This window comes from Narcine bancroftii, chromosome 6 (genome assembly GCF_036971445.1).
Source record: "Narcine bancroftii isolate sNarBan1 chromosome 6, sNarBan1.hap1, whole genome shotgun sequence".
NCBI lineage: Eukaryota > Metazoa > Chordata > Chondrichthyes > Torpediniformes > Narcinidae > Narcine > Narcine bancroftii.
In genome coordinates, this window is record NC_091474.1 from 157,465,749 (window position 1) to 157,597,447 (window position 131,699).

At 39.4% G+C, this 131,699-nt stretch overlaps 1 protein-coding gene and 1 pseudogene across 2 annotated transcripts; one reads left to right on the forward strand and one right to left on the reverse strand.

Annotated features, from left to right (window-relative positions):
* Positions 1–18,330: 18,330 nt before the first annotated feature.
* On the reverse strand, positions 18,331–19,141 carry LOC138737637 (proteasome subunit alpha type-1 pseudogene; annotated as a pseudogene).
* A 20,075-nt stretch (positions 19,142–39,216) lies between these two features.
* On the forward strand, positions 39,217–114,712 carry LOC138736637 (protein LYRIC-like). 2 transcript variants are annotated; one of them, XM_069886456.1, is made up of 11 exons: positions 39,217–39,853; positions 63,099–63,197; positions 65,686–65,770; positions 75,005–75,178; positions 87,542–87,787; positions 93,959–94,033; positions 95,185–95,280; positions 98,605–98,720; positions 99,668–99,784; positions 110,396–110,543; positions 111,858–114,712. In XM_069886456.1, the coding sequence occupies exons 1-11, from the start codon at positions 39,569–39,571 to the stop codon at positions 111,923–111,925; spliced, it is 1,509 nt and encodes a 502-aa protein (XP_069742557.1). In that variant the 5' UTR covers positions 39,217–39,568; the 3' UTR covers positions 111,926–114,712. The 2 variants fall into 2 exon arrangements, with proteins under 2 accessions (XP_069742557.1, XP_069742559.1); XM_069886458.1 differs by lacking the exon at positions 93,959–94,033.
* Positions 114,713–131,699: the final 16,987 nt, after the last annotated feature.

Below are 131,699 nucleotides of genomic sequence, written 5' to 3' on the forward strand. Positions count from 1 at the left end.
ACCACGTCCAAAGCCAGTACATCTTTTCTCAAGTCAGGAGACCAGAACTGTATGCCGTATCCATATGCGGCCTCACCAGTACCTTGTATAGATGCAGCACCTACATTCTCTCTGCTCTTAAATTCAAATCCATTTAGCAACAAAGCCCAACATTCCATTTGCCTTCTTGATAACCTGCTGCACCTGTGTAGTGAATTAGGATTCACTTGAAGTATGCTGTACTGACGACTGGTCCCACTCCCAGCTTCTCCCCCGGGGCCTGTACATAACACTGGATTCCTGCCTAAAACCAGAACCCCTCTGAAGCCTGTTCATGAACCTTACCTGTGTTGTAAGCTAATAAGTGTTAGTTCTCCCTCCAGTCAAGTGTGAGTTTTTATCTACGTTACAACCTGCAAACCAACCTTTTGCGATTCATGCACAAATACTCACAAGTCCTTCAGTACAGCAGCATGCCATTTAAATAATAGTCTGATCTTCCATTCTTCCTTCCAAAGTGGATAATCTCACATTTTCCAACTTGTACTCCATCTGCCAGACCCTTGACTCTTAACCTATCTATATCTCTCTGCAGACTCTCTGTATCGTCTGCATAATTTGCTTTTCCACTCAATTTAGTGTCATCAGCAAACTTAGGTTCATTACACTCTGTCCCCTCTTCCAAATGGTTAATGTATACTGTGAACAGTTGCGGGCACAGGACCAACCCTGCAGCACCCTGCTCACCACCAATTGCCAACCAGAAAAACATCCCTGCACCCTGATTCTCTGATGTCTATTGGTTAACTAATACTCTATCCATGCTAATACATCATTCCCAATTCCATGCATTCTTATCTTATAGATATGTCTTTTATGCAGCACTTTATTGAACACCTTTTGAAAATCTAGGTAAGCAATGTCCATCTGCTCCCCTGAACCTTCTGTGCTTGTTGTATCACAAGATCACAAGATATAGGAGCAGAGGTAGACACATTGGCCCATCGAGTCTACTCCACCATTCTAATCATGTACTGATCCATCTACCCACTCAGCCTCACTCCCTGGCTTTCTCCCCAAACCTTTGATGCCCTGACTAATCAAATAACTGACAATCTCTGGATTAAATATACCCAATGACCTTGTTTCCACAACAAGTTCCACACACTCACAACCCTCAGACTAACAAATTTTTTCCATATCTCTGTTTTAAATTGATGCCCTTTTATTCTGTAATAATGCCCTCTTGTCCTAGAATCCCCTACAATGGGAAAAATCCTCACCACATCTGCTCTGTTCAGGCCATTCAGCATTCAAAATGCCTCTATGAGGAGTCCCTCATCCTTGTGCACTCCAATGAGTAAACTCCAAGAGCCAACAATCACTCCTCATATACTAAATAAGATAAAATAAGCCATTTGGCCTATCAAGTCTGCTTTCCCACTCCACCATGAGTTAATATCATTCTAGTATATCTTCTCCGAACCCTCTCCAATGCCAGCATGTCTTTTCTCAAATACAGTGCCCTAAGCTGAACACAGTGAGGTCTCATCAGTGCTTTCTCAACATTACACCTTACTATCCCTCTAGCAATAAATGTCAAAGTTGCATTTGCCTTCTTCACTACCAACTCAATCAGGAGGTCAACCTTTAAGGTATCCTGCACTAGGACTCCCACATCCCTTTGCACCTCAGAATTTTGAATTTTCTATCTAAATAATAGTCTGCCCATCTATTTCTTCTACCAAAGTGCATGACCATACACTTTCCAACATTGCATTTCATTTGCCACCTCTTTCCCCATTCTCCTCATCTATCCAAGTCTCTCTGTAGTCTTTTGATATCCTGAGCATCACACACCCTACCATCTATTTTGGTACCATCTGCAAATGTAGACAAAAAGCCATCTATTCCATAATCCAAATCATTTATATATAATGTAAAAAGAAGTGGCCCCAACACCAACCCCTGTGGAACACCACTGGTAGCCAGTCGCCAACCAGAATAGGATCCCTTTATTTCTACTCTCTATTTCCTGTTGACCACCCAATATTGAGCCATGCTAAGATCCTTTCTGTAATTCTATGGGCTCTCATCTTGTTTAGCAGTGTCGCATCTTGCTGAAGGCCTTTTGAAAGTCCAAATACACAACATCCACTATATCTCCCCTATCTATCCTACTTATGATTGCTTCAAAAAGTTACAAGGGGGTGTGTCACATGATGACATGGAGTTAATAACATAATCCCTACTCTCCCAAGAAAAGTTTGAAACAGAGTTTAAAAAAAATATAAAAGTTGGATACCGCAGGTACTGGGAATGGAAGAATTTAAAGAAGACATTAGCATTGAAAGAGCATATAGTGGTTTAAGACCAAAACCACAAGAAGGTCAAAACCCTCATCCAATATTGGTTGATTTCCTTCACTATGAGGTGAGAGAAAAAGTGTTGGAACTAGTGGAAAGCCAAGTAAAGGCAAGACAAGCCCCATTGATTTATAATGGAAACAAGATCTTCTTCTTTCTGGATATAAATTTTGAACTGCTGAGAAAGAGAAAGGAATTTAATATTTTGTGGAAGAAGGGATATGCATTTGTTTTGAGATATCCTAATGCATTGAAAATTTTTCTTGATGATATGCATAAATTTTTTTCTGATCCTGATGAAGCCAAATCTTTTGCTGAATCTTTGCCTGTTAAGTTGGGAAGTAAGGGGTGAGGAGGTAAATTGTTTAGTTTGATGGTGAAACTGGAAGATTATGTGTTTATTTGACTTTTCTTTAATTATAAGGGTAGGGAGTTATGATAATATTAATATGTAGTTAAGAAACTGATGATATATGTAAAGGCTGGTCAGAATAAGATTCGGTGGTGGGGGGGGGGGGCAAAGGGAATGTTTGCCTGTGTGCAGGTGTAGGCTGGATTACCACTCCTATAAATAATGGTGATAAAAAGGGTATGTTTTTTGCATGCACCTTTTTTGGGGAATTCTATCGTTTCTTGTTTCTTAACTTTTCTTTTTTCCCACAAATTTATTGGTGTAATGGATCAATATAATGCCTTTGATATGTTAAAGGAGGATTTGGAGGATGAAGGCTGGATAAGTAGAGTATTAATTTGATTGAAAATGATCAGGAAGATTAATTTTGAGGTTTAATGTCAGTAGGATACAAAATCAAATAAAACATTAAAACATTGGTATTTATGAATAAAAGAATATAGATACAGCTTTTTTTACAAGAAACACATTTAGTGGAGAAGGAATTAGATAAATTACAAAGGAATTGGGTGGGTAAAGTAATGGCAGCCTCATTTAATTCAAAGGCTTGAGGAGTTGCAATATTGATAAATAAAAATCTACCAGTAAAAATTTTAAATGTAGAAAAGGATTTGGCAGGAAGATATGCTATGATAGAATGTCAGATATATTCAGAAAATTGGACCTTGTTCAATTTATTTGCTCCCAATATAGAAGATAATAAATTTATACAAAACCTTTTAATGAAATTATCAAATGCCAATGGTAAAATTTTGATGGGAGCAGATTTTAATTAGATGTTAAATTTCAAAATGGATAGATCGGGAAAATATGTAGGAGATAATAAAGTATCTAAAAAAGTAAAAGAATTAATGGTAGATATGGGATTGATAGATATTTGGCAGAAAATACATATGAATGAAAGATATTATTCATTTTATTCTTTTCGACATTAGACATATTCATGAATTGATATGTTTTTATTGACAGCTCATGTTCAATCTAGAGTACCACAGTGGGAATATTTGGCATGTACTATCTTGGACCATTCCCTTTTGTTATTGTCAATAGTATCTGAGGAAGATAAAATTAGTGGATATAGGTGGGGATTAAATAAGGAATTGATGAAAAGGAAAGATGTTTGTGATTTTGTAAGAAAATAAATTAAATTTTTTATGGAAAATAATAATTCGGTAAATAATAAATTTGTTATATGGGATGATTTAAAGGAGTACTTAAGAGAACAAATTAGTAGTTATGCGGTAAAATTAAAAAAGGATTATTTAAAGGAAGTAGATCAATTAGAAAAAGAAATAACTGATTTAGAGAAAACAATACAAATTAGACCAAATGAGGAAAGTAAGAAATTAATGGAAAGAAAAAATGTCAAGCTTAATATTATACAAGTATATAGAGCTGAAAGAGATATTTTGCAAACTAAACAAAGGTATTATGAATTTGGAAAAAGAGCTCATAAGGAGTTGGCATGGCAGTTAAAGAAAGAACAGGTATCTGAGACTTTTGTAGCAATGAAAGACAAGAATTGTCAGATGATTTATAAGTCAAAGGAAATAAATGAAAATTTTAGAGATTTTTAAAATTTATACAAGTCTGAGTTAAAACAAGATGAAATTAAAATAGAACAATATTTGCAACAAATTCAATTACCAAATTTACATGAAGAGGAGAGGAAAGAATGATCTTATTTCTTTACATAAGCTGAGATATATATGAGGTTCTGAAAACATTGCAAAATAATAAAGTGCCAGGAAAAGATGGTTTTCCAGTGGAATTTTATAAGGAATTTAAGGAATTATTGGTACCAATTTTAAAGAGATACTAGATAAAATAAGAGAAGTAAATGATGTACCAGAATCCTTTAAGATGGTATTAATAATAGTAATACCAAAAAATGGAAAAGATCCATTACAAACAGCTTTATCTTTGTTAAATGTAGATGATAAAATTGTATTTGTGGGCTAATCATTTGATTAAGTTCTTCCAAAATTGATTAATATGGGCTAGATGGGGTTTATTACAAAAGGAATGGCAGCAGATAATGTAGTGAGATTTTTAAATTTGATAAATGTGGCTCAAAAAAGGAAAGTTCCAGCGATGGCAATTATTTTAGATGCAGAAGAAGTGTTCGATAGATTAGATTGAGACTTTCTATTTAAGGTTTATATAAGTTTGGATTTCTTGAGACATTAAGAGGAATAAAAGTATTATATAATGAACCAAAGTCGAAAGTAATAGTAAATGGTCAAACATCAGGTTTGATTTGATTAGGAAAGTCTTCCAGACAGGGTTGCCCACTTTCACCATTCTTATTTGTATTGGCAATAGAACCGTTAACTGAAATAATTCGAAGGGATGAGGAAATTATAGGTTTTGAGATTGAGGATACGGTTCATAAAATTAGTCTTTTGCGGATGATATTATAGTATATTTGAGTAAATGTGAAATTTTATTGAATAGATTAAATGAATGATTAATAGAATATGGATTAGTTTCAGGATATAAAGTTAATGTGGATAAAAGTGAAATTATGCCAATGGTTAATGCAGATTATACACAATCTAAAAAAAGTTAGTAAAATTTAAATGGCAAAATGAGGAGGTTAAATATTTGGGGACAATGGTAATTTGTATAAATTGAATTATATACCACTTTTAAGAAGATTGGAGGAAGATTTAAAAAGATGGAAGGAATTACCAATAACATTAATAGGATGAGTGAATTGTGTTAAAATGTATATTTTTCCTAGAATTCAATACTTATTTCAAACATTACCAATTTGGGTACCTGAAATGTTTTCTTAGATAATTAAGTAAGAATATTATGGAGTTTTTATAGAGAGGGAAGTCAAAAAGGATAAGTATGAAGAAGTTGACATGGAATAAATATGAAGGAGGTTTGAGATTACCAAATTTTAAAAACTATTATAAGGCAGTTGAATTGAATTTTTTGTCTTTTTAGTATCAAAGGGAATAAAATTATCTTGGGTAGATATTGAGAGGGATAATATAGGTGAAGTAAATCCAGACCAATAATTGTATAAATGGAATTATGAAGTTTTTAAAAGTAGAAAAGAAATACCAATTTGAAGGTATTTGTTTTGAATATGGAACAGGATACATGTGGAAAGAGGTAAAAAGATTTATCAATTGGCTCAATTGACTTTAAAACAGAATCAGCTTCTTCTGTTTACAATGAATGATTTTTAAAAACTTGTCAATTGGTATGAAAAAGGTGTACAGAAAATACAAGATTGTTTTAGAGGTTCATTGTTTATGACATTTGATCAATTAAAGGAGAAATATGGGATATTACACCATACTATATTTGCATATTATCAATTATAATCATATTTGAAGGAAAAAATAGGAATGAACTTGAGACTTCCGGAATATAGTCAATTTGAATATGTTATAACAGATACCTTTATTATTTGAAGATTTATAACTACAATGTATAATAAATTACAAGAAATAAAGGAAAATAAGGATTTGTATAAAACTGAATTGAAGTGCGAACAGAATTTAAATATACAAATTCAAGAAGAAATATGGATGAAATTGTGTAGATAGTGTAACTAATACAATCAATGCTAGATATCAAATAGTTCAATATAATTTTTTACACCAAGTGTATTATACACCATATAAGTTGAATAAATTTAATTTGAATTTCTCTGCTCAATGTTTTAGATGTAAAAAAGAAGTTGGTAATTTTTTGCATTTACATGGTCATGTGAAAAGGTAAAAGATTTTTGGAGAGAAAAATGTGTTATTTTAGAGAAGATATTAAAAGGGAAGTTTAAATTAGATCCAAGAATTTTTTTGTTAGGCCATATATATGATGAAGGTATTAAGCTGGAGTTAAATAAATATAACAAGATTTTTGAGTCTAGCAATGGCAATAGTGAGAAAGTGAAACATGGAAAAAGTTGACATGGAATGTCAAGTGAAGCTGAAACATGGAAATTGTAAAATAATGTTAAAATAGAAGAATGGCTGAATGAAATAAAATATTGTCCTCATTCAAAAAATATGGGAGCCTTGTATGAGATTTATGATATAGACTAATCCAGACCTTCTAATCCAATCCCCCCTGAAAATATGGTGCTTTCATCAAGAAATGTATTATGGTATTATTAATGTGGTTATAATTATTATGATCAATGTGTTCTTTCTTTTTTTCTATAATTTTCTTTCTATCTGCAAGGGTTAGGGATGCCAGACTCGATTGATTCCTGTCAGATTATTACCAATGCCGCCACAATCTCTCCAGCTACCTCCTTCAGAACCTGTGCGTGCTTTCCATCCAGTCTGAGAGACTTAACTACCCTTAGTCCATTTAGCTTCCCAAAGAATCTTCTTTATATTCTCAAAGAGCTCCAGAACATTTGATGAACAGGTTCTGCCTTTGCTGCAGCCATCCTGCATCAGCCTAATGAATCTATTTCACTCTAGATGCCTCACTACTGATAGCTTGAAGCATTTTCCAACCGACAGATGTTAAAGTAACTGGCCTTTACTTTCTTTTTAATAGTGGTAAGATATTCACCATCTTCCAATCCACTGGGATAAGCACAGAATCCAGAGAATTTTGGTAAATTATTACCAAAGCCTCGACTATAACTTCTGCCATTTCTTTCAGTACTCTGTGATGCATTCCATCAGGACCAGGGGATTTAACTATCTTTAGACCCTCAAGTTTTCTGAGTACAACCATACCTACTGTCCTTGACATGTTCAATGTGTCCTCCACCGTGAAGGACAACACAAAGTCATTCAAAGCCTCAGACATTTCCTTATTATGCAATATCAACTCTCCCTTCTCATCTTCCAAAGATCCAACCTTCACTTTAGCCACCCTTATGTGCTTTATATAATGACAAAACCTTTTACTGTTTGTTTTTATTTTTTGTGCTTATCTTTTCTTGTAGTCTACCTTCCCTTTCTTTATTGTTTGCTTCGTGTTTCTTTGTTGCTTCTTAAAGGTTTCCTAGTGTTTAGGTTTCCCACTCCTCTTGGTGACTTTGAACACAAGAGCATTTAGTTTAATGTCTGTCTTGATCTCCTTAGTCATCCAAGGCTGGCTGGCCCCACCCTTACTGTCCTTATTTTAACATGAATATATTTTATAGAGCTCCATGAAGAACCTCTTTGAAATAACTCCACTGTTCCTCAACTGTCCCTCCATCCAGTCTGTGTTTCCAGTCTACCCTGGCCAACTCCTCACTCATCCCCTTGTATTTCCTTTGTTTAGGCATAACACACTGGTTTTAGACTGAACAATTGTATCCTCCATTTGTATGATAAATTCAATCATACTGTGATCACACTTTCCAAGAGGATCCCAAACTACAAGATTGCTAATTTTACCCCTCTCATTGCACAGGACCAGACTCAAGGCAGCATGTTCCCTTGTAGGTTCAGTAACATGCTGTCCAAGAAAGACATTATAAATGGATTCTATGAAGTCCTCCTCAAAGTTGCTTCGATCAACCTGATTCACCCAATCTACATGCATGTTAAAGTCCAACATGATAATTGCTGTTCCATCCTTACATGCCTTTGATATTTCTTGGTTTATTGCCTGTCCCACTGTAATGTTATTATTGGATGGCCTATAGACATCTCCTACTAGTGACTTTTTCTCTCTTTACTGTTTCTAATTTCTACCCAAATGGATTCACAATTTTGCTCCTTAGATCTTAGATCATCTTTCACTATTGCCTTGATCTTATTCTTAACTAAAAGCACAATCCCACCTTCCTACCCATCTTTCCTTATTACCTGATATCCTTGGGTATTTAATTCCCAATCCTCTGTAACCACATTTCTGAAATGGCCAGTAAGTCATCTGTCCTTGTACTGATTTGTGCCACAAGTTCACTGACCTTGTTTTGAATATTATGGGCATTCAGATAAACTGCCCCTATAACCATTGTGCTTTTAAAATCCAGTAATCTTTGCCCTTTTTGCATTTGACTTTTATCCTCTCTACTCTTAGTTTTCACTTTTTTAACTTTTGATTTTACATTATTCCACCCTCTTCCCTTTGACTTTATCTACCCCTCTCCAATCTGTTGAACCCACTCCCCAACTACTTAATTTAAAACCCTGTCCACAGTCCTAGTTATTCAGGTCCCATCATAGTTCAGATGGAGCCCAACCCTTTTGAACATTTCCTTTCTTCCCCATTACTGGTGCCAAAGTCCCATGAATTAGAACCTACTTCTCCCACACCAACCTTGAACCACGCATTTAATCAGGAGTAACACACAACAGGAGCTATTCTGGGTCTTCTGGACCCTGTGCCACTTTGCACATAGCACAGGTAGTAATCTGGAGATTCTTTTTGGTTCTGCTTTTTAATTTGGTCCCTAGCTCCTCTAATTCCCTTAAAAGAACCTCTTTCTTGGTTTAACCTATATCATTGATATCCACATGGACCATGACAACTAGATATTTCCCTTTCCACTGCAAATTCCTCTGCTAATCAGATAGGATGACCTGAACTCAGGCACTAAGCGGGCACCACAGCCTTTGGGACACTGTACCATGCTACAAAGAACTTTCTCTATTTCCCTAATTATGTTATCTTCAATTACCACTACATTTCTCCTTTCCCCCCCCCCCCCCCTTGAATTGGTTCCGGTTCCTAAACTATGTTGTCACGGTCAAGTTGTGCAACCTTCCTACAGCCCCCACAGCAAGGTTGAAACAGCTGGGGGGGGGGGGGTGGGGGGTTGGAAATAATAAAATAACTCATAAAGTAAATAACTCACATTTTCCATACTTTTCATGCAGGGAAAGGCACCAAACTTTTACTTATCGTCCAGCCCATGATTAAATATGAAATAAATGATTAATTGATTAGCATTTAGTGATGATTGAAGAACTAGCACTAGGCAGGATAAATGACAAGTCCTTACTCTCCTTCATTTTATACTTTGAGATTCTCTGTACGTACTTGAGCCTTGGGAACTGGATTCAGAGGTAAGTTTAATACCAATCCTGTGATAGAAACATGAACCTATGCTGAGAGACCAGTCAACATTTTGTGATTATTGAGTCAAAAACCTAAAACATGCTCATTCGTAACTTTGCCTAAATTGTGGCTGGAATATGACTGGAATTTACTTTTGTCAATCTGAGTTTAAACCTGCACAAAATGAAGTAATAAAGAGGAAGCTGTTGCAATTCGGGAGAACAGGAAGAACATGATTTCTAAATGCCCTGCAGAATATTACTCGAGGATTAATAAGTGAGGTTCCCACCTTACACAATACTGTGTGTTAGAGTGTAAATTTCCAGGTGGTAGGTCATTTTTCCCCATTCAAAGTGAAGAAATCAAGCTGACAAGTGGTTCCTGAACATCTGGGAAGGGAGAGGGATGAGATAGGGGCAGTCTGGAGCACAGAGAGGAAAGTCCAGTTAACACAGGGAGATGGAGGCACTATAAGAGTCTGATTATTGCTGAATTCTAAGCAGGAAATAAAATTTTGGTCCTGGAAGGGTAGGTTAATGTAAGAAGAAGGTGGTCAGGTTGACCAAAAGGTGGAGATGAGTGCAGCATTGTTTGGAAAAGCCCTTTTGGTGGTCAGATCACAGTGTAGGAATTGTGGAATTAATTATGCTCACAGAATCTAAAGGAAATGCCTGCTGAGTTTCCTAAGGCCTGGGAAAACTAGCTGCCTGTGGTTTACAAACAGAATAATTAAAATTAAGGCCAGCATCCCGACTATAATATATAACTGCCCATTACACTTCCCTCTACTGGATAGGCCATACTTAAAATCTTGAAGAGCAGGGTGAACTGCTTCAATGTCTATCATCCTGTAGCACTTACATCTACTGTGATGAAATACCTTGAGAGGTTGTCATGGTCAAATTTGACTCGCACCAAAGTATAGATCTGGATCCACTTCAATTTACCTATTGTCGCAATTGCTCCACGGCAGATGCAATATCACTGGAACTCAACTCAGCCCTGGATCAACCTAGACTACAGCAACATGTACATCAGCTATTCTTCATCAATTACAGCTCAGCTTTCAATACCATCATATCCTCAATGCTGGTCAACAAGTTCCAAAACTTGGGCCACTACACCCCCCCTCTGAAATTGGATCCATGACTTCCTCATTGGAAAACTATAGCCATTATGAGTCGGAAACAACATCTCCTCCTCAATGACAATCAACACATGTGCACTGCAAGGATACATGCTAAGCCCATTGCTCTACTCGCGATACATCCATGACAATATGGCTGGGCATAATTAAAATGCCATCTACAAATTTGCCAATGACACCATGGTCATTGATAGAGTCACAGATAACAATGAGGAAGGCTACAGGAGAGAGAGAGAATGAGAGAGAGAGAATAGCTAAATGAGTGGAGTCATAAGAACAACCTTGCACTCAATATTGTTATGGATCTATGTTAATAGTAATATTTAGGTTAAGGTTGTTACATTTCTTATTAAAATGTCTTAGTAAAGTAGAATATAGAATTAAAATTTTGTATATTCTTAATATGTTACTTGTGGGCTGGTACAGGGGCACACATTGGTCACAGCGCATTTACAGAAAACCATTGCACTCAGAGAAAATTCATTCTCGGAGTCGCAGCATCTTGGAAAGAGAGGATAATGGATCTGAAGTAGTTCTTAATTATTCAAAAACAATGGAGTGTTTATTTTTATTAAAAACTGAAGTATCTAAGTACTCAATAAGAGCTGCTGAGATTGTTTGGATATGGAGTGAGTTTTGAAAAAGGAACAGAATTTTGGTCGAAATAAAACTGATAGTCATGTGGTTTCCAAGAATTGGGACTGATCTTGTTGATGATGTAACTGATTTGGAGAAATATATTATTGAATTCAGACATTTTTGGAACAGTTCAGTTTGGAGAGTACAGAAGTCAAAACCCTATGACACACAGGGGTTGGAACCTTGTGAAAGGCAGGGTTGAATTACAGTAACCAGAATAGCTGCTGTTGTGCGTTACTCCTGGTTAAAGGGGAACACAGAATAAATGGTATTTGATATAAGGAAGACCACTTTTCTGTCTCTTTGGAAAAGAGGACAGAATTCTACTGCATCCATTTTTGTATGGCCACTTCACTTAATCATTGTCTGGGTTTGTGAATTCATATGTGGAAGAAAATATCCACATTTGCTGTCTCTTTGAAAAGAGGGCAGTTTCTTCGTGTGGAAAACAGATTCCAAAATGTTCAATAAAAAGATTTGATCCTGTGAAATCAGGAATTGTATTCTCCTTTTCACAGGAGGTACATTAGTGGCTTAAAAGATGGTCACTTCTATATAAGGAACATCTCTCAAGACATTTCATCAAAAGAATTGTGAGTAAAGAAGCCTGAAGATATGATGTTTAAAAACACTTTATAATTCTGAACTGAGAATTTAAGACCTTCAAGCAAGACTAAAATGCTGATGTTTTCAAAATTGACTTTTCAGAGTGGGACTTTAATTACACATTTTACATTTGTGCATAGTGGGGTTAAGTTTAGAAATAAGTAAGACATGTTATATTATTGATAGTTTAATAAAATCTATTATTTTGAATTTACTATTGGCTGGTGAATTTTCCATTGCTGTTCATTTGTTAGTGCTAATAAAGTCCCTTTAGTCCCAAACAAAAAATAAATTAAAAGCATTGTTAGTTCATAACAGTGTTAGTAAAACCAAGGACCTAATTGTGGACTTCAGGGGAAATCAGGACAACACAAACCAGTCCTCATCGAGGGGTCAGCAGTGGTAGGGGTAAAGAAATTCAAATTCCTGGGTGTCAGCATCTCTGAAGATCTATCTTGGGGACATCATATTGATGCAATTACAAAAAGGCTCACTAGCAGCTGTACTTCGTGAGGAGATAGCATTCAGACTGGTTGCATCACTGTCTGGAATGGAAGTGCCAATGCACATGACAAGAAAAAAACTACAGAGAGTTGATAACTCAGCCACTGCCATCACAGGTCATCTACAAGAGGCGGCCTCTATCCTCAAAATCCCTTACCATTCAGGCATGCCCTCTTCATACTGCTACCATCAGGAAGGAGGTAAAGAACCTCGAAGATGAACACCCTGTGGAGGACAGCTTCTTCCTTTCTGCCATCAGATATCTGAATGGACAATGAACCACAGACACGACCTCACTATCTCTTTTTTTTTGCACTAATTTATTTAGTTTAAATATAATTTTATAGCAATATTTGCATTGTCGTGCTACCACAAAACAATGAATTTTGTGACATGTTCATGACAATAAATTCTCTTTCTTTGAATTAGATTTCTTTTCTGTTCCAATATTTCTGCAATTTAATGTTTGACATTATCTCAAGACCTAATTTTGGAGGTTCAGTGTATATCACATGTATGTTTAGGGAAGAATGTTAAATTATCCTGAGTTTAAGCACAATTTCTTGTAATATTATCAAAATCTTCTAAATCAATATTTATAGAAGAATTGCATGGAAGCTTCACTGCTTGAATCATTAAAGAGCAGATACTATATATACTTGTGTAGAAGTTGATCTCATTTAAAAGTCGACCCCCTATTTTTGACAAAAAAATCTGGAATTATCCAAATATCTGTGTAAAAGTCTATCCTAATTTCTCACCTAGGCCTCAGCTTTCAGCTGGCTGGAGCTCCCAATGGCTTGGTTGTGAACTCACACCTCAATCCCGGCCACCCGCCCACTGAAGCTCTCAAAGTCTTAAACATGGACTCTCGTCTCGGCTCTGGCCACCCACACATTTGGAGCTCCCAATGCCTTGAACACCAACTCTTGCCTCAGTGCCGGCTGCCCGCCCATCAGAATTTCTGACGCCTTTGACCACTAATTTTCTATCCAGTCCTGGCCACCCACAAAACGGAGCCTCCAACAATGCAGATACTTAGCTGACCTCCTCCAAGTTACTGAGGCGTTGACCTCTGTGGTTGGACAAGGTGTTTTGAACACAGACTCTGTATTATTACTTTAATTCATTGTTTTGTAGCCACTGAAAATGCAGTGGTGGCTGATGAACGCAAAATAATGACACACACAGTTGGAGGTAAATCAGAACTCATTTACTCGAGTCACACACACATTCTTTTTAAAACACTGAACCATGTGCACCACATCATGGCATCCCGTGCCGGTTCACTAGACTTCTGGGAGTTGTAGTCTATCTGTAGCGATGCTACGTGCCCCCCCGCCCCCCCCCAAAGAACCTGCACTATTACCTGGTAGTTTTTTGGGAGGCTGACCCCTGCGTCGGACTGCTGGCTGTTGAATAGGGGCAGTTTTGTCCGCATGGGCATGTTTGAACCTGTCAATTGTGAATGACAGAGGCTACCTGGCAATGTCCAAGATGTAAGTTGACCTCATTTGTCTTATCACTCTGTATGGTTCCTCATATGATGCCTACAAGGGATGTCCGTATATTCCTCTATGTACGATCACGTATTCAGTCCTTCATTTTGTCTGGTACAAAAGAAACATGCTTGCAATGTAATGATGGTGGTACAGAGGATAATTTACCTATAGTATCCCTTAGTCTGCTCAACAGCTCTTTGGGATCTTCATCTTTACTGGATCTGCATGGAACAAATTCCCCTTGGACCACCAAAGACGTGCCCTATACAAGCTCCAGCAGATGAAGTGTGAAGATCTCTTTTGGAGTTGTCCTAACGTAGCACAACCCCCATGGTAATTCATCTGCCCATTTGGGACCATCCAAATGGGCCATTAAGACTGATTTAAGGTGATGATGGAATCGTTCAATCATCCCACTGGATTCTGGGTAATAGGCGCCTGTATGATGAAGCCAAAAGTAGAGCAGCTGTGATAAGGCCATCCATAACAAAGATATAAATTGAGGCCCTCTGTCAGAAGTGATGTGTGCCGGTAGGTCAAAGCGAGCCACCCAGGAATTAAGGAATGCTTGTGTACAAGAGTCTGTAAAAGCATCCTCCATGGGGACCGCCTCCGGCCATCTTGTAAACCTATCGATCACCATGAAGAGATAGCAGTAGCCTCGTGAAACTGGAATTGGTCCCACAATGTCCACATGGATATGGTCAAAGCAGCGAGTTACCAGTGAGAAGGGTTGTAATGGTGCTTTGGTATGCCGATGGATTTTGACTCTTTGACAAGCTACAGAAGATCTGGCCATTTGTGTGATATCTTTCTTCAGTCCATGCCAAACAAATCTGTCTGAAATCAGATGAACGGTCGATCTAATGGATGGATGAGAAAGACCTTGGACAGAATCAAAAATGCAGCGTCTCCAAGAAACTGGAACCACTAGCTGTGGATGTCCTTTTGGCACTTCACTAAAGAGCAGCTTGCTGTTGGCATCGATTTGCACATCCTTCCAATGTAGGTTGGTTATCGAGGTGTGATACGACTCCATCTCACCATCTTGTGCCTGGGCAGCGACGAGAGGTGTGTAGTCAATACCTCAAACGCAACTGAGCGGTAAAGTGCATCAACCACTACGTTGTCTTTTCCGAAAATGTGCATTATTCTGATAGAGAATTCCAAAATGAAGGATAACTGCTGCTGTTGTCGAGCTGACTAGGGCTTTGACACCTTTGAAAATGCTAAGGTCAATGGTTTATGGTCTGTGAAAAAGGTGAAGTGTCTGCCTTCCAAAAAGTAACAGAAGTTACAGATGGACAAGTATATGGCTAGGAGCTCTTTATCAAAGGTGTTGCATTTTTTCTCAGCTTCATGGAGATGGCGGCTAAAGAATGCCAATGACTTCCATTGTCCATCGACATACTGATGCAGAGCGTCCTCAACAGACGTGTCTGTTGAAAGGGTCGAAGGAAATAGGCCCCGAATAGCAGTCGCAACACTGCCGCTATAATAAAAGGCCATGTGTAAATGTTAATATGCCATGTGTCATATTGACTGCTGTGAGTTGGAGGTTAGGAGTAGGATAACGTGGATTGAAATTGGTTCATGGAAAAACACTAACCTCCGATCCTGTGTCCACCAAAGATTTACGTTGGGATAACTGATCCCAAACATATGAAGGCTCGTAGATTTTTGGCCAACCATTGCAGCCATTAATGACGGTTGGCCAGGACGTTTTTCAAGAACGCACAGGGTGGCAGGCACCCACCCCAATGCCAGTGGTATAAACACCAGGTGGAAGTGTTGACAGGCTGTCTAACTGATTTGAGATGCTGCCTTGTTATAGGAGATGGTGTGTTGAGTGCGTTGGCTTGAGAAGTAGTGTCAACAATGTAGGTGCTGGGTGCAGACAGCTGTGATGCAGTGACATTGTCTGAAGACCTTTTGGTGTGTTTTTTTGCCAGCCACAGGATGTCTGCCTCTGCATCCACTGCCCTGGGATCTTCGAAAAAACTCTGCAATAATAAGAGTCTCATGTCTTCTGGCATCCTCTCCAGGAAGAGGTGTTCGAATAACATATCTGGCCATTGGCCGGATGCCAGGTGCAGCATGCCGTCCATTAGTTCGGACGAGGTGTGGTCACCAAATCCTCCATGTGTAACAGTCTGGTGGCCCTCTCTCTGCAGGAAATATCGTAAATTCACAGCAGGAGTGCTTGTAGAGGGTCATACATGCACTCTCCAGGCTCTGGTGGATCGCGCAGGACGTCACCAACTCGCTTGGCAGTGACTTGGTCCAAGGCACTGACAAGGTGATAATAGCAAGTCGCGTCCACCCCGATCTTCCTGAGCTGAAAGTTTGCCTCATCCTGTTGAAACCACAGCTCTGGTTCTTCCGTTCAGAAGAGTGGTAGCTTAACACCAACAGCTGCAGTATTCATATGGTCCAAAAGCTCAATCAGGGTCACCAATTGTAGCCACTGAAAATGTAGTGGTGGCTGATGAACATGAAATAACGATACACACAATTGCAGGTAAATCAGAATTTGTATACTTGAGTCATGCACATATTCTTTTAAAACACTGAACCACACGCGCCACGTCAAGACGTTGCTAGATTTCTGGGAGTTGTAGTCTATCTGTAGCTCCACTACACTTTGTTCTTTATTCGTTTAGAAATCATTTGGACTTCTGCTACTGATATGGCATTTTGGATTCTATTGTGAATTTCAGCTCCTCAAAAATAGTCCACCCCATAAATTTAACATTAAAAAATGGTCTAGAAAATATGCTTTTGCACGAGTATATATGGTAAGTACCATAACGCATTTTATGTGTAAGAGTCGTGTTTAATTTGTACAAAAGATGCTCATACCCATCCATTATAGGCTGGGTTAAGTCTGACTAAATTTATTTCATTTCAAATAAAGGACTGACTCATTCCATTAGATTGTATTGTCCCATGTCCCAGAAGTATACAAACATCACAGCAACACCCAAACCTTAGGCTTTCAAATTTCTAACCAGGATGAGAAAGATGCAATAGTCCCATCACACCATGTATTGTGAAATAATGATCACACTTTCTTATTCAAAAAGCTATATTATAATCTGATTAATGTAAACTTCCTGGGTTCAGCATTACTTGGGGCTTTGGATCAGCACGTACTAAATTTGGTTCACTGCCAGATTGATTAAATGAAATATAATTGCTACAAGAAAAATGCATGAATCAAGATCAAAAGCTCAGATTAAAAATACTTTTCAGACATTTATAAGCTTAATATTTACAACAATGATAATTTTGTTAAATGTACTCCATATGAGTTGAGTCAAATTGGCTAAATATATATTCAGACACTTACCAACAGCTAACTGAACTTGACTGGACTTACTTAGATAAACATTAGCAATGATCTTTGGAGTGTTGGTCAAACAGGACAACATCGCCATGCACTTTGCCAAATCTGCTTATACAGTCCCTAATTCAGACTCTAGAAAAATGCATGAATCTACATACAATAAATTATAAGCAAACTGTATAAACATGAAAAATGGTATGTACATATAACCTGTATCCCCCCACAAGATATGTACCCTTGACATCAATATGTGAGATCACTCTTTGACCATTGCTTCAGACTGCACAAAACAGTTCATGAGCTCGACAACGCACTATCTAACTTGAGCATATCGACCAAACCTTTGTCTCTAACACATTCTACTTCAGCTCCTAGTTCAGACCGTCCATCAATGAAACATCCATTTATTCAATTGGCGTCTCTAGACTTAAATATTCCAATGCACTCTTGTCCCTAACTTGGCATAAGTTCTACCACTTAAAAACAGTCTCCTAAGTAACCCTATCCTCCTGATCTACATTGCTTTTAGGTTCATCAATCTTTGAATTCTAAATTATTTAATCTCCATTCTTGCTCCCATGGTCAAGATGGCCTTTGGGCATAGAGACCTCATAGTCTGGAATTGTCTCCTGAATCAACTCTATCTACAGCAAGAATATTCTTTTTTTTTTAGCTAATACGTTTATTGGATGTAAAGTTGCTTTACATTGTAAAGTTGCTTTATATTGAAAGGGAACAAAACCTCTGTGGAAAATAACCAACTACAGTTTTGTTCATCCCCATTTTATTGAAATGCAAGTTCATCAAATGCCCTGCCAATGCAGTGCTGTGCTGTAAAAACAGATATGAAGCACAAAATTGTAGATCAATAGATTAATGTTCCAGTGGTTCTTCTAGTTTTTCAGATGAAGGGGCATCATCAGATGGAGCTGCCTTTCGTTGAGGTCTAAACCTTCCAAAAATGGTGCAACATCGTCGTCATCGCAAATAGTGAAATCAGTGTCTTTACCGACAGTTCCAATTGAGACATTCTTTATAGCAAGATTCTGATCAGCGGGGAGTATTTCTGTCAAGGCTTGTAGACCATGTTTAACCAATTTGTTTAAGTTACAGTCCTGGAAGGCTTCCATATTTCTCTCAAGGTAGGTATGAGCTGACTGTGAACGAGCACCAATTGACATGGCCTTGCAGTCAAAGTAGTTAGCGGACGGACATGTCTGAAAAATATGAGGGCCAATATCGTCATAGACAGCAATAAGGAGTCCCACACCATGTGGTCTTCTTCCATACCGCTGTGTGGGAATTTCAGTTTTGCTTCCGATCAGGCTTACAAGATCTGAAACTGCCAGCGGCCTGTCAAATACAAACCGTGAATCCAAACGTTCCTGACGCATGAAGTTGCACAGCAGCCTAGCATCAGCTGTGAGACCAGCAATGCAGATACCAATATGATTGTCAACATGGAGTACCCATTTTTTGGTGAGCAGCCAATTCTGACTGAGCTCTCTTCAAAGCTACTAGAACTGCATGTGTTTTTGATTTCAGCCCCACAGTGGCTGAACCTGGCTTCACTGCCTCCATAGCATATTCAATCTGATGTATATGTCCCCGTGGGCTCCAAACTGTGACATTGTTATCATACTGGTTACGGGACATATTGCTGCCTTGGTGCCATTTCCTCCCTCCACCAGTGGAAAGATCAATGACCGCCGATTGATTCAGCAAGAATATTCTTGAAACTGCATCAGGAACTGGCTTATTAATATGAGCAGTCATTGTTCTGAGCATTCCTTTGGGAAATATTTCAGAATAATTTTTATCTTCTGCATGGAGGATATCATAAATAATCAGTATTACTACTAATTAAAAGATAGGACAAAAGAATCACGTTTCGCTTCATGGAATTGATCATAAACAAAATTAATTACTCTCAATGCTGCCTAGACCTTCATAAAAATCAAAAACTTCAGTTAAATGGTGCCACCTAGTGTTAGCCAGCAGAGTTGTTAAGGTCGGTATATCCCTCTGAGTCACACAATCTTTTGGCATTAACACTATCGACTGAGCTCAGGTATCAAAAGAAACAAACTGAAATATGTTTAAGTAGTGTCATGTCCCGAATGGCCCTGCATGACAAACGCTAATCTTTCTCTGCTTTGCAAATTATCAAAATAATAGGTCAAAAATTGATTCATATGACCTTTTTATTTCTGTGTTATATGATTGAATGTTGAAGAGCCTCAAAGTGAAGAATGGTCACACCCATTTCTGAGCCATTTCATGCACATGTAGAAAGTTGACTGGGCACCTGGACATGATTTAACTTGGCCCGCTCAGGCCCATACAAATTCCCGTTGCTACAAGTTGACTTGGAAAAGATGATTGAGTTGAAAAACAAGTTGGAGAAACTAGTTGGGTCTCAATTCAAGTACTGTTTGTCAGGTTATATTGGCTTGGAAAGGCATTAGAAAGGATTTAGATATACTTGGTGAAAATGAGCCAGTTGAGGCAACAAACTGTCAAAGTGGCAGAGAGGGCATCAGAGTTATGACAGATGTAGGTGGAAAGAAATTGGACAAGGGAAAAGAAGAATAGAACCAAGGTAGGAAGATCTAAATTCTGTGGGGCAAGAGCTAGTTAAACAGTGCTGCAGATTAATTTGGTCTAACAGGTAAGAGGTAATAGGTGAACATCTTTGCTCTGTCTGCTGCAATAGTAGGGACCACCTAGTGGCCAACCATTTTAATTCCATGCACCATTCCCTTACAGACATGTCTGTCCATGGCTTCATGCACTGCCAAAATGAGGTTATCTGCAAATTGAGAAAAAAACATTTTGTATTCCATCTCGGCAGTCTCTGACCAGATGGCATTAACATCCACCTCAAATTTCCATTGACCCCCAGTGTCACTCTTTCCCTATCCCTCTCCCTCCCTCCTTTCCTCCAGCTCCTCACCCCCTCCCTTCCATCAATGAGCTACTTCTTTCCAGCCCTCTGCCCTCTCCCCTATCAATTCTCAGCTGTTTTCTCTTCTACCTTCCAACCTTTATCCACCTGTTACCTCTCAGCCTGTGCTCCTCCCCATTCCTCTTCCCGCACCCACACACCTCTCCTCTACTCCTCTTCCACCTCCACCCTTTATTCAGGCATCAGCCTGTTCCCCCCCCCCCCCCCCCCTTATCTCTGATGAAGGGCCCAGGCCCAAAATATTGGTCACCCTTTACTGCCTATGGTGCTGCATGACCCACTAAATTTCTTCAGCATATTTCTATATGGTACCTTTAGTAACCAGGATTTAATCTTTACTGCCCAACACCCACTATTGATTTGAAAAATTGCATGGATCTCAGCAAATCTCATGCTTGCTACTTTTGTTATCTCTGGCCATGCCTTCTTTGTTATTTTTTCCATTTTCATTTTCCATTTTCCATTTTGCAGTTGGCACCGAGGAGCATGCCAAGGAATGTTCCATTACATCTGTGACCAGCAGTGTACCGGCACTGATGTCTTCCACTATCAGCACTGAGAAACTTCCTGTTTGTTACAAACTGGATATAAATGTGGTGGCTACGATTAGTAACTTCTCATAACTTATAATGTTGGTGTGATAGATCATGAGGTTAGTAGTCTTGAGCAACAGGATCATATTGATGGGTAAGATGACCAGAGCAATTTCAAATGGAACTTAATCCTGCATTTTGCAGGATGAAGCTTGGTATACAGAATGAATGGTGGAATCGAAAGATGTATTAAGGAATAGAGACCTTGGTGTATAAATCCAAGGATCTCTGAAGGTACAAATACAGATGAAGAACGAATATGGCATATTGTTTTCATTAGTCTGGCTACAGAAATATACAGCAGGAAGATTATGTTATGATATTATATGCAGTTTTAATTGCCAAATTATATGAAATATGTGTACTAGAGGGGTGGAGAGAGGATTCACCAAGTTGTTTTAGGTGTGAGATTGGACAGGTTGGATTCGTTTTTCATGGAATAGAGAAGATAGAGTAAGGAACCTGATTTTTTAAAAAATTTTTTATTTTTCACACTATAAACCATATTGACCAAGATAAATACAGACATTTTTCTTCTTAAATATATAGTGTCATTTTCTCCCCTTTTTTCCCCCCTCCCTTCCCTCCCTCCCTCACTTCCTTTCCCATTTATTTAAAGTTCAAACTATAAGATACATTAAACCTGTTAAACAATGTTGTCACTTAATAAAAGATTATAAAGATGGCTAGGGTAGGTGGTAAGGACTATTCAAAAGCTGGTCATCCGTACTGAATGCCAGAGAGTTGGAGAGACCTTGAGTTCTTTCACTCAGGGTCTCCCCAAACAATGGCCACTGTGAACTGAAGAAGAACATCTACTGCGCAGGCGTGAGGAGTCGCGGATGCGCAGAAAAGAAAAAAATGGATGCACTTTTTAAAAAAACCTGAACCTGACAGCTCTGGGGAAGAACCAAGTGAAGAAATAATAGAGGTAGAAGTGAAATCGGACACAGAACAAGGATTCAGAGAAGTTGGTAAAGAAACTCTATTATTGGCCTCAGAGGTCAAAATGTATATGGGTAATTTGCAGTGATCTCTGGAAGAATCATTGCAACAGACTCTTAAAGTCATATCTGATAAAGTGACAGAAACCAGAAATGTGACTGGTCAAGTGCAGAATACAGTAAAGCAAATGGATAAGAAATCAGAAACTATGGAAGAAAGAATAAAAGGAAATGAATTAGAAATACAGCAACTAAAAGATCAGGTGAAAAATTTGCAAGCAGAATCAAAATTAATGAAGGAGCATTTCAGTCAGAAGATGGACACCTTGGAAAATTATATTAGAAGAAATAACATCAAGATTGTAGGGCTGAAAGAAGGTGATGAAGGTCAGGATATGAAGAAATTTTTACAAAGTTGAATACCGCAGGTACTGGGAATGGAAGAATTTAAAGGAGACATTGAAATTGAAAGAGCACATAGAACTTTAAGACTAAAACCACAAGAAGGTCAAACCCCTCATCCAATATTGGTTAAATTCCTTTGCTATGAAGTGAGAGAAAAAAAGTGTTGGAACTAGCGACAAACCAAGTAAAAGCAAGATGTGCCCAAAGAACTACAATGGAAACAAGATCTTCTTTTGCCTGGATATAAGTTTTGAACTATTGAAAAATAGAAAGGAATTTTATGTAGTTAAAAAATATTTTGTGGAAAAGGGGATATGCCTTTGTTTTGAGATATCCTGCTGTATTGAAAATCATCCTTGATGTTAAGCATAATTTTTTTTCAGATCCTAATGAAGCCAAAACCTTTGCTGAATCTCTGCCTGATAAGATGGGAAGTAAGCAGTAAGGAGATAAACTATTTGGTTTGATTGTAAAACTGGAAAATTATATTTTTATTTAACTTTTCTTTAAATTATAAGGGTAGGCAGTTAAGACAATATTAAAAGGTAGTTAAGCTAGTTAGTACAAGATTAGGGGGGGGGGGTTGTGTGTTTCTTCAGGTGGTACAGACCTGTTGTCATACCCACATTCCTGTTCGGCTCCAAATCATGGGTCCTCTACCGGCCTCACCTACGCCTCCTAGAACGCTTCCATCAGCGCTGTCTCTGCTCCATCTTCAACATTCATTGGAATGACTTCATCACCAACATCGAAGTACTCGAGCTGGCAGAGTCCACAAGCATTGAATCCATGCTATTGAAGACCCAACTGCGCTGGGTGGATCACGTCTCCAGAATGGAGGACCATCGCCTTCCCAAGATCGTGTTATATGGCGAGCTCTCCACTGGCCACCGAGACAGAGGTGCACCAAAGAAGAGGTACAAGGACTGCTTAAAGAAATCTCTTGGTGCCTGCCACATTGACCACCGCCAGTGGGCTGATATTGCCTCCAACCGTGCATCTTGGTGCCTCACAGTTTGGTGGGCAGCAACTTCCTTTGAAGAAGACCGCAAAGCCCACCTCACTGACAAAATACAAAGGAGGAAAAACCCAACACTCAACCCCAACCAACCAATTTTCCCTTGCAATCGCGCCTGGCTGTCCCACATTGGACTTGTCAGTCACCAACGAGCCTGCAGCAGATGTGGACATACCCCTCCATGAATCTTCATCCGTGAAGCCAAGCCAAAGAAAGAAAGGGGAGGGGGTGCAAAGGGAATGTTTGTTGGCTGCCACTGAATCATGTGTGCGGGTGTAGGCTGGATTAACACTTCTATAAATAAGGGAGACAAAAAGGGTATATATTTTGTGTGTGCCTTTTTGGGGAATTCTATCATTTCTTATTTTTTCTTTTTTTCCACACATTTATTGGTATTATAGAATGAAGAATAATGCCTTTGTTATGTTAAAGGGGATTTGGAGGATGAAGGTTGGATGAGTAGGGAAACTGATTGGGAAGATTAATTTTATGAGGTTTAATGTTAGTAGGATACAAAATCAAATAGAACATAAAAATGGGTATTTATATAAAAAAGATATAGATACAGATTTTTACAAGAAACACATCTAGTGGAGAAGGAATTAGATAAATTACAAAGAAATTAGGTAGGTAAAGTAGTGGCAGCCTCATTTAATTCAAAGGATATGGCAGGAATATATGTTATGGTAGAATGTTAGATGTACTCAGAAAATTGGACCTTGTTGAATTTATATGCTCCAAATATAGAAGATAATAAATTTATGCAAGACTTTTTAAATGAAATTGTCAAATGCCAATGGTAAAATCTTGATGGGAGATTTTAATTTGACATTAAATTTGAAAATGGATAGATCAGGAAAATATGTAGCAGATAGTAAAGTGTCTAAAGAAGTTAAATAATTAATGGTAGACATGGGATTGATAGATATTTGGGGGAAAATGCATATGAATGATAGAGATTATTCATTTTGTTCTTTCCAACATAAGACATATTCACAAATTGATGCTTTTATTGGCAGCTCAAGTTCAATCTAGAGTACAACAGGTGGAATATCACGTACTATCTCGGACCATTCCCCTTTGTTATTGTCAATGGTATCTGAGGAAGTAAAAATTAATGGATATAGGTGGAGATTAAATAAGGTGTTGATGAAAAGGAAAGGTTTTTGTGATTTTGTAAGAAAACAAATTAATTTTTTTATGGAAAATGATAAAGATTCAGTAAAGAATAAATTATATGGGATACTGAAGAGGATAAAATATTAGTTTTACATAACATATAAAAAGGACTATTTAAAGGAAGTAGATCAATTAGAAAAGGAAATAACTGATTTAAAGGAAACAATACAAATTAGTCCAAATGAGGAAAGGAAGAAATTAATGGAAACAAAAAATGTCAAGATTAATATGATACAAACATATAGAGTTCCCTATCAAAAGCTTTTTCTGCATCTAATGCTTTCGATGTGCATTGACCAAAGTAATTGATCGAAATATATTGTCCGATACATTTCTATTCTTAATTGTTTGATCAATATGTACCAATTTAGGCAAATATTTAGCAAGTCTATTACTTTTGCTATAATTTTATAATCCACATTTAATAAATAAATAGGTCTATATGAAGATACTTTTAATGGATCTCTATTATTTTTGGAATAACAGTTATTAAAGCACTAGAACATGATTCTAGTAACTTCTGATCTTCAGTAACTTTATTTGACACCTCTCCAAATTCATTAGAAAAATCATCATAAAAATGTTTATAAAATTCCACAGGGAATCCATCATCCCCTGGGGACTTTCTGTTTGGTATTTCCTGAATAGCTTCCTTAATTTCAAAATCCGTAAATGGAGATTCCAATTCCTGAATATAAATTCCATCTAATACCGGTAACTTTAATTTAGATAAGTAAGGATCAATAGAACTATTATTCTGTTTCCCCTCAGAAATATATAATTTTTGATAAAATGAACAAAATTGGTCATTAATTTCCTGAGGCTTACAAGTTATTATTGAATTCTTCATAACAGCATTAATGATCTGAGACGCCTGTTCAGCTTTCAATTGCCAAGCAAGTACCTTATGAGCTCTTTACCCCAACTCATAATAATGTTGTTTAGATTGATTAATTAAGCGCTCAAATTGATGTTTTTAAAGTATTATAATGCAATTTCAACCTCTCTAATGCAACTTTTTTTTATCTTCTGTTACCCCTTTCTGAAAATCCTTCTCAACCTCAGCAATCTTATTTTCTAACTCTAAACTTTCTGCCATATATTGTTTCTTAATTTTTGTAGAATAACTAATGATCTGCCCTCTCAAATAAGCTTTTAAAGCAACCCATATTACAAAATGACTATCCACAGAATTAACATTTTCAGTCAAAAATATAGAAATCTGCTCTTTAACAAAAGTAACAAACTCAAGTTTCTTCAATAGCATTACATTAAACCTCCATCTAAACGACGGACGTACTACCTCCAAAATTTCGCAAGAAAAAAGTAATAATGAATGATCAGATATAACTCTAGTTTTATATTCAGCTCATAATACTGTACCTTGTAAATGCGCTGATACCAAAAATAAATCAATTCTAGAAAATGAAGTCTCGAAGAATAAAAAGAAAGATCCTTCTCTGTAGGGTTAACTTTTCTCCAAATATCCACCAAATTTAAATCTTTCATTAACATATTAATTTGTGTTGTCATCTTTGATTTCCTTATACTTTTTGTATTTCTATCCTTTCTTTTTCTTTTTCAATCTTTTTATTATTATTATAATTTATAAACACATACAGTTCAAAGAGATATAAAAATACATAGTAAGTAATGAATTAATACAGAGATATTAAACAATAATATTACAGAATAAAAATATATCATAAAAAAATTTTAGATCAGTTTAGGGTGTGAACTATCTCTAAAAAAAAAAGATATAATTAATAACAATATATGAAAAAAGAGAAAAAAAAACCCCAAAAAAGAAGAAAAAACAAATCTGAATTAAAAAAACAAAAAAAACCTTACAGATATAGCTAAACCACGCCGATCACTCCGATCTCATCTTACAGCCCAATTATCATACATAATCATAGAAAGAAAACAGAGCCAGATCAACTCACCACAAATGAAAATATTGAATAAATGGTTGCCAGGTTAACTCAAACTTAGAAGGGGATTCATAGACAGAGTTTCTAATTTTCTCTAAATTTAAACATAGTATAGTTTGGGTAAACCATTGGAAAACAGTGGGAGGATTAACCTCTTTCCAATTCAATAGTATAGATCTTCTAGCCATTAGTGTAAGAAAAGCAATCATACGATCCGCAGGAAGAGATAAATAAGTCAAATCTATCATAGGTAATCCAAAAATTGCAGTAATGGGATGTGGTTGTAAATCAATATTCAAAACAGTACATATAATGGAAAAAATTTCCTTCCAATAATTCTGTAAAGAGGGACAGGACCAAAACATATGTGTAAGGGAAGCTATTTTCAATTGACATTTATCACATATAGGATCGATATGAGAATAAAAGCGATGGAGTTTATCTTTAGACATATGAGCTCTATGAACAACTTTAAACTGTATTAGTGAATGTTTTGCACATAGAGAAGAAGAGTTTACCAGTCGCAGAATTTTATTCCAATTTTCATTGGAAATATGAAGATTGAGTTCTCTTTCCCAATCATTTTTAAACTTTTCAAAAGTCCCAGAATTTATTTTTGTAATTATATTATATAATTTAGATATCACACCTTTTGGAGGGAATTTTGAATATAGTATATCCTCTAAAACAGTTGTAGTCTCCCGATTGGGAAAAGAGGGTAAAGTCGAAACAAAGAAACTCCTAATCTGCAAATATCGAAAGAAATAAGATCGAGGTAAATCATATTTCATGGATAATTGTTCAAATGACATGAAAGAGTTATCCAAGAATAAATCCGAAAAGCATGTTATATCTTTAACTTTCCAGAGTAAATAAGCTTGATCAATTAGAGAGGGATGAAAAAGGAAATTTAGTACAATAGGAGTTTCCAAGATAATATTTCTATCCAATAAAGGGTTGAGAATACAATTAAAATTACCCCCAACTATAACATTTTCATTAGCTTGTGTTAACAATAAAAAAGCTTCTGAAATAAACCACTCATCATCTATATTGGGGGCATAAAGATTCAACAAAATCCACAATTCAGCAAAACTTTTACAATTCACTCTTAATACTCTGCCAGCATACCCCTCTGAAGATTTCAATTCAAAGGATAAATTTTTATGAATCAAAATCGCTACTCCTCTAGCCTTAGAATTAAAAGAAGATAAGAAAACATGACCACCCAATTCCTTTTCAATTTCAAATGTTTTTTTCTCAGTCAAATGTGTTTCTTGTAAAAAGCAATATTAATTTTCATTTTTTTTATATAAGCCAAAATTCTCTTTCTCTTAATTGGATTATTTAACCCCTGCACATTAAAAGTTGCAAAATTCAATTGAGTCATCTTTTATAACTACTAATATAAACACACACTACAAAATAATGCTCCCCTCTACAATTCTTCCAAAAAAGAAAGACCCACTCAAAAATGAAAAAAAATGTTTAAAATTAAAAGCCCTAACCCTAAACCCCCCAAAAAATTTTTAAAAACCACCAAAAGGTAGCAATACCCTAAAAAATCTTGGTGTGGTAAACCCACTAGTGGCAGATGACTGTCAAAGTTTTCAGTGTCATCCACCCTCCCCAGCCAGATACATATTAATTATATTCAAACATAATCGAATATAGTCCATATATTCAATCCAATGATTCCAAGCCCAATGACTGCTCCAGATCTTCAACATCGAGAAGACTTTGTATCATCTCTTTTTTCTTTCCATACTTTCCATTCTTCCCATGTCCATGTCCATTTCCATTTCCATTCACTCTCCTCTTAGGAGATAACAGAGGAGAAGATCCATTTCTTCACAATTCCGGTAAAGAATTGGCAAAAACCAAAGCATCATGATCATTCTCAAAAAATTGAGATTGAAAATTTCCATAGAAAACCTTCAAAATTGCAGGATAATGAAAAGCAAACTTGAAACATTTTAACCATAAAACATCTTTAGCCATATTAAATTCTCATCGTCTTCTAATAACCTCTTGACTCAAATCAGCATAAAAGAACACCCTATTATGTTGAACCATTAATGGAGATCGATTCTGTCTTGCGTTCTGCACTGCCATACGTAAAATCATTTCACGATCTTGATATTTAAAACAACGAATCAAGACTGCTCTCGGTGCTTGTCCTGGAAGTGATCTACTTCTCAAAGCCCTATGAGCCCTATCCAATTCCAAACCTTCAGGGAAAAACTCTTTACCCAGCACCTCTGGGATCCAGTGCTTAAAAAATTTTTATAGGGTCAGCACCTTCAATGTCTTCTGGAAGACCAACTATTTTCACATTATTCCTCTGACTTTGATTTTCCAACGAATCAATCTTCTTCATTAAATCTCTTTTTGAATCTCCCAATCTACAAAAGAACCTTCCACTTTTTGCATTTTTTCTCTATTACGTTCTACCTGAGTTTGACACTCAGAGAAAGCTGTTTCAATTTTCTTAAAATTATCTTGCACAGTGTCTACTGATTGTATACATTTATTAATATCACTTTTAACTACAGTCATTTCCTGTTTCACGGTTGACATTTCATCACACAAAGTATTCACTTTTATTTACATCTCCATAAATCCTTGAGTCATTTGAGTTGATATTTGTTTTGACATATTATGCATTTGCTGTATTTAACCAGCAATCCCTTCCAAAACAGTGAACATTGAATCCAGTCCAGATTCCACTTCCACTTTTTGAGATTCACCTTCTTTAACTACAAGCTCCTCCTTCTGGATGTCTTCAATAAGGTAAGTTCCTCAGTCATCACAGGTCCTCTAACTGAATGGCTGCGGGTCTGGACACCCGACACCGGCATCCCGACCTCTTCGGGACGCCGACATTCGGGTTCCCCCACAGCGCCAATTTTTTCCAACAGTTCCCAGGCTTGCGATGCCACACACAGGCCAGGCAAGGCCGTCGGATGCACAGAGGTGTCTTCCGACGCTACCCTGCGTGCCATCGGGCCGCCTAGTGAGGTCACGGGCTTGTGGATCCCCTTATCAGCCGTGCCACCTCCACACACGGCTTCACGTGGATGCGGGTCGGCAATGGCCAAACTCACCGATGTGCCGGCACCATCTTGCGGATGCAGGATCAGTGTCGGAGTCAAGCTCGAACGAGCTGGAGTCCTCTGAGACTTAGAGACACCCAACGACGACTCCATGGATTCAGCTATGCAGGTAGTCCTCAATTCTTCCGCACTTTTATATGGTAGATTTTTCTGAAGCTGAGGCTTAAACTTTTTCACATTAGATGCCATCATAAAGCACTGTTATTTAAATAACTGTAAATCTTATTTTTAATTACTTTTGTACTTTTTAAAAACTGGGTATTTAATGATCCAGCTGGGGAGAGGTGGAAAACACGTCTTCCTTCTACACCATCTTGCCACGCCCCCCAAACATAGAGTTGAAAGAGACATTTTGTGAACTAAAAAAGGTATTATGAACTGGGAGAAAGAGCTCATAAGGAGTTGGTATGGCAGTTAAAGAAAGAAATGCTATCTATAACTATAGTAGCAATGAAAGACAAAAATGGTCAGATGGTTTATGTCGAAGGAAATAAATGAAAATTTTAAGAGTTTTGTGAGAAGTTAAATAAGTCTCAGCTAAAACAAGATGAAATTAAAATAGAGCAATATTTGCAACAAATTCAATTACCAAATTTGTGTGGAGGAGAGGAAAGAATTATCTAATTTCTTTGCAGAAGCTGAAATATGAGGTTCTGAAAACATTGAAAATAATAAAGTGCCAGGAGAAGATGGTTTTGCAGTTGAATTTCATAAGGAATTTAAGAAACTGTTGGTGCCAATTCTTAAAGAGATATTTTATCAAATAAAAGAAGTAAATGATGTACCATAATCCTTTAAGATGGCATTGATAACGGTAATGCCAAAAAAGGGAAAAGATCTATTATAAACAGCTTTGTATAAGACCAATATATTTGTTAAATGTAGATGAAAAAATTGTATCCAAATTGTGGGCTTGTAGGAGCAGCTACACTGCTACTGAAAGAACACACAACCAGACGGGTTGAGCTCAGTGAGCAGAAAACTGGTTTATTGCTGGCTGCCAGGCTGGACTTATACTCCCAGCCTGGACCTGGCTGAGAACCACACTGTGGGGTGCCAACGTCACTCAGGCATCATGTTGTCCCCCAGCACGGGCCATTTTGGCCAGCTGCCCAGCCACATGGATTACGTGGGGCCGGTTCACCTGCCTAGTGGCATGCCACCCCACAGCCCCACCCCCAGAACAGGCAGCCTCACTTCTTGGGCTGGCCCACAATCACTGGTTTGGTGGGGTCGAGGTGAGCTGGCTTCAGCCTGTCCACAGTAAACAGCTCCCGCCTGCCACCGATGTCCAGCATGAACGTTGACCCTGAACGCTGGACAACCCTGTATGACCCCTCATAAGGCCTCTGCAGAAGTGCTGCAGGCAGGCCCCACCAAATAAAAATGTACTCTGTGGAGTGCAACTCGCTGGGGACGTAAGATGGCTGTGTGCCGTGTCTGGGTGGTGGTGGGGATGCGAAGGAGTCCAAGTGGGCCCGGAGGTGGGGAAGTAGCTCATGCGGCAACCGCTGGGAGTTGCGAGGCACATTGATGAACTTACCAGGCAGGGCCAGTGGTGCGCCGTAGACCAGTTCAGCTGATGATGCCTGCAGATCCTCCTTGGGCGTGGAGCAGATGACCAGGAGGACCCAAGACAGTTCATCCACCCAGTCGGGATTGGTGAGTCGGGCCATAAGTGCCAACTTAAGGTGGCAGTGCAGATGCTCGACCAGCCCATTGGCCTGTGGGTGATAGGCCGTGGTCTATCCCCAACCAGTTGGTGAGCTGTGCCCAGAGCGCAGAGGTGAACTGGGCACCCTGATCAGTGATGAGGTGATTTGGAATGCCGAACCGGGTGACCCATCCATGCAACAGCACTCGGGAGCACGAGTCCATGGAGGTGTCTGCATCGGGATCGCCTCGGGCCAACGAGTGGTGCGGTCTACCACCATGAACAGGTAACGGTTGCCCCAGGAAACTGGTAAGGTTCTGACTACGTCCACATGAATGTGGCTGAACAGTTCCCGGATGCGCTCGAACACTTGCACAGGTGCCCTGGTGTGCTTGTGCACCTTGGACATCTGGCAATGGGTGCATGATCTGGCCCAGCCCGCGATCTGCTTCCGTAGCCCATGCCAGATGAACTGCTCTGCCACCATACAGACCGTGGACCTGATGGACGGGTGCGAAAGGATATGATGGAAGACTTTTCTGTGCCACTGCTGGGGAACCACTGGCTGCAGAGTGCCTATGGAGACCTCACACAGGATGGTGCCTTCGCCACTAGGAGTTGGGAGGTCTCAAGACTGCAGGCCCATGATGGCAGTCCTGAAGGCTCGCATCTCCTCGTCGGACTTCTGGTCCCGGGCAAACTCGTCGAAGTCGAGGCCGGGTGTCAGCACGCAGATGGCCGGTCGTGAGAGTGCATCGGTGACCACGTTGTCCTTCCCCGCCTTGTACTGAATATCAGTGGTAAACTCCGAGACGAAGGAGAGGTGACGTTGCTGGCGGGCCGACCAGGGATCCTTTGCCATCGCGAGCGCCTGAGTGAGGGGTTTATGGTCAGTGAAGATGGTAAAAGTCCTCCCCTCCAAGAAATAGCGGAAATGCCGCACCACCAGGTACATGCCCAGTAACTCACGGTCGAAGGCGCTATACTTACGCTCTGGTGGGCGGAGAAGCCGGCTGAAGAATGCCAGCGGCTTCCATTGTCCATTCATCCGCTGCTCCATGACGGCGCTGACATCTGCTGCAGAGGCATTGATGGAAAGCATCATATGCAGGTCGGTGTGCGGGTGGGTGAGCATGGTAGCCTTCGGGAGGGTGTCCTTGGTGGCCTCAAATACACTGCAGGCCTCTGGAGTCCAGGTGAGCGTTTTGTGCTTGGCTGTGATGAAGGCAAATAGCGGCTGCATGATGCACGTGGCTCCTGGGATGAATCAGTTATAGAAATTGACCATACCCACGAACTCCTGCAGCCCCTTGAGGTTGTCCGGGCGTGGGAACTCCTTGATAGCGGCGACCTTCGTAGCAGCGGGCGTGGCTCCTTCGGCCATGATGGTATGGCCCAGGAACTGCATGGACTCTTTCCCGAACTTGCACTTGGCTGGGTTGATGGTGAGGCTGAAGTCGGCCAGCCAGGAGAAGAGGTTGCGCAGGTGGGCCTTGTGTTGCACCCAATCCCTGCTGGAAACGAGGATGTCGTCCAAGTAAATGAAGTTGAAATCCAGGTCCCTGCCTTCTGAGTCCATGAGGTGATGGAAGGTCTGAGCAGCATTCTTTAGCCCGAACGGCACGCAAAGGAATTCAAATAAGCCAAAGGGGGAGATGATGGCCTTCTTGGGTATGTCCTCAGGGTGCACCGGGATTTGGTGATACCCGTGCACCAGGTCAACCTTGGAGAAAACCCTCGCACCATGTAGGTTGGCCATAAAGTCCTGTATGTGAGGGATGGGGTAATGGTCAGGAACTGTCGCCTCGTTGAGCCATCGATAGTCTCTGCAGGGGCGCCAGCTGCCAGAGGCTTTCGGGACCAGGTGGAGTGGCAAGGCCCACGGGCTGTCGGAGCGCTGAATGATCCCCAGCTCCAGCAGATGTGAAAACTCTTCCTTCGCCACCTGGAGCTTGTTGGGCAGGAGCTGGCGTGCCTTGGCATGAACCAGTGGGCCCTGGGTGGGGATGTGGTGGAACACCCCATGGCGCAGTGAGGCAGCGGAGAACTGTGGCCTGAGAAGGGCTGGGAACTCATCCAGGATTCGCTGGAACTCGTCTCTGGGCGTGCTGATCGTGGCCATCTGCAGCTGCTCTGTGCGGGAAGCGTCGAGACATTAGTTATAGGATGTCCACAGTAAGTAAAGGAATACTTCAGGTTGTCAATGGGTGAAAAAATGTTGAGAATCACAACATTAGGTAGGTAAAGGGCATTAAGGGGGAAACTAGAGACTGATGCAGATTCTAGGCAATGTCAAAGAAAGTATAAAAATAATATATATCAAAAATGTTGGAAACACTCAGAAAGTCAGCCAGTAACTGTGCAAGAAGAAACAGTTAACCTTTTTCATTAATGTCCTATTGTCAGAATTTGGAAGGAGAGAAAAACAAGATAGTTTTACATTGCAGAGAAAGGGAAGGAGAGAACTGAAAACTTTTTTCTCTTTTCAATTTCTGAAAAAGGCTCTCTCTCTCTCCCGTCCCCCCCTCCCCCCCAGATGCTACCTCATTGGCTGTGTCTCCACCATTTTCTGTGTGTGTCACTCAAAATTAGAAATACAATTTATTTTTTTTATTTTTATTTGCATGTGAAACAATTGACTTGAAGGCCAAGTAATAAGGACATGATGCAGTATCTTTACTGTCACTTCCTCATTATCATCTGAAGAAGAAATGTTTGTCATCCTATTTTCTTTCTGTCTTTGATGATACCTAAATGCTCGAATTTTGGAGGTGCAGGCAGAGAGGGCCAAGTGCAGGGGAGGGTGGGCACATTGAGGAAGCAAGTGTTCCATGCTGCAAGCACCTTTGATCTTGAGGATCATTATCACATTGAGAGTAGAAAGCTACCTGAGGAAAAGGATGCACCTTAAGGATCAGTTACGTGTGGAGCCTTGGGAAAGGGATGAGATCTTAGTTTAATATTTTTTGTCTGTATTTACCTTGGAGAAGAAGATGCAAGCTAGTAGGTTTAGGGAAGGGAATTGATATATTGGAATATAACATTGTGGAGGAGGATATAATGGAGATCCTGAAATACATAACATTGTATACATAGTTAAACAAGAAATCTACAGATGCTGGAAAACGGCAACAATACACCAAATGCTGGAGGAACTCAGCAGGTCATGCAGCATCCGTGGAAAGCAATGGGCAATTGATGTTCTGGGCCTAAGTCCTTCAATCAGCGATGCCCATGATCTGACAAGGCATATCCTAGGGTGGAGATTGCTGGTGGCCTGAGAGATATTATTGAAACTTCATTAGCCATTGTTATCGTACTGGAAGACTGGAGGATAACTAATGTTTTTTTCCTTTACTGAAAAGGGCAGCAAGGATAAGCCAAGGCGGTGAGCCTTGTATCAGTGGTGGGAAACTTATTGAAAGGGATTCTGAGAGATGTGATCTATTTGTATTTGGAAAGGCAAGGACTGATTAAGTATAGCATGGTAAAATCATATCTTTTGCATGAGTTTTGTCCAAGAGATCGATGAAGGCAGGGCAAGCAACATTGACCACAAATTCAAAGTTTACATTTATTGTCAGCATAATGACATCATATACAATCTGGAGATTCTTTTTCCTGCAGGTCAGGCAGAGTTAATTGGTAACTGCAAACTGTGCCCAAGAAGAAAGATATGAATACAAAATACAGAAATATAAAGAAAGAAAGAACTGTGCAAATACAGAAAAAAAATCAGTATAAATAATGTGCAAATGAGTCTGGCTGAGTCTGTTCTTTAGGAGATGTGATGGTTGAGGGCAGCAACAGTTCCTGAACCTGATGGTATAAGTCCTGTGGCATGGCTACCTCTTTCCTGATGGCAGCAGTGAGAATAAAGCTTTGCCTAGGTTGTGCGGATCCTCGATGATTGCTGCTGCTCTCTGATGGCAGCATTCGAAGGAGATGTTCTCAATGGCGAAGAGAGTTTTGCCTGTGATGTACTGAGTTGTGCCCACTATCTTTGCAGGGCTTTCTGCTCAGAGGTATTGGTGCCCCCATACCAGACCATGATGCAGCCATTCAAGACACTTTCCAGGACACATCTATAAAAGTTAGCCAAAGTTTCCAATAACATAACAAATCTCTGCAAACTCCTGAGGAATTAGAGGGGCTATGTTCTTTTTTCATGATAACATTGGTCTGATGGGTTCAGGAAAGGTCCTCCAAGATGGTGACTCCAGGAATTTAAATTTGCTCACCCTCTCCACCTTTGATCACCCAATGATCACTGGATTGTACACCTATGGCTTTCCTTTCCTGAAGTCTACAATCAGCTCCTTGGTTTTGGTGACATTGAGTGAGAGGTTGTTGGTAGTGCATCATTCAGCCAAATTTTCAATCTCCCTCCTGTATGATGACTCAGAGCCCCTTTTTATATAATGCACTACCGTGGTATTGTCAACAAATTTGTAAATGGTGGTGGTTTTGTACTGAGCTACACAGTCATAGGTGTAAAGCGAGTAATGCAGGACTTTAATAAGCCTGTAGAGTAGAGTGTGGTCTTTAATAAGGCCTTTGACAAAGTCCCACATTGTAAACTTGTCTGGAAAGTCAGAATACATATTAAAAAAAAAAACCCATAGTCTCCTGAAAGTGGAAAGTGACAACACAGGTCGACAGGGTGGTGAATAAGACATATGACACATCGAGCTTCATTGACTGAGGCAAAAGTGGGACATCATGTTCCAGTTGAACAAAATATTGGTTCGGCCACATTTTTGAGTATAACGTGCAGTTCTGTGTCACTATGGTTATTAAACTAAGGAAAAGAAAGTGCAGAAATAATTCACAAGCATGTTGCCTAGAATGGAGGGCTCAAGTTACAAGGAAAGATTGGACAGACTGGGTCTGATTTCCTTGGAGTGAAGGAGGCAAGGAGGTGACATGATAGACTAAAATAAAATTGAGAGGTGTGGGTAGCCAGCATCTGTTTCTCATGGTAAGAAATCTAAAGTTAAAATGCATAATTTTAAAGTGAGAGAGAAGTTTAAAATAAGCATGTGAAGTTGGAAGAGTGGATGCAGTTACAGCTGCTGTCTCATAGGTCCAAGGATTCAGATTTGATCTTGTCCTTGGTTGCTGAATTAGTGAAGATGATGCAATCTTCCTGGGGCCATGTGGGTTTCCTCCAGATGTTCTAGTTACCTTCCACTTCCCACTGGTTAATTGACTGCAGAAACAGTGGATGACAGAATTAATAGTTGGGGGAGGGATGCTGATGGGAATGAAAAAGAATGTTAAACACACTGAAAAACACACATAAATTGGAGGAACAACACCTCATCTTCCGACTGGGTGACCCTCCAACCAGATAGCATTAATATCAACTTCTCTGGATTTCGTAAACACCACCCCCCACCCCCTTGCTCTCCTGTCATCTCTTCATTCCATCTCTTTTTGCACTGAATGATAAATTCTACCTAGTCCCTTATCATATGCACTTAACACCTTTTGTTGGTCTGGATTCTTCCCCCATTGTTTGAATTCTGAGACTTTCTGATATATCCTGCTTTTGCCTGTTCTGATTTTTCATTGAAGAAAGGTTCAGGCCCAAAACATCAGAAATGTAAAAGATGAAAAGACCAGCTGAGTTCCACCAGCATATCAGTGTGTTTATTATAACCACAGCCCACAACATCTGTAGCCCATCGTGCTTCACTCATGAAAGAGAATAGACCAAGAAGGTAAAGGTAAACAAAATTGGTTTATAAATTGACATGGACAATAGGCCAAATGACCTCCTGTGTTGTGATACAATCAAAAACGTTGTGAAATAGGGAGTCATTCTTATGTTGCAAGGTTGGGAGGTTGACATTTAATCAACTTGGGTTAGAGTATTACTCTCATCACAGCTTCCTTACAAGTCCACAATGTTCAATTTCCAAACCAGAGGCCAATAGAATGCCTACAAATGCCATTTCCCTGGACTATTCCCATGTTCCCATAGAGAAGCCTAATAGCCTGAATAGGTCCGAGATTGTCTGAATATGCCTGAGACTGTCTGATCTCAGAAGCTAAGCAGGTTCAAGCCTGGCCAGTACTTGAAGGGAGACCACCAAGGAACATCAAGCGCTGTAGGTTTTTGTGAGGGGTGCTGGTCAAAGTGCCGTCTCTCTGTCTGCCTTACAGTAGACAAAAGTAAAAGAATTTCATGAATGTTAATTCTAAATGTAGTATTATGTGACAATAATGGAACCTTTACATCCCTTGATACAGAAATCTATCAATCCCTGTTCATGATGAATTCATTAAGTCTCCAGAACCTATTGGGTTAGAAAATTTCTGTAAAGAAATTTCTCATCTCATTCTTAAGCAATCTACTCCTTATTTTGAGACATTAACTCTGATTCTAAGATCCTCTGCCAGGGTAAACTTTCCCCCCCCCCCCCCTCCCCATCCACCCCCCCCACTTCCCACAGCATCCCCCTATTTGAGTGATTAAAGACTCATGTTTAAGTAAGATCATCTCTTATTCCTCTATATTCTTTAGAAACCACAGGCTTAGTCTAATCAACTTCGTCCAATAACAATGGAATAAACAAACGAATGGCAGATGCTGGAAGTTCAAGTCAGGCAATACAGGTGGGGAATAGCGGCAGAGAGAGAATAGGAAGGGTTTTGCATCTCCTGGTTACAAATTTGGTCATTGTAAAAACGCAGCAGATCAATGGCCGGGTTCCTTACCCATAATCCCTCATGCAGCCGGAACTGCTCTGTTTTCCAGAACAGTTCCAGCTGCGTGGGGGATTGTGGGTAGGGAAGACGGCCATTGATCTGCTGTGATTAGAGCCGCGGAGAGCACCCCCGAAGGCTGAAGCGGCCCGCACTGGCCACCCCCTTGATGGCTCCCGCTTCCCCCTGCCTTGGAGGGAGATGGGTCGTGGGCTGACGGCATCATCAGACCTGCTCCTAACAAGCCGCTGGCAATGGGCAGTACATTCAGGTCAGGGAGCGGAGCGCAGCGCTCCGCCAATTATCCTTTCCCAAGAAGGGTTGGAATCGGCGCCTCGGAACTGGCATTCAGGAAGGTACATCTTCAGCCGCAAGGGCGAAGAACCTCCGCCTTTACAGACTGGTGTTTTCCCTGCTTGAAGGTGCCTGTCCAGTGCTGGAGGCGGGATGCGGAACTTAGACCCTTAATTGGGGGACTCGTGGAGAGGGGAATGGAGCTGCTGCTTTTCCACTATTTTCAATACATTGGCCTAATACAATTGCCTTATAATTTGCTTTTCTCTTTCAGTATCGTCATAAGAACTTACTCGGATAGACATTTCTAACAGCAAACACAAAATCATGTATCTTATTTGAATAACAATTAGAGGGAAATCTGCAACAAGCAACAACACAAATCTTCCTCCTTTGTGGCTTGCAAGTGTGGGCGGTTAAACAGAGGAATTGTTCCAGTAGTAATTTATAGCAGCCCCCCCTCCATCTCCTTCTGCAGTTTCTTCATTAACATTAGCAGTTAATCCGTGAATCAAAGGGTCAATTATTTCAGCAAGTACATGCAGTAGGAAAGACGAGTTGTATATTTCGTGCAGTTGTAATATGTCCCGTGGCCACAGAACCAAAATGAAGATCAAACTCTTTCATTGTGACTGGTTGTGATTTTCAAAACGTAATTTACAAAGAAAAACATTGCCGGTAACGAAAAAAAAACCAAAAGGAAATCGTCGGTGGCTGTCGGTTCAATCATTCAATTTTTTGTGCAATGAAGGGAATTTGCTTTGCCCGATTCTAGATTCATCCTGTCATCGTTGCACTGTGTAAAGGAGTCAATCACGGGCGGCGACTCAGACCAAGACAGCCGATTGCAATGATGCAGTCGCTAACACGTCAAGCCATGGAAATAGTTTCCCCCTCCCCGAGAGGATTCTCTCTCTCTCGAATTAGTTGACCACAAACTCTGCAAGGCGGAGAGTCCGCTCCTGTCATTGCTATTCGCACGTTGCAATGAAGCTCTGATTTGCAATGTGTTTTGAACGATTTGGTCTGCCATGGCCACCGTCACGTTTCCAGTAGTACGCCGAACTTAAAAAGCATTTGCAGGGAGAAAAGTTTGGGCAGCCTGTGTTGAAAGTGCAGCTCGGCTTTGTGTCGGATCGCGAGGCTGCCCGGGGCGGGGGTTGCTGCCCGTTCTCGCGCCTGGCCGCCTGGGCTCGCGTTCGGATCTGGAGCACGCGGCGGCCCTCGGGCCGTTCCCTTCGCTCCATTGTTGGCTTGCCTCGCCATGCTGGAGCCGCTCTCTCGCTGGCTGCAGGTGCCGTGGCGGCGAGGCAGGGAGTTGCTGTCGGGAGGCGGTCTCTCTGATCCCACGCTCTTCGCTCTCAGCCTGCTGCTCGGCGCGGTGCTGCTGCTGCTGGTGTTGGCGCGGGGTCGAGGCCACCATGCTGCCGCCGGCAGGGCCCTGCCGGCGGACGAGCATTTACTGCTGCTGGAGGCACCCGCAGCTTCTTGGAAGAAACCGAGGCAGCACGAGGAACCGAAGAAGAAAAGGAGGAAGGAGAAATGGAAGGTAAAGCGGATGGGGCGGGGAGGCGGGCTGTCAAGCAGCTCCTGTCCAGAGCCGCAGCGGGATTGCCCCCGGACACTTAGTGCTTCGGAACCTCGAGTTTATATTAACAAAACAAAAGTGCTGTGAACTTTAAAATCGGGACGCCGGGGGTTCACAATCAATGCACAATCAGTAGCCTTGAACAATAGGTCAGGAGGAATCGAAATGCAAAAGGACCTCCTGAAATGATAGCAAGATGTTGGGATTACTCAGCAGGTCGGGCAACACCTGCGGGGAGGCGAAGGCAGAGGAAGGTGCCCTCACGTCGGCAAGCTGGGGCAAACGTGCTCTCTCCTGTCTTGAGCAGGGGCTTCACTTGAAAGGCTGGCCGTCTTTTTCCAAGATGCTGCCAGGCGTGCTGAAGGGTCCCAGCATCTTCTGTTATTGTTTCATGGTTACAGCGGGTTTGACTCTCACGCTGCTAGGCCCTTATGGTATTTCCAACCTTTCCTGTTCTCCCACTAAGCTGAACACTTCTTTTGTGTGTATATTTGCAAAAAAAAACCCTGCGGGGTTGAGAGTGCAAGGCACAGTTGTTTTCCATATATTGGCGTGGATAGTATGCTTTCAATAGACCACTTTTTAATATTAGATTGATGTTGATTCCACAATAAAGTTTATACCTTTGGGATCCCTCTTTTGTATTCCTTCAACCGAGGCGCTTCAGCAGCTTTTGATACATAGGACCAAAACAAAAACCCATCACACTCCGGGTCTCAGGGATCAGAGAGACATTCACGTTTATCTTTACAATGTCACTCTTGTTAATTACTAATTTTCCTCATTAGGAAAACATTTTCATTCAGGAATGTGGCACAGCCTAAAAGGCTGACTCGGTTTATCACTGAAGCCATATATCAACACTAATTTTAGCAGCTGCTATATATTAATGGTGCAAATGACAAATACATGTTTCAAATATTATGAAGGTATGTTTGTTAGTGTGACTATGTTAAAGGTATCTTTAACTACATTTAACCACAGATAAGAAATCTTTCCGCGATGTGTTCTTGCAAAAGTCATGAAATGGGAGAAAAGTATATATTCTTGTTTGCAGAAAACCATTTTATATATTAAAAAAAAAAGTGCAAACTCAAAGTAGTTGAACCTCAAGTTTGGTTCAACTGAATCAGAAATATAGGGTCTGTTTAGAATTTGAAAACCTTTTCATTGCATCCAGAACTACTGTACATTATAAAGCAGCCAGATAATTTGTGGTTCTTGTTTTTTTCCAAAACTAAACTTTATCCACGATAAATTATATACAAAGGAAAACAGTTTAAAGTATTTTCACATCCTCCATACATATATATTTCCATTACTGTGCCTTGTTACATGGTCTAGTTCTTGTACAGTGCATTGTTTTCACCCCTCAAGCTATATGTTTTCACATTGCTGTATCTATTACTGCATAACCTTCACTACAGGTACTCCACGGCAAAGTAATGTCAACAGTTTTTTTGGACAATTATGTAATAATTCATTTTGTTCCTGTATGAGATTGTGTAGCAAATAGTTTAATGAATTGAAAGAGGAATGCTGAAAGTGTGCTAAGAAAAAAAGGAATACATTGAGAAAATAATTTATATGGAGTTTTTGTCCTACTAGCTTCTTGAAAGTATATTCGAGTCAATGAATTATTATTATTAAATTGATAGTTTAAGAAATTCAACAGCAAATGTTGAATGTAGGAATTGTGCAAACAGCAATGTGGTTATTTTCCCCAGGATGCCTCTGCTGCTCTTTGGAATATTTACATTCCTCTGAGGAAACCGATAAGGCTTCAGTCAGCATTTTGTCCAAAATCGCCATCAATAGTGCAGTACTCCCTTGGCATTCTTTGAAATTATAATCAACGAAAACTAAACAGTAGTATTTGACTAAGAACTAGTTAGGTGTATATTTTCTTCAATTTGATACATTTTAAGTTTTTTTTAAGAGAGCAGCCTGATAACAGGCTCTTCTGGCCCACATGGCTGTGCCTACCAAGTACGCCCATGAGACCAATAAATGTACTTAATCCCCTATGTCTTTGGAATGTGAAAATAAACCAGAGCACCCGGAGGAAACCCACTCTGACACGGGGGAACATAGAAACTCCACAGACAGAACCAGATTCAAACCTGCATCTTTGTCGCTGTAATAGCGTAGTGCTAACCACTGCTCTAATCATTATAGAAGCATAGTTTTACAACCGGGAAAGAGGCTCCTCAGCCCCACTTGTCCATGCCTACCAAGTTGTCTAACAAAGCTAGTCCCATTTGCCTGCACTCTATCCCTCTAAACAGTTTCTATCCATGAATCTGTCTAAATGTCACTAAAGCAGCTAGTTCCATTATTACCTATTACTCATTCTGTGAGATGGTTCTTAAGATCCTTCTTAATCTTTCCATTCTCACCTTAAATCTATGCCCCTAGTTTTAGACTTTTCTTATCCTGGGGAAAAATACAATGACTATTCAGCTTGACTTTGCCTACCATGAATTTAAACACACCTCTTGGATCACTCATCAGTCTCCTGAGGTCTAAGGAGAGAGGTCCAGCCTTTTCAGCTTCTTCTATCAAGCCCTCCAGTCCTGAGAACATCCTTGTTCATTTAGCTTAATGATATATTTATTAGAGCTAGGTGATAGGAACTGCACATAATGGTCCAAGTGTGGTCTCACCAACACCTTGTACAATTGTAACATGACTGTATATCCAAACTTCTGGACTCATTACCCAAACTAATGAAGGGAAGAGTGCCAACTACCATCTTCTCTACCCTGTCTTAACTATGTCACCACTTCCAAGGAACTCTTTCCTTGTACCCCTGAGTTTTTCTGTTCCACAAGACTAGGGCTCTACCATTTACTGTGTAAGCATTGTTTAATTTTCCAAAATATGATACCTTTTTCTTTTCCAAGTTAAATTCCATCTGCTATTCTTTTGGCCCATTTCTCCAGTTGATCTAGATCCAGTTATAAGCTCAGATAAGCTTCTTCATTGACAACTATACCATCAATTTTGGTGTCACCCATAAACTTACTAACCAAACCAACCAAATACATTGTCATCCAAGTGAATAACAAGACCATGGTTTCCAGCCATTGCTTTATAACAGCTTATAGTTGAGCTTAAATGTTGAAGCAGATTTTTCATGGTACTTGATGGTGAAAGAATGTTGACTAATTGCTTTTTCTTCTTTCTGCTTCTCAGTAGAATTGGTGATTAAAATTTTGGATTCTGCAGAAATGCTTATTTGCTATCCTCTTATCATCTAATCTTAGATGGATTAAAATGCTGTTTTCTAAAAATGGAAAGATGATATGCTCTACTGGCTAATGCACTGTATATAATTGGTGGAACTCATTCAAATGTTGGTGAAGTAAGTTTGAGTAATTCAAGAGAATTTACAGGGTAACTCAGGACATGTGTTATTTGACACCAGGGAGTCTCCCATGCCATTGCATATCACATGTAAGAACTGTCTTCCTTTAGGTGCAGCAGAAGGGAAGAGGACAGCCAGATATAATTTAAACCCTCTTTAAGATTATGCAATCTGTGGCTAAGAATCCATAGCTTTCCCCTCTTAATACTTATGAGTCCACTTAGGTCCGAAGTAAAGATAAACTAGTTAGTTATCCTTTGCTACCTTCTGCTGAACTTTCTTTGTGGTCCTTGGCAGATCCTCTGCCTGTATCATACAAGGCATTCATATTAAGGATTGGTCCAGGCATTCGGAATTCTGGACAAAACCTGACTGGTAATAATTTGCACGATCTGTTTCTCAGAGTATTGGCTCACCAAACTGATTTGCCCTGGTGAGGCCAGTGCTACTGGCAGTCTAGTTTGGCAGTTCTTGATCTCCCCTTAGGTTTCAGGCCACATGATTCATTTGGAATCCAACAATTTAAAAAAAAAAGCTTTTATTTGCAACTTTGAGACTGCTGTAGAGCTATTATTTTCTTGCAAGGGTGTTTGGTTTTGATGTCAGTTGAACGTCGATGAGTCATATCCTGGATTTGCCTCTGGACTGCTAAAGTTGGGCGAGTTGAACAAACATTTTGACTCTACGTGGTTAGGTAAAAAGCATTTCTGCACTTGATGTAGAGAGCTGATGCCACACATTGTGTTTCAAAACAACATTTGTAAGGCAGATTCATTATGTAGTATCGCTGCTGAGTGCTTTTTCAGACCCAAATCTTAATACCTCGCAAGTCCATGTAATACAAGTCTTGATCTGGTCAATTAATTATATTTGACATAATCCAGAATTGTATGAGAATGATAACATTGAGGAAAATTGTTAATTGAACCTACAAAGTCAAAAGACTCATTACTAGCTTGAAAATAATTAGCCAGGATGTCTGCCTCTCTACCTAGTACCAGCATAACAAGTTTGTAACACAATCTTAATCATGAGTAACTTTTAAATACATAACCTACTGGACCAGTAGCCATTGTTCCAGAAACATGTATTCAACCCATACTTTGATAGTTGGAGAATTTAATTCTGTAAATAAACAGGAAATAGAATAAAATCTAGAAATAAACTGGTCTCAATAACAGAAACGATGAATCTCAGAAATAAGTTAAGCTTATTTCCCTAAGGGAAATAAATCTACAATTTTGACCTGGTGTGACTCCAGACCTGCCAAAGTTGTCAAGTTGTCGACTTGACCACCTTTTCAGTTTAGAGGGATTTAGGAATAAACAAGAAGAACATGGTAGCAATGGAGAGGGTGCAGAAAAGATTCACCAAGATGTTGGAGACACACAAGTGACTGCAGATGCTGGAATCTGAAGCTAAACGCAATCTAGTGAAGGAACTCAGAGGATCAAGCAGCATCAGTGGCAGAAAAAGAATTGTTGACACTTTGAGCCGAAACCACTTTTCGAGGTTAGAGTTGAAATGTCGAGCATTATTTTTCTTTACTGATGCTGCTTTACCCACGAAATTCCTTCAGCAGATTTGGCTTCAGCAGAATATAGTCTGGAATCGAGAGGAATAGATTTAAGGAGCCATTATAAATATGGAGTTTAGTCTTGTAGTGTAGGAGACTGAGGAGAAGTGACCTTGTAGAGGTTTATAAAATAATGAGGGGGATAGATAGGAAAGACGATCAGAACCTTTTTCCCAGGGCAAGGGAGTCAAGAATGAGAGAGCACAGGTTAGAGGTGAGAGGGAAGAAATTTAAAGGAGATTTGGAATGCACATTTTTTTATACAGAGGGTGGAGAATATCTGTAATGATTGTCAGATGAGATGGAAGTAGGTATAATTTGGTTTAAGAGGAATTTGGGCAGATACTTTGATAGGAAAGGCATTCGGGGATATGCGCCGAATGGGATTAGCAATGATAGGCAAGTCATTCAAGCTCGAAACGTTGATTATGTATCTTTATCTTTGCTCTATAAGGTACATTATTTGACCTGCTGAGTTTCTCCAGCATTGTCTTCACCCATATTCTACCACTTCCCTACACATGAGGGGTAATTTACAGTAGCCAATTAACCTACCAACCTTCCCTTCTTTGGAATACAGGAGGAAACCAGAGTAACCAGAGAAAACTCACCAAGTTACAGGGAGAATATGTAAAGTCCACACAGACAGTCCTGGGTGTTTATTCATAAATCCTAAATCAATAGCAATATGTGTGTTATCTTGTGCTAGTCAAGCTCTTTCATCAGTTATTATCACACAAAATTTGACACCCAGCTATTGGTCCAGAGGATAAAAAAATAAAGATATCCTAAAGGAGGTATTGGATTTGAATTATAGAGTGAGAGCCTCAACAGCTGATTGGATAGCTTCCAGAGGTGGAGTGAACAAAAGCATGAATAAGTAAACCAGAATTAAAGGATGATGTAAGATCTCAGTGTTGTAGAACTGAAGCTAATTACAGATTTTTTAAAAATTTCATCAAGATTTAGATATAAAATATTTGCAACACATGAGGCATCCGGTCAGAGATGCATTTTTAACAGAAAAAAAATAAGAGTTGGTGCTTTTTTGAGCGTGATGCAATGTTTCCTATGATAGCACGTTGCATTAATTCTGAAAGTGCATGCTGTGGGCAGACAGCTATTATTACCCAGACGTGTTACTAAGTGCCCTCACAGATGTTTTTGCTTACAACATTGTTCCCAGCAGATTTGCACCTGAATCATATTTACATGGTGACTTAGACAGAAAAGAAAAAAGACTAGCACTAGTGAAATAATTTGCAAATGAAATAATAGCTAAAGTTGGGCATTTCTATTGTTCATTATGCATATTTAGTGGCCTGCATTTTTAAACATTATTTTGAGGCTGTCACGACTGGATATATTTCTCGGGTAAGAACTGCTGAAGGTGCACATTTCATCCAGCTTTTCACATTGCACCCTACCCAATCATGACTTTTGGTGTTTTAATGGAGGGCCTCCACTTCGAGGCTGGCTCCATCCATGGAGGAAAATTTGCACTTTTCTTTTTATAGAGTAGCTCCAAAAGGCTGCTCCAGTGTTATTTTTATGTGGAGTGGCGCCTCGTTGCGTCCTCTGGAACCGATGTAGGTGGAGCGACTGTTGCCATGGCGGCGCTCATCAACATGACGGCATAAATACGTGATGAATGATGGCTGTCTTCGACACCCATAATCACCCATGCAGCTGGAATGGCTCTGGGAAACGCAGAATGGTTTCAGCTGCATGGGGAATTATGGGTAACGGAGACGGCCATTGATCCTTCTGCTCAGCGCTGGAAGCGGAGAAGTGGCCACGTTGCTCCACCCCATCCAGCTCCTTCAACCTGAGTGAGTGGGGGATCATGAAGGAAGGGAGAGAGAATTGAGATTTTTCTCTCTGTGCAGGAGGCTTGGCACTCACTCAACTCAACCACCGCCTCTTACAGCACAATGAAAGTGCCATGGGCATGCTACCATTACAAACACACTCTACAACAGTGGTTCTCAACCTTTTTCCACTCACATACCACTTTTAAGTAATCCCTATGCCATAGATGCTCTGTGATTAGTAAGGGATTGCTTAAGGTAGATGTGGGTGGAAAGAAAAAGGTTGAGAACAACTCCTCTACAATATTGTCACCCATGTCTTGTTATGCTCAGAGTATCACAGATTATTTTTAAAGCATACATGATTACACAGTGCATTCCCAATAAAACATGGTAAAGAATTCTTGATGGCCAGTTATTATAATTCCTCAACATCTTCAAACCTCTAGCTTTAAAACTAATGGCAAAGGAGAACAAAGGCAGTGAAGTGGGAATGCAGCAAAATCAAAGCGGAGCGTGACTGATTCGGGCAACAGTCATCTCTGTCCAAACGTGACGGGAATGGGCAAGGAATGACGGCATCCAATTTCCAAAGTCCGCATTCATTTATTCTCAAGTGTCTGATATACCGCCATGTTTGTGTATGAATATGAGGTGTTGGGTTACGGGCTGATGGCATCATTGCAACACCATCAATTCCCCTCCCCAAGCCGGGTGCTTGAGAGTTGCTCGTGGAGCATTTATGAGGGATGGGTCAGTAATGTCAGGGCAGAGAATCTTTGCCTTACAGTCACTTTTTAAAAACTCTATAAAAGGGGCTTTTGTTAGAACTAGTTTCAGTGATTGATTTCAGTTCCTTATCCATATAATAGTCATATAATAATAAGCCCTTCACCCCACAATGTTGTGCTAACCTATATAAACTTGCTCCACAGCAATCTAAATTTTCCATAGCCCCACATCCAGAACCCCTTTTTTTCCTTTGCATCCATGGACGTAACCAAGAGTCTTTTGAATGTCCATATTGTACCAGCCTCCACCACTACTTTCAGCAATGCATTCTAGGCACCCACCACTCTCAGTGTTCAAAACCTACCTCTGATATCTCCCCTAAACTTTCCTCTATCACCGAAAACGGATTCCCTCTGCTATTTGCTATTATCATCCCAGGAAGAAGGTCCTGACTATCTCGGCCCCTTCTAATCTGATACACGTATGCCCCACCTTATGAAGCTGGAGCGTTCCTATGAAACCTTAGGCAAGCTGAAATGCTGTAAAGCAAAGACCCATTCCCTACTATTGGAGGTTATTTTCATAAAAGCAAAAACTCATTCAAATCGAATTAAAATTAAATGTGCATCAAGTGTAGTTTGTTCAAATTGCTTTGGCAACAGCTAGAAAATGTATTGCTATAACTTGGAAGTTGGGAATGGACAGACATCATGAAGAAGTTCATAGTTGTCTTCCACTTGAGAAAATTACTTATGATTTAAGAGATAAACATTATTTTGGTGAAATATGGAGCCAAAACTGTTGATATTAAAATTTAAATGAATCTTGAACGTTCCCTTTCTCCTATGGGTCTCTAGGAAAATGTTATGGAAAGTGAAGTGCTCCTGTCCTGTTGTGGTTTTCTTGTCTCTTTTTAGTTTGTAGGGGAGATTTTGAGGAGGTTTTTTTTTGTTTAACTTTTCTTTATATATATTTAGCCCATGTATTTGGAATAAGTTTGGAATATTGTGATATGTTTGTTATGTGGTGTTATATTAAATAAAATATAAAATGAAACCATTCAAATCCTTCCAGAAAAATGAACGTGGCTTTCTTTGAAAAAGGGAGTTTTCGTAATTCGAGTCGTCGTGAAGGGGTGTGTAACCACTTGGTCTGGTTGCCTCTATTAATTCACATCTCATTCTCTGGTGCTCTAGAAGAAAAGTCCTCAATCTGTCATGTCAACATAGCTTCATATGGGCATCTTTTCCAATTTACCCAACATCCTGATAAATCTCCTCTGCCTCCTCTCTAAAATGGCTACAGGTTGTTGGTCATTTGCAGATGACATGAAAAATGGTATGGTGGTCAATAAAGGAGGGTACCTAAGATTACCATGGGATCGAAATGAATTAGGGATAGTGGGCAAAGAAATAGGAGATGAGATTTTATTCAGGCAGTGCAGAGTTTCAGTTTGGTAGGTTGAATCAGGAATGGTAGGACCCTGGAGAGTACTATAGAACCAAGAGTTCTGCAACATCTCCCCAGGATCCTATCATACTGCTATGAAAGTGGTGACATTGGTGAGACTGCACCTGGAATAGTGCAGAGTTTTGGTCACCTATGTGTAGGATAAATAACATTAAGCTGAAAAGGTTGTAGAAAAGATTCTCTCTCTAGTGTTACTAGGACTGAGAGACAGAAGAGGCTGTGGCATTTCTCCCTGGATCATAGGAAGCAAGCAGGAAAAGCCTAGTTTGTATGCTGTAATACTCTGACTCTATTATTTATTTTTACATAAAAGTTCCATGTTTTTTTCCCCCATTCTGAAGTGTCTACCTACCTTCCAGAGTGGCCATTCACACAAAACACCAAATATCCATATCCCACCGTGAGTTTAGACAGAATACCTGAAGTGCAGTATTTACATAGGCTGGACATGGTATGCCACTATGTCTACATCGACCATGACCTACATGCAGCATACAACACCACTGCACCAATGTTGTCAGTGATGTGAATCATCTGTGTCCAAAATATCCTGCAGACAGAAGAGTGCTGCAACATCACGCGCTTTACATGTCATTGCGGGTCATCAATATGTACCATTCATTAGCCCGTTACCGCGGATCACCTGCAGTTCAGTTTAGACTGCAGTCATTCCGTTTATATTAAAACAAAATCTAGAGGTGGAGGTGGTCACAGAACAGGAATGAGTTCATTCCTGTTACGATCTTTTTTATAGACTGAGTTCAGGAAATTTGGGAATAATTTTCCAGAATGCAGCGGCTGAGTTTAAAAAAAAAAAAAAAAATTTATATATATATATATATATATATATATATATAAATATGACTCTAATACTCTAGTTATAAGCCTTTATATTGAGATTGCCTGAAGGCTATTTTAGTTATTGAAGCATCAAGGTTAAGGCTGATTTGGTTTTCACTTTGTATGCTAGACTTGGTCTCTGGCAGGTGGTGAGAGAGCAGTGCAAGTTCCGGAAATCACTGGGCATTGTTTCCATCATTCAACCAATTGAAAATAAATCTGTCAAGAATGCATTAATAAGAATGACCACTGCAGGTTTCTTGTAAAACTAAAGTATAGTATTTGAACAGATTTTGTGTGCTGTCATGTTGTGAGGCACTTGGGCTGTGGAACATGGGATAGAATTACAAAGGTAACAGCAGATTCCATCATCTGCGGTTCCTTTGTTTCTTGAGAATTAGAACACTTTTCTGGCTGTTTAAAAGCAAACATCCATGATACCCAAGAATCAGAAAAACTGGAGATTCTGGAAATTTGTAATAAAAACAGAAAATACTGGGAACAATCAGAAGTCAAGAAGCTACAAACACTGGGTGTGGGATGCCTCTGCATCTACTTCGACCATGATATATAACCTACATGTGACATACAACACCACTTCAGCGATATCGTCAATGACGTGACTCACCTACATTCAAAATAGCCTGCAGACAGAAGAGCGCTGTAGCTGGATCCTTGACTTGCTCATCTGAAGACCACAGTCAGTACGAATTGGAAGCAACATCTCTCTTCACTGATTATCAACACAGGCGCACCCCAAGGATGCGTACTTAGCCCACTGCTCTACTCATTGTACATCCACGACTGTGTGGCCAGGCACAATTCCAATGCTATCTACAAGTTTGGCGATGACATCACAGTTGTTGGGAGAATCACAAATGGCAGTGAGGAAGGCAGGAGATATTTGAGTGTTGTCACATCAATATCCTTGTGGTTAACATTAGCAAAACCAAGGAGATGATTGTGGAATTCAGGAGGGAGTCAAGGGAATACAACCCAGTCTTCAAATTGAGAGCTCAATAGTAGAGAGGGTCGAGAACTTCAAATTCTTGGGTGTCATCATCTTTGAGGATCTGTCCTGGAGCCTCCATGTTGATGCATTCACAAAGAAGGACCACCAGTGAGGTGCTTGAAGAGGTTTGGTATGTCACCAAAGAATCTCAAACTGTGGAGAGCATTCTGGCTGGTTGCATCACTGCCTGGTATGGAGGTGCCAAACCTCAGGACAGGAAAAAAACTCCAGAGGATTGTTAGCTCAGTCTGCAACATCACAGGCACCAGACTTCACTCCATGGAGGACATCTGCATGAGGCAGTGTCTTAAGAAAGCAGCTTCTATCCTTTAAAAACCACCACCACCCAGGCCATGCCCTCTTCACTCTGCTTCCATCAGGAAGGAGATACAGGAGCTTAAAGACTCAGTGGCACAGGGACAGCTTCTTCCCTGCTGCCATAAGATTCCTCAATTATCAATGAACCAAAGACACTCCCTTACTTTCCGTTCATTACTATTTAAGAAAAAAATTTTAGTGTTGTAAGATGCTTCATAATATGAATGTTTATACTGAGATGCACTGAATTTCGTGGCTTGTTCATGACAAAACATTCTGATTCTGATTAGAATCCCTGAAAGAGGAATAGTTAACGTGTCAGTTGGAAGAACTTGTTAGAACTGGGAAAGAAAGGAAAGAAAGCACACCTTTGTGTTAAGTTGCAGGGGGAGGTATGGATAGCATGAAAGGACTCCTCTGATAGACTGAGGCCAATGTTGTGGTGATTAGCTGTTGATGAAGCCATTTGGTTACGAGATTAATGAGGGATGTTGGAGAGAGAGAAAAATAGCAAAGGCATGTGAAAAGCTGCGAAATGCAGAATTGTAGGAAATGCCCACCAGGCAGTGCCGAAGGGAGAAAAACCAAATCACTATTACCGATGGATGACCTGCACCAGAACTAGTCAGTTTGAGACACAGATGAGTGATTTACAGGTAACTTACAGTCTGTATCAAACTGTCTGGTTCTGCTGTAAGCATATCAAAAGTTAAATTGAGAGGGGAAGACTGCAATGTACCCTGATGATGGATACTTTTCATCAAACCTGTGTAAGGCGTTGTTATTAACAATGCAGGAAGCAAGAGAGGGGGAGTAGGGTAACGAATTAAGTTGACGGTCCCTTGCAGTTTGTGCACAGGTACTTCTCAAAGTAGTTATCTGTATTGTGTGGAAAGGGTTCATTTTTGGGCACAGCAGGCAAGCAAGTCCGGTCACAGTGCAGTGCAACAATGCACAGTTTTAAAAAAAGGGCTCTGGGGCAGTCCCAGAACAAACACAGTTAATGGAAGACAATGCCTACACACAGGTTAAGCTAAACAAGTTGAAATATAAGCAGCTTCACACACCCACACACAGAGAGGTAGAGGTTACTGGCTTGCACCCAACCTTGGAATCCTGACCGAGAGAAGGGGCTAAGTGACAAAGGAGTGTGCATGAACTCTCCCCTAGCTCAGGATTAATGACCCATGGGTAGGGGGTTCTGACTCCTGATGAGGTGCCCTAACTCGCTACCTACAGGGGAGAAACACAGCCTCTAACCCCAAGTAAACAGAAGACTGTGGTTACAATGCCGGTATCTCCTGGTTGCTGACGATACCCTGATCGGCTTGAAGGTTGCTAGCCCTTTACCTGCATTCCCCTCCGGATGGTATTCACTGTAGCAACAACGACCTACAACATATGCAGGACTTAATCACATTGGTAAAGAGAATGAACGATGGTGTGTTCACGTTTAAATATCCCGCTCTGCTGAGCAGGGGCTGTGATATATGGGGCCAGCCAATAACAGTGTGTGCTTTGACTGGTGGGCGGGCTGGAAAGGCTGGCCAATGCCTAAGGGATGATGGACAGTTCTATGTGGCTTCCGATGTCAGAGGTATGGTTATCTTGCCAATGTAAAACTCCACCACTTTGGAAGCCATACAGTGCTGGACTTCAGCAAGGGCACTGGGTGCAGGTGATGGCAGTGTTTCCCCAGTTTCCCCTCCCAACCAAAGGGGGTAGTTTGAGTGCCAATGGGGTGGTGAGGGGGGGGGGGTGGGTAGAGAGACAGACTAAAAGTAATTTAGCGGCTCCCACCTGGGTTCTCCCCTGAGGCCAGGAGCGGTGTGTGTTCTTCTGCCTGGGTATCTTCTGGGCTGCCCCTCAAGCACTGTTGCTCGTCTGCTCGTTTTGGGGAAGCCTCTCTGATCCTCGCATTGGGGTGCATCAAGTGTGGTTGGGGCCCATTAGATAGCCAGGGGGAGTCGAGGGTGAAAGCCAATTAAGGGTTAAGTGTCCAAAGCCCGTAGCATTTCATTCCATGGGTTGTGTTGTTGGAGGGGTTGCAGTGGCTGAAAAACCTCACAAAGATAAGCGTATACAGAGCCGTTGTCATACCCACACTCCTGTTCGGCTCCGAATCATGGGTCCTCTACCGGCACCACCTACGGCTCCTAGAACGCTTCCACCAGCGTTGTCTCCGCTCCATCCTCAACATCCATTGGAGCGCTTACACCCCTAACGTCGAAGTACTCGAGATGGCAGAGGTCGACAGCATCGAGTCCACGCTGCGCTGGATGGGTCACGTCTCCAGAATGGAGGACCATCGCCTTCCCAAGATCGTATTATATGGCGAGCTCTCCACTGGCCACCGTGACAGAGGTGCACCAAAGAAAAGGTACAAGGACTGCCTAAAGAAATCTCTTGGTGCCTGCCACATTGACCACCGCCAGTGGGCTGATAACGCCTCAAACCGTGCATCTTGGCGCCTCACAGTTTGGCGGGCAGCAACCTCCTTTGAAGAAGACCGCAGAGCCCACCTCACTGACAAAAGGCAAAGGAGGAAAAACCCAACACCCAACCCCAACCAACCAATTTTCCCTTGCAACCGCTGCAATCGTGTCTGCCTGTCCCGCATCGGACTTGTCAGCCACAAACGAGCCTGCAGCTGACGTGGACTTTTTACCCCCTCCATAAATCTTCGTCCGCGAAGCCAAGCCAAAGAAAGAGTGGCGACACCATCATGCAGGGGTGGTGCCCATGAGAGTGGGGGATGTGGCCAGGGTTGGGGGGGAATGTGGACAGACAAACACACGAGTTGGAATATAAAAGGCTTAAGTGAAACTATTTACATGTGAAAATGTGAAATCCACTATTAAAACAAATATTGGAAGCAAGAGAGGGTGAGTAGGGTAGTGAATTAAGATAATGGTCCCTTGCAGTTTGCACACAGGTGCTTCTTAAAGTAGTCATCTAATCTGTGTTTGTGGTTTTCCTATCTAGAGGCTGGGTTAGTATCATGGAACTTCTTACAGAACGTCATTTGGGAGTACCTTCACCACAAACACGTAGTGGTTCCCCATTAGCATTGCACCATTTTGCATGAGCGATTGGAAATATACTTGAAGTGTTGGCCTTGCCAGCAGCACCCACGTCTCTTCTAAGCAAACCAGATATTAAAGGCTTCCAATAGTTATGTCATGTAGTTGAAGTAGTTGAAAATGCTTAAAATATTTCTGTTATTCCAAGGGATTGTGTACCCTTGGGACATACAAGAATGTGTAAAATAAGCTTTGCTTCCACTTATTTTCCCTTCTTTGTGTATCTTACTTGCTTATTATGGGATTCAGATTCCCCAAATAAGAAGGAAGTGAGAAGATTCTTTTACCTTTCTGTCAAAATCTTAACTTTGTTTCTATTTGACCTGCTGAGTGTTTCCAACAAGATCTGGACCTTTTTCCATCTGGATTCCATGCCATCCATAGAAATTTTTTGATAAATCCGTGCCCAATGCACAGCTTTTACTGTTTGAATGAGACCCTGATTGACATTTATTCCTGCCTCTGCATTATAATCATATACAATGGAGTGATGGCAGAGGTGGGGATGGAGTTATGAGGAGGGAATGGGTTAGTGGTTGAGTGATAATGGAAAGTTAAATGATAATGGAAAGTTGAGAACTGTACTACAAGACATGATATAATTGAAAAATAAATAATAAATTACATGCCTTGAAAAATAAAAAGAAACCAGATGTTTCTTTATTTATACACTGACATTCACAACTCAGTGACTGCCACTGACAATAAGGAAATTACTTTCTAGTTCTAAAGTGGAGATTAAATATCCTTGTGCAAATCGGTTAACTTCCAAAGAACCTTAGTATGTGTATAGCAACTCTCCAAGGAGAGAAGATAAATTGGCAGCCAAAAAAATTTGGTCAGTTTGTTATGAGCCCGAAGGACCCCAAAACCCAGCAGCGATAGACATTCACCAAGACAAGTAGTTATTTAAACAAAAGTTGTTTTAATTAATTTTAAACATGAAAACAGAATCAAACTTTAACTTATCTCTATACTTCACTAACCCAAATTAACCCCCTTCTAATTCTAAGCGCTGTAAGGTAAAACATCATGAGATGGGAATGTGTAAGGAGTTACCCTGTACAGAGCTGTAACAAGATGTGAATGCATCCTTGTACTTACAAGATAAGAGAGACATTGATGGATTGAGAGGCAGGAAGCTAGCAGGGAAAGGATAGCAACAGTTTTAGTCATTGGACAAGTAATGATATGATGATGTTCTAAGCACGTATCCAAGGGTATAAAAAATCACCATTTTGCTGATAACGGCAGAATGCATTCTCCGACTAACATGGTTAGTTGCAAGTGTTACAATCCGGTAATAAAGAACAAAGAACCCTGATTTCGACTCAGTCTGGTGTTTGTCTCACTCATTCATGAACAAAGCAGACCTAACAGCGCACGTGTGTGTAAATTTAAGAAAAGTTCTTTGGTTCACAGTTCAATCTCACTTCTTCTTCCAAGTTCTCTGGATGCAGGCAATTTTTATACTGTGCACAGAATTTAACATGTATAAAGTTCACCAGGCTTTGGTGCTCGAAAGGTAAATGTTTACCGCTCGGGAAGTTTCTTGTAGGGTTTGCAGAGAGAGATTTGTTGTTCCAGGATTTCCAAACCGAGGTACCACCATTAGTCAACTCAAGGTCTCGCTGATGAAACTTGCCCCATCAGGGTTCTCCAGATGGTAAACTCTTTCTTTTAGGCTATCACAGGGTTCCTTTCTGTTCCACTTATTCCAAGAGAAACATCAGTCAGATAACACTTCCATCCATTCACTGCTCTGGAGCTTTTCTTCAGTTTCCCACCAGTTTCTCCTGGCTTGCACTGTTCAGCTGCTTTCAGTGTCGCACACACTCTGCTGGAGAGAGCTTGTTGAACTTGTCTTCTCTCTCTCTCTCTCTCTCTCTCTCTCTCTCTCTCTCTCTCTCTCTCCCCAACTTCCAGAAAGCCCATGTGACTCTCACTTGCAAAAAAACCCCATCTTCTTCAGCAAACCACAGGAGTTCTCCTTGGTCAAGCTGTTGTCTTAGGGAAATAAAACCCAGAAGTGACCCTTCTGTGAGCACTTTGCAGAAAGGTCAGAAGCCTTATAGTTATCCAACCATCCAGTCAACCCTCAATTAGCACCTACTTGTGAAATGTGCATAAAAGTCTCCATAGATCCTGCAATGTTACTGAATATGAATTCTTCAGTCTTTCAAATAAGATCTGTTTTAAAATGTGTGTATGTATGTAACCTACTCTAATTTTACCTAATTTCTCCCAATATTTATCCATTACAAGTTGTACTGAAGGACCTGGCCACATGTTGGATTTGGTTAGAGTATAACAGGGAGGAAAATCAGACAGGAAGGGTCCAGTCTTATTAGAGAGTTTCTGGGAATATGAGTTGCAGTTGCATGGAATGATTAAATGTGTGCCTTCACAAGATCATTTATGTGATGAGTGGAGCAATGAAGTATGTTACCTAGTATCTACGTACCATATTTGGGGTTTGAATCCAGCACTGCCTGTAAGGAGTTTGCAAGTTCTCTATGCGTCTGCGTGGGTTTCCTCTGGGTGCTCTCATTTCCTCCCACTGTTCAAACCCACTTGACCTACACTCCCACCGTTCGTACTGGTCAGTTGGGCAGCACAGGCTTGTGGGCCAAAAGGACCTGCTACTGTGCTGTGTGTCTGAATAAACTTGAACCCAGTGCAGGTGACAACCCCACCTCGCCCATGTTTAACTGTTTGATTTACGGAAATTGCTCTTCAGGAATTCATAAATCACATCCCAGAAATTTGAGATTTGGAATAAAATTTGCTGTCACAAAATTTGTGTGGAAAAAATAGTAAATAAATGAAGACAAAATTATTTTTTTCTTGACACGCATGCAGATGGCACAACATCACATTATAGAAAATCATGATGCAGCCTGTTCTAGAGACACGACTCACCCCATAGTACATGGTCATCTGTGGCTCCATACCCAACATAGGGGGAAATGTTTGATTAACTGTCGAGCAGGAACCGAAGGGTGGATAATGAATCTTCGAGAGGGATCCAGAGTAGCAGATTATTCAGCGAGATCATCAGGATGGGCAGATGGCTTGGGAGGGTTATAGGGCAGCTATTCTCAATGGCGAGGCATAGCACATTTAAGTAAAAGCCTTGTTTTTACCCTGTGTTTATATAAAAAAATATTTTTTTTCTATGATGTAGGTAGGAGAGAAGTACAGAAGAAAACAAAACTTGACTGGCTCACAGGGACGGGAGCCCGTAAACTTTAAGCAGAGTCCTAGGAGGGACATAGCTCAAAAAAGGTTGAGAATGGCTGGTGTAGGGGTAAGCCATTTCTTTGGGGGCACTGTTGGAGTCTGCAAGTCTTTGGCTGATGAGACTCCTGGATAGAAAGTGCCTCTGACTTAGTGAGTGATGCAGAGTAGGTGTGCTGCAGCTGGAGAAACGTATTATTTTGCACAAATCAAATTAGTGCTGACCATTGAACATATTTTACACTCAACCTGTCTAACTGATTTTATTCTCTCAATGTACTTATTATCTGCTCCTCAAATTCTACTTATCACCTACACAAAGGTGGAGTTTAGCGTGCCATTTGTCATAACCAATGTGCATACTTTTGGAATGTAAAGGGCACCCAGAGAACTGGGGTTAAACCGTCTCAATCACAGGAAGATGTTGGACAGGTGCAACATCTGCTTATTCAGATGAACAAGGGACTTATTTTCAGCCTGATAACTAATTTGGATGATGTACAGTTGGCAGTTTAATGATTCTGATTGAAGTGATGGGCAGGTCACTCCATCCCAACACGGCTACAAACAACTCTCACACTTGGAGAAGGGTGAAGCAAAGTTTGCCTCACCGCCCAATACCTACCCTGTCAACATGGCTTAATTGGTTGAAAGGGATATGATCTGTCTTTGCTACCGAGTTGACCTTGTTTCTGTTTGTAGGTTTAATTGTATACTAATGCCCTTAGGGATCTTAAAAGCAGTGTACACAGAAATATATTAATAGGATGTTCCAGACTAAAAAAAGACCATATTCCCATGACAGACTGAACAGATTAATATTACCACCAAAACTTTCCTGAAACAAAACTGAATTCAAATCTCATTTTAAAAAAAAAAATAGATTTGATTTCACCAGGACAACCAAGCAAGATCAGCAGCATGATTCAACCGATATAGTGTTCAATAATAGAATTAATTGTGAAGATTTATTCTCAATAAATCAATAAATTCAAGAATTCAACATTACTCATCAAGTTCAGATACAACTTTTTGCACGGTGCGTGTGGGGGGAATTTTCCATGAAGAGTGGCACAATGAAGGCATGGGATGGCTGAAAATGTGACCACACTTACAAGATGAATGACAGGTTTCACCATTTAGGAAATTGTTGAACTCTGTCAGAGGTTCAGCAGTGTTGACAAGAGTTCAGAAGCATGCACTGCAGCCACAACTGCAAGCTAAGCCTGCAACAGATGGGTGGGAGGTTCTGACCAATTATCTCAGCTGTGGATCATTTGAGTTAGGTAGACAGGATCAAATAAGTAGCAGCCTTTAATTGTGTACTTTTATTTCAGAATTAAGAATCAAAATACATTCTATCCTTTCTATTGAATTTGTAATCAAGTATTAGAAATCTAAATTAGAAAAGAAAGCGATTGATTTGTGGAAAAGGAACATTTGTCCAATGCTCCCATTGTGGCCTCCTCTACATCAGAGAGAGTAGAGCGCAGGCTGGGAGACTGTTTCATTGAGTGCCTTTGCTCCGTCTGCTGCAATAACTGTCCCCCCCCCCCCCCCCCCCCAGCCCAAACTGGCCAACCATTTAATTCCACGCACACCATTCCCACACCGACCTGTCTATCCATGCTCTTATGCACTTTCAAACCAGTTACCCACAAATTGGAGGAACAACACCTAATATTCTATCTGGTACTCTCTAACCAGACAACATTACTATTGATTTCACCATTTTCCATTAAAGACCCTCCTTTTTCCCCGCCTCCCCCCCATCTCTCTCTTTCCCTATCCCTCTGTCTCTTTTTCCTTCAGGTCCCCACACCCATCCCTTCCCTTCCAATCTCCATTCAGACAGCTACCCTCCCCCCATCACCAGCTTTTTTCCCCTTCTGCAATCTCACAGATATCCATGTATGACCTCTTAACTATTAGCCTGCCCCTTCCTCCCTCCTCTCCTCACCTCACCACCTACTCTCACTTTTTTATTCAGGCACCTGCCTACTTTTTGCTCATACCTTGATGAGGGACTCGGGCCAAAATATTGATTGATGCTGCGTGACCTGCTGAGTTTCTCCAGCACTTTTGTATATTCCATGACTGTCTCAGCATCTGCAGACTTTATTGTTTCAGGATATTTGTTTGCTTGAGTTAAGTAAAACACAGACTGTTTTTGTATTACTTTTTCGATAGTGGATCAGCAAAACGCATACCAAAAAAATCCCAATCTATTGTAATGTACATAAATAAGTTTTAACAGCCAGTGCAAGCTGTGGAGCATATGGTCCACATTAGATAAAAACATGTTACACTTTTTTTAAGAGCTCCACTTTCTTTTGATCAGATTGTCACATTAAAGTGAACAGATCACTATGAAGAAGACAGGCAGAATCATTGATATAAACAAAAGGGCTATAGGGATAGGTAGTATCCATGGAGAGAAACAGTACGTTAACTTTTGGGTCAGGACCCTATAGAAAATCATTGGTGTCATTTCAGATTTTATACCCTGTGGAAAAATAATTTCACTGTTGTTTTAATATTTCTTTGCATCCTTTCGGTCGATGTGTGGATCAGTAAAACAGTCTCCAGAGCAGCAAAGCATGCAAACGCTCAGGTATTTAGGGAAGTGTTAGACATCTTGAGTACCACAATGAGTTGCAGCAATGGAGGTACAGTCATTGTTTCCTGATTTCTTGTTGTTACGATAACAATAAAATGATAGAAAATACATAGATACTTTGTAAAAGGCTCTTTACTCTTTTTCTCTCACTGGGGTTTCTGAAGAGCTGTAGTGGGAAGCGATTGTACCTTCTGAGGTTATAATAGCCTGAACTGGGTTCTTGAGGTAGTCAGGAGAAGAAGACAATGTCTGGTAGATTTTGGATGTGACTGGAGAAGGCACAAGATGTTGATACTGTAATTGAGAAGCACCTTAAAAGGAGTGTATTGTGCTGATTGGATAGAGAGACCTGTGGATCATTTTTTTGGGTAGATTAAGTATAGATCTGTGTTTTTAAGAAGTTTATATGGAAATATAAATCAATAAGATTGGAAAATATTTTTTTAACCGTCACTAATTAGTAAATTGGAGAAGAGCTATTTTTAAAAATCTCAATAGCATACATGCATGTTTTGAGTCCCTCATAATTAAGATTGTATCTGCTTATGGAAAGAATATATCAATATATCCATTTCCCTTTGGCTTCAGTAGGAGCAATTTGGAGCAGTGAGTTGATTGAGATAAACCATGTGAACTTAATTTCTGTGTACATGATGAGTTTTCTTGTAACCTTTCTTGTTGATTAACCTTTGTTCCTTGAAGCCATTGAACCTGTTTATTTCTATCTACTTTAAACAAGCGGAGAATAGCGGAGTGTTCAGTGAAAAACATGCCAGGTGTGCAGATACCTGATATTAGGGATATTAAATTCTTGTAAATGTTTTTTTAAAAGAGCCTTTGGCTTTTCTGTGCTCATGTTTGTCTGAATATTAGGACAGAGCTTTGCTTGTATATTGCTGAGCTATAAAGGTAATTACTTGGACCTTGCATTGCTTTGCTGATTTAAATGTGATGGAAGACTGATAGCTAAGACCACTGTAATTTGCTAAATATTCAAAGTTTCATTATCTTTCAAATTGAATTTTTTGTTCCATAGATCTTTAGTGTTTAGAACAAATCTTTCCATTCGCATAGAGCAGGGGTGTCAAACTCAAATTCACGGAGGGCCAAAATTAAAAACTTGGACTAAGTCGAGGGCCGAACTAAATATTTATTGAAAATTTTCAACAACATCTGCATGTTTTCTCTTCTTTCAAAATATGTAATGTTAAACTTTTTCTTATTAAAATAAATGTTTAATAATAGTTTTGGATAAACTCTTTCCAGAAGCATTGACAAATGAGAAATAAAATATTCAATAAATAATATTTCTCTATAGAGGATTTGTCAAATGTTGCTAGTGTGCTGTCGAATAGTAAAATCTGAGGGCTATTGAGAATGTGGGAGAATAACATGATTCCTGAAACAATCAAATGGGTGACTGATTGTGGGCATGAACTCTAGCAGGGTTATTTGCCATGCCCTTTTTCCATTGGTACAGATATCCTTTGATTTACACACTTTTCAAGTTTTATGCCTAATGAGCTTGTATCCAGGTGCAGGACCATTTTTAACCAGGAATATATTTATCACTGTGACATGAAACTATTGGAAGATCGTTTTATCCTGAGATTAAAGTTCATAATACTTACTCAGGCCTGTGTGCGGGAGGGCGGGGTTTGCGGGCCATCGGGTTGGACAACGACAGTGCGGGGAAATCGGCTCTCGCTGCAGGGCGGCATCTCGGCGGATCAGCGGCTCCGTCACCGTGAGTCGCTGATCGGCCTGCGGCAGGGAGGGGGAGTGGGCAACGGTCCTGGCGAGGTCAGGCCCGAGGCCTCCGGTTCCGGGCGCTGGCAAGCGGCCTTGGCTTCCCCTGACACCAGCCAGGCCCCAAAACCAGAATCCACGGTGAGACCCTGTAACGTAAACAGAGGAGGTGGGGGTGATTAGCAGGCTGACGCAAATGCATTCTGGGATTTGTTGTATTACTGTGCATGCGCTATACTGGTGCGGCAGCCAGCGGGCCACCTCTAATACATTTTTGAAATGATCTTGCGGGCCAAATATAATTATATCATGGGCCAAATTTGGCCCGCGGGCCAGAGTTAGACATATGTGGCATAGAGTGTAATAAAGATAATTTTCTACACCAAATTTTCACTAATGTCTTGATGGTCTTCTAAAGATTAAATAGTGAACAATTGAAATAAGGAGTTCTCATTAATATTTTTTAACAATTGTAAAGTTAAAGGTAAAATTGCACAGTAAAAATAGTATGATTATATTGACTGAAAAAGAAATCATTAAAAGTTACAGTTTCTAGCTTTAAGCATAAATTAAGACTCGGCTACTGTAGGCCATCATGAACTATTTCATGGCAAAGTAGAAACTTCACATTTATTAAGAATTTATTGAACCTCTGTGGCGGTGCGCCATTAGGCAGGCGAACTGGCCCCGTTTGTCATGCACGGGGCGGGGCAGCCGACCAAAATGGCGCCGTCAAGAGTTTCCTCCTGACCTTGCCACCGGGCTCAGAAGCCCACGCTTAGCGATCCACGTGATGCCCCGGTGACGTCAGGGCCCTCCAGCGCGGTTCTCAGCCAGGTACGGGCTGGGAGTATAAGACCAGCCAGGCAGTCTGCAATAAATCAGTTTTGCTCACTGAACTCAACCTGTCTGGTTGTGCGATCCTCCAATTAGCAGTGTAGCCGCTGCTGCACCTCAGGCTTTGATTAACTTTTACTTCCTTATTTAACTGTAAATTATACAGTAATATTATTAAGCCATCTCTGAGATATTCCAAAAAGCAAAACCACTTTTTCAATATCTTTTGGGATATTTCCTTTATTATATTTCATTTATGTCAGATTAATTTGGTTTAATTATGAGATTGTTTTTGGCAGTCACTGCACAGATATTTAGGATTTAAAAACTGATTCAGTATTTTGGACCTACTGGAGGGGACCATCATGTGTTAGATGAACATTTAAAGCAGTGTCTTTAATGTGAATTTCCTTGAGTTAAAGCAAATAGTTTCATATTTGAATTGATTTGGAATCTCCAACTTAAGTATTTCACTGGCAAGAAAATTCATTTGCTTTGTGCTTTGGTTTCAATTGGAAAATGAACATCTGCTTTGTTTTCATTTGAAGGAACCAGTGAATGGGCATCCTCCTTTTTCAAATGACATGCAACTGCTTTCACTGGAAGAAACTAAAGATTCACAAGCCACTGAGAAGAAAGCTTTGAAGGTACATCGGAGTCAGTAGTTATTTAATTCAACCTTTGAGATTTCCCAATGGCAGTTTCAGTAAATTAGCTCATGACTAATTTGATTAAAGATTTTGAGATGATGAGAAGGGCCAATGAGGGCAACATATTTGATGTAGTCTACACAGATTTTAGGAAGAAATTTCTGACAAAGTCCTGGGAGTAATGCTGATCAAAGAAGAAAAAGCTTATGGGAGACAGAATTTGGATGCAAAACCTGGCTCAGAAACTGGAAGCTGCTTCTCCACTTAAGATGATCATAACTGATCATCCACTTCAGGATCCTGTTCCTAGCTTCTCCTCAAATCCTATGACCCTTTGGCATGAAGAAATATACCTACCTCCTGCCTGCATTTATTTAATGACTTGGCTGCCACAGGTTCATCATCCTCTGGATGAAGAAATGCTTTCATGATCTTGGTTTTCAATGGCAGGCTGTTTATTCTGTTGCTGTGACCCTTGAATTTGAACCTTACAACCACTGGGAATATCCTCCCTCTATTTGGTCTTATCCAGTTAAAATCTTATAGCTTTTTATAAGATCCCTCTCATTCTTCTATACTCCAGTGAATGTAGACCTAACTGACCCTATCTCTCTTTACATGTCAGTCTACTGTCCCAGAAATCAGTCTAGTAAATCTTTGTTATCCTTCCTGACAAGAACATTCTGTCTCAGATAAGGAGATAAAACTACACTCACTCCATGAAGGATCTTACCAAGTCCTTGTACAGTTGCACTGAGAAATTCTTGCTCCTGTTCTCAGGTTCTCTCACAATAAAGTCCAACGTATAGTATTTGACTTTCTACCAGCTTGGTGCTAACAGTGGCTGGTACACAAGGACACCTACATTCATTGTATCTCTTTTCCCAATCTATTTTACTTCAGATAATTTTAGAATTACATTGGAGCCTCTTTCCTTCCTCCTCACAGCTCTCTCTCCACTGGTCCCATCACTCCTACAGCTTTGTATAATCTGTAAATTTAGAGATGTTACATGTAGTTCCCTTATCCATATTGATAAATATTGTGAACAGCTCAAGCCCCCAACTAGTAATTGCCTATCATCCAGAAAACAAATAATTTCTTCCTTCTTTTTTCCATCTGTCGACTGAATCTGTCCATGTTAATATCATAGCTGCATTTCTATAAACTTCAGTTTCGCACATGAGGTTCTTTTCTGGGACTTTATCAAAAACCTTCTGAAAATCAGATTACACCGCATGAACTTCCTTCTCTGTTTTACTAATTATCTTCTCAAAATAATAGTTTTATTAAGCATGATTTCCCTCTCATAAACCTATGCTGACATTGCCCAGTCCTGTTAGTGGTTTCCAATATTTTTACTAGACTAATTGGCCACTACAAATTGCTCTTAATAATGTAGATGAATGTTAGAATTGAGGAGAGTTGAGGAGAATATGTGCAACTATATAAAAATATGGAATCATGTAGAATTGGTGTAAATGGTTGGTTGATGGTCATCATAGACTTGACCCCATCCATCTCAGTTGATATCTTACAAATGTCAGGCTTCACTTGCAAGCCGGCACAGTATTGAGTGAAAATAGAGGATCTGAATTGAAAGGCTTTTTTTAAAATCCCTTTCTCATAATCTTCATATTTTTCCAGGACAAAAAAAATCAAATTATGAACAAAATATTTAGTCAAAGCCTTGTATGTCAAGCTTTCCTCACATCTGTTGATGAGAAGGACCACAACTCCACTTTCCCAGAGCTCAGTTCATCATCATCATTTAAGGTTGAGTCAAGACAATGTCCGCCTGTGGTCTGCCTCATCACCCAAGAATATGATTAAAAATATCTAAAGCCCAAGAAGGCTCAACTTTATTAAACATAATTTCATTGATCTCCAAGATTCAATTAAAACAAAATAACCAGTGATCTTTTTCCATTCTCGTAATTCCTAAATCACCAGGTATTGTTGCATTTCTTAAATAATCCTGAAGTAATCTGATTGTCTTATGCACTTCTATATAAACGAGTTTGTTACCATGTTTATGTTTAGCATATTGATCGGACATGCAGGGGAGTTGTTAAATGTGGGTGTAAATTGATGTGTATAATGGCACAGTTATGAGCATATCATTGTGATAACTTGCACAGCAATTCCAGAAAGACAGCCCTGATAATTTACTGCATCTGGTTTTAATGTCTTGATAATGATAAATTAGCATGAAGCTACTGTGTACATTGTCATAAGAGTTTGTACTTCAGCCAAATCCAGATTTAAAAAGGCAAGCTCTCAGGAATATATCCCTGTAATTTGGAGCGAATCTACCCACATTAGTATCTGATCTTGATGTGAAAATAACAGCCAGCCACAAACAGGAAGTGTAATCAAACTGTTTTTTCCCCATATACTTGTACGTGCTCAAGACCTCCTGTGGTTATATGAAGCATTCTGCACATCACAGACCTCTGAAGCTGTTGTTACTTTACTTTCGTAGGCCAAAAAGAAAAAACAACGATTAGATGAGAGACCTAAGGATCAGAGTGTTTCAGGAAAAAGAGAAAAAAATGAGGAAGAATCTGGTGAGTTTGAAAATCACAATGAATTTGCATCTTGAAAGTGAGAATGTACCGTTGAGGAAAAACATTTTCTGTCACGTGCGTTAATTTCCCTTCCCTCTACTTCATCAGATTTCTTCAGAGAAGTAATCCGTGAACACATTGGGGTAGAAGGGGAGGAGAGTGTTCATAATGATTTCAACACTTTTTCATGCCATTGTAGCAAGGTCACTACAGCTAGGTTGTAGCTCTCAGTTATAGCCCTAAGGCTGTAGCTTGAATCCTCAAGAGAAGAAAAACACACACACCAGTAGAGTGTATTCGACGTTGAGTTTATTTAGTGGCAGCTCTGCCTTTTATAGTCAGCTCGGCCATGTCACCACCAGGGTATGACATGAATGGGCCAGCTGCCAATTGGTTACCTCAGATTCCCTGCGATCCACCGGTGGTGATTAGGCAGTTTCAACGCTCTGCTGGAACCTATGGAAATGAGTGTTTCAGCCCACACAGTGTTTTGCCAGTCGCCACGTTCGACGACCATCTCCTGTGTCAGTCTGAGGCGAGGGCTGCTACACCATCACTATTGCAAACTATGTGAAGAGATTAATTGGAATGGGTTACCAAGAAATAAAAAAATACAGCAGGTCCTGAGAAATTATGGAATTATTTTTAGTTATTAAAAACGTGGAAATAACCAAGCATATAGTGGAATCTGCAGTACAGGATGATTTCACTGCAGTGATTTGGCCAAGACATACTAATAACCTGAAAAATTCCAGGAGACCCACTCCTTAAGGACAAGGAGATCATCCAGTGGGCAAGATCTTTTATGGTGTGTATAAATGAGCGAAGAAATCAGATTGTCTTTTGCACACAAATCAGAGAACTCAGTGTTGAAAGAATGTCTAAAATCCACAGACTGCTGGCATTAAAAACCATGTGGTCCTTCCCGGTATTGGTGCAATTAATTTCTTTGCTCTTAGAGAATGAGCCCTTCATATCTTGGTTTGACCTCTATAAATAATACTGTGGAAATTGAGCTGCAGCATAGATTGTTTACAATCACTCATAATAGAATTTTCCCTACATCATTAAGAAAAGTGGATTAAATATTAAAATAAAGGTGATATGAGTTTGATCGAGAAGCAAGTATATAAGCACAAAACATTTGAGATGATTATCTGTCCAGACTCCAGCATTTCTATTGGATTTACCTGTAATTCTTTTTTTTAAAAATTTTTTATTTTTCACACCATGAATCACATTAGCCATGATACACACTTTTTCTTTTTCACACATATACAGTGACTTTTTGACCCCCCCCACCACCACCCCCATCCATTTTAGGTATACAATCTAGGTTACATTAAGCCAGTCAGACAATGTTGTCATTCAACAAAAATACACCAGAAATTCTACTGAGTCCATTCTTTTCTTTCCTTTTCCTTCCATCAACTTAGGTAATGCTTGTCCCCGGTAGGTTTTCGCTATTGTATTTAATGTAAGGCTTCCATATTTGTTTGAATATTTCAATATTATTTCTTAAACTATATGTTATTTTTTCTAATGGAATACATTTATTCATTTCTATATACCATTGTTGTATTTTCAAATTATCTTCCAATTTCCAGGTTGACATAATACATTTTTTTTGCTACGGCTAGAGCTATCTTAACAAATCTTTTTTGTGCATCCTCCAAATCAATTTCAAATTCTTTGTTTTTTATGTTACTTAGGAGAAAGATCTCTGGATTCTTTGGTATATTGTTTTCTGTTATTTTATTTAATATCTGATTGAGATCTTCCCAAAATTTTTCTACTCTCTCACATGTCCAGATTGCATGAATTGTTGTTCCCATTTCTTTTTTACATCGAAAACATCTATCAGATACTGTTGGGTCCCATTTATTTAACTTTTGAGGTGTAATGTATAGTCTGTGTAACCAGTTATATTGTATCATACGTAGCCTCGTATTTATTGTATTTCTCATCGTTCCAGAACATAATTTCTCCCATGTTTCCTTTTTTATCTTTATATTTAAATCTTGTTCCCATTTTTGTTTAGTTTTACCATTTGTTTCCTCATTCTCCTTTTCTTGCAGTTTAATATACATATTTGTTATAAATCTTTTGATTAACATTGTATCTGTAATCACATATTCAAGGTTACTTCCCTCTGGCAAACTTAAATTGCTTCCTAATTTATCCTTCAAGTAGGATCTCAGTTGGTAATATGCCAGCGCTGTATCTCCAGTTATATTGTGCTTATCTCTCATTTGTTCAAAGGATAAGAATCTACTTCCTGAAAAACAATTTTCTATTCTTTTAATCCCTTTTTTTTTCCATTCTTTAAAGGAAAGGTTATCTATTGTAAAAGGGAGTAACTTATTTTGCGTCAATATTAGTTTTGGTAATTGATAATTTGTTTTATTTCTTTCTACATGAATCTTCTTCCAAATATTGAGGAGATGATGTAATACTGGAGAAGTTCTATGTTGTACCAATTTTTCATCCCATTTATATAATATGTGTTCAGGTATCTTTTCCCCTATTTTATCTAATTCTAATCTCGTCCAGTCTGGTTTTTCCCTTGTTTAATAAAAATCTGATAGGTATCTTAATTGTGCGGCTCTATAATAATTTTTAAAGTTTGGCAATTGTAAGCCTCCTTGTTTATACCATTCTGTTAATTTATCTAGTGCTATCCTCGGTTTCCCCCCTCTCCATAAAAATTTCCTTATTATTTTCTTTAACTCTTTGAAGAATTTTTCTGTCAGTTGTATTGGCAATGCCTGAAATAAGTATAATATCCTTGAAAAAATGTTCATTTTAATACAGTTTATCCTTCCTATTAGTGTTAGTGGTAAATCTTTCCAATGCTCTAAATCGTCCTGTAATTTTTTTATTAGTGGATAATAATTGAGTTTATATAATTGGCCGAGATTTTTGTTTATTTGTACACCTAGGTATCTTATTGCCTGCATTTGCCATCTAAATGGAGATTCCTTCTTAAATTTTGAGAAATCCGCATTATTCATAGGCATTGCTTCACTTTTATTTACGTTTATCTTGTAACCCGACACTTCTCCATATTCCTTCAATTTCTTATGTAATTCTTTTATTGATAGTTCTGGTTCTGTTAAGTACACTATAACATCATCCGCAAATAGACTGATTTTATATTCCTTGCCTTTTATTTTTATTCCTTTTATATTATTATCTATTCTTATCAATTCTGCTAGTGGTTCTATAGCTAACGCAAACAATAAAGGTGATAGTGGGCATCCCTGCCGCGTTGACCTGCTTAAGTTAAATTACTTTGATACATGTCCATTTACTGTCACTTTTGCTAACGGTCCCTTATATAATGCTTTAATCCAATTAATATACTTCTCCGGTAAACTGAATTTTTGCAATACTTTGAACAAATAATTCCATTCTACTCTGTCGAAGGCCTTCTCTGCGTCTAAAGCAACTGCTACTGCAGGTGCTTTATTTCCTTCTACTGCATGAATTAAGTTAATAAATTTACAAATATTGTCTGTTGTGCGTCTTTTTTTGATAAATCCAGTTTGGTCTAAATTTACCATTTTCGGTACCTGCTCTGCTAATCTGTTTGCTAATAGTTTAGCTATTATCTTATAATCTGTGTTTAGCAAAGATATTGGTCTATATGACGCTGGTGAGAGTGGATCTTTCCCTTGTTTTAGTATTACTGTAATTATTGCTGTTTTGCATGAATCTGGTAAGCTTTGTGTTTCATCAATCTGGTTGATTACATCCAGGAGGGGCGGAATTAATAAGTCTTTAAATGTTTTGTAGAATTCTATTGGAAATCCATCCTCTCCTGGTGTCTTATTATTTGGTAATTTTTTTATTATCTCTTGTATTTCTACTGTTCCAAATGGTTCTGTTAATTTATTTTGTTCCTCTATTTGTAGTTTTGGTAGTTCAATTTTAGTCAAAAATTCATCTATTTTCCCTTCTTTCCCTTCGTTTTCAGTTCAGTATAATTGTTCATAGAATTCTCTAAAGTTTTCCTTAATTTCTTTTGGATTATATGTAATTTGTTTGTCTTTTTTCCTTGATGCCAATACCATTTTCTTAGCTTGTTCTGTCTTAAGCTGCCATGCTAGGATTTTGTGCGTTTTTTCACCCAGTTCATAATATTTCTGTTTTGTCTTCATTATATTCTTCTCTACCTTATATGTTTGTAATGTTTCATATTTTATTTTTTTATCCGCCAATTCTCTTCTTTTAGTTGTATCTTCCTTCATTGCTAATTTTTTTTCTATATTTACTATTTCCTTTTCCAACTGCTCTGTTTCCTGATTATAGTCCTTCTTCATCTTGGTTACATAACTTATTATTTGCCCTCTAATGAATGCTTTCATTGCATCCCATAGTATAAACTTATCTTCCACTGATTCCGTATTTATTTCAAAATACATTTTTAATTGTTTTTCAATAAATTCTCTAAAATCCTGCCTTTTAAGTAGCATGGGGTTTAATCTCCATCTATACATTCTTGGAGGGATGTCCTCTAGCTTTACTGTCAATATTAAGGGTGAATGGTCCGATAGTATTCTAGCTTTATATTCTGTTTTTCTTACTCTATCTTGCATACTAGCTGATAACAAAAATAGGTCTATTCTTGAGTATGTTTTATGTCTAGCCGAGTAATATGAATATTCCTTTTCTTTTGGGTTTTGTTTCCTCCATATATCCAAAAGTTGCATTTCTTGCATTGATTTAATTATAAATTTGGTTACTTTGTTCTTTCTGTTAATTTTCTTCCCCGTTTTATCCATATTTGAATCCAAATTCAGGTTGAAATCCCCTCCTATTAGTATGTTCCCTTGTGTATTAGCTACCTTCAAAAAGATATCTTGCATAAACTTTTGATCTTCTTCGTTAGGTGAATATACATTAAGTAGATTCCAAAACTCTGAATATATCTGACATTTTATCATTACATATCTCCCTGCTGGATCTATTATTTCCTCTTCTATTTTAAATGGCACATTTTTACTAATTAATATAGCCACTCCTCTTGCTTTTGAATTATACGATGCTGCTGTTACATGTCCTACCCAATCTCTCTTTAATTTCTTGTGCTCCAATTCAGTTAAGTGTGTTTCTTGGACAAATGCTATATCAATTTTTTCTTTAGTATAAAGATGCTTTAGTATAAATTTATACCCTTTCTTCCATAAAATCGCCTTTGCTGTATTGAACTCCTTTCTCTTCTTTAGGAGTTCAAAACTTATATCTGGATAAATGAAGATTTTTTGCCCTTTATACTCCAGTGGCTTGTTGCCCTCTCTTACTTTTTCCATTGTCTTCTCCAGTACCTTTTCTCTTGTAGTATATCTTAGGAATTTTACTAAAATAGATCTTGGTTTTTGTTGTGGTTGTGGTTTAAAGGCCAATGTTCTATGTGCCCTTTCTATTTCCATTTCTTGCTGTAGTTCTGGACATCCTAGGATCCTAGGGATCCAATCTTTTATAAACTCCCTCATATTCTTGCCTTCTTCATCTTCCTTAAGGCCCACTATCTTTATGTTATTTCTTCTGTTATAATTTTCCATTTTATCTATTTTTTGAGCTAACAGTTCTTGTGTCTCTATAGCTTTTTTATTAGATTCCTCTAATTTCTTTTTTAAGTCCTCTACCTCCATTTCTGCTGCTACTGCCCGCTCTTCCATCTTGTCCATTTTCTTTCCCATTTCTGTTAAGGTCATATCTATTTTATTCATTTTCTCTTCTGTGTTGTTTATTCTTCTTCTTAAATCATTAAATTCCTGTGTTTGCCATTCTTTAAATGACTCCATGTATCCTTTAATAAGAGAAAGTAAAACCTTTATCTTGCCTTTCCCTTCTTCTTCTATTTCACTGTACTCTTCCGCTTCTTCTTCCTCTGGGTTGGCCATCTGTTGTTTCTTTGTTGCCCTTTTCTTCTCTTCTTTCTTGTTTCCATTGTCTTCTGTGTTCTCTTCTTGCTGCAGGTGTTCTGCAGCTGTCGTTGCCGGCTGTGGAGATCGACTCCCCAGCTGGTCCCCCCTCCCGTCGGTGTGTTTTTTTTCATGCGCGGTTGCGCACTTTTACTCGGCTCAGCGAGCCATTTTTGTAGTCCAATTTCTACCGACCTGAGGGAGCGGGTTTCTCTCTCCACCGCGGGCCTCTTCGAACAGGTAAGGCCTTCTCCTTCTTCCTCCGTTGTCTTCTCTTCCTCTCTTCTTACCGTTGATTTCGATTTTTCTTTTTTTGTCGCCATCTTCTTTCCACCTTTATACTCACTTTTCTTTAACTTTTATTTCTGTGCCTTTGTGTTTTCCTTTGTTTTTTCCGACTTTTCTGGAGAGGGCTGGAGTTCACCGTCCGGCCACTACTCCATCACGTGACTACTCCCGATTTATCTGTAATTCTGATGGTAGTCCTAAAATCCAGTATTGACACTATTTTAACCCATTGGCAGTAGCATATTCTGCTATGCTGCCTCTGTTGTTAGCTGACCCTATGTTGCTCTGGTGCTGTCCAATGGGGCATTGCAGATATTCGAGCTCTCAGATTAGGAAATCTATGTACTGATCCTGGCACAAGGACAGCCACTTCATTGATCTCAGGACTAAATGGATGCCAGAGGATTGGTAAATTAACCTTTTTTATTTATTTTAATTTGGTTATGGTTAAGGTTAAACTCGTTTAACCTTTATATTTATTAATAATTGCCAGATGATTTTGCATGTTTGTAAATGTCACCTCCATTTCAGTGACATCTTTGTTAGCAGGTGAGGGAGGGGTTGGCCATCAGCAGTTGTCAAAGCTAATTATTTGGGTTCAGATGCCCTCTTATAGATGTTAATACATTGTTCATGGCTTTGCTGATCGATTTCTTGCCTAATGTTCAACTATGAGCCTTGTGCATTTCTAATAAGCTTTCAAATGGAAAAATGTCTATTTCCATTCTAAAATATGGAAATTGTAACAAAGAAGTAGATTTTTTTTGTGTCATGTTTGCACTTCACAACTTTTCCTTAAATCTGTTTCATAAAAGTTTAATTTCATTTTACCAGTCTGACTCAGTTGATAGGTTATAAAATTTTTCACGTTGGCTTCAAGTCACAGAATACGGACATAAACAGAACTGTATGTTTGTATCATTTCAATCCAAGGAAACAACTATTTTAGGGGCATTCAAGTAATAGTGATTCCACCTGGAGTCTTCAAATACTGAGGTAGCTCTTACAGTGTGGAGAACTTCAGGATTGTTAACTCTAGTTTTCAATATAATTTGCATTAGTTTCCAAAAAAATTATTGGATTTCTTTTGGGGAGCTTGGAATGTAAATTCCATTTTAAATAGGTTTTCCAGTAAATCCCCTGGTATCTAGCATCTATGGGAATTAATAGATGCTGGATAAGTGTATTGTGCAGTTGATTGAGATTGCATTTTGCATGGATTGGTGAATTACCAGCGAGGCATGTCAATTTTAAACCAGTATATTTTACCTATTTATTTTCCACAATTTTTTGCCAGTTGCTTGAATTCCAGATAACAGCTGTATTTTCTCCATGTTGGCTGTTGCAAATAAATTTAATAGATATAGAAAAGCCTGAGAAAATAGCTACAATATTGCTTTTCATAGAAATTAAAAGATTTTTTTGGGGAAAAAAAAGAAATTTTCCAGTTTTTTCTGTTTCTCTTTTTTTGTGTCCATTATCTTAATAGAATTTTGTGTCTAGATACTGCTCGAAGATCCCCTTGATTTTAATTAGCACTTGTATCAAAGTGAGTTGCTCATGACCAAAAGTAGTAATTTAGAATACAAAATACTAATTTAGAAACAAAACAAAAATAGAATTAGGATATAAAGAAAGACCACAAAAAAACTAGAGGCACTGTTACATATTTTTAATGTTTTTAAATAATTGTAAAACTTAAAACTTGGTTAGATTTACTGCTATCCTTTTGCTTTTGGCAATGTCTAAAGAATTACCAAAGTTATTATCTGTTTTCAGTCCTAGATGAAAATGCTGCTCTCGGGTAAATTCATTCATTATGTGGATCACCTAACTGTTAATTAGAATTTAGTTTGTGAATTAGTCCATCACGTTGGTTTATTACATTTTAAATATAAGCTTTTTGAATGATATTTCTGCCATCATATTAACTGCTTGTGAATAGTGATTCATGTAAGAAATATTGAAAGGCTTGACATACAGTGGCCTCCATAATGTTTGAGACAGAGACTTTTTCCTTTATTTTTGCCTGTTCTCCGTAGTTTTAAATTTGCATCAAACAATTCATGTGATTAAAGTGCACATTCCAAGTTTTATTCAAGATGATTTGTATACATTTTGGTTTGACCATGTAGAAATAACATTGTTCCCCAACTTCAGGGTACCATAATGTTCGGGACATTTGGCTTCACAATTGCTTCATTGGTGCAGATATAAGAGACCTAGGCTTGCTTCTAAGCTTTTGATAATCTTTGCAGACTGTAGTGGCCATTTTTCAACTTGAGAACCAGAGTTGTGCCAATGAATGTCAGTCATTATGATGCTGGAAAACAAGAGTAAAACATGAAGAGATATCACCCAAACCTTAGGATTACCAAAATCAACAGTTTAAAATATCATTAAGAAGAAAGAGTTTACTGATGAATTCAGGAAATTGCAAAGTGAATGGTTTTCCAAGGAAGACCTTCCACTGCTGATGACAGAAGAATTCTTGTCATAATGAAGAAAAATCCAGAAATGCCTGTCCCATAGATCAGAAACACTCTTGAGGAGGCAGCTATAGATATGCCAATAACTACTGTCTGCAGCAGACTTCATGAAAATGAATACAGATGCAAACCACTAGTTACCCACAAAAAAGGAGAGCCGGATTACAGTTTGCCAAGAAGTACTGTATTTAAGAGTATGCTGAATTTTGGAGAAAAGATCTTGTGGACAGATGTGATCAAGGTTTACCTGTATCAAAGTGATGGCCGGAGCAATATGGAGGTAGAGAGGAGCTGCCCAAGATCCAAGGTGGATAAAAGGTTCTGTAAATTCTACATGGCCATGCCAAAATGTATACAAATAACCTTGAATATAATCTGGAATGTGCACTTTAATTACATGAATTGTTTGATTACAACTTTAAAACTGTGGAGCACAGGGGCAAATAAAGGTAAAAAGTGTCCTTGTCCCAAACAATATGGAGGACACTGTAACTGAATGCAAGTTTTATTCTTTTACTATTTTCCAGGTGACTGGGTCACAAAAATCAGTAATCGAGAGAAACGTCAATTGAGAAAAGAGCGCCAAAAGAAGAAATGCGATGTGACTGGTTTCGTTGATCCAAATGTTCCTCTTCATTCTGATGGAAGCAGGACTCTGTCAAGAACAGTGAAGGATTACAAGGGATCAGATGATCAAGAAGGTATTTCAAAATGTCACCAGCATTATTTGTCAGATGTTAAGGTTGAAGTTTAAAATACAAAAAGTAATGGGGTAATTTTCTTGGAGAAAATGCATTTATTTCCCAGTAAATTTATTTTCCTAATTATGTACTAGTTCTGATATAAAGTCTTATTTAAATATTTTATATTTTTTGTTACCAATTGAACTCCAAAGCAGGTATTGAATACCCAAGTCAATTTGTATTTGAATAACCACGGAAGCATTTTGCTAATAACCATATAACCACTTACAGCACAGAACAGGCCAGTTCGGCCCTACTAGTCCATGCCGTAGCAAATCCCCACCCTCCTAGTCCCACTGACCAGCACCCGGTCCATACCCCTCTAGTCCCCTCCTATCCATGTAACGATCCAGTCTTTCCTTAAATGTAACCAATGATCCCGCCTCGACCACGTCTGCCGGAAGCTCATTCCACATCCCCACCACCCTCTGCGTAAAGAAATTTCCCCTCATGTTCCCCTTATAATTTTCCCCCTTCAATCTTAAACCATGTCCTCTAGTTTGAATCTCCCCCTTTCTTAATTGAAAAAGCCTATCCACATTTACTCTGTCTGTCCCTTTCAAAATCTTAAACACCTATCAAGTCCCCTCTCAATCTTCTACGCTCCAGAGAAAAAAGCCCCAGTCTGCACAACCTTTCCCTGTAACTCAGACCCTGAAATCCTGTCAACATTCTCATGAACCTTCTCTGCACTCTCTCTATTTTGTTTATAGAATTACAAACAGAGCATAATGAACCAAGAAAGTCTTGTTTTTAAATCTGGAGAAGTTGGTTAGTATTGGAACAGTGATATTTTCAAATGTATTAGAAAAATAGCTGTTGAGAGGTTATTTGCGGAATGGTTATCTTATTAAGACACCTGATTATTTGGCCAGTCATTGAATACATGGGATTGAATTTCTCCATGGATTGCTCTGCTTCAATGTAAGATCTGTGGAACTCTTGTAGGAGCAATATATGTACTGGGTATACTCTTTCAAGAGGCATTCCACTGCTAAAGTTACAATGAACAGGATCCCTGATGAGGTTCAACTCATGAGTAACATTTATGTTTTCTGACTGGACTTGTAAACTTCTTAAATTATTTTATTTTTATTTCTGCAATTCAATGTCAAGGAATAATGGATCTCCACCACACTTTTGGCCCACTAATCTCTACACTATGCATAAGAGCTGCCTGGTAGCCTGTATCCTTTGTCTCTTGTGTAGAGTAATACTTACCTTTGATGCCTCTCTGCTGTGCACATTTAAAATTAGAAGCATAACATTCAAACAATTGCAGGTGTTGCATTATCATCCAGGATTACAAGGCCATCTCGAGGCTCTGATAGCTCAGTGGTTAGAGCACTGGTCTTGTAAACAAGGGGTCGTGAGTCCATTCCTCATTGGGGTGTCATTCCTTACAGTAGACAAAGTTAAAGAATTTCATGTATGCTACATTCTAAATGTAGTATTACATGACATTAATGGATCCTTTACCAGTCAAAAAGTCTGCAGAAAGGAATCCCAGGATTCTTGGAGCTTCTTATTTTAATTTTAAAGTGAAGAGAATGTGTTTGCTTTTAATGTTGTATGTCTGATAAAAGGTAGATAAAATTCCAATTTAAGATACGAGCTTGATTTCATTATTCTTTCTTAAATGTTGGATAGTATGCCATTCTAGGAGGTTGGCTGCCTTGCCTTTTAGCTGGAAATATCAAAAGTATGGAGTAACCAACAGAAAGTAAATAACAAAACAAAATAGCAATGGAGATTTTTCCCGTGTACTGGCATTTGAGAGTCTGAAATTGAGAGTGCCAATAATCCTTCCTTTAATGTCTGTAGATGCAGAAACCCAAACAGCAGTCTCTCCTTGCCTTCTCAATATCTTCAAGAGATACCAGTAAGGATACAACCCACATCCACTATGGCTTTTGTTTCACAGTCTAAATGCTGCAAAAACCAAAGGAATTGCTTGAACTCCATCCCCCACCTGCTGACTGTCCTGTTGTCAAAAATTTCAATCCCTATATGAATGAACTTTTCAATGCCAATCTGACTTCAGCATTCAATATTTTCTACTCCAAATTTCCATTAGTCACTCTTGCTCACCACCCAATATTAGCTACTGTTCTACAATGCCTTAAATTTTAAATTGGTGTGTACTTCAAAGTTCTGTTCCTGACATGGCTCCTGATAATTTCTGTAACTCCTCCAGCAATTAACACTGCATTCTATTGGTCAATCTCTGGCCTTTTGCAGCACTCTGTTTACTTCACCACATTGTGCCTCCAGCTATTCCTGGGGCATTTCTTGGAATCTGTCCACTAAGCTTCAACATCTTTTGACCTCCCTCTACACTCTGAAATTTTCTTAAAACTCACTTCTTTGATCACCTTTTGCAAATCCTTATTTGTCTCAGCATCTGTCTATGAAAGTTTGGTGGATGTCTTACATTAAACATGGTTTATAAATACAAGTTTGGTCAATAGGTAACACTGATTTTACTCTAAGATGTGGTCCTCAAGGTGTGAATTAGTACCTTTCAGATTTCAACCCTGTAGCGTTCTAAACACCTGCTTGTCTAAAATAAACTTGTAAGGCACAGATACTATAATTGGCACTACACCAACGCAAAGCAAAATGCAACATAATTTTTACATAGCCGAAATATAATATTTGCAGTGTTATAATATTTGCAGTGTTAAAATATATCCTCAGCAATGAAAAGTTTGGACTTTTTTTTCTTTGTAATCAGACTACCTTTAAAAAGTAAAGCTTGAAGTCATTGGGTTGGCATAGATTCAATATAAGATTCACTAACATTACCAATTAATTAGAAACACCAATATGTTCTTTTTAGATAAATAGTGAAGCTATGTCCAGAAAATAAAATGGTTGGGAATCTTTTCAGAAATATTTAGAATTTCAGAGCTTGAAGTGTTTGATTAGATTTGGATAAATCCTAATATTGAGTTTGAGTTGACTGATGATGTTGTAATAAATAGCTACGGCTGTCATGTCCTGAATTCTGATCTGGGCTGTGACTGGCTGAAATAGTATCCTTGAACACATGCAGTGTTTTCACTGTTCCACAAAGAGTCACACCTAGAGGTCAGCAGTTCAGTGCAAATGATACCAATATAAAGACCCAGGGAACAATGTTATTGAGGCACAGGAGAAAAAAAAGGACAAGAACTACCTTCAAGTTGTAGTACAATACACAAAAGTGCTGGAGAAATTCAGCATTTAAAATTTTTAAACCACAATTACATTTATCAATTAATAATGAATTATATAAAAATAATACATGTGGCATATATAACCCTAATCTCGCTCCCCACCATCCTCCCTCCTCCCATGATACCCCTAAGAGGAAAGAAAAGAAAAAGGAGATTATCAAAAATACATATGCAACTTCAAATCAACAACTGTGGAGCTAAAAATTGCCACCAGGACGAGTTACTGAGAGTCCTAAATCTTCAAACCAACATAGTGTAGATGTGGGCTCCATATTTTAAAAAAATTATCACATAAATTCAATTTGGTACATAGTTAATCTTAATTTAAGACTAACCATTTTAATATTACTCAATAAAAATAACATCAAATCCAATGGGAGTTTTACCTTTAATATTTTTTCCAAAAGTATTTTAACTTGTATCTAAAAAGGTTTAACCTTGATACATCGTCAAGTAGAATGAAGAAAAGAACCTGTCTCTCGACCACATCTAAAACATAAATCTAATTAAATTGGATCATTTTAATTTTTGATGGTGTTAAATATAATAGATGTAAAAAAAATTATATTATACCAACCTTAATTAATCATACATTAATAATTTTGGTCATATTATCTTTACATAACATTTTCCAATCATTTTTATCTATCTTGTTATCTAAATCAGTTTCCCATCTCAATCTTGATTTCTGAATATCTATCTTTGGTGCTTTTCTTTGAAGTAATTTATATATTTCTGAGATAAATTTATTTTTATCTCTTTTAGTAATCAATATTTCTAATTCAGTCTGTCTAGGTAAACTTAAATTTTGATTTAACTTATCAATTAAAAAAGTTTTAACCTGATAATAAAAAAAGTATTATTTCGGACATTAAATTTTTCCTTCATTTGTTGAAAAGAAATAAACTTATCAGCTTCAAAACAATCTTCTAATGTTTTAATCCCCATTTGATTCCAAATCTTTAATAGTAAAAGGGAAAGTTTATTTTGATATTAAGGTGTTTTATACAAGATCAATCATTTCCCACCTATCTCATAATCTATTTTATTCCATGATTCAAGTAAGTGTTTCAATATAGGTGGATACTTAATACCAATTAATAATTTTGATTTCTATTTATAAATAAATTCTTGTATAAATTTTTCATCTTATTATACTTACTGTAAATATTCATGTATAATGTGAAAAATTTTACCCCCTTTTTCCCCTCAGGGCGGCTCAGGCAGGCGAGCGGTAGTTGGTAGCGCGACTCAGGCAGCCGCCCAGGCAGGCGAGCGGTAGTCGGCAGCGCGACTCGGGCAGGTGGGCGAGCGGTAGTCGGCAGTGCGACTCGGGCAGGTGGGCGAGCGGTAGTCGGCAGTGTGACTCGGGCAGGTGGGCGAGCGGTAGTCAGCAGCCCGACTCAGGCATCCAGCCAGGCGGGCGAGTGGTATTCTGCAGCCCGACTCGGGCGCCTGGCCGGGCGGGCGAGTGGTAGTTGACAGCGTGAATCATGCAGCAGGGTGGGGGGGTGAAGGGAGGAGGCGGTTGTGAGAATCGCGAATCAGGCAGGCTCTTGGGCGGAGAGACGGCAGCGCAACTCAGATGGTCACATGAAACACGTATTTTGCTGTTGGTCTAATTTCTATCCATGATGTTTTCTCCTGGAATGAAGAGAAAACACAGTGCTTATGATGCATAATTTAAACTGAAAGTGATCAAGTATGGAGAAAGCAATAACAACTGTGCAGCCTCCAGAGAATTTGGTGTTGCTGAGAGTAACGTCAGGCTTTGGAGGAAGCAGAAATCAGAGATAGCCCAGTTGGCCATGACCAAACGTGCTCGTAGGGGAAAGCAGGCTCAGTATCCAGATCTGGAGAAGGCACGGTTGACTGGGTAGAAAGGCGGAGAAAGGATGGCTCCATTGTCACCTGTTTCCATATCCAGCCTCAAGCTAGGAAACTGCAGAAAGATAGCAAATATGGAGTGAGTGGCACATTTAAGGTGTCAAATGGTTGGTGTCACTCCCTGGCCACACGACAGAGAACCAAGATATCACAGAAGCTTCCCAGTGACTTGGATGACAAGATAATTAGTTTTTACGATTTTGTGATTAAGTTAAGGATGGAGCATGACTTTGATATGAATAATATTGGCAATATGGATGGAATTCCCTTGTGTTTAGATATGCCTGGTAACAGAACTATTGACAAAGTAGGTAGTAAGATGGTTTATGTAAGAACGACAGGTCATGAAAGGACCCATTTCACCGTAGTTTTGTGCTGTTTAGCTGATGGGTCCAAGTGACAGCCAATGGTTATCTTTAAGCGTAAGACCATTGCAAAAGGAGAAAAATTCCCACCAGGCATTCTTGTACACTACCATCCCAAAGGGTGGATGGATGAAGGGGGCGTCAAACAGAAGGTGTGGAATAGAAGACCTGGATCTCTTTTAAAGAAACCACCTATGTTAGTGTGGGACCAGTTTCAAGCCCATCCGACAGAAGCGGTAAGAAGCAGCTCAAGTGATTCAAGACACACCAAGCTGTTATTCCTGGTGGTTTGTCAAGTGTACTGCAAACCCTTGATATCATGCTTAATAAGCCATTTAAGGACCATATTAGAAAGAATTAGATTTCTGGATGGCCTCAGACCAAGTGGAGAAAACAACAGGGGGAAATCTCAAGAAACCAGGCCTATCCACTGTTGTTTCCTGAGTGAAGCAGGCCTGGGATTCACTTCCAAGTAATATGGTCTCTCTGAGTTTTTTTAAAGACAAGAATCAGCAACAAAATGGATGGGACTGAAGATGATGTTTTATGGGACGATGCAAGTTCCACCACAACTTCAGACTATGAACATGAATCTGACACAACAGGCTGGGACACAGATGAGAAGATCAACAGAGAAGAACGGGATGCGCTTTTTGGAGTATCTGATGACGATGAGTCTGATTTTGAAGGATTTAAAAATAATGTTTTTCTTTTTATTTACATTTATATTTTGAACACTAAATTGATTACGTTTATTATGATGATCTTGTAATTTCATTCAGCACACCACCTGTCAAAGTGGCACTTCCATGATTATTTTGGGCCATTAAAAAGGCATTATACACAGGGGTAAAGATTTTTCCCATTTTTCCCCTCAAAAATGGGGGGGAGGGGGTGACATTATATACGGGTTGCATTATTATACACAAATATTTACGGTAATTCTATTTTAGCCCATGTTAATGATTTATCTAAATCAAACATTCCATTAATAAACTTCAATTGGGCAGCTTTATAATAATTTTGAAAATGTTGAAGTTGTAAGCCTTCTAATTCAAACTTCCAAGTTAATTTTTCATACTCTAACCATTTTTCTTTTCCACAAAAACTTCCTAATAATTGAATTTAAATCCTTAAAAAATTTCTAAGGTACTCCACAAGGAATAGATTGAAAAAGATACTGAATCCTTGGAAAAATATTAATTTTAATACAATTTACTCTACCCAATAAAGTTGTAGGTAAATCATTCCATCTATTTAAATCATCTTTAATTTTATTAAATAATGGTAAATAATTCAACTTGTATAAATCATCCAAATTGTTATTATTTTTAATACCTAAATATTTAATTCCACTATCTGACCATCTAAATTAGGTAATTTATTTACATTGATTATAATCCCCTCAACCAATGGCATAATTTCACTCTTATCCCTGTTAATGTTATAACCTGTATTTCTCCATATTCTTTCAATCTCGTACACAATGCAAACAATTCCAATAATCTGTCCTATAGATCAAAACATCATCAGCAAACAAATTAATATTGAATTCCTCACTATTAACTTTAATATTAATTGTACTGAAGGTTTAATTGCTAAAACAAAGCTGGAGATAATCGAGTTAATGGAAAAGCAGAAGAAATTTGTCCATTAGGTACAACTTTAGCAGAAGGGTTTTTATATAAAATTTTAATCCAATTAATAACACTGATCCAAATCCAAACTTTTCTAACACCTTAAATAGATATCTATTGAAATGTATCTAATCTATCAAAAGCCTTTTCAGCATCTGATGATAAAACCAATGCCATTCTGATTTCTTCTGAGATATATGAATTAAGATAATTAATTTAGCAATGTTATTTGCAGAGTATCATTTTTTTAACAAAACCAGATTAATCAGAATAAATTAGGTAAATATATGGTCAATCTATTCGCTAAAACTTTAACTATAATTTTATAATCAACATTTAATAATGAAATTGGTGTATAAGATTCAGTTTTTAATGAATCTCTATCTTTCTTAGATATAACAGTTATAATTGCATTTGAAAAAGATTCTGGTATAGTATGGGTTTCCTCTGCTTGTTTCAATACCGCCTTAAAGGAGGTATTATCAAATCTTCAAATTTATCATAAAATTCTAATGGAAAATTGTCCTCCCTTGAGATTTGCTACTTTGTATAGAATTAAAGGCATTAATAACTGTAAATGGGATGATATTAAAAATCTGAAAAATGGAGTATAATGTGGAACTCTCCATTTTGGTAGGAAGAATAAAAAAGAAAATATTTTATTTAAATTGTAAGAGATTACAGAGCTCCGTGATGCAGAGGGATCCAAGTTTCCTTGTTCTTAGAATCATAGTTGTACAGCATGAAAATAGACCTTTCAACCATTATGTCTTGATATTAATCCTACTTGTCTGCATTAATTCCATGTTCCTCTATGCCCTTGCTCTTAAATGGTGTTACTCTTCCTGACTTTGTAAATTCTCTTTGTCTGAAAAATCCACTCAGATGCCCTTTGCATCTTCTCCCCTCAAACCTATTCTCTTGAGTTTTGATTTGCAAAAGGCTAGTGACAATAACAGTAAATATAAGGGAAGGTAACATAATGTTGCTATTTATTACAAGTGGAATTAAATACAAAAGTATGGAGAAAATTTAAAAATTCATTGCTGGAAATTTGAAATAAAAATAGAAAATATTGGAAGCTCTGAGCAGGTGAGGCAACATCCATTGAAAGAGAAGCAGTTAGTGTTTTGGGTCCAGGTACTTCATCAGAAGAGTAGTGAAGTGGTTTTGATGGACTTTAGAATGACCATGCAAAGAATATGGTCTCTTAATTTAAGGAAGAATGTTAATGTGTTGGAAGCAATTCAGTGAGGATTAATTTGTACCTGAAGAGGGAAGGGTCAGAGGGGCACAACTTGCATCCACTGGAGTGAGGGTGTTGAAACAAGAGCTTTTCAAGTTCCTGGCAGGATAGATTGAGAGAAGATGTTTCATCTTGTGTGAACATCTAGAACTAGAGGTCACTATTTAGAAATGAGGAGCTGTCCATTAAATACAGATGTGATGTTCTCAAAATGTCTGCTAATCTTCAACATTAAAGAAAAACCAGGTTAAAGGAACATGATCACAACAATATATCCAATGGCAAACACTTGAGGGGTTAATGTATGAGGGGAAAGCTAATCGTGCAGAAGACGTCTGGAGATTGCCGCTGTTCTAAAATATTAATTGAGACTGACTGAATGAAATTTGACATTTAAGGTCTCTTTCCCAAGACCTACAGTTCTCCTGGGATGTTGGTTGGCCAACTACCATTATTTCATGCAGTTTTAATAGAGAGTACATTTCCTTTATGTTGTGCATGAAGGTCCTGTAATTTGTTTTAGGTGGAGAGGGAAATAAGCATTTATTCAACTGCTCCTTTGGGAGATATTATTAACTTGAAGACCCAGCATGAACAGAGCAGCTGGAGGGAAAGATTATGGATGATGAGATGATAGAATTGATAACAGTGGGAAGTGTTGTCTTGGAACTAAATGTAGCTTTGGATCACTGAAAAGTTTTCATGGACCCTCATGTTTCTTCTTCTGTTTTTGATATTCAGAATTGGTCATGCCTGGCCTAGAAGTCGGTTATTAATGCTGTTATAACCGGGCAGTTAATAACCTGGCCATTTCAAATGCTGAAATACTGCAAATTCTTTAAATTAGGGAGGAATCAATTAAGTTCTCACATGAGGTAGACCATTTTCTCTCTTATGCACTGTTGCTGGGCAACAACTAAAGAAATACTGTTGATAGCAAATTAGTTAGCAAACGTAATCCAAACTTTTTTTTTAATAACTATTTATTCGTTCAAATCCAAACAATTATTGCAGCAAAATGTGGTTGGATATTGCAACAAGTCAATATTATTCTAAAACATTAATCTTATACAAAGTTTAAAACTAATCATCTTCAGTTGAACTTATTTTTAGGGACAACGAAATATGAACAGGGGTAGTCCATTCAGCCTTCAAGTTCAACTTGATTGTCACATATACTGAGGTTCAGTGAGGAAATTTATTTTGAGAGCTGTCCAACTAGTCAATCGATACATAGAGCAGCAGTATAGAGAGAGGTCAGTTAGTATAGAGCAAAGACAACATTTTACTGGTTTGTTTAGGAGTCTGATAATAATGGGAAGGAAACTAACTGTCCTTAAATCTGCTGATGCTTGATCTTACACTTATGAATCTTCTTCCTGACTGGAGGGAGGTGAGAAGAATGAAACTGAGGTGGGATGTTTGCTGCTTTTCTAGGCAATGGGAAGTATAGTGAAGTCAATGAAGGAGAAGGGGTTTGTGTAATGGTCTGAGCCAGAAATCTTTGCAACTTCTTGTCGTCCTGGATGGAATGGTTCCTGTACCGCACAGTGATTCACCCTGATAGGATGCTTTCAACGATGCAGCTGTAGAAATTGTTAAGAGATGCAAGTGTAACGTCAAATTTCCTCAGGCTTCAGAGTAAGTAGTGGTATTACTGTGATTTATTGGCTATTGTATCAAAGTAACAGGACTAGGATTTGTTGGAAATGTTTATTCCTAGAAACTTAAAGCTATCTACTATCTCCACCTCTGCACTATTGAGGTAGACAGAGGAGTGAGCTCCAACCCCCCCCCCCCTTTCTGGAGGTCAGTGACCAGCAGTGTCTTGCTGATATTGAGGGAGAGGTAGCTGTCATAGCATCAAACCACTAATTCGTTGATCTCCCTTCTACTCTCTTACTTGTGGGAGATCCTGCTGATGGTGGTGTCATGCGTAAATTTAGTGATGGAGCTGAAGTGGTATTTAGCCATGCAATCCTAAGTATATAGGGAAGACAATTGTGGAGGAGGTGCTGTCTCCAATTCTCTCTGATTTTGGCCCACTGACAGGAATTCTTGGATCCAGTGGCAGAGGGAGCGCTGAGGCTAAAAATCTTGGAGTTTGGGAATGTTTATTTGTGACTGGTATTGAAGGTCGAGGTGTAGTCCTTTGTTGTCCATGGTTGTGTATAGAGCCAGGAAGATAGTGTCTTCCTACTGTTGAGATGGGCAAATTTGAACAGCTAGGAGGATGGAGTTAATGTGTGCTATAACCAGACTCTCAAAGCACTTCATGATGGTGCACGTCAGACCCACCATCATTGAGGCCTGATGTTATGTTTTTATTCAACACCTGGATGATAATAGCATTCTTGAAGCAGGTAGTTACTTCTCCCTGTAGCAAGGAGAGGTTGAAGGTCTGTGAATACACCTGCCAGCAGGCTGAAAGAACATGTCTAGGGACTCCATCTGGACCATTAGCTTTCTGTGAATTCACTCTCTGGATGGTTGGACTGACATCTGTGGCAGAGACTGCGGGTGGGTGTGCATAATGCTAAAGTAAAGTTCTCTGGGCGTAATTGGGCGGCCCAGCTTGTGGGCTGAAATTACCTGTTTCCGTGCTGCATGTCTAAATTTAAATTTATTCACTTAATCTTACTTTTAGCAATTGTGCACACTTTTGAAATGACCTGCAGGGATAGATACATTTGTTAGCACAAAATTATTGCATTGCCAGAAACCCGGGTTCGAATCTGGAACTGTCTATATGTCCCCTCTGTGACCTGAAGAGGTTTTCTCCGGGTGCTCGGGTTTCATCCCACCCTTCAAAACATACAGGTCATTAAGTTAATTGGGTGGCACTCGTTTCATGGATCAGAAGGGCCTTCTACCATGAAGTATTGTTAAAATTTAAAATATTCCCTTCTGTTGTTCTTACTGATTTTCCTGTTTAAGATCCAAATTGGATAACTCCACATTTTCCTGCATGGAACTTCATCTGCTAACATTTACCTCAGATATACATGTAATCATCTTTACCTGCAAAGGTTTTTTTGTCTCCAAATTTAATATAATCTGCATCTTGAATATCTAATTGCCTCTCATCTAATGATGATAGGGGGTGAAAAGTGAATATTCTATTACATTTCCTAACACATTGCTTGTCACATATTTAATTTTCAGTAGAAAATGATTCATAATTATCTAAATAAGTATCAACCATAGATGCTCCTATGTCCACAATGTAAAAAAAAATCCTCAAAACAGTGAACTGCATACAAATCCATGCTGATTCTTTAATTAGTCAGAATTGATCAAGTGCTCTTTTGTTATGTTGCTGATGTTAACAATTAATGACTTCTTCAAAGCTAACAGTAAATTAATAGGTCAGAAATTCCTTCTCTTGCTCTTCCCCCCCCCTCCCCTCGCCACCCTTCTTGCATGTACTCATCTGTTACTTGTGGCTGGTCTCAAGAATTTCCATTTTCTCAAAGCATTAGGTTTCAAAACTTTTAAAATTTGGCCATGAGGATAAAAGAGAAAAACCCACTTGTACATGTCTTCGCTGAAAACAGAAACCCATTTTTTAAATAGCTATGAAACAGAACGTGAACATTTTTTTCAACTGGACAAATCTGAGGATTGATTTTTTAAAATTGTAATGAAGATACCAACATGCAACAGGTTTGCGCCCCAATATCAAAGTATTAATCTGAATATGTTAATTTTATTCTTTGTCCCTTGGGAAGGATCTGGTCAGTAAAATTGCTTGCTTCCAGATTTACCAGTAACATCTATATGTTAGCATTAGGTTAATTTGTTTATACTTTGATATGTGCTATGAAAATGGGATACTTTTGAAAATGTAAACTGTGAACTATTTTCTAAGACTTGGGATTTATAATTGACTGTAAGAGACAAATGTCACAGGACCTCTGGCAAATGGCATTTAACCTTTCATTGCCTTTACATTTTTTTTCCAGAGTCCATTGTGTGGAATGCCCCACCTGATTCTCTAGGTGATACATCATCCAGTTGGAAAGAAGCGACTGATAAAGCCAGTGTATGGCACTTTACAGGGGGTGGAGCTACCAGCAGTATAAGATGGGGACCCTCAGACAAGCCAATGGCTACCTCTGGTTGGGGAGTCGCTACAAAGGACTTGGGCACCATCAGAGCTGACTGGGAAACTGCGGATTCCATTGAACAGGATATCTTTTCCAACATAGGTCAGTATCCTTAAAGCTGATTGCACTTGAATAGATTAGATGATGTGACCAAAGCAGGTTGGATTCTCCTCCCATTTAACAAAAAAACCCAAATACTGCAATTCATCTGAAACCTAAAATAGAAAATGATGGAAGTGTTCAGGAAGTCGGGCAGTTTTTGCACAGAGACAGAAACACAATGTTTTAGTCTTATCTTTTTTTCAAAGCTGGAAAAAAGCAGAAGCACATTTAAAATGGAGCAGAATTAAGACAGGAGAGAAAACAAAAGGTAAGTCTGGTGATTAAATGATAATATTAAATATCTAAAGGTATAATGGCATAAGGGAAAAGGGGTTGGCAGTGAAATAAGTGAAGAAGCAAAAAATTGACAACAGAGGAGATATAAATAAGAATAACCAGATCACTTTCTGAAATGATTGAATTAGGTGTTGAGTCTGGAAATTTATAATATCTGATTTTTTTTTTTAAAAGCTACTGTTTATCAAGTGTACATTGAACTTCGCTGGAAGAGTTTAAGAGGTCAAGGATAGAGCAGTCATTAGAAGGAACTGGTCAGAGAACTAAAGTGGCAGGTGATCATATGCCCTTCCTATTCATTGATCTGTCCAAATGTCTTCAACTTTGTCAGCATGGCTAAGTTGGGCTGAAGTGTAATATGAATCCATAAGATTATATTGAGGGTCTTACAGAAAAAAGGTTGGGTGGTTGTGTGACCAGGATATAATGGTTGTACTACTTCTGAAATATCCTCTTGCTTCAGGAAATGAGGTGTCCCCTCTGCTGTCATGAAAGAGCCCTCACACTTGTATTCTCCATTTCCTATACATCTGTCTTTCCACCCACCATCACCCACAAGACAGTTCCTTGGTCCTCACAAGCCTACTCTGCCAGCATCCACAGCATCCCTCAACCAATTATATCTTGCCTTCTTCCCTGTATCCTCCCTTTCTGCTTTCTGCAGGGACCACATTCCATGTGACTCCCTGGACGTTCAACCCTTTTCTCCCGATCTCCTGGCACCTTTCCCCTGCAATTGTAGGAAGTGCAGTGCTTGTTCCTTCACCTCCTCCCTCACCATCATATTGAGACCTAAACTGGCCTTTTAATGAGGCAGAGATTCACTTGCACCTACATGCAGTGTTCATGATGTGGGCTTCTTTACGTTGGTGAGACAAGTATAGATAAAGACAATAATTTTGCAGAAGACCTAAACCCTGTCTGCAACAGCAATCTTGAGCTTCTAGTAGTATGTCATTTCTGTTCCCCTTCTTATTCCTTCACCAACCTGTCTGTCCTTTGCCTTTTCCACTGCTACAGTGAGGCTAAAAAGGAATCTCAAGATTATACGTGATGTCATGTGCATACAGTATGTACTCTGGCCATAATTCTTAACTTTGAAACACAACTAAAAGAACAATATGGGTAGACTTCAGCCAATAGTATGATCATTAAATTTTCCATTTTCAGGTAGCTCACACCCCATGTTGTGGATATACGCAGGTGTCTGCGTATGTTGTCATAATGTGTGTGTATAATATATTCATAGTGTGTGCTGCGGGGAACCATTTTAGATTTACAGTAAAGAATGAATGATCCACCATATCTCCATGCGCAAGTATATTTCTAATCCTCAAATACACAACAGATTGGTGATGAGGATAAAAATGAACTTCTTTGACACTCCAAAAAAGAGAGAGAAGATGAGAAGATTGGAAGATTAGAGGATCACAAGATGAAGACTAGAAGAACCGCAGGTTGAGGCAAAGAGAACAAAGGAAAGAAGATTCAAAATGGCAGAAGAACCTTTTGAAGAAAACAATCAGAAGGCTGGTATGATTATGCGAAGATATTTGATTGTTTGCCCGTAATATAACAGATATGAAGGCTGTCAGAAGAAAACAAACACTGTTTCTTAGCGAGGTGGGAAACAAGACCCATTATACTTGCAAGACTGAATACTAGGTATTATGAAGATTTGTGTGGCATGGTAGGAGAACACCTATCGCCGAAACCTGTCGTAATTGCCAAAAGATACAAATTTTATCCAAAAAACAAAAAGCAGGCAAAACCATAAGTAAATATTTGGCTAAATTGCGTAGACTATCGGTAAATTATAATTTTGAAGATTTCCTGAACAAAGCATTAAGGGACAGGTTAATCATGGGTTTGGCTGATGGTGATGCCCATGCTGAGTAATAAAGAATTAGACATTAAGTCTGCATATGAGATTGCCTTAAATTTAGAGATGGCCAGCCCAACATGGATATCATACATAAGAAGAGTCACAGGTAGTGGGAAAATTAAACATAATTGTTTTTCAAAAAGGCCAGGTGTCATCTATGTGGCAAGGAGGGGCACAACAGAGCCCAATTCCAAGAAAAAAAGAAAGTGGAGGAATGGAGAAAAAGCAGAAACACAAATACAAAAATCAGCCGTTCAAAGTGAAAAATGTGGACGAGAAGGACTCGGAGGAAGTCAAAGCAGTGGAAGTACTGTATATTTGTAGTGTAATGGATAAGAAATCAGAAACTTGTGTCCAAGTTAAAATCACCAATGAACTGCTTCGGATGGAGTTGGACACTAGAGCATCTTTGTCTCTTATGCCAATTTGAAAACACAACTATTACCCCATCTTACCATGAAACAGTCTACCATGGTGTTGAAAATGGTCACAAGCGAGAAAGTCATGATGCTTAGAAAATGTAAAGAAGATCCTGAATATAAGGGACAGATATCAAAAAGATTTCCCATCTACATCGTGAACACAAAGGGGCCGGTGTTTGGAGGAAACTGGTTGCCCCATGTCCAACTAGATTGGATGGAAATTGGGTCAGTAATGAAGGTGTATACAGAGGGTGAGCCGAAATCAAAGCTGGAGCAAGTGCTGAAGAAGTATCAAAAGATTTTCAGTAAAGGCCTGGGGAAAATCCAAGGGATCTAGGCGAAATTACAGTTGAAACCTGGTGTTGAACCCAAGTTCGGTAAGCTGAGGACAGTACCTTTTGCACTAAAAGAAAAAAAATTGAGTCAGAACTTAACAGATTGGATAATGAAGAAATCCTAGAACAACTTCAATACTGTGATTGGGTAGCTCCCATCATGCCAGTCCAAAATCCAATGGAGAAATCCGAATTTATGGTGATTACAAAATCACCATTAATCAAGCTCTGCAAATACCTGAACATCCCATGCCAAGAGCTGAGGAATTGTTTCAAGTACTGAATGGGGGGGAGGGAAAAGTTCACAAAATTGGATTTATTACAGGCGTATCAGCAAATCGAATTGGGTGAGGCATCAAAAAGGTATGTGGCAATCAATACTCACTTGGGATGGTTCATTTACACTAGAATGTCATACAAATATCAGCGGCTCCTGCAATATTTCAAGCAATTATGGACAAATTATTAGATGGAACAAACGTTGGATGTTACCTCAGTGACATCATGTAGAGCATCTACTAAACTTGGAAAAATTTCTAACCTGGCTACAACAAGCAATTATCCATTTACATCAAGACAAATGTGTATTTATGGTACCCTCAGTAACATATTTGGGTTTTACAATTAATAGTGAAGGAGTCTGATTGGATACATCCAGTGCCGAAGCTGTCCTCAGAGCACCCTACCCATCAAATAGAGCAGAATTGCACTCATTCTTGGGTTTGGTTAAACATTATTGGAAGCGCATTCTGAACATGCCAACACTGTGCAGCCCGCTGAATAAATTGTTAAGATCAGAAATGGTGGTGGAATAAAGAAACGAGTAATGTGTTCAATCAATTGGAAGAACTGCTGTCCTCAACCAATAATGTTCTTGTCCACTATGACCCAGAGAAAGACGATTTGTGAATGTAATTATGCTCAACTGGAAAAAGAAAGACTTGCCATAATATTTGGTATCAAGCAATTTCACCAATACTTGTATGGTAGGAAGTTCACCTTAGTAACAGACAACAAAGCACTGAGTTTAATTTTAGGACCTAAAAAGGCCATTCTGGTACTAGCTGTGACAAGAATTCAGAGGGCAATGGAGCTCGCTGTATATGATTACGACTTGAAACATAAACCGGCAAAACAAAATGACCATGCCGATGCTTTAATGTGCCTGAAGCTGAACAGGAAGAAGGAACAATTAAATGGACAGTGGAAGCTACAGTGTTTAATTAAGAACAACTTCATCACTTACCGATTACAGCAAAGATTATCAGCAAGGAAATACAGAAAGAAACTACACTGTTGAAGGTCCTATATTTTACATTGAATGGGTGGCCCAAGGTCAATATTATTTTGCCCGAACTGAAATCTTATTTATACATGATACAATGAAATATTGCTAGAAGAAAACTGTTTATTGTGGGGAACCAGGACAATCATTTCAAAAAAAGGGAAAGCTGCCATATTATCAGAGTTACATGATCCAAATGAAAGCCCTGCCATGTATGCATGTCTGGTGGCCATCAATTGACATTGATATTGAACAGATGTTACATTTGTCAGGAGATGTAGCCTAAAGCACCTCAAGCTGAAGGAAACCCTTGGAAGTGGCCATCACGACTGTGGCGCAGAATTCACTTGGATTTCACTGGTTCCTTTATGGGTGAAAATTTCCTTATTGTTGTTGACACACACTCCAAATGGCCAATAGTATCACACTTGAGGACGACAACAACAATAGCCAAGGCAATTGAAAGTCTTTGAAATACGGATTACCTATGGAACTCGTCTGATAATGGACCACAATTTGTGTCAGAGGCTTTCAAAGTGTTCCTATGTAATAACAATATCCGACACATCTTGTTGGCACCTTACCACCCAAGTACGAAAGGAGAAGCTGAACGTTTTGTAAAAAACATTTATTAAAAAAAAAGTCATGAAAACTAAGAAATCTCTAAACATATCATAGAATCACAAAATTGCAGATTTTCTATTCACATATAGAAACATGCTGCACTCTACAATAAAATGGACACCGGTGGAATTGATGTTTGGGCGTGACTTAAGGACCCGGCTTCCTACAGTGCACCCAAACATGGGCCTTTGTATTGAGTAATCTACATTTACAAGTAAATCAACTAGATCCCTGGAAGAGGGGAACCAGTGATGTACCAGGACAATAAAGAGACGTGGATAAGAGGTGTGATTCTTAAAAAAGCTGAGTCCTTGTTCATAATCTGTTCTGGCAGGAGCTAAAATATGAAAGTGACACATCAACCAGTTGAGAGCTATAGATGATCCAGTGTCTGTGTCCAATGCAAATGATGTCCAAGATTCTCCATTTTGGGCACATTCCAACAACAGCATTCCAGACATAACGTCAAAGAAGGTGCCACCTTCAGTGTCAGAGGCTCAGGAGAGCAGTGCAGACCAAATTTGGAATGGTGCTCACCAAAGATGGGGCTCATTGTCACAGAACTCACCGTCCCTGGAACCCGCTGACGAGGTATTTCTCAAAGACCAAGAGTCCTGAGATTTCGCAAAATCTTCCCTTGCCCAGATCAAAAAAGACGTCCTCCAGAACATCTGAAGGACAATGTACAATGACTTGATCACTGGGCATATTAATATTACGTTGTTGTATGAGACCATAGTTAACTCAATTAGTATGTGTACTCTTTTGTTACCATAGTTTAGTATATTTACAGCAATATGCCATTTAAATGACATTTATTTTGTGCGGGGTGAATTTATCATTGAAAATCACCCACAGTGTGTAGCTGAGTGGCAGAATGCAGAGGGAGTTGATGATGTGGAGAAATGTAGTCTTGGTGTAAATGGTTGATGTTTAGCATGAACTCCATGAACAAGGGCCTATCCAATAGTCTGGAAGATATGCTGGAGTAGCTCTACCAAAGTCCCAAGCATGCTAGATTAACAGTTTTATTGTATTCATTGTTCAACACTTGTCCAAAGGTGGGTTGAATTGGAAATTAAGTGTTCACTGAAACTGCTGGGTTGGAATTGCTGAATCACTGGAGGAGGATACAACCTGATATAATCAGAGCTTTGAACTCCCAATATCCCAGTAATGTTGTTCACTCAGGATGCCACAGTGGAGCATCAGCTCAGTTACATCTTCAAAATAAAATGTAAGGAAACAGCTCAAACTGTATGACTTAAGAATTAACTGTGTTTATTCTTTTGTCATGAATTGATCTTGCTGATTTGTGTTTAGGAACATGGGACAATAAGGCAGGTGTAAAAAGCCCTCGTGCGACCTTCAGAGCCTTTTCTGATCCTCCTGAAACCAGTAAGTGCCTGAGAATTCTCAAGGCTATGCATTATTCGGGGGTGTTAATTTCATTGTCGAGAAATTGACCCGATTCATCAATGGAGAAGACTGAATGTCAGTGGGAAAGTCATGGAACAATAGTATATTTGCATATTAATTATGTCATCAGAAAGGGGATAGTGGGCTTTTGATGAATGTAATAGATGACTTAAACAGCCGTCTTATTGTTTGTTAATGGGCTTATGTATTCAGGAAGAGTCATGTGGTGAAGATTTCATGGAAGGCTTCTCAAATATTGGATCATAAAGCCATCTGGACCAATTAATAACCTTTATTTCCTTGTTACACAGATGAAAATAAGCAATTGGATGGAGTGAAACATGATGACATTTCTGGGTCATTTTTGCATCACACCACAATTTGACTAGACACCTTTTGGTGTATCAAATAACTTCAGTGGATTTGGAGCACTGTTGGGAAGTTCCTCCATGTAATTCTGAGAGTAGCCTTCCCTGGGATAGCCACATTCGCATTCTGTAGCACTGGACTGAGAAACTATTGAAGGAAATCACATATTTTCCCATTTGGGCATCTCTACATTACAGTACTGCCTTCCTCACCACCTATTTTCCCCACAGACTCTGAATAACCATCTTTGATCAATGAGTTCCTAACCCTTAGATCCTTGAGACACCACTTCTAAATACCCAGTGTCGTGATCCAGTGATTTTCTGATGGAGGCTGTGATATCCTATCTTTTTTTCCTCTTATTTTCTGATAATGTAGAAGGAAGTTGTTCAGCCCATCAAGTCTATGTTGGGTCTCAGACCTATTCCATCAATCTAATTCTTTCATTGACTTCCCTGAAATCCATTTTCCAAATCTCCCAGTGATTCTCCTGCAATTTCACAGGGAACTTACGGTAATATTTTAACCCAGTAACTCGGATGTCTTTTGGAATATGGAGAAAACTGGAGCACCCAGGGTAATATCTCATGGTCACAGCAAAGACGTAGAAGCTACACAGACTATTCACTCATCAACCCTATTGTCTCCACAAGATCAGTGAATTAGTACCCAGAGAAAAGTCAATTTTTGTGTTTTAAGTAATGTTTAAATTTTAAAGAAATAATGAATTGGTTAGATAAAAATGTTCTTTTTATCTTCAGTTACTCAAGATAATCCTTCTCAAGAGAGTCCAACCAGATGTCACTTGAGTGCCTCACTGCCATCTCACGTAATTGATGAAGCATGGCTTGGAATAGGTATGTGAGCCTCTTTTTTTTTTAAACCTATTTCTTTCTGTGAACATTTTGTGTTCAGGTACTCTCATAGTGCAGTATAACTCAGCTTCAATGAATGGCGAGGAGAGGACTTGCATCGTCACTGTAAAGTTAATAGCGTCCATGTTTGAATTAACTTTGGAAAACGTGATACGTTTTCTGTATGACTTGCACATTGAGGTGATTGGCTTGGTAGAAATGTGAAAAATCACCAATTTTGCTAATTCTTTATTATCAGTCACATGTACTGGAATTCTTTATTATCAGTCACATGTACTGGAATTGAATGCTGAATGCTTTTGCTTTTTAACTTTAAATTTGTTTCTGCAAATGACATTCACCACCTACAGTCTTGCAATTGGATTATTAATGCTGTAAGGGTGCAAACTGCAAATGATCTATTTCTTGTAAACAATCCAGGAACTGATGGCAAGCACCTCCATTGATCATTTCATGTGTCGATTTAACATATTGACATGGAAATTGGATGGTGAAGTGGCCGTTTTAAAAAAAAAAAAAAAAAAAAAAAAAAAAAAAATTCTTTGTGATTTAGTTGTACTTCTGCGTGCTGTTCATGTGTTATTGCACCTGGCCTTTTCCCAGCATCATTTGTCCACCAGATGATGTAATAATCCCTAATTCCACCTACACTGTATATCAACATGAATTTCAACAAGCACTTTATGCCACAAGCCCTTTAAAGGGGACTTTGTAGAGCTAGAAGTACATTGGGGTTTTTTTTTCTACTATTTTAACAGACTGCTAACTTTGGGAGTCATGACTGGGAACCTTCAAAGCCAACTGCAAGTTGTTCAAATCTAAAGCCCACAGGGTTCTTGGTTGGAATATTTTACTGAACAGCTTCTCATTCAGTAAAGACATCTCTGGTAACACTCCTTTTGACTATGGCTCTTTGTCTAGCCACTTAATCACCTTGGATAGGAGACAAATACCGGTCTATAATTATTATAATTAATATTATAATCTATCACAATAATTTATTATAATATCATAAAAATAATACGATAATAAATAATATTCCCACAGAGTTTTCAGGTGGACCAGATTTTACCTGAAAGAGCAATATTCAGCATTCACCACTGGGAGGTAACATATTGCAGGAAGCCCCACGGCCACAGACATCAGTCTGGATAGTTCTCTTCCAGGAAATCAAGGTCACATTGATTCTCAACTCCAGATCAGCAGGAGGAAGACTCACAGGGAATGTTCTAACTCAGCAGCTATAGCCTTATCTCCCGGATGAATGCAGGAGACGGGCACCGATTGCTCAGGACAAAAGCAATTCCATAGTTCCTGATTTTTACAAGGAGCCTACAAAATGAAAATCAAAACAAATAAAGAGATCCTCCTTACATTATAGTCGGTGTATCAGTACACTAGTAATGAACCTGGAGGCCTGGTGACGCCTAAAATTCCCTTCATGTTCCACTCTGCAGATCCACATGCACTGAATATAACACAGGAAGGAACTCATCACTGCTTCAGTCACTTAAATGACTTGCTACATCATTTTAGTATTTCCTAAGTAATGGCATTTTTCTTAAAGTGTGCAGACAACAAAGAATAAATCTTTCCATGAGGTTCTATACTCTGCAGCAATAAGTGATGGTATGAACTGATATCTTGTGCGTATATTCTATTTTTACCCATGTTAAATTTTGAGGCAATTGACTCTGCTGGATCCTGAAGTATTCTCTTGGTGGAGTTGGCAGCTTCAAGATTGCAATAGTTCTTAGATAAGACATCCCATTACTTTACTCCACAGAATATTTATGTCTGTTTCTATGTCATTTTTACTGTGTAGCACCAAAAATGCCCACGTTTCCACCAATGTAATGATTGTACAGAATTGTCTTTCTTATCAGTCATTCGAAATAACAGAAAATTAATTGCACCAATTATCACTGCAAAGGCAGGCTACTTCAACATAGAAGCAATAATATGTCTTAATTTTGCAGCACCTTATTAGTTAGGTAGAAAACCAAAGATCCAAATCAAGATTAAGCTTAAAAATCAACAGGTGAATAATTTGCTTATTAAGTACACTTTTAATCCTTAATTTACATAACCTGGCTTCCCATGCCTTACAACCACAGTTTCACAACTGTTTATAGACAAAAGATCAAGAGTAATTTGTTTGATACCACACTGGCCTCCTGAGCTGCAGAATCTTTCCTCCTGGCATTTATGTTGCAGAATAGGCTTGCATATATTTTTGCATGATTTCTTTCCTTCAGCTCTTTCTTCTGCAAGGCAACGTGAGTCTGTTAGTGCCATGTATCTGCCATGGAGAGTGTGCCTTTAAGAGTTGAAGCTCTTCTCTAGTTAGCAAAATGTGGAGCGATTATATGAAACTGGGGAATATCTAGTTGGGTATCGCATGGGTGCCATTTCAACACTTGATTTTGGCTGTAAATCATCTTATTGCAGCTTCACACTGAGTTTTAGGCAATTTCTCATTTTTTTAAGGAGGGCTCTCATTGGGAGTTGGTGCTAATTTGATATATGCTTTAGTACACAAAGAACATTTACATTACAGTTTCTAGATAATTGAATCAAATTTCCTATTCTTCACTGTACTCCTTACGATTGAAACCAAGTGATTTTATTGTTTCTCGATCTTAACCATATAACCGTTTACAGCACGGAAACAGCCCATGTCGGCCCTTCAAGTCCGTACCGGTTCACTTGAACAACTCCACTAGCTCCTCCGCAAACTCCTGAGGAAGTAGATAACTTATTATTTTCTAAGGATCTCCGACCTCCCAGTTTTCCTTCGTTCACTTCCTGTTGCAATCCCTGGACCCTCCAGTCATGCATGAACATCTATACATTTTCTAGAAAATATTTTTCCTTTATTGTACCACATACATCTATTTAAAATAAATATCATTAATAAATAGTGGAGAGTTGTTTTAACAGTTCCTGCGTCTCACTGATATCCTTATGAAGTTATATTAAAAGCTATTTATAGAAACTCAAATACACTCTGATAGTGTAGTGACATCTTGTGGAATAATATAATTTCTTCTCTAGAATCTGGGGTTCACAGTTCAAAATAGATAGCCAAAGTGGTTGGAAACGAGAGCTTATCCTGAAAGATTAACTTCCTAAGATCCCTCCTTGAAGGAAAAGATTGAGAAAATTAATATCAGAGAACAGATTTGAGGTTTTTTTTTGCTCTGCATCAGTAATGATGAAGCAAATTAAGCAAACACAAGGACCCAAAAGACTTCTTGTTTTATATTTAATATTCTTGTTCTTCTGAATATTCTTGTTTTATAGATGACCCTTTTGCAGTTGACCTCAACTCAGATTGGAGTCCACCAACAGAGGAGTGGGGAAACTGGACAGGAGAGGAAATCTTCATAGCTCAAGAAGTTGAGAAAGGGAAAATGAAGGTAATAATGGAAAAGATGGTTCCAAAGGGAAACAGTAATCAAAACTTTTAAAAGTTCTTCATGTCCCACAGTAAAGTACAGAAATGTGTTCTAATTCAAAATCTAGACAAATTTACAAAAGTCGCAAAAAAAAATTGACCAGGTATGATTGGGGATTGGAACTATTTTAACATTGGCTGGGACATAAATTATATGGAAAGGAATAGAGGGCACGACATTATTAAAATACATTGAATTTAGTTTTCATGTTATAAGTACAAAAGATGACTAGTTTTGAATTTAATTTAAGGTGGAATGATCATGGTGCTGAAAATTGTAGTTTTTTTCATCATGATTCATTCAGATTTAATTTAATGATTGTAAACAGACGATGGGAGACTCTCTTGACGGGCTTGCAACAGGAAAGAGGAATTAGGGGATATGGGGAGAAGGCAGGTAAATGGAGTTAGGTCATAAATTAGATTAGCCATGATCGTATTGAATGGCGGAGCAGGCTCGATGGGCCATATTTTGACCTACTCCTGTTCCTACTTCCTATTTTCCTATGAAAGCTAAATATAAAGTATTTTAATGCCAGCCAGTATCAGCCCATTACTAATATTCTCCAGCCATGCAAGTGGTTCATATGCTTCTTTCATAATAACTGCTTGTTTTCATATAGTTCCTTTAAGCAAGGTAAAGACTTATTAATAAAATTCAGTTCTGTTCTAACGATTTTGTTTATGGGATAAATACCGAACAAGGCACCAGAGGCGACACCCTTGTTCTTTTCTGAAAGGTGCCACAATATCTTAAATCCATTCCTCTAAAGGACATTTGGGCACTGGTTTAACCTTTAATGTGCCATCGAAATTCAGGTAATTTAATATGGAATAATATACCCAATGTCATAAATTGAAGGATTAACAAGGAAATCTAATGCCTTCCATTTTTTGCTTATTGCCCAGCTATCTGAAGAGGAAGAAGAAAAATCTCAGGTGAATCCTGCTAGCAGTAGCAGGTCAAAACGAAAGAAGAGAAAGAAGAAGGGAAAGAATGTAGAAGATTCTGTTGGAAGCGAAGTGGTATGTAATGTGAAAAAATTAAAATATTGAAAGTTCCTCTTTGATTCATCAAGTCAGAATTGAAGATTTTTTTTGAGAATTTGTAAAGCACCTTTTGATTAAACAATAAGGTATAAAGTGTACTAGCTGAACATCTCTAACAAAGTAGAATGCTGCAAGGCACTACACAGATAGATGATGGACAGATATTTAGCTGAATTTTTATCCTTGTAAAATTTTTGGATGAACTTTCCACTTGTTCAGATGAAGTTGGAGGTGTCAGACAATAGAATTCTTTCATTTAAAAAAAATTTTGTATTTTAATTTTGAGATACACTGCAGTAACGGGCCCTTCTGGCCCATGAGTCCACACCACCCAAATTCACCCAATTAACCTATCAACCCCATATATCTTTGGAATGTAAGGGGAAACCCAAACAGACATGGGGAGAATGTTCAAGCTCCTTACAAACAGTGCCAGATTCAAACCAGGGTTGTTGGCGCTATAATAGCATTACACTAAACCGTGCCTCCCTGTATTAATCGTGTCATTGTTGCTTTGAAATCCATAGGAAACAATAATTTGCAACATTAGTTATTTGTAAAATTTCCTATGCAATTGATTTATGAGCTTTCAACAAGATTGATTATATTATGTACATAATGTTAGATATTGTAAGAACAATACATCAGTTCTCAAATTGATTTGATGCTATTGGGACTTGCAATGTAATAGTTTTTGAACACCAACTAACTTTATAGATTTATTGAAAATTGCAAGATTACTACAAGTGAGCAAGACTAAGTCTCTATGCTCAAGGATATGATACCAATCAGAGAATAAAAGCTGTTCCTGTCTGATGTGATACTTCGACTTTAGTAACATGGATGTAAAACTCCATTCCATACTTACATTTTTCACTCAAGCACAAAACTGGATGAAGTTGTACCCTTTGTCTGAATCCAACAAACCAATTCTGTCCACAAAATATCATTTAACCTGTTTGATACAAAGCCATTAATAAGTATTTCATGCACTTGATAGATCAAATATTGATTGATTTTAACCCATTATTGTATATGAGTATAGAATACATGGTTACAGGCAAGTAAAGAATTTAAGAGGAATTTCTTCACAAAAAGTAGCAATTTATCAGAATCAGAATTTACTGTCATGAACAAGTCACGACAATTGTTGTTTTGTGGCAGCATTATAGTGCAAATAAACATTCATATAAACCACCTTACTACAAGAACAAATAAAAATAGTGCATGTTGAAGTCAAAGTAAGGCAGTGCATCTGATTCATTGATCATTCAGGAATCTGATGGCAATGGGGAAGAAGCTGATCTTGTGCTGCTGAGTGCTAGTTTTTAGGCTCCTATACCTTTTTCTTGATTCTAGCAGAGTGAAGGGGGCATAGCCTGGGTGGTGGGAGTCCTTGAGGGTAGAGGCTGCTTTCTTAATAGATGTCCTCGATGAAGTGAAGACTGGTTCCCAGGATGTCGTAGGCCAAGTTAACAACCTTCTGGAGTTTTTTCTTGTCCTGAAGGTTGGCACTTCTGTACCAGACAGTGATGCAACCAGCCAGGATGCTCTCCACGGTACCACTGTAGAAGTTTTTGAGAGTCTTCTGTTCATATCGAATCTCCTCAAACATCTCACGAAGTATGGCTGTTGGAGAGCCTTCTTTGTGATTACATCAACATGGAGACTCCAGGACAGATCATCAGAGATGTTGACATCCAGAAATTTGAAGTCCTTGTCTCTTTCCGCTACTGAACCCTTGATGAGGACTGGATCGTGTTCCCCTGACTTCCTCCTCGAGTCCACATTCATCTCCTTGGTTTTTGTTAGGTTGAGTGCAAGGTTATTGGCGTGACACCACACAACGAGCTGATCTGTTTCCCTCCTGGATGCTTCTCATTGCTGTTTGTGATTCTGCCAACAACTGTGGTGTCATCGGCAAATTTTTTAGATAGCATTAGAATTGTGCCTGGTTACACAGTCATGGGTGAATAATGAGGGCTAAGCACACATCCTTGGGGTGCGCCTCTGTTGATGGTCAGTAAGGAGGAGATGTTTTTACCAATTTGTACTGACTGTGGTCTTCAGATGAACAAGTCAAGGAACTACTTGCAGAGTGGGGTGCAGAGGCCTAGGGTTTGGAGCTTCTTGACCAGCACTGAGGGAATAATGCTGTTGAAGGCCAAGCTAAGCAGCCGTATATATGAGTCGCTATTTTCGAGATGATTCAAAGCTGAGTGAAGAGCCAGCGATGTTGTGTCTGCTGTGGAGTGATTGTGAGCATAGATGAATTGCAGTGAGTCCAGATCTTAGGTATGTGTTAATTCTGACCATGACCAGCCACTCAAAGCATTTAGTCACAGTAGATGTCAGTGCTACTGGGTGATGGTCGTTGAGGCAGCTCACACTACTCTTCTTGGGAACTGGGGTGATTGGTGCTCTTTTGAAGCTGGTTGGAACCTCTGAACAGCAGCAATGAGAGGTTGAAAATGTCCTTGAACTCTCTAGCTAGTTGGTTGCCGCAGAATTCCTGTACCCTACCAGGTACGCTGTTGAGGCTCGACACCTTGCGAGGGTTCACCCTCTTGAATGATATTTTGACATTGGCCTCAGGGACCGATATCACAGGGTCTTTAACCTTACAGGGATTCTAGTAGGCACTGTTTGGTTCTCCTTCTCAAAGCGGGCATAGAAAGTGTTCAGCTCATCTGGTAATGAAGTATTACTGGCATCTATGGTGTTCGCCATTGCTTCGTAGGCTGTAATAGCCTGCACTCCCTGCCATAGCTGGCATATCTCTCTCTCTCTCTCTCTCTCTCTCTCTCTCTCTCTCTCTCTCTCTTTCTCTTTCTCTCCCTCACACACTCTCTCTCTCTCTCTCTAGCTTTTTCCGGAACCCCACTTTCCTTCCGCAGGTCGTACCTGGATTTGTAGAGATCTGGATCCCCAGCCTTAAATGCCCATAATCTCACCCTCAGCATGTTGTGAATCATCTGATTCATCCAAGGCTTTTGGTTGGGGAACACCCAGTATGTGCACGTGGGCACACACTCATCCACGAAGGGTCTTGAAGAAGTCAGTGACACATGCTGAATATTCATTCAAGTCTAAGGATGAATTTTTGAATATATTCCAGTCCACCAATTCAAAGCAGTCATGCAGATGCTCCTCCACCTCCCTCAACCCTACTTTTGTCGTTTCACTACTGGTGCTGTGGTCCTTGGTCTCTACTTTTACACCAGGAAGGGAGTACAGCCAGGTGATCAGACTTGCTGAAGTGCAGTCATGGAATTCATCACAGTGGTGTAGCAGTGGTAGAGTGCGTTGGCTCCTTTGGTCTCGCATGTGACATGTTAGTGATAGTTCATAAGAATCTTCTTCAGGTTGGCCTGATTGAAGTCCCCTACAATGATCAGGAAGGCATCAGGATCTGCTGTCTCATGGTTGCTAATCACAATGCTTGGCTGATGTTAGCCTGGGGCAGAATGTACACTGCAACCAGGATGATGGTGGTGAACTCCCTTGGCAGGTAGAATGGGTGGCACTTGATTGCTAGATGTTCCATATTGGGGGGAACATGACTGGGACATAATTGTCACATTTTTACACCACGATGAATTGCTGATGACACAAACGCCACCTCCCCTGGTTTTTCCTGACGCCGGTGTTTAATCATTGTGGTAGAAGGTGTTACCTACGGCTCCTAGAACGCTTCCATCAGCGCTGCCTCCGCTCAATCCTCAACATTCATTGGAATGACTTCATCACCAACATCGAAGTACTCGAGCTGGCAGAGTCCACAAGCATCGAATCCATGCTGCTGAAGACCCAACTGCGCTGGGTGGGTCACGTCTCCAGAATGGAGGACTACGCCTTCCCAAGATCATGTTCTATGGCGAGCTCTCCACTGGCCACCGAGACAGAGGTGCACCAAAGAAGAGGTACAAGGACTGCTTAAAGAAATCTCTTAGTGCCTGCCGCATTGACCACCGCCAGTGGGCTGATATCGCCTCCAACCGTGCATCTTGGCGCCTCAGAGTTCGGCGGGCAGCAACCTCCTTTGAAGAAGACTGCAGAGCCCACCTCACTGACAAAAGACAAAGGAGGAAAAACCCAACACCCAACCCTAACCAACCAATTTTCCCTTGCAACCGCTGCAACCGTGCCTGCCTGTCCTGCATTGGGCTTGTCAGTCACCAAAGAGCCTGGAGCTGACGTGGACATACCCCTCCATAAATCTTCGTCTGCGAAGCCAAGCCAAAGAAAGAGAAGAGAAGGTGTTAGCCCAAAGGCTGTAGTGCTGTATCTGGAATGTTCTTGTTTAACCAGGTTTCTGTAAAGCACATCACACAGCACTCCCTGATGTCTCTCTGATGTTGAAGGTTTGGTGTTCATCAAGTTTGTTCTCCAAGGATTGTACATTGTCCAGGAGGATAGTAGGGAGTAGAAGTCTCAGAGTCTGGTGTCTTAGCTTAACTTGTAGCCCCCCCATCCCCTTTTGCATCCACGTGGTTGAGTCTTCTTTACCCGAGGGTCTGCTGCTGGTAATTCCCACAGTATTTAAATGGTCTGTGCTATGTTTCTTTAAATCTCCCGTTTAAATGGACACTGCATTTGCTGTTTGCGACTTCCGCAAAGTTTAAATGGCCTGTTCGCTGGCTGTTTGAAACTCCTATAGTTTTTAGCTTTCCTGAGCATCAGTTATTTAAAGGTCCCTTGGTTCGATGGTGACTGCCAATTTGCCAATTGTGAGGTCTGCTAGCAATCTTAGGACATCCTTATTCACGCATAAGTTTGATTTTTTTATGGTTCTGTGTTGAGTTGGAATATTTGACATTTCCTGTCAGTGCTGCACACAAAGAGTTGCCATTGTAAGGCGCCTTTTATTTTGATGCAGAATAACCTTTCACATTCTTCAATGCCATAAAAATATTTAAATGAGATCACCTCAAATTCAGCTCAATTTAGCAGAAATGCACAGAGATCTGGCAACTGAATCCCATTATTGACCATATTAAGTTCAAACATACAGCTTTCCATTTAAATCTTCTGCCATTGAGTGGTGATAACACCTAAAATCCAATTTCTTTCTTGCCCCAGCAATTTTCCTGAAAGCTTGTTGCATACCAATATAATCATAGCCAGAAGGACACCATGGAGTCATTAGGCTGATGCTGGATCTTTGTAAAAGCTATAGCATTTGTCCCTTTTCCCTGCTCTTTTCCCAACCCTGTAACTTTTTTTCCAGTCATCTAGTTGCTTTGCAAAGTTGTTACTACCTTCCAGATCATAATAACTTACTCAATAAAGATCAAAAATTCTCCTCACCTTAGATTCACCACTGCCTGCATCAGATGAAGTAAAATACATTTTGTCATTCCTGCAAATCTTTAGTGTAGTGATTTTCAAACTTTTCCTTTCCACTCATATACCACTTAAGTAATCCTTATGCCAGGGGTGTCAAACTCAAATTCATGGAGGGCCAAAATTAAAAACTTGGACTAAGTCGAGGGCCGAACTAAATATTTATTGAAAATTTTCAACAACATCTGCATGCTTTCTCTTCTTTCAACATATGTAATGTTAAACTTTTTCTTTTTAAAATAAATGTTTAATAATAGTTTTGGATAAACTCTTTCATTGTCATTGTCATTGGCCCATTTCCTTTAGCGTCTGAAACCGTGCACATGACTACTCAATGAGGGATGATTAAAGCAGTGGTCTTCAAACTTTTTCTTCCCACCCACAGACCACCTTAAGCAATCCCTTACTAATCACAGAGCACTAATGGCACAGGGACGCGAGTGGAAAGAAAAAGGTTGAGAACTGTTGTATTGTGGTAACTCCACATCTGATTAGGTTAATTGTTAGGCAAGTGGTCAGAGAAGGACCCTCCCAGCACCCCAAGAAAGGCTTAAATCACAGGAACAAAATAAGCTTCCATCTCACTGCTCCCAATCTTACACACAGTCCTGATGTGGAATGTGGGGTCGCAGCTCCACATTCACCCGAGTTCAGGTGCTGTCTGTGTGGAGTTTGTACGCTCTCCCCTTGTCTTGGACCAACAGGTCGGTCGCCTGACGAAGGCACCCGAAACCCCTGTTGAAACGCCGGCGTCCGGGGCGGTGAAGGAATTGGCTGAGAAGAGCCGTTGCTCCCACCCCCCTCCCATGGTTGGAGAGGGATTAAACTGCGATCTCATGGCGCAGGGCTCGTCTCCAACAAAAGGAGCGGGAGGCAGGGTCCGCCGCGCACGGAGCGAGGGGGAAGGCATCGCCAACGAGACGTTCGGTCCGGCGTCACCACTGAAGCGCAGACCCAGCGAGGATGGTCCCCAACTCCAGCCGTGTCTGTGTGTCCGGGAGCCAGGCGGGCTGAGTGCGGCACTCCGATCCCCGGGATTCGAGACTCTGAGATCCCTCCACACCTCCGGCGTCTTCATTTTCACCTTCAGTGTGCATGCGCTATACTGGCGCGGCGGCCAGCGGGCCAACTCTAATATATATTTAATATGATCTTGCGGGCCAAATATAATTATATCGCGGGCCAGAGTTTGACATGTGTGCCCTATGCCATAGGTGCTCTGTGACAAGTAAAGGATTATTTAAAGTGGTATGTGAGTGGGGAGATAAAAGTTTGAGAACTATTGCTGTAGACCCAATTGTTACTGAAATATTTTGCTTGAGAAAAATTGTCTTTGGCCCATTTCCTTTGGAGTGATGAAACCGTGCACGTAATGAGTCAGTCAGGTACAATTAAAACAGTGGTATTCAAACTTTTTCTTTCCAATCACATATCACCTTAAATAATCCCTTACTAATCATAGAGCACCTGTAGCATAGGGATTACTTAAAATGGAATGTGAGTGAGAAGAAAAAGTTTGAAAATCACTGCTTTAGTGGATTTTGATTATTTTCCACAGAATACCAGATGAAAAATATATGGGAAATGAATAAAATGCTTTAAAAATAATAGTTTCCCCTTATTAATTGAGTGCAGATGCAATTTTTTGAAATGAAGATTAAGGAAACAAGAAAAAGCTATAATTTAAAAAAATTCTAGATGACACTGGAGAAATCTAGTCCTAAATTGCACGACGAACCAGAGAAAACCCATCTGATTTCTGCTGGCGTTTCTGAGGTTCATTTCATTTTAACAGAGTCAGAACTAAACAGATTGGTAAAATTCCGTTTTGTTGAGAGGTTTTTCAAATGATGTTAGAAGTCAAGCAGAACATTGACTTTGATATGAAGAAGGTATTTGGTTGAAACTATGCCCCAAATGTTTTGTCACAAGTTTGAAAAGCTACAAGATTCATTTTAACATTTAAAATGTGTGACAAATCGCAGGGCATAGTTTTAAGGGATTTGGTCAGATGATCAGGGAAGAGAGAAGTAAGAACCTGTGTCGTGTTCTTATAACCAAAACCATACCAAAACAGTGAAGGATGCTATGGATGCATATTGACAGTCCCTAAATATTTTCTCACTAACAATCCTTGGACCTAAATAAAACCTTTCATCAAACCATTTTGCGGAATAATCAGGCTCTAATTCCATTTTTGTCTCAATCCAAGTTCATGGAACCCTGCAAAAGTTCCTCCCAGCTCTACTGTCATGTGGAGGACAAAGTTCATGCTAGTCTAAGTTCCATGGCTAACAAATATTGAGTTGAACTCCTTTCCCTGGATCTTTAAATCCTTTCCTCAAAGATCCTGGACTTCTTTGTCACTGTTCTATATAGTGATTATTTGCTTAATGGAACCATTAAAAAAATTCCTGCTCCCCCCCCCTCCCCCAGCTCTAAAAGCTTATTGTTCCATTTCTCTCACTGCTTCATGTAATAACTCTGGTTCCTCTCCACTGAGAAGCCACTGAATTTCCTGCAGATAACAGATCAGAATATATTGTCATGAACATTTCATGAAATTTGTGACTTTGCGCAGCTTTACATGTGCAAATATTGCTATAAATTACATCTTAAAATAAATAAATTAGTGCAAAAAGAAGAGGAAGTGATGTGTCTGTGGTTCATTGTCAATTCAGAAATCTGATGGCCATGGGAAAGAAGCTGTTTTATTCTTGTACCTCCTTCCTGATGATAGCAGTGTGAAGAGGGCATGGCTTGGGTAGTGAAGGGTCCTTGATAATTTTTTTTCTTTTTCTTTGGCTTGGCTTCGCGGACGAAGATTTATGGAGGGGTAATGTCCACGTCAGCTGCAGGCTCGTTTGTGGCTGACAAGTCCGATGCGGGACAGGCAGACACGGTTGCAGCGGTTGCAAGGGAAAATTGGTTGGTTGGGTTTTTCCTCCTTTGTCTTTTGTCAGTGAGGTGGGCTCTGCGGTCTTCTTCAAAGGAGGTTGCTGCCCGCCGAACTGTGATGCGCCAAGATGCACGGTTGGAGGCGATATCGGCCCACTGGTGGTGGTCAATGTGGCAGGCGTTAAAAGATTTCTTTAGGCAGTCCTTGTACCTCTTCTTTGGTGCACCTCTGTCTTGGTGGCCAGTGGAGAGCTCGCCATATAACACGATCTTGGGAAGGCGATGGTCCTCCATTCTGGAGACGTGACCCACCCAGCGCAGCTGGATCTTCAGCAGCGTGGATTCGATGCTGTTGGCCTCTGCCATCTCGAGTACTTCGACGTTGGTGATGAAGTCGCTCCGATGAATGTTGAGGATGGAGCGAAGACAACGCTGGTGGAAGTGTTCTAGGAGCCGTAGGTGATGCCGGTTGAGGACCGATGATTCGGAGCCGAACAGGAGTGTGGGTATGACAACGGCTCTGTATATGCTAATCTTTGTGAGGTTTTTCAGTTGGTTGTTTTTCCAGACTCTTTTGTGTAGTCTTCCAAAGGCGCTATTTGCCTTGGCGAGTCTGTTGTCTATCTCGTTATCGATCCTTGCATCCGATGAAATGGTACAGCCGAGATAGGTAAACTGGTAGACCGTTTTGAGTTCAGTGTGCCCGATGGAGATGTGTGGGGGCTGGTAGTCATGGTGGGGAGCTGGCTGATGGAGGACCTCAGTTTTCTTCAGGCTGACTTCCAGGCCAAACATTTTGGCAGTTTCCGTAAAACAGGACATCAAGCGCTGAAGAGCTGGCTCTGAATGGGCAACTAAAGCGGCATTGTCTGCAAAGAGTAGTTCACGGACAAGTTGCTCTTATGTCTTGGTGTGAGCTTGCAGGCACCTCAGATTGAAGAGATTGCCATCTGTGCAGTACCGGATGTAAACAGCATCTTCATTGTTGAGGTCTTTCATGACTTGTTTCAGCATCATGCTGAAGAAGATTGAAAAGAGGGTTGGTGCGAGAACGCAGCCTTGCTTCATGCCATTGTTAATGGAGAAAGGTTCAGAGAGCTCATTGCTGTATCTGACCTGACCTTGTTGGTTTTTGTGCAGTTGGATAACCCGGGAAGAGACATATAAGGCAATTGAACAACTGAAAAGTGGCAAAGCAGCAGGTATGGATGGAATCCCCCCCCCAGAGGTCTGGAAGGATGGTGGCAAAACTCTGCATGCCAAACTACATGAGTTTTTCAAGCTCTGCTGGGACCAAGGAAAGCTGCCTCAGGACCTTCGTGATGCCATCATCATCACCCTGTACAAAAACAAAGGCGAGAATTCAGACTGCTCAAACTACAGGGGGATCACGCTGCTCTCCATTGCAGGCAAAATCTTCGCTAGGATTCTCCTAAGTAGAATAATACCTAGTGTCGCTGAAAATGTTCTCCCAGAATCACAGTCCGGCTTTCGCGCAAACAGAGGAACTACTGACATGTTCTTTGCTCCAAGAAAAGTGCAGAGAACAAAACAAAGGACTCTACGTCACCTTTGTTGACCTCACCAAAGCCTTCGACACCGTGAGTAGGAAAGGGCTTTGGCAAATACTAGAGCGCCTCGGATGCCCCCCAAAGTTCCTCAACATGGTTATCCTTGATAATAGATGCTATCTTAAGACACTAACACTTGTAGATCACTCGACAGAGTGATCCCCATGATGGTGCTGGCTGAGTTCACTGCAGAGTCTTTTTCTGTTCAGTGCATTGGTGCCTCCATACCAGACAGTGGTGCAACTGGTCAGAATGCTCTCTGTGATACACCTAATAGAAATTTGCAGTGTCTTTGGTGAAATGCCAAATCCCTTCAAACTCCTCTTAAATATAACTGCTGGCAAGCCTTCTTTGTGATTGTTTAAGTCCTTTACCCTTTCCACTGCTGACCACTCAATGAGGACTGGTTCATGATCTCCTGATTTCCTCTTCCTGAAATCCTTAGTTTTGTTAACGTGTGCAAGGTTGTTGTTGTGACACCACTCAACAAGCTGATCTATTTCCCTCCTGCATGCATTCAAGTGAGGTGTAGCCATAAAATAGACCATAGGTTGGTGTGGACAATGTATCCAATTAGTGAACATTAGTCCTGGCTAGACGCAATGTGATTTAAATGTACAAATAACCCTAACTTATTTCTTTATGATTCTGTGCTGTTTTATTGGATAACGTACCTGTGAAAGCTCTAATAAACAGCACCATTAGAATTCTAGTGTTGTTACTGTTAGTGTTTACTGCTGCAAAATTAATCACATTGTTTTTTCTGTGACAGCTCAGAGATTGTTCTCAAAAGAAAATTCTAGCTGATGTGGATCTGAAGGGGATGTCACAAAGATCAGAAATTGAAATGGAACAGTGCTCAACAGAGATTGCTGTCACCGAACAATGGAATAGTGGGGCCAGCACATCATGTAATGAAAGTAAGCCATGTGATTTATAGTAGGAGCTTTAAAATCAGATTAAATATTTTACTTCCCAGTATTTCATAAAATGCTGCTATGAAAGGAAAATAATGCTTCAGCCAGATTCTTACTAAAATCTATGAAACGTGATTGAGTCAACAAAATGCCTCTCCATTTTTGTGTGTTTCATCAAGCCCATTTAAATGTGTTTAGTTGGGATTTCCTGTTTTTTTGGTGATTCCTCTTCCTCAAAGAATTTGTGAACCATTCTATCTGGATCAAATTTAATTCTGTATTTGCACTTGCATTTTGGGTTTGTTTACCGAAGCAAAAGTTGGCATAAGTTTGGGTAACAGCTGACAATCTTCAAGTTTAAATTTATTATCATCTGACTGTACATAAACAGACAAAACTGTGTTTTTCTGTGGTTTCGATGCACACACATACACATGTAATAAATAGCACATGATAATCATATACATACATAAAGATGTAAATAAATATGTATAAATATTTTGGAATAATTATTTCATTTATAAGAAACCCACGTTTTCAAAACGTGGCAGTCCTAATTTTGATGCTTCTGAACCCCTCCTGATTATTATCGTGCTGGATAGTAGGGGTCCTCATTAATTCTTTGAACCCTATTTAAGCAATGGGCCCAGTGAATAGTGACAGAAGAAGACAGTGATCGAAGCCGTTTTAATGCTTCTTTGTATTTACATCTGGTTTGATGCTTTGGACTTGCCTTTCCCACAACGATGTAGCCAGACAGGGCACTCTCAATTGTCCTCCTGTAAAATATTGTGTCAAATATCACCCTTGTGTTTGCAAAAGCAGGAATTAAAAATTAATTTGCCATATGGTGCAATTTTTAACTACATTTTTTCAATGGTGATGTTTCCTATTTCCAACCCCCACCCCCAAGTCTTCATTTTTACCTAATTTGTGTACCGTCTTCAAAATAGGCAGAGCGAACATGCCCCTGGCTTTCTTTTCACCTTCTCACCTTATTGTTAACTTCAGGCATTTGATGTGAGAGTTATTGTCCCCATAAGATCAGAGAAGTGAAATTATACCTATAAATTTTAGCCTGTTGAATCATTTTTTTCCCAACGCTGTTTATAATTTAGAATCACAGTTTCAATTTCAAGTTAAAAAGATATGACTGACATCAGCATTTTAGTCATTTTGAAAATTACTAGACAAAAATAATTTCTAACAGGAGAAAGATTAATGGTTCTAAAAATGAAGAATTTAAACATGCAGTTGGCAAAATATTCTGAAAACTATAATTATTCTTCTCAAGTACTTTTTTTTTATTTGTCACAGAAAATGGCTTCGCTTTAGACTGTGCCAAAACAGAGAAGAAGAAAATGAAAGCCAGAAGAGAAACTTGATGCAGTTGTTTTACTCACGCAAATGGTTCCAATTTTTAATTCTGAAATTGTCACCAGTTTCTGCTAAATTAGCTACAGGCATTCTGCTGTAGGAAGCATTGCACTAAGTCCATAAAATGAACCAAGCAAGGGACGACACAGTAGAAAACTCTGATGTAGTCATGGAAGCCACAGAGCAAAATAAAAGGAGTTGATAAAGGCAAGGACTTATTGTTATCAAGAGGTAACAACCAGCCACAAAAGGGATACATTTCCTGTGTACTTTATCAATCTTTCAATTCTAGCGCAATATGGAATGCAAAGTAGCTTTTCCAGTTCCAAGCAGCCTTGGTTTATGGCAGTATAAAAATAGGCTAAATATTATTGTATTTTTGTTTGCATATTTAATTGTAATCCATTTAAAACTATACATCTTCTTTTGATGTACTCAAGAATAGATGTCTTGTGACCTATTGTGAAATTATACTTTCAAAACAACTGTGGCTGCCTATTTGTGTCTAAAATCATAATGCAGGATACTGGTTTCTTGGAGATAGGATGGAACTCGAACGGTGATGTCTCATCACTCTGTTGAGCTGTACATAAGGATTTGCTTTCATACTAAAAACAAAACCTGCTGTTTGTCCACTGTCAGCTCAGGTATTACTCAGTAACCTTGTTTGTCCAGATGTAATATTTAAATAATATAATTTTGCATATTTTGAGATGAAAATGCACTAAATCCTCTTTGCAATCTGTGTGGGGGAGCATGTCATAGAACTCAGCCCCATCCATCCTCAACCTTTTGTACCATTTTGTGCATGGTGCTGATCATTTTAAAACTGTTCTTTCTCTGCGTGAAAGTGCTCTGTATCAGTCTGTTTTATTTGTAAACTCCATGGAAAGTAAAGACAGAAACAATCCCAGAAATTAGAATAGATATTAAAGATTGCCCATTTGATCAGCAGATAAAGTGACATCACTCATGGAAGTACTTTTTATTCTAATCAAAAGAGAATTTAAAGTTAGCATTAGTTATTGACTGTAGTAGTAGTAATGATACACTATCAAAGGAATATGTTCACTTTAAAACACTTTACCATAACTCCAGCCATGGTTCCTGAAAAAAGGTAGCAGTGTAAGAAATGCCCAAGTTTGTCATTGGAGTTTTTAAAATAATCCACTTTTGATAATTTTACTGCTCTGAAAAGTTACTGCTTTAAAATGTAACCCCTATAGGGCACTAAAGCCTTACAATGTAATGGACTAGATATTAGCTTTTGAAATGCAGACAGTTTAGGTGAACTTTTTCAATTAATAATACCACCTAGTATTTCCTTAAATGAGTGTTGATCACTCTTGTGAAAAACAGTGTTACGAGATGTTAAAGAAAGTAAGGATGATCGTTTAAACAAAAGGGATTTACAATTTTGTTGTGTCTGAGTCAATGGTGCAAGAATTTTAAAAATTCAAAAGGCAATCCAGCATGATTGACCACATTGGAGGGCAAAGGCACAGAGAGCAAATTATTTTACAGTAATTAAATCAGCACTTGTAACTCCTTAAGTGTTTGTAGTTTGCGTTATTTGCTAGCATAGTCACTCTTAGGCATAAACCTATATCGGATATTATTTAGAATTTCCAATTTATTTGGGAAAAAAAATCAATTAAAGGGCAATTTAAAGTCAAGCCAACCTATTGTTTAATGTAAGTAGTCTGCTAGTTAATGTACAACCAATACCTCGAAAGCCAGCATCCTTAAAGAGAGTCTTTACTATTTGCAAAGAGCTAAACTATCCAGATTTCTAAAGGTGTTTCCTACTGTCGCTCACCCATCACATTTTTAAAATCAGTCATAAACCACACAAGGTCCTGAATGTTCTATCTGCATAAGAATTCTTTTTCCAGAAGTATAACTTTGTACCAGGTCATGTAGTGGCCATATTAGCCTTAACATTGACTTAGCAGTTTTACATGACAAGATTTAACAATTTTCACTAATTTAAGAGAGTACTTTTTCCCCCTTTTATAATTCTGTGTGTTTTAATTATTCTCCTCCTGTAACAGTGGTGGTTTATATAGGACTATGATGTAGCATCTACAGTTAATTTTCAAGTTCTGCAATTCATTTATTGTATTTCAAAGTATCTGACTTCACTCTATCGCGGAGTTTAAATTTATGTCTTGTTTCATGTTTAGCTCAGTACCTGGCTCTTTTAATCAAGATCTTGAGCTGCAATTATAATTAACTACATCAATTAATGTTAAATTGAATTTGAAATGTTATTGCAGCTCATGATGACAATAGTTCAGCGAGTGTTGTAGTGTTTTCAAATCTGTATATAGCCGTGAAGTCCAGTGTATGAATTGGTCCTCTGTTTTCATTACTGGTTTGGTAGGGTTGCATGAAGTTGTATGTAAGTTGTTTCTTTATAGTTTGGGAAACTTTAAAATCTGCAGGAAGTGTCAAAATACCAGATTTTCTGGTAAGATTATGAGGAAAACAAAATTATTTGACAATGGAATTACATTTTTTCAATAACTAAATTCCTTGTGATTTTCATATTTGAAGTATGTTTTTCTGAAGCTTAAAAATTTCCTAATCATATAATGCAGAATGGTTCTTTGGTTAAAACTGGTCCAGAAATAAGTTGTTGGTCTTTTATAATACAGACAAGTCTGCATTACTGTATAATATGTTCACACTTTTTCAGAGTTTCTCAGTATAACATGGCTTTGTTATTCAAAGTTATCATCTTGATCATTGCTGGAAAAATTAACATGAAATAAAAGCTGTTGATGAAAGGATTAAGCTTCACTGTCAAGTAACCTATCTGCATACATTACCTAAACTGATAATTGAGAAGTGCCTACTTCACCAATTACAGATAGCTCCTGATGTCCTTAAAATTGTACATTTAAGTGACCATGTGCCTTCAGCAAGAAAACTGGCACAAAAGAATTTAGTATTCTTTGATAGGTGAACTCCTGATTAATTTGTTGTCCATCTTAACTGATATTCTTTCTCAACTTCCACAACCTTCATTACAAGGTGCAGAGATAGGAAACAACGTCATGTAATTAATGCAAGCCATTCTGTTCTTTAAAAATTCTCTTCCCTCCTCAAGTAATGTATGTTTGCTTTGAGGCTTTGATTTAAATGTTTGGAGCCACAGGCAACCTGAAATAAGTTATCTTGATTTGAACTGACTGAAAATGGAAGGAAACTTGTCAGTTCATGATGTGTTGGTTTTGATTTTCAAAATTTATTAAATACGTGTATCTGATGACATATAAGCCCCACCCCCTTTCAGCAGGGAATATTAAGAATTTTTTTAGTGTATTTGCAGGTAATAGCCATAACTTCATTATTTACCAGCTATTTTGGCCAGCAGTGTCCTGGAGTCCATGGGCCTTTTTCTGTGCATATGTACACGGCTTGGCACCGCTTACATGCCATCTTGTGGCTGGTGCATGAGCGGTTGGCTCGGCGGCTTCAGCGGGGCCTGCACAGTCATCAGTGCACATGCGCCATGGCCTGAGATGACGCTTGTGCACTTGGCTCAGGCCTTGCAGTGAATGGCTGCGAAGGTGGAGTGTGGTGCGCACAGTGGTTGGATGTGCAGCAGTTTGGCAGCATTTAAAAGGAAGTTCTTCAGGCAGCGTTAGCAGTTGGAACCTCTAAAGGAGGGTAAGTTAGGGGTCTATCATTTCTATTGGCCATTTTCAGTAACATTTAATTATCAGTTGAATATCTTTTAGGCCTCTTTAAATGTGTTGTTAAAGAATAAAGGATTTAAAATGCAACTGAAATTGTTAGAAATGCGTCATGGATAAACGCCTAATTTAGCCTCAAGCAACTTCAAGGAGGTCACTACATTAAATCGATAGAAATTATTGTATTGTTAATAGAACTTTATTGTTAGGAATAGAAGATAGAAAATAATACAGCAGCCATCTTTTAAATTCCTTGAGTTGGGTGCAGTTTGTAATCCACATCCATCTGCTATGAGTATCAGCCAGAGTGTGATTTTAAACTCTCTAATCTAAAAGCAAAGTGTCTCCTAATAATGTTGGTAAAGCCATTTCTTAAAAACCAGCAATATTACTGATGGATGCTGTCATGATAATGAATATGTATGAGATGTACCGGAAGTCACGTGGTATGAGAGAGAGATAAGAGCACAAGCAGGAGAAAAAAGGAAACTGGAAAATAAAGCCACTGAGAAGTTTACCTGATAAAACTTGTGTTTAATGTTTTATTAACTTCACATTTCGGGCCACAAATGTGACATTGGCGACGAGGATGAAAGAAGCTTGAAGAAAATTAAAGACTAAACAAGATTACAGAGGATTACAGATAACTTCAAGGTGATAAGAATTTTCTCTTTGTCTCAGTACTTTTAGGGCTGGAATATTTCCTCATGGCTGGGGCAGACGGTGACTTTCTAACACATAGTCGAATTGCTCATTTTGACCCAACTGGTAATGCAAGCACTGTAAGTGTGAAGTGGAAGGCATGGCTGGAAGAATTTGAATCTTACGCCGACAGTCGTGGCCTATTTCTAGATACCGGTACGGTTGAACAAAAAGCGCAGAGGAGGGCGTTACTTCTTTTCACTGCTGGACCCGCAGTTCGGGAAACATTTAAGACACTTTTGAATACTGGAAGGAAGGATGAGTACCGGAAAGCGGTAGATGCATTAAATGCACACTGTAGTGACACCGAATGCTACATTTCAACGCCATTTGTTTCGGAGAACGAGACAAGAAGATGGCCAGACAATTGCTCAGTACGTGACGAGACTACGCCAGCTAGCTGTTGGATGCAATTACATGCCAGCTGATTTGGACAACCAATTATTGGATCAAGTCGTACAGCACTGCAGATCAGATAAACTCAGAAGACGTCTACTGGAAAGAGGGAGTGAGTTGGAACTCACCGATGCTTTAACCATTGCTGCTGCATTAGAGGCTGTTGAAGGGCAATTTCATACCATGACCCTGAAAGACAACTCAAGCCAGCAAATTAAGAGGCTCTCACATCGCCATAATCAGCCAAGATATACGTCGACACAGGACGTGGAGTGTTATCGATGTGGAAACCGAGATCACTTTGGAAAAGACCCATATTGCCCGGCCAAAGGAAAAGTTTGCAGAATGTGTGGAGGTAAGGACCATTTTGCAAAGAAGTGCAAAAGCAAGTCCAATGCAGACCAGAAGAGGAAGAGTACAACTTCCAAAGGCAAAGCCTGGGGGAAAGGAAAGTATCCTGGAAAGAAAGATACCATTCACCAGATAGACGGTGACGATGATGATACCCAGGAGGAACAGAGTTGTTACCAATTTATGTTGAATGAAGTACATCATGAGAAGGTCCCAGTGATCATTGGTGGAGTGACAGTTCAGGTCATTGTAGACTCAGGCAGTGACAGTAATGTGATTGATCGACATTTATGGGAGAAGTTGAAAAGGAAAAAGATCATCTGTACCTCAAAGAAGTGTTCCAAGAAACTGTATCCATACACAGCAACCAAGCCATTGCAGACCATTGGATGTTTTACTGCAACTGTTGAAGCTGGAGATAAGTACACCGAAGCAGAGTTTATGGTCATAGAAGAGAGGGGAGAATGATTGCTGAGTAGAAGCACAGCACAAGACCTGGCAATACTTCATACTGGAGCTTGTGTCAATTCAATTCAGTCATACGAGGATATGAAGCAAGAATTCCCCGCAGTCTTCCAAGGAGTAGGAAAGCTGAAAGGTCGATAATTGAAGCTAGCGGTAGATGAAACGGTCAAACCCAAGGCACAACCAATGCGCCGAACTCCGTTTGGACTTCGTGGGAAAGTCGAAGCCAAAATTAAAGAATTGATCGAACAAGACATTATTGAACCGGTGGAACATTCGACACAATGGGTCAGTCCCGTAGTGATTGTTCCCAAACCAAAGGGTGACATAAGACTATGTGTTGACATGAGAATGGCCAATGAAGCTATAATTAGAGAACGACACCCTATACCAACAGTGGAGGAAATACTTCAAGAACTAACTACCAGCAAGGTATTCTCAAAAATTGATCTGAAATGGGGCTATCATCAATTAGAGCTGGATCCAGGTTCCCGAGATGTAACAACATTTGTGACTCACTGTGGATTGTATCGTTACAAGAGACTATCATTTGGAATTAATGCAGCTTCGGAGATCTACCAGTATGAAATCCATCGAGTGATTCAAGGCATTCCTGGAGTTGCCAACATTTCTGACGACATCATAGTCCATGCACCAACGAAGGAAGAGCATGACAAACGGTTGAGGCGTGTACTATCTAGACTACAGGAGCCAGGCCTTACCGTGAATGGAAACAAGTGTCAGTTCGGTGTGTCAGAAATGGACTTTATGGGACACAGACTTACACGGGAAGGACTAAACCCTGCAGAGGCCAAGGTGAAAGCTATTGCAGAGGCACGTGCACCTCAGAACGCAACAGAGGCGAGGAGTTTCCTGGGATTAGTTAATTTTTGTGCAAAGTTCATTCCTAATTTTGCTACAGTGGCAGAACCACTAAGGAAACTAACCAGGAAAGGTGTACCATTTCATTTTGGATCTGAGCAGAAGAAAGCGTTCACAGCGCTGAAGCAAAGCCTGACAGATGCAAAAACTCTTGGATATTACGATCCGGCGGCATCAACCAAAGTCATAGCGGATGCCAGCCCGGTTGGTTTAGGAGCCATGTTGGTCCAGATGCATGATGGAGGACCAAGAATCATTGCCTATGCCAGCAGATCGTTATCAGATGTGGAGAGAAGATACTCTCAGACAGAGAAAGAAGCACTTGGTCTTGTATGGGCCTGTGAGAGGTTCCATGCATATTTATACGGCATTGAATTTGAACTCATCACAGATCATAAGCCATTAGGGGTGATCTATGCACCTAGATCCAAACCATGTGCCAGAGTAGAGAGATGGGTACTCAGACTACAACCCTACAAATATAAAGTAATCCACATTGCAGGGAAAACAAACATTGCAGATCCGCTGTCCAGATTGGTGAAGGATGGAGGTCCACAATCCAAGTCAGAATTGGGAACAGAAACAGAGAGCTTTGTACGCTTCGTAGCTATTCAGGTGACACCGAAAGCTGTGACTATGAAGGAAGTCGAGAGAGAATCCGAACAAGATCCAGAACTCAGGGAACTAAGAGAATGTATACAGAGTGGACAATGGGACAAGTGTGCTCACAAGGCTTACATTCCCATTAGAGACGAACTTTGTTGCATCGGACAGTGTGTATTAAGAGGTTGCAGATTGGTGATACCACAAAGATTGAGACCGAAGATCGTATCCTTAGCGCATGAAGGACACCTAGGTATTGTTGGTACCAAGCAAAACCTCAGGACCAAGGTATGGTGGCCAGGTTGTGATAAGGACACAGAGAAATTTGTTAAAACTTGTCATGGATGTCAAATCACAAGTAGGAGTAATCCGCCAGAACCGATCCGGAGTACGCAACTCCCGACAGGACCATGGATCGACGTAGCTGTTGATTTTCTTGGACTTTTACCGACAGGTGAATCAATTATGGTAGTGATAGATTACTACAGCAGATACTATGAGTACGTGGTGTTGAAGTCCACAACCACTGAAAAAACAATACAAGCGTTAGCAGAGATATTCGCAAGATATGGATTACCTGTTACATTATACTCTGACAATGGTCCACAATTCATTTCAGAGACATTTGCGGAATACATGAGGACCACAGGTATCCACCATCATAAAGTAACTCCGAAATGGCCGCAAGCCAACGGAGAAGTAGAGAGAAAAAATCAGTCCATTGAAAAACGATTGAGGATTGCACACGCTGAAGGACAAAATTGGCGAGAAGCATTGCTATCTTATGTGGCTGTCTATCGAGCAACGCCTCATGCAACCACTGGTAAAAGTCCTGCAGAAGCATTTTTTGGGAGAAAAATCCGCACAAAAATGCCAGATATAAAGGAAATCCGAGATGACCAGGAGATGAGGGACCACGATGCTGAAAAGAAAGGTGCAGCAAAGGTGTACACAGATTCGAAACGTGGAGCCAAGTACTCAGACATCATGCCTGGAGATAATGTTCTAGTGAGGCATGAAACTGGTGGTAAGCTAGACACACCTTATTACCATCAAGCCTATACTGTCGTATCCAGAAGTGGCAGTATGGTGACAGTCAAGTCTCCGACTGGAGTCCTGTATAAGAGAAATGTATCAAGTGTAAAAAGGTACCAGTCCAGAGATACATCGAGCGAAGACGTTGAAAGGCCAATATGAGATGCTGAAACTGAGAGACCTGATGATGTTCCAGAGGCAGTTACCAGCACTCCTGATGAAGTGACTAGAGCGCCAGAAACACCCGAAGCCATGGCGAGCAGTATTTCCGACGCTGAGAGTGAACAACCGAGAAGCGACGACAATATCGCAGACAGGCCGAAACGAAACCGGAAAGCGCCCAAACGATACGAAGACTTTGTGCCATAGTTTAAAAAGAACTTTGGGACAGTATTTTAATCTTATATCATAAAGTGCATGTATGAGTGCTGTAGGAAGTAAATTTTATGTAGTTGAATTATAGTATTACCATTAGTTACGATGTTTGTATGTTTCCGAGGGATATTGATAAGTGAAGGTAAAGTTTATTTCTGATTAAAGGAGGGATGTCATGATAATGAATATGTATGAGATGTACCGGAAGTCATGTGGTATGAGAGAGAGATAAGAGCACAAGCAGGAGAAAAAAGGAAACTGGAAAATAAAGCCACTGAGATGTTTACCTGATAAAACTTGTGTTTAATGTTTTATTAACTTCACATTTCGGGCCACAAATGTGACAGATGCTGTAGTGGAAACTTGTTTGTTAAAAGAAGTTGTTTTCTTATCTGTAGAATGTTACATGAAATTAATTCTGAGGTTGAGATCCTGATTGGTTCAAATGTACCAAAGGCTTTGGAACCATTAGAAGTAATATGAAGCAGGGAAGATGGATCTTGTGATGTTAGAACTAGGCTTGGGATGGACAGTTAATGGACCTTTAGTAGGAAATAATTATCTTGCTCAGGAACAGAGACGAGTCAACAGGATTTCGGTTGTGAAAGTTGATGAGTGGTAGGAATAAGAAATTCATTTCTGAAGACAAGATCAATGTGAAAATAAATCAAAGGCATCTAAAACACTATTGAAGGAATTATTTTCATCAGTAATGGATGAAAATGAAATATTAGAAGATGTTGTAAATACTGCTGGTGATTATTCCTGTGTAATTGAATCTGAGGCAAGACTAAAACAAAAGACTGAAAACAAATCTGAAAGTAGCTTCTGTAGCCCAGAGGTTACGGTGCAACATGCTGCAAAACTGGCGAACGCAGAAAATTGTGCTGATGGAATAAAGGAACATGTGACTCATCTGCCTTCAGAGAACAAAATGTAGAAAGAGGACTTGGAAGTTTTGGATAATCACTAAAACAGTAGTTTCTATAGCCCAGAGGTTACAGCAGACAAGGTCAATGAAGAAATCTTGCAGCATGCTGCAAAAGTGGAGAACATAGAGAGTTATGCTGATGGAATGAAGGAGCATGTGACTGACCATGTGGTGCAACTACATTCAGAGAACAAAATGTTGAGGAAGGACTTGGAGATGTTGGATAGTTACAAGAACCGTGTACTTGGAAACAAAACTGGATTTCAAAAATGACCAAGGGAAAGGTCCAGAGAGCAGTTGACAAGAGTGGAGATCTAGTTGGTAAATAAAATTTGCAAAGTCAGAAAATGGAAGAAAAGAATAACTGCTGAATAAATAAATACAGTTATTAAGGAAAGAGATTCAGCATTATCAAAATGTAAAAGGTTGGAAGAAGAAATTCATCTTTTGAAAAAGAACAAGTCATTGGTTAATAACACAAAGCAGTTGACTACAGAGAAACAGGAATGTAACTTGAAGAATCAGTTACTAACAATGCAGAAAGGAAAAGAAAAACAAGATGAAGAAATATTGTCATTTGAATCATAATTTATGACCAACTGCAGAAAGGAAAGAAAAAGATGAGCAAACCTGTTTCAGGGAAGGTTAAAGAGACTCTTGAAATTGAGAGAACCAAGTAAATTTTCAAAATTTGGTTCTAAGAGTTTAAATTTTTCCTATGGGAAGCAGAATATTGAAGGAGGGAAGAAATCCAACCAACATGCTGAAGATGTAACTCGTGTTAAATTTAAACAGAAAGCTGTGTCTTTTGTCAGAGGAATATCTGAGGTGTGCTGGTCGATATTTTAGCTCATGGATTCTTACCAGATGGAAGAACTTACCAGATGGCACAAACTGACTTTTGTTGAATATTGCATTTTGTACTTTATCCACTACAGTCTGCAGGGTGGTGGTAAAGATGAAAAAAGACCTGTGTAACATTTGAAATATTATGCAGTTAATTGTTTTTTTTTAATTGATATATTGTGTATTTGTTTTCTTTATGATAGTACTGCGCTGGGTAGGTCACGTCTCCAGAATGGAGGACCATCGCCTTCCCAAGATCGTGTTATATGGCGAGCTCTCCACTGGCCATCATGTCAGAGGTGCACCAAAGAAGAGGTACAAGGACTGCCTAAAGAAAGCTCTTAGTGCCTGCCACATTGACCACCGCCAGTGGGCTGATATCGCCTCAAACCGTGCATCTTGGCGCCTCACAGTTCGGCGGGCAGCAACCTCCTTTGAAGAAGACTGCAGAGCCCACCTCACTGACAAAAGACAAAGGAGGAAAAACCCAACACCAACCCCAACCAACAAATTTTCCCCTGCAACCGCTGCAACCGTGTCTGCCTGTCCCACATCGGACTTGTCAGCCACAAACGAGACTGCAGCTGAAGTGGACATTTACCCCCTCCATAAATCTTCATCCGCAAAGCCACGCCAAAGAAGAGAAGATAGCCATAGTGTTTCATTATAATGATTAGGGACCAGTTTAAGACCTATAAGCTCATTACTTACCTGCTGTTTTGGCTGTGGGTGCCAGCAGTGTCCAGGGTCCATGGGCCTCTTCCTGTGCGATGCACATGGCCTGGCTCTTCTTACGGTGCTGTAGCGTGTCCAGCGCATGCGTGGTTGACTTGGTGGCAGTGGCTTCAGCCGGGACTGGCCTGTCCACCGGGGTACATGCACCATGGCCTGGGTCAATACATGCATGCTTGGCTCTAGTCTGGCGGTGAACAGCTGCCATGTGGAGTGTGGTGCACACGGTGGTTGGAGCATTTAAAAGGTTTTTTCAGCCAGCCTTAGCAGTTGAAACCTGAAGAAGGATGAGTTATGGGATCTATAATTTCTATTGACCATTTTCAGTATTGTTTAATTCTCAGTTGAATATTTTCTAGGCCACTTTATATGTGTTGTTGTTCAGAATAAAGGATTCAAAATACAACTGAATTTGTGTTATAAATGTTTGGAAACCAATCACAGATAAATGCCTAATTTAGCCTCCAAGCCACTTCAAGGAAGTTGTTACAGGTAAGTATTTAATGTTATTGAAATATGTAGCTACAGTATAGCAGAAAATAAACTTGGACAAAACATACAACTAGGTCAACAGGAATTTATTTTTAATAATAATATTGCTGTAATTTACAAAAGACAAAAGCAGCTTAGCAATAGCAGAAAACATGCTATTAAAAAAACTGCCGCTGTCAGTCCCCGTGCTGGACCAGCTGCCTTCACTCCCCTGGCGGCCCACTGTCTGTCCCCTGGCGGCCCACTGTCTGTCCCCTGGCGGCCCACTGTCTGTCCCCTGGCGGCCCACTGTCTGTCCCCTGGCGGCCCACTGTCTGTCCCCTGGCGGCCCACTGTCTGTCCCCTGGCGGCCCACTGTCTGTCCCCTGGCGGCCCACTGTCTGTCCCCTGGCGGCCCACTGTCTGTCCCCTGGCGGCCCACTGTCTGTCCCCTGGCGGCCCACTGTCTGTCCCCAGGTAGATCCCACTCTCTCCCATTGTCAGTCCCCACATTGGTCCCACTGCCCCACTCTCTCCCAGCAGCCACTTGTTTATCCCTGTGCTGGACCCGCTCCCACACTTTCTCCCGGTGGGTGTGGGGTGGTGTGGATCAGTGTGGGGAGTAATGGCAGGCTGTTGGGGGGGTGGAAGTGGGGCAATGGGATCAGTGTAGGGAATGACAGTAGGCTGCCAGGAGAGTCTCCTGACAGCCTGCCACGAACCCCCACACTGATTCCAAGCCCCACACCCCCCACTCCTCCCTGATTGCCTTGCCCCCCACCAGTCCCCAATGATAGATGGCAGTGACCCATTACTGTCCATGTTACTCACCATTATGACCCTTATTTCACCTTCACATATTTTTGAGCATTTTTTAGGAAAAAAGTGGATCAAATGCGGTTTTTCCAAGTATTTGCCCTTTTAAAATGCATATGGTTGTGGGTAATTATGCTGTTCTTTAAAGCGGGGGGGGGGGGGGGGGGGCGACAGTGTACATTTTCCTGTTTTTAAAAAAAATATATTTTTCACACTATGAACCATACTGACCAAAATACAAACAAACATTTCCCTCTTGAATATACACAGTGTCATTTTCTCCCCTTTTCCCCTTCCCTTCCTTCCCTCCTTCACCCCCCCCACCCCACTCAACATTCAACATATATGATACATTAAACCCATTAAACAATTTCATCACACAATGAAAATAAACAAGAAATTTGTGTCATCTACTTTTACATACTGGGTCAGTTCATTTAGTCTTCTCCTTCTGTCTTTTTTGGTGGTGGAGGTCCGTGGTAGGACTGCTCTGTTATGTTCCATGTACGGTTCCCAAATTTGTTCGAATTCTGTGTTATTTCTTAAATTATATGTTATTTTTTCCAATGGAATACATTATTTCATTTCTATATACCATTGCTGTATTCTCAGGCTATCTTCAGGTTGACACAATATTTTTTTTGATACAGCTAAGGGTATCATAATAAATCTTTTTTGTGCTCCATCCAAATCGAGTCCAAGTTCTTTACTTTTTATTTTACTTAGAAGAAAGATCTCTGGATTTTATGGTATGTTGATTTTTGTGATTTTATTTAATACCTGATTTAGATCTTCCCAAAACTTTTCCACTTTCTCACATGCCCAAATTGCATGTACTGTTGTTCCCGTTTCCTTCTTACAATGAAAACATCTGTCTGATACTGTTGGGTCCCATTTATTTAACTTTTGTGGTGTATAGCCTGTGTAACCAATTATATTGTATCATGCGTAACCTCGTGTTTATTGTATTTCTAATAGTTCCGGAGCATAGCTTTTCCCATGTTTCATTCTTTATCTTTATGTTTAGATCTTGTTCCCATTTTTATTTGGGTTTACAGCTTGTTTCCTCGTTCTCTTTCTCTTGCAGTTTGATGTACATGTTTGTAATAAATCTTTTAATTATCATTGTGTCTGTAATCACATATTCAAAATTGCTTCCTTCTGGTAACCTCAGCCTGCTTCCCAGTTTGTCCTTCAAGTAGGTTTTCAGTTGGTGGTATGCAAACATTTTACCATGAGTTATACCATATTTGTCCTTCATTTGTTCAAAAGATAATAATTTATTTCCCGAAAAATAATTTTCTATTCTTTTGATCCCTTTTCTCTCCCATTCTCTGAAGGAAAGCTTATCTATTGTGGAAGGGATTAATTGATTTTGCATCAATATTAATTTTGGTAGTTGATCATTTGTTTTTTTTTTTTCCTTTCTACATGAATCTTCTTCCAAATGTTGAGCAGATGGTGCAGTACTGGTGAATTCCTATGTTGCACCAACTTTTCATCCCACTTATATAGTATATGTTCAGGTACCTTCTCCCCTATTTTATCTAGCTCTAATCTGGTCCAGTCTGGTTTTTCTCTTGTTTGATAAAAATCTGATGGGTATCTTAATTGTGCTGCTCTATAATAATTCTTAATTTTGGTAGCTGTAAGCCCCCTTGTTTGTACCATTCTGTTAATTTATCTAGCGCTATCCTTGGTTTCCCCCCTTTCCATAGAATTTCCTTACTATTTTCTTTAGCTCCTTGAAGAATTTCTCTGTTAGGTGAATTTGTAACGATTGGAATAGGTATTGTATCCTTGGGAAGATGTTCATTTTAATGCAATTTACACTTCCTATACTCTTTGCAGATGATGCCGCTTTAGTTGCCCATTCAGAGCCAGCTCTTCAGCGCTTGACGTCCTGCTTTGCGGAAACTGCCAAAATGTTTGGCCTGGAAGTCAGCCTGAAGAAAACTGAGGTCCTCCATCAGCCAGCTCCCCACCATGACTACCAGCCCCCCCACATCTCCATCGGGCACACAAAACTCAAAACGGTCAACCAGTTTACCTATCTCGGCTGCACCATTTCATCAGATGCAAGGATCGACAATGAGATAGACAACAGACTCGCCAAGGCAAATAGCGCCTTTGGAAGACTACACAAAAGAGTCGGGAAAAACAACCAACTGAAAAACCTCACAAAGATAAGCGTATACAGAGCCGTTGTCATACCCACACTCCTGTTCGGCTCCGAATCATGGGTCCTCTACCGGCACCACCTACGGCTCCTAGAACGCTTCCACCAGCGTTGTCTCCGCTCCATCCTCAACATCCATTGGAGCGCTCACACCCCTAACGTCGAGGTACTCGAGATGGCAGAGGTCGACAGCATCGAGTCCACGCTGCTGAAGATCCAGCTGCGCTGGATGGGTCACGTCTCCAGAATGGAGGACCATCGCCTTCCCAAGATCGTATTATATGGCGAGCTCTCCACTGGCCACCGTGACAGAGATGCACCAAAGAAAAGGTACAAGGACTGCCTAAAGAAATCTCTTGGTGCCTGCCACATTGACCACCGCCAGTGGGCTGATAACGCCTCAAACCGTGCATCTTGGCGCCTCACAGTTTGGCGGGCAGCAGCCTCCTTTGAAGAAGACCGCAGAGCCCACCTCACTGACAAAAGGCAAAGGAGGAAAAACCCAACACCCAACCCCAACCAACCAATTTTCCCTTGCAACCGCTGCAATCGTGTCTGCCTGTCCCGCATCGGACTGGTCAGCCACAAACGAGCCTGCAGCTGACGTGGACTTTTTTACCCCCTCCATAAATCTTCGTCCGCGAAGCCAAGCCAAAGACACTTCCTATCAGTGTTAGTGGTAAATCTTTCCAATGTTCTAAGTTGTCTTGTAATTAATGGCTGATAATTTAGTTTGTATAGATGGCCTAGATCATTATCTAGTTGAATACCTAGGTATCGGATTGCTTGTGTTTGCCATCTAAATGGTGATTCTTTCTTAAACTTTGTGAAATCCACATTATTCATTGGCATCGCTTCACTTTTATTTGCATTGATCTTCTACCCTGATACTTCTCCATATTCTTTCAATTTCTTATGTAATTCTTTTAATTGATATTTCTGTTAAGTATACTATGATGTATGTCATCTGCAAATAGACTGATTTTATATTCCTTCTCTTTTATTTTTATCCCTCTTATTTTATTTTTTGTTCTTATCAGTTCTGCCAGTGGTTCTATAGCTAACGTGAACAGTGAGGGAGATAGCGGACATCCCTGCCTAGTTGACCTGCTTAATTTAAATTGGTTTGATGTATATCCATTTACTGTCACCTTCGCCAATGGTCCCTTACATAATGCTTTAATCCAATTAATATATTTCTCTGGTAGGTTGAACCTCTGTAGTTCTTTGAATAAATAATTCCATTCTACTCTGTCAAAGGCTTTCTCTGCATCTAAGGCAACCGCCACTGTTGGCATCCTGTTTCCTTGTACTGCATGGATTAAGTTAATGAACTTACAGATATTGTCCATTATTAGTCTTTTCTTAGTAAATCCAGTTTAATCTAGTTTTACTATTTTTGGTACACAGTCAGCCAATCTGTTTGCTAATAGGTTAGCTATTAACTTATAATCTGTGAGTAGAGATATTGGTCTATACGATACTGGTGTTAGTGTAATTATTGCTGTTTTGCATGAATCTGGCAGGTTTTGTGTTTCTTCAATCTGGTTCATTACTTCCAGGAGAGGAGGAATTAATAAGTCTTTAAATGTTTTATAGAATTCTATTGGGAGTCCATCCTCTCCCGGCGTTTTGTTGTTCGGTTGTTTTTTTAATATATCCTATATTTCCTCTATTTAAAATGATTTTATTAATTTATTTTGCTCCTCTTGTTGCAATTTCAGTAGTTCAATTTTAGCTAGAAATTCATCTATTTTGTCTTCTTTCCCTTCGTTCTCAGTTCGACATAATTGCTCGTAGAATTCCTTGAAGTTTTCATTGATCTCTTGGGTTATATGTAATTTGTTTGTCCTTTTTCCTTGATGCCAATACAGTTCTTTTAGTTTGTTCTGTCTTAAGCTGCCAAGCTAGTATTTTGTGCGTTTTTTCTCCTAGCTCATAATACTTCTGATTTGTCTTCATTATGTTCTTCTCCGCCTTGTATGTTTGTAATGTTTCATATTTTATTTTTTTGTCCAATTCTCTTCTTTTTGTTGTATCTTCCCTTGTTGCTAATTCTTTTTCTGTACTTGCTATTTCCCTTTCCAGCTGTTCTATTTCCTGATTGTAGTCCTTCTTCATCTTAGTTACATAACTTATTATCTGCCCTCTGATGAACGCTTTCATTGCATCCCATAGTATAAATTTATCTTTCACTGATTCTGTATTTATTTCAAAGTTCATTTTAATTTGTCGCTCAATGAATTCTCTAAAATCCTGTCTTTTAAGTAGCATGGAGTTTAATCTCCATCTATACATTCTTGGTGGGATGTCCTCCAGCTCTATTGCTAATAACAGGGGTGAGTGATCCGATAACAATCTAGCTTTATATTCCATTTTTCTAACTCTCCCTTGGATGTGGGCTGACAACAGGAACAGGTCTATCCTTGAGTATGTTTTATGTCTACCCAAATAATATAAGTATTCCTTCTCCTTTGGGTGTTGTCTCCTCCATATATCCAAAAGTTGCATTTCCTGCATCGATTTAACCATAAATTTGGTTACTTTGTTCTTTCTGCTAGTCTTCTGTCCAGTTTTGTCCATCTTTGAGTCCAAATTAAGGTTAAAGTCCCCTCTTATCAGTATATTCCCCTGCATATCTGCAATCTTCAAAAAGATATCTTGCATAAAGGTTTGATCCTCTTCATTCAACTGATTTCGCAGTGACTGTTATTCTCTTCCACCCAGCCCCCTCCAGAAAAGACTTTTATCTTCACATATAACAAAACTCACCCTCTTAATTCCCCCCTTACTTCCTTTCTTCCCTTTTCTTTCCTTTAGTTCTTACTTATACATTATTTTCTTCTTTATATGAAGTTTGTCGTCATTCTTGTTCTTGTTACATCTCTTCATCTCTCTTTCTATTTTGCAGGGGTTCTGCAAATTCTCATGCTTTCTCCGGATCCAAGAACAGTCTGCTTTGCTGCCCTGAGATAACTATTTTAAGCACCACTGGATATCTTAACATAAATTTATAGCCTTTCTTCCATAGGATCGAATTTGCTGCGTTAAACTCCTTCCTCTTCTTCAGGAGCTCAAAACTTGTGTCTGGGTAGAAAAAATTTTTTTGACCTTTGTATTCCAGTGGATTTTTGTCTTCTCTCATTTTTATCATTGCCTTCTCCAATATATAACCATATAACCATTAACGGAGCAGTAACAGGCCATGTTGGCCTTTCGAGTCCGCACCGGTTCACTGATTTTGTGCGCCCTCTTCAGGCATTGGTCCCGGTAGATCTTCATTCAGTAACGATAGGCGAACTCATTGCAGGTGGAATCAGTCATAGAAGTGTTAGTGAAACGTGCAGTTCAATACTTCTGGGCACATTCACCTGTTGTGAAAAAGCTGAATCCAGAACTATTTTCTCTTGTCGTATATCTCAGGAATTTTACTAGAATGGATCTTGATTTTTGTTGCGGCTGTGCTTTTGGGGCTAATGTTCTGTGCGCCCTTTCTATTTCCATTCCTTCCTGTATTTCTGGCATTCCTCGGACCCTGGGGATCCATTTTTTTATAAATTCTTTCAAATCTTTGCCTTCTTCATTTTCCTTAAGGCCCACTATCTTTATATTGTTTTTCTTATTATAGTTTTCCATTATATCCATCTTCTGAGCTAATAATTCCTGTGTTTCTTTAACTTTTTTATCAGTTTCTTCCAATTTTCTTTTTAAGTTGTCCACTTCCATTTCTACGACTATTTCTCATTCTTCCATCTTGTCTACTCTTTTCCCTATTTCTGTCATGACCATCTCTAATCTACTCACTTTTTCTTCTGTACCTTTTATTCTTTTTATTTCATTAAATTCTCGTGTCTGCCATTCTTTTACTGCTTCCATATATTCTTGAAATTTTTTTATCTATGTACAGTCCATTCCCTTTATCTATTTCTCTGTGCAGAGCTTGATGTTCTCCTTCTTCTTCTGTCTGCTCTAGGGTTTGTGTCTTCTTCTTCTCTTCCTTATATCTGTGTCTCTTCTGACTTTCTTGTTGGGCTGTTTGTCTCAGTTTGTTGGGTTTTTTTTAATGGTGTCGATGTTGGTCCTCTTCTTCTGGGCTGGTTATCTGTTGTGTCTCTGATTTCCTTTTTTCATTCTCCTCCCTCCCGTTCACGTTATTTTCTGTTTCTTCCCACTGGGAGCCCTGCTGTCAGGTCTTTCTCAGCTGTTCAAGCTGTAGAGTTCAACTCCACAGCTGGTCCCCCCTCCCATCAGTGTTGTCTTTGTCGTGTGCAGTTGCACACCTCTGTTTAGCTCCGTGAGCCATCTTTGTAGTCCTGTGTTCAGTGGGTCACGACCTTGCGGGATTTCCACTGACCTCAGGGAGTGGGCTCCTCTTTCCACGCCGGGTCCCTGCTTCTTCGTACAGGTAAGGCCTTCACCTTTCTCTTCCGGCGTATTTCCTTCTTCTTTTCTTCCCGTTGTTTTTGGCTTTTCTTTCTTTGGTGCCATTTCCTCCACACCTTTATTTTTTATTTGTTGTGGTTTGTGTGTCTGGGGCTTTGCTTTTTCTTCACTTTTTTCCTTTTCTGGAGAGGGCTGGTATTCTCCTACCGGCCACTACTCCATCACGTGACTCCTTGTACATTTTCCTGTTGAAGTAAATGGAAAATACTGCAATTTTAAAAAAAAGAAAATAAGTTGTTCTTTGTAGGTTGGCATTAAATTGGGCTTGCAATTCACAACAGGACAACAAGATTGCCAATACTGAAATCCTTATTAGTATTAGAAATCTGGTGGGAAATTTGATGCTGTTTCACTAGTTTGGTTTGTCAAGCAGTTGAAAAAAGATTCCTAATATTCAGCTTACAAATTAGCACATCCAAAGATATTTATTTGAATGCTCCATTGATTTTTCTGTCAGTCACTGAATCAAGTATCATTTTTGATCTTTGTGTCAGAATGTGCCTGATTCATCAGTTCTTTTTACCATCCATCAAAACATGGTATTAGTATTGGGAAAGCAAATCCCAGCAACATTTCAAGGGATTTTCAGTCAGTCTGATTATGCAATATTAACTACAGGAGGGTTGTGAGTTCTGATTGGAGATTAGTAATTCACTGTCCATTAGTTTTGAAGACTGTGTTATGTGAGATGCTACAATCTTATTTAGGATTGTTTCAGCAAAACTACAAATTCAGGCCTGTTGATTTAAATGCCTCTGAAGGTGCCAATTGAAAGGAAAAAGAAGTGTCTGTCAGAAAGGGATCGTGGAACTGTAGAGGGCTGCTGAAACAACAAAGACTGGGAAGGTGAG

Excerpts from the sequence above, each read along its gene's own strand:
- LOC138736637 (XM_069886456.1), top strand. The coding sequence starts at position 39,569 with ATGCTGGAGCCGCTCTCTCGCTGGCTGCAGGTGCCGTGGCGGCGAGGC. Across the intron at positions 65,771-75,004 it reads AAAAAATGAGGAAGAATCTG|GTGACTGGGTCACAAAAATC; the intron begins GTGAGTTTGAAA and ends ACTATTTTCCAG. Across the intron at positions 98,721-99,667 it reads TTGAGAAAGGGAAAATGAAG|CTATCTGAAGAGGAAGAAGA; the intron begins GTAATAATGGAA and ends CTTATTGCCCAG.